At 42.3% G+C, this 144,179-nt stretch overlaps 3 protein-coding genes and 1 long non-coding RNA gene across 5 annotated transcripts; 1 reads left to right on the top strand and 3 right to left on the bottom strand.

Moving 5' to 3' along the window:
• Positions 1 to 26,780: 26,780 nt before the first annotated feature.
• LOC144583666 (uncharacterized) lies at positions 26,781 to 46,237 on the bottom strand. Its single transcript, XR_013537587.1, has 2 exons — positions 45,421 to 46,237; positions 26,781 to 29,795 (listed from the first exon to the last, which is right to left on the bottom strand). It is a non-coding gene; the product is annotated as an uncharacterized LOC144583666 (long non-coding RNA).
• On the top strand, positions 29,791 to 88,969 carry COL1A1 (collagen type I alpha 1 chain). 2 transcript variants are annotated; one of them, XM_073004378.2, is made up of 51 exons: positions 29,791 to 43,866; positions 46,237 to 46,422; positions 47,501 to 47,538; positions 47,633 to 47,668; positions 48,518 to 48,610; positions 48,719 to 48,790; positions 50,191 to 50,235; positions 51,226 to 51,279; positions 51,501 to 51,554; positions 52,250 to 52,303; positions 53,200 to 53,253; positions 53,871 to 53,924; positions 54,033 to 54,077; positions 55,477 to 55,530; positions 55,668 to 55,712; positions 56,040 to 56,093; positions 57,139 to 57,237; positions 57,339 to 57,383; positions 57,472 to 57,570; positions 58,647 to 58,700; positions 58,806 to 58,913; positions 60,572 to 60,625; positions 62,252 to 62,350; positions 63,987 to 64,040; positions 64,151 to 64,249; positions 66,480 to 66,533; positions 67,127 to 67,180; positions 67,292 to 67,345; positions 67,817 to 67,870; positions 69,346 to 69,390; positions 69,502 to 69,600; positions 70,221 to 70,328; positions 70,991 to 71,098; positions 72,550 to 72,603; positions 72,720 to 72,773; positions 74,340 to 74,447; positions 74,537 to 74,590; positions 75,361 to 75,414; positions 76,217 to 76,378; positions 77,168 to 77,275; positions 78,751 to 78,858; positions 79,547 to 79,600; positions 79,705 to 79,812; positions 80,853 to 80,906; positions 81,307 to 81,414; positions 82,502 to 82,555; positions 83,419 to 83,526; positions 83,628 to 83,907; positions 84,676 to 84,866; positions 85,963 to 86,205; positions 87,002 to 88,969. In XM_073004378.2, exons 1-51 carry the CDS (start codon positions 43,785 to 43,787, stop codon positions 87,146 to 87,148), a joined length of 4,356 nt encoding a protein of 1,451 aa, XP_072860479.2. In that variant the 5' UTR covers positions 29,791 to 43,784; the 3' UTR covers positions 87,149 to 88,969. The 2 variants fall into 2 exon arrangements, with proteins under 2 accessions (XP_072860479.2, XP_020649626.3); XM_020793967.3 differs by having other exon boundaries at positions 46,237 to 46,428.
• A 9,321-nt stretch (positions 88,970 to 98,290) lies between these two features.
• Positions 98,291 to 125,424, bottom strand: SGCA (sarcoglycan alpha). Its single transcript, XM_020794074.3, has 10 exons — positions 125,281 to 125,424; positions 122,587 to 122,721; positions 120,274 to 120,425; positions 117,104 to 117,176; positions 113,953 to 114,151; positions 111,414 to 111,576; positions 110,977 to 111,179; positions 108,047 to 108,073; positions 99,870 to 100,073; positions 98,291 to 98,546 (listed from the first exon to the last, which is right to left on the bottom strand). The coding sequence occupies exons 1-9, from the start codon at positions 125,318 to 125,320 to the stop codon at positions 99,881 to 99,883; spliced, it is 1,185 nt and encodes a 394-aa protein (XP_020649733.2). The 5' UTR covers positions 125,321 to 125,424; the 3' UTR covers positions 98,291 to 98,546; positions 99,870 to 99,880.
• LOC110079196 (uncharacterized) lies at positions 105,736 to 106,927 on the bottom strand. Its single transcript, XM_020794075.3, has one exon. The coding sequence runs from the start codon at positions 106,837 to 106,839 to the stop codon at positions 106,159 to 106,161; it is 681 nt and encodes a 226-aa protein (XP_020649734.3). The 5' UTR covers positions 106,840 to 106,927; the 3' UTR covers positions 105,736 to 106,158.
• Positions 125,425 to 144,179: the final 18,755 nt, after the last annotated feature.

Raw genomic sequence — 144,179 nt, 5'->3', positions numbered from 1 at the left:
ATGCCCATGGATATTTACCAGTGGTCCAATAAATTTTGCTGCCTGCGGCAAAGGACAGGCTAACATATGGACCCCAATTTCATCTGTAAAACTGAGGTTTCAAATCCTGACCCTGTTCATTCTCAGGCAGTAAATGGGACAATGCAAGACTTGGTTCTGATCTTCCTGGGGATGGCCCAACCTTGGGGACTGTTGAAGGCAGGCTCAGCTAACCACCAGACCAGACCATGTTTAGAGATCGCAAACAACTCACCTTCTTGGGTATTTAGTTTAAAAAAGGCTATCTTGGTAAGGCAAGATATGCTGCAAGGATTCTTCAAACTCCAAGAAGAACTTTGCCTGCAGTACAAGACAGAAATGGTATGCACTTTTCCCCCAATATGTTTTTGGGAGTTTGCACAAAAATGTCAATGTGAAATACTAGTACCTTCTGCAACAAAGCACACTTACATAGCAAGCACAATAGGACAAAGCGGTTGATCACAAAGATGCAAACAACTCATCTAATATATCTGTGAAGATCCACAGTCATTGAGGTGAGGTTATCTGGAAGCTGAGTCATGGCAACTGGACTTCTTATTAGGTTGAAATGTTTTGCTACTTATCCAAATAGTAGCTTCTTCAGTTTGAGGAGAGTTGGTAGGAGACTCCTGATATATTGGGACAACATCACACACACACACACACACACGAGAAGGTAACAGGCTACCTTAGGGGTTAAGAAGTATAGCAGGATGCATCAGCTTGCCCCCACAACAGAAAGGATCAACCAGATGATTGCTGACACTGTATCACTCTGTCCAATGGTAGAGCTGCCCCTGACGTTTATAGGTTTTTCTTCCTATATACAAAGTAAATGTACTACTGTACAAACTTCCCAACAAATAATCACTCTATCTCTTCTCAAGATCTAAAACCGGGAAGAGTTATATAAATATCCAGACATCCTTATAAGCTGAATGGCTGAAGCTTGCATAATTCACACTGTAGAGGGAGGGAGGGAGGGAGGGAGGGAGGGAGGAAGGGAGGAGGAATATGTGCCCCATATGCTCCTCTCATTCTCCCATGGCATCCTATCTCTTGCACATGTCAGAGCAGAAGGGCAGGCTAGAAGGCAAAGGGGGTTCTGAGTCCAAACCATTGCAGCAATCTTTGTAATGAACAAAAAGGAAGGATCTCTCAAAGAAAGAGTTACAACAGTTAAATGTCCTTTCCCTCCCCCCCCCCTCCTTCTCGTCCCACCATTCTAGGATGATGTATCTACCAAAGCATTTCTTGTTCCACTTGGCTCTCACCAACAGACATTATTATCTAAAGCTTTTGAAGGACTGCAGTCAGAGTTTCCACCTTCTGTTTAGCCACTGGCTTGGAGTTTTGTTTTTTTAAAACAATTCTGCTAAGCAAAGATGTTGAGAGCAAGATTGGAAGGAGCAGGCTGTGTGATCATTGTTTGTGGTGCAAGGTATATATAGGGAGGAAAGTGAATATCCAAGGGAGTGTGGAAAAGATGAAAAAGTATCAGACTGTATTTTGAGGCTATGAACAGCAATGTAAAGTTCAAAAGCCTGTGGGAGGGAAGGAATCAATTCTTGGCTTAAATTTTTAGCCAGCAAACAATGGAGAGGATAAGAGGACCAGCAGGGAGGCTCTGAGTGAATCCCTCAGTGTAGTCTTTCTACCAGCTCTCCAAAGTAACAAGGTTCATCTTGCAGGAAACATTTGATAGAATCACTGTATCAGCAGCATCTCATCTCCTGAGATTTGGAGGCTCAAATCTGAGATCAGCAGGCACCTCCTTGTGACATCAGAGAGGGCAAATCCTTATGACATCATAGGAGGTAGGTCTTTGTAATGTCACAGAGGCAGGGCAGACAATAATTAGGAGGCTGGCTGGAAATGATTCCGGGTCATTGGCTGAACAAATGGGCATGGGGGAATCCATGTAAACATGCCCCAAATTTGGGTAAAATCCAGCTAACTAGGTAATAAAGTCATTTAAAGCCAGGGGAACATTTTTGAGCAACAGGGGGAGCAGCAAAATGAGCCCAGAAGTTGGAGCGCTTTCCACCATTCTTATTCAAGCTCTCAGCCATGTGGCAAACATGCCATATTAGTCAGACGCTATGTGGTTGCTGGGATTTGGGAGAAGGCTCATCACCATTCCTCAGTGAGTCTCCAGGACTTGCACCACAACTCCCAGGACTTCTGCAATAAGAAGGCTGGTGATCAGTATTGTGAAATTTCAAGCATGAGCTGAAGTCTTGAAGAATTCCTGTATTCTGTGCCATGTCAAGTTAGGCAGGGAGTGGAGCACCTGCTTTGCCACTCTGTGCACTTCTTGTAGCACAATCCCTAGAAATGGAATAAGCCTCACCCTCCCAACTCTTGCCTACCCTGCCTCTATACATCATAATATTTCACCCAGTAGCCTCAGGTCCTGGCTGTGAAATCAAAGAGAATAGGTAACTGCTGACTTAGCATCCCTGCTCTTGTTATAATTCTGTCATGGCATTCCTCTCATGCTCCAAGTGCCATGATGGGCCCGAGCCTGTGACCTCATTAGTTTTCTCCAAAATCCCTTTGTCTAATGACTTGTTGCACCAGTGTTGCACCAGTAGAATATGCACAAACACACACACTTCTTCACACAGGCCAGTGAGTTCTCTTGCCAGCCTTAGGAATGGGTGAAAATGGATGTCCACCATCCAGGTTTTAATGAGTTCTTACATACAAATACCAGTCTCCTATTCCAGTGCCACTTGCCCTGAGTTCGACTCCCTACCTGGAGACCTGTGGAAGCATAGCAATTCTTTGAGACTCTTAAAGGTACCTTGAGACCTGGGAGCCCTTATTACTTACCAATGGATGGACCATATAAAATGTATTTGGGAAAGTCACTTCTTTGGACTACAACCCAGAATTCCTCCATTTTGGCTGGGGAATTCGTGGCATTACAATTCAAAAAGGTAATTTTTGCAAGTTCACCCATATTGTAATATGAATGGTGAGAAGTTCCAAGGGCAGAATGCAACCCTACCTGGAGGAACACCAACTGTGAGGAAGGCACTTCAGGGCAGGGCATGAAAAGGCAGCAAATTCTGTGTTCGTTTATTTATTTAGTTATTATTGATGTTGTAGCTGGCTGGCTAGCTCAGTGGTTTAGGTATCTGGCTGCAGAGCCAGAGGTTGGGAGTTTGGTTCCCTCCCCCTCAAAGGATGCCCCTTAGAATAAACCATTTCTGAGTACTTAATGCCTAGAAAACCCTGAAAGGGGTTCCTATAAATCAGAACTGACTTGATTATTATAGTTGTAGTTACTATAGGGTGGCGGGAGAAGGCAAGTACATAAATAACTTGACTGACCTTGGATGCCTACGGAGCATAACTTGCAGTGAGGCTGGCTCAGGGCTTAGCATATGCTGTTCCACTTCAGGCAGCAAATTGGTCTGGGCCAACTTTGTCCTGGAGTAGCATCACAGGCTTGTGCTTCATTCAGAAACATATAGTGTGTTTTTGCAATGTTTTCTTCACAAATGATCAAACCTTAGAACAACACATTTTAAAAGGAACTCTTTAAGTTACTCATCATTTTATGACACCCAAGTTGCTGTTATCATTATATTTTCTCTGATCTCTCAAGTAATTTTTGCGTGCCATTAACACATTGTGCAGCCGATCAGAACAGAACAAATTCTTCCCTAATCCCTCTAGTGGCCAATTCTGATATTGCACCTTGGAAATATAAAAAGACACAAGGCAAACCCAGAGAATACTTTTTTGTCACTTGGGGCTGATAAGAGAATGGCATTAATACCTGAAAAAAAATCATAAAATGCCATTTGAAAGTAAAAAGACATTATATCATACCTAAATAACTTAAATTGTACCCATTACACCTAAAGAGTAACTTTGTAACTACTAGTCATATTACTTGTTATTCAAAAGTAACTAGATACAGGTATCTGTGTCACTGGTTTATTTGTAACTAGTTGCTATCAAGTTCCTCATATTGGGCTACACCTACTAAATGAGCTAGCTACTTTTAATTTACATTACAGTTTAGATTACTCCTCCATATTTCTAGATGGTAAACGAACACATATTCAGCTGGTGTAAAGACCACATCCAACCACCACCTGGCCTGTGTGACCATAATGTGTGTGAATAAATGTGTCACAAAGAAGGGATGGAAAAGAATTTCACTGATTTCAACCACCTTAATGGAAGAAGCCTGCTACTACATATTTCCCAAGGCACATTTCAAGGAGAATCTGCACACATTGTAAGATTCATGGGACAAAGGGGGGAAATGAAGTGTGTACAAATCAATGAGCATGTTTTAAAGGGGAAATTAATAAAAAAAAAGAATGCATCTAAAATGCACACCCAACTGTGCTTTCATCAATGGTGGGAAATGGGCACACTGGTAAAATGATCAAAGAAATGCATTTATGAGCAGGGAGGGGATCCATTAAAAATGCTGGAAAGAAAAACAAAATCTCACAGCACAGGAGAAAACGGGGGGGGGATGCAGATGGAAGTTGGAGAAATGTAAGGAAATGAAGACTTATAGATTTCTACTTCTCTGTTAAGATGGCCTGATTTTCCAAGGGTTTTGCTCATGTGTAGAGCACAGAACTTTACTTTTTGGACTGTAACTCCCAATATCCCTGTACTGCGTGGCCAAAAAGGAATGTACTGTATTTATGTTTTCTGGTGTACCTCGGAGCAGGAGTTTCTCCTCTTCAGATGCCTTACATGCTATCTGGAGAAAGTGATGAAAGGGAAAAGGAGGAGTTAGCCATGCATATCTGAGTGTCTTGATAACAAGCAGGTAGGTAATGACTGACTAGGGCTAAAGAATCTAAAATGCCCATTGCAAGCAATAGATAGAGCATGGTATGCACCACACTCATTCAAAGTTCTGTATTAGACTAACCCAAATTCTGAACCCTGAATAAACTGCGTAAGTGAATATGATCCTCTCTCTTTCCAAGGTTCGATCTGCTAGTGTTGTAGCCCATAACAGCACCACTCATGAGAGAGTATCAGTCTGGGTCAAACCTTGATGTTTGCAAAATCTTTCAAGGGGAAAAGAAAGCTCTTAAAAATTGGAGAAGTCACATTAACCCAGTCACTACTGAGCATGCTCAGTGACTGCAGAATACCGACGGTCTCTAATAGATGGAGAAAAACAAGGTAAGGGGGAAAGGAGTAGGATCGCTGCCATCACTCACACACAGGGATGACTTGGTGCTGCAACATTTAGCTGCAAGTTAATTTGTAATAATGGATTCTTATTCTGCAGCCTCTGTTCTACCACTCCTAGCTATCAGAAAGTGAAAAGGATCAGGGTGAGGTAGTGAAGTCCATGTATTTACCATGGGTGTTCTGGTTTAATTCCTCCCCCCAATGTTCTTTTTTTTTTTTTCAGATTTTGCTATAAGGGGAAAAATCTGCTGGATCAGGCATCAGACTAAGTATTCATTTTGCCTGCTCCCCTGTTTGTAGTAAGGCCAGATGCTTCCCAATTGCTTCCAAACTGTGCTGCCATCAAGGCCAGATTGTGGGGCAGAAGTCCAGCACCCATACCCCTCAGCAGAATGAGCAGGACACACACACACACACACACACACACAGAGACAGAGAGAGAGAGAGAGAGAGAGAGAGAGCAGCAGCAGGGCTGGCTTCCCACATTTTTATATGTGCAAAATAATACACACTACCATCTAAAGAGGCCTCCTCCCTTAAAACCATAAAGCCCAGATTCTAAAATTACCAAGGTGCACCACTTGTTTCCAAGCTTATTTTAGCAGTGATGAATGTTAAAAACTTTCTGTCTAGAAACAGGCAGAAAACAGTAAAGTCAAGATTCTAGAAGCACTATATGGCATGTGTTGTACATATAGAAGTACCCCGCACTTTCATAACTTAAACCCAAGTTATGTTGGCTATTGGTCAGGGCAAACTCTACATTTGGCAAGGGAAAAAAAGGCAGGGAGAAAGGACAAAAGAAGAAGAAGAAGAAGAAGAAGAAGAAGAAGAAGAAGAAGAAGAAGAAGAAGAAGAAGAAGAAAGTCAAGACACCTTAGCTGCTATATTTTAATATGAACTTTTGTGGATTTCTTCAGATTTCCTCAAAAACTCTACATTTGGGGCACTCTTGGGCAAAACTGAGTGTCTCCCCAGCTTTGTACCCACTTTCCCTTACCACTGCTATCACTACTTATTAGGTCACCCTTAGCCTTTGGCCTTTCTCTACATAACCGCCCATAATGGAGAGAGAAAAGCAAGTGGAAAGGGTCACTGGGTCCCAGGTCATTTTCTGAAGACTCAGGGACCTGCTGTGCCTTCCCAGATTTCCACAAAGAGAAATGTCAGGGTGAGTTATGTAGGAAGAAGAAAATGTTGATTTTTAAAAAATGTGACTGTGAGGTGGCTTTAAAAGTCTGGGTACCCATCCTTTCTCTGGGGCGTGATAGTGTTCCTCACAGGATTATGATCCTTGGCAACTGCCCTTTGATACCAACACTTGATATTAACCTTGCCGCAAACAATTAGGTCCTGGACAGATCCCCATCCTGAGAGGCTGCACAGCCACTGTAAGCAATCAGATCTGACTCAGTCAGCAACATAAGCCAAGGATATGTAACCAGATTGCGTTGTTGCTGCTGTTGCTGCTATTCTGTTGTTGTGCTCTAAATTAACCATAGGGTCACTGCCATTTTGGAGTCTAACTCAGAGTATGGAAATGTTACTTTTTTGGACTACAACTCCCAGAACATTCGCTTCCAGCATAGCCGCCAGGGATCTTGGGAGCTGCAGTCCAAAAACAGTAATGTTTCCATACCATGGCCTTATTCTGTTCTTCCCAGTCCTCCTTTTGCCTCCTTTTCTGGCTATGAGTGAAAGTATGCTTAGCAAAGCAAGGAATCTTGGCTCACATTTGATCAACTGCAGGTTGACAACTGGGATAGAATTCCTGCAAAATCTAGTGCTGGGAGGTCTAATCAAAATGCTTTCTATAAAGGACTGGTTTCACATGACACACATGGAGCTTATAAACAAAATATTTGAAACTGCACCTAATAAAATGGGGCATGCAAACACTGCTATTGCATTTAATGAAATCTAGACCTTTTATCTACATTTTTGGAACACTTAGTATAACCATATTAAACAGTGTTAGAATGTGATATTATTGTAAGAAACAATAACTTAATTCCATTTAGGTTCTTGTACATTTACATTGCAGCTACTATTTATTTTTGTGGTACAGGTATGGGGATCTGGGGTACAAATGAGATGTACACTAGCACTTCATCAATTAGCCAAATGTCACTACAGCAAGTTGCAAAAATCTTACATGGATGCCAATAGGATTCCAGCCCATGTAGACAGGATGGCAGCTGTAGATGGATCAAACACTTTGTAAAACTATTTTTATTGCATGATATTGATTGCTGTCACCCAATTAGAGAAATCTTGGTCATATCTTGAGGTGCTGTTTGTATCCTGCACTATTTTTGAGTACTTCTATTAAAAATAATGTTTAATTGATTGTAAAAATTTGGCCATATTTTAGATACTCTCCCCTTTTTAAAAAAAAGAGTAAATTATTGTAATCAATGAAGCACATCATATGCGTGTGATGACCTTCAAGTCATACAAATAAAATTATACCTTCATCAATGCAATGCATGTAAAGTGGCCTGCCAAACATGATGGGTGACACCAATGCTAGGTAGATACATAGCTTGTAAGAAGGACAATTTTGGTCCTTTGTAGTAACCCTCTTTCCCTCCTGTTTGATGCATCACTGGGTTTTTAATTGCATTCCTTTGCACTCCTAGATACATACTAGAAAGCTATTTATACCTGCCCCAATCATCTTTTTCCCTCCACCCTGATCCTGCCAGGCAGGGCTGGGCTGCTGCTCTTAATCTCTGCCTGACCTAAATAAACATCTCCTTCCTCACATCTAAATTAAGGGAGGAAGTGAGGCAGAAGGTTCTGCCAGCAAAATATTCAGCCCCTGAGGCTAAAAATGACATGTTTTTGTCTTGTCCTTGTTTGAAGCTAGGTCTGATCCTCAGGATGTGCCTGGAATATTAGGGCTGTGCAATAATACAGAGACAAGGGTATCAATGAGCATGTAAAGAGTTTCCTCCCTCATTACTGAGTAGGCAAGAAAGCTTCTGAGGAAGAGGACTTTTATTTGTGCATCATTCTAGGTTTTCACCTAGCCTCTCAAACCTCTGCATAAGTTAATGCCACCAGAAAATTCATTCTGCACCAAGTTCCAATCAGTAGAAGGGTGACAAAACAGAAGATCAGCTATGTCAAAGCACTGAGTGATGTGAAAAAGCCTGCTGTGACATCAGGGGCAATTATCAAGCTAGGAGGAACACTTTTAGAGGAGGAAAAAGATGAAATGTAAGTAGAGAATTCAGGAATAACTCCATCCCATGAGCAGATATGTGGGCATATGTTTGGAGTCCTCTGCATCTTGCCACCTGAGGCAGCTGCCTCACCCTGGCTAATGTTAGGACCAGCCTTGGGGAGTAATGGTGCCTCAGGTCATGACATAAAGGGAAGAATCCAGGGCCCCACTTAACCTAATGAGCAGAAAATGCTCCAGGGCCTTCCCACCTTTTGAAGGAAAGGAAATGGTACTAATTCCCAGCTCAAGAGCAGAGAGAGTGTAAGACCACTAAATCAAGATCTGTGACGTGTCAAAACATTGATGCAATTTGTACCAACCTGAGTCAGCTTCACATAAAAACATGTGGCAGTATGCTTCAGTCCACAAAAGACACAGACAAATAAAAGGGAGCCCAATATTACTGAAAGAACAGATCCACCCTCCTCACTCCCTCAAGCCTTCTGGTTTTTTTTTTCCCACCCAAGTTTCAAGCTTGCAGCCCTCTTCTCCCCTCCCCTAGCCACGGCTGCCTACGTGGATAACTGTTTCCCAGGCCCAGATGCTGAAGACGTGTCTTCTGCTCCTCCCCCCAGCTGGAAACTCCAGCATCCCTCCTCCTTCATAGTCCTCCTCTTGAGCCTATAGTGGGGGAGCTCAGCTGATCTCCAAAGAAGGTTGAGGTGTGGGGTTTGAGGAGATTGGCCAAGATTAAAAGGAGGCTTGTGCTGGAGGCAAAAGAAGGGGGGGGGGCTGAAAAAAGGGAGGGACGAGACCAAAAGAATGGGAGGGGGAAGAAAATGGGAAAGGGAAAAAAAAAACTAATCTGGGCACAGGAGCCGCCTGAAATTCCTTATGGCTTGGGTTTCCTTTTTCAGCAGCAGCAAGGCATCTGCTTTCAATTATGGGATATGTGTAGGAATTGTTGTACTGTATAGCACTATTTACCGTAGGACCTCTGATAATAGATTAGAGACAATCCCTCCCCCCAAGCCCTCCACCCACAGATCCCATTCTCAACCCCATTCATCCATAGTCTATTTTGCAGGAACTGACAACTTCTCAGATATGTTTGGCTAATCCTGAATCCTGGGGATCTTTCCCCTCAAATGCCTGAAGACCGCGCCTTGCTTCCAACAGTAGTGTTAAAGGGTTTTGACGTATATTGGCACTTTGAAGGCCTGTGTGACACCAAACTGGCACCAGCCACCACTGGCAGCTCTTCTTCTACCTAAGCAGTATTAAACACAAAAAGGAGTGGTGGATCTTTCCATTAATAGGAGCTCTGGATTTTCATGTGCTATCATACTGTGCTGTAAGTACCATTGTACCTTGTGTCTAATGTCCATGGATGAGAGGCTGGAGAAGTTGAACTACAACTTCTAGAATTTCCCTAGACATCAATGACAAAATGATTCTGAGGGTTGCAGTCCCCCAAAAAAAGAATCTTCCTGTGATCTGCCATTTCTGTACTGTAGCTATCAGTGCAGCAAGAATCTTCCATATCTCTTATCATCGTAGAACTAATTTAGAACATGTTTCTTGGCACCAAATGACTTAACAGATTCTGCACTCATCATTACCAAAGCAGCAGTGCAGACTGTTTTGCAAAGGAGACCCATCAGTGCAATCAGAATTATTGATCTTACATTTCTACATCCACAAGATCCCTCTGCCTTCTTGGCAGTCAAATATGCTGAGATACTTTTATTTGGAGGCAAAATTTGGCAACAGTTTGGAGACTGTGGATGCAACTAGACAGCTATATTATCATGGCCTGGATTAGTCTAGATCAGTGGTGTCGAACTGTGGCCCTCCAGATGTTCTTGGCCTTCAACTCCCAGAAATCCTGGCCAACAGAGGTGGTGGTGAAGGCTTCTGGGAGTTGAAGTCCAAGAACATCTGGAGGGCCATAGTTTGACACCACTGGTCTAGATCATGCTAAACAGGGCTGCTCTGAGGTGCAGTTTATCATTTATCAACCACACTGCATCTCAGGCAACCCTGTTTAGCACAGTATAGACCTATCTTTAAAGGGAAGAAAAATCCCACTCCTGTCTCCTCCTCTGTACTTTGTCTAAGCCACTTAATGACCCTGAAAAATAGAAATCTTCCTTCTCACTTTCCCACAGAGGGAAAGGAAGAGAAAGCTTACCCTTTCTTTTTAGTTGTTGTTTACTGACACAGCACATCAGCCATGCTTTGAAAGGGTTTTGTTAAATAGCTATTTCAAAGAATCACTGATGCATTAACAACAGTTGAAAAGAAATGAAAAGCTTCCTCACCCTTCCTCTCTATGAGAAGTGGGAAGGAAGCTTTCCATTTCTCAAGAGCAGTAAACAGCTTGAGCTTAAGCCATCTTCTTTGGTTCAATCCCAGAAACTAGAACCAAATGGAAAGGAAGTGATCCTATTCACACAAATAAAAAACAGTAACCCCTGACAAGGACCCAAAAAGGTACGGGTAGGTGTCAATCAGGGATGGCCTGATGTGTGATCACACATACATCAGGGGTCCCCAACCGCCGGGCCATGGCCTGGTGCCTGACCATGGGCTTCCTTCAACTGGACCATGGACACAGATCTACACCCCCGTATGCACGGTGTGTGTGTGTATGTCGTGCTTGCAGAGGGGCGTGTCATGCTCACAGGTGGATGTGTTGCACTCGCGGGTGGGTGTGTTGCACTTTCATGGCTCCCCATTGCCTGGCGGGTGGGCCAGCGGTGCCTCCTACTGGCTGCTTTGTTCTCTTGGATGGAACATTTGTTCCTCCTTGTTGGCTGCAGCTCTTCAGCCCTGGTGGTGACAGCAAACAAGCAGCAGTAGGAGACGAAAAGGAAAGGAAGACAGAGGGAGGGAACGAGTGACAGAACATCAAGACCGATGGACAGACGGATGCAAGCTCTCAGTGGCAGGTTGCGAATAGAAACCGGGGGGAGAGGAGCACACATGAGAAGGCTGTTCTCTCGGCATCACCCCCTCCCATGGCATGCCTGGGCAGGGAGCGGAGGAGCACCAGGCAGTAAGAAGGAGAACCGTGCGGCCAGGCTGCGAGTGGGGCCCCTCGTTCACCTCAGGCACAGAGAGGATGAGGCAACAGCAGCAGTGGTGGCGGCAGCACAGGCGCCTGAAGAGGTGGCCTGACGAGGCACTCAAGTTAAGGGCTCTGTGTCGCCCCCTCCTTCCCTCCCTCCCTGGCACATCACCAGAGTGCTTCAGAGCGCCTTGCCAGGTGACCTGCAAAGAGTGGCGTGGTGGGGGTGGGAGAGAGAGAGAGAGAGAGAGAGAGAGAGACCTAAAACCAGAAGCCCCAGTGGTGCCAAACCTCTGACCCTGTGAGCTCTACCACTTAGGAGGGAGAAGACTGCCAGGTAGGGAGAGGGGTCTGCTTCTGGATGTGCGCGCGCTTCGGGGGGCAGGTGGGACCCAGCCCCTACAAGGCAGGGAGGGTCAGCGGCAGAGTTGTTCCTGTACCTTCCTGGACCAGGGAGACAACTCTGAAGCGAGGCGCTTCTGGGAGCCCCTGATGAGGAAGCCCCATGCTTGCCAAGTAGGTGCTGCTGCTGCTGCTCCCGCTCCCGGTTGGGCTGAAATTAGAAGCCAGGCAGATTTTGAGAGTGGTTAGGCATGTCGCACTTGCAGGTGAGCGTATCATGCTTGTGTGCATCTGCACATGCATGACACACCCCTCCGTAAGCATGACACGCCCACCCGTGAGCATGACACACCCCTATGCAAGCATGACACGCCCACCCATGAGCATGGGGGTGCCCCTGCCCACCAACTGGTCTGCGCACAGAGCCCGCATCCCCCAAACGGTCCATGGTCTCAAAACAATTGGGGACCACTGACATACATCATGTGGTCCCATAGGGCGGCCATTTTCCGGTGCTTGTAAAGCGAGCAATCAGTTCTAAACACAGTGGGGAGCTGTGATGTATGTCAGTGGTCCCCAACCTTTTTGGGACCACTGACATACATCATGTGGTCACTGGGAAAAAGACTGAATCAGCCCATCTTCAACCCGAACCAAACTGCAGGACAAACACCCTTCTAGTCATATCCTCAGTATAAAGAAGTGGGCTGCAGTAAATCAAGGATGGGGACTCTTCAGCCTGGAGTCTGAATTTGGTCTCCCTCCAGCATGCCAAGTCCCTAATGGAGACCCCTTTTTTAGGCCCCACTCCTTAGGAAAGGGTGAAGAGAGATACAAGCCTGCTCTGCTAGGAGATACTGCCTCAAAGAACTTGAAACAGCAAATCCTTAAATGTTCAAGCCCATAAACTGTCTTTTGTGACAAGAGGTAGGCAAAGTGAGTTGCATTGGGAGCTTGCCACCTTAGTTTATTTGGAGCACTCCTGACATGGTGATTCTTGAAAGGCCAGCTCCCTCTTTGCCACTGCAGTAGCAACAAAGACTAGAGGAACACTATAGTGTAGTGGTTTGTGTGTAGGACATGGGACTCAGGAGATGCAGGTTCAAGTTCACCCTGAGGCATGAATTCACTGGGTAGTAAGGTAGCTGCTTTACAAACCTCCAAAACATGGACAGAAGATTTGCACACTGCCTCACATTCAGTAAAGGAAAGGCAGGATAGACAAATAAATAAATAAACATAAAGAGGGAGCTGCTTCAATAATGTGAATGGGATGTGGATCTAAAAACTACAGCGGGAGGGGGGATGAGGGTGGTGCTGATGCCTCCCACTGCTGGCATGCAGCCCTTAACAAGCTTTCCAGGTGGTGATGCGGGGGGGGGGGGGAAGGAAAGCATGAATATTTAGCCTTTCTCCCGAATCCCCAGCTGAAATGGGAGGGGTTTTAAAAGAACCGCTGGAATGAAATAATGACATAATTGAAGGTGATCCTTTGCTAGGAAGGTTTTTTTCTTTTTCTTTAACATCTTAACATATCTTCGCCAGCTCATTCAGTCACTGCTGGAGAAGAAAATATTGCAGATAAACTGTCCCCTTTTATTTCCACCTGCAATTCAGGGATCAAACACTAGAAAGCCCATCGTTTGAAGGTGTTGGCACTGATTTCTTTGTTGCCAGCAACAGAGCTGGAAACTTCCTAGAAGCTGCCAGAACAAAACTGAGAAGCATTCTGGAATCAGGCTTTCTGTTCTAGATTGTGGAACTGGAATGTTTGAACCACAGCTTAGAACATTGTTGTTTTTTAAAGGAACCCTTTGCATTAGTAATTATTTTTTGACAGATGGAATGTCATTACTATTGTTGATGCTCCAGCTGTGCAAGTACTGTAGTTTGTTACATTGCACATTAATGCATGGGGTTGACCTTACCAGCAGGTCAGAAAATGTGGTGAAATTTCCTCTAATGGCCAATTATGATATTGCACCTTGCAAATATTTACAAAAATACAAAAGAGAAAATTCTAGAATACTCCCCTTGCTACTTAGGATTGATAAGGAAATGACATAAAATCCGGAAAACTCCTGTCAAAATCCCTTTTAAAATTTCCTAAAGAGACATTTTAAAATAATATCTGAAGGTTATTAGAAAGGATCTAAAAGTTACTTTGTAACTATTCATTACATAACTTTTGATGTAATTTTGTAGTTACTTATATATTACCCATGACCCAATAGGTAACTAGATATTATACTACTTGTCCTTTAATTTATTTAAAGAGCACCTTAATATCTTTTATGATCCATTAGTATAGCCAATTATATGCTTCTCTCACTAAAAAAAACATCAAAAAGAGGGACAAAAGGGGACAATGATTTCCATAAGATTTGTATGTGCAAATGCACAAACAGATGCATATTAGCAAATGATCACTATGGTTTACATAGGCTAAAGTTCTGTTGCATGCAGAAGGCAAACGGTGTAACATTCATTCATTTCTAGCTGGCAATTAATGTATCGCTGCTGGAATTCTCTAAGAACTTGTTAACTACCAGCTGTAAGCAACTGAACTGTGCACCGTTTGCTTTTTGTACATATAACAAACCAACAAAATTTAATGTTTCTCATCGGAGGGTGGAAAAGTGACAAGATAACCCTTGTATGTGATAAATTGAAGTGCTGATTGACAACCAAAACTCCCAGCATTGAAGACATGTGGCGTTCTGGTACCGTTCATTTTAAATTTGGCTCAGACTTGACAACCGTTCAAACAGAGGATGTCTTCAGAGGAATTCTCTTGCTGTCTCTCTTTGCTATGTCTTTCCCAAGATCACACATTTCTCTCAGGTATATTGTAAGATTTTATGTGATTAAAGGAGGTGGTTTATGCATAACAAAGGAAACTCGCTAGCCTGAAATGGCTTTTTTGGAGAAGAGTACATTTTCTTCTAGTCACCGGTTCTACAGCAGGATTCAGAAAAGACCATGCTGCAATGAATCCTGGAGTGAATTACAGCCATAGCTCAGGTCCAAAACTTGCAGCCACTTTTATGGACTACAACTCCCAGAATCCCCTAGTTGCATGGCATATGCTGTCAAACATATAGTTGTCCAAATATATTTTTCAAGCTTCTGCTCAAGACTAGATGCCCTGCTGCCCTCAAACAAGTCTGGGCTCTGGGGCATCTCTCTTCCTTTATGGCCTATGTCTCATGATGGCAGTAGATAACCTGTGTGTGGCCTGTAATTATCATCATCATTAACATCTTAGAACTGCAGAGCTGGAAAGGATCCTATAGATCAGGGGTCCCCAATCCCCAGTCCGCAGCCCAGTCCTGGGCGGTGGCCTTGGCAGGACTGAGCTGCGGAGACACATCTCCTGTGCCCCACATGCACACACCCACACACGCCTACCCGCATGCACGGCCCACCCACCTGCATGCATGGACACCCCACCCATCCCCATGCATTCCCCACCCACCCGTGAGCATGCCCTTCCCATCTATGCATGCATGTGAGTTTGCCCCACCCACCCGTGAGTGCCCCTCACCCATCCGTGCATGCACGCAAGCATGTCCCACCAACCTGCGAGTGCTCCACACCCACCGGCGTGTCTGCGTGTGCATGTGCCTCACCCTCCACATGCAAGGGGGCTCGCCCTCTCCAGGCACGGATCCTGCCCACCCCAACCAGTCCGCGGTTTAGAAGAGGTTGGGGACCACTACTATAGATCAGTGGTTCTTAACCTTTTTGAAAGAAACGCCCCCTTGAGCCACTGAGGAAGTTATCATCGCCCCCCTCCCCACGGTGATGATATCTTTTTTTTTTATTATTTATTTATTTATTTATTTATTTATTTATTTATTTATTTATTTATTTATTTATTTATTTATTACACTTAAATCCAATGACCACTGAAAACAAAATTCAATTCCGAGAAAATGAAAAGCCCCCCAAAAGTAACATTTAATGATTTAGTTGCAAGCGAATTTTAAGACGCAAAAAGAAATATAAAAAGGGGCATAAAAACAAACTGCAATGCAGGAACTAAAACTTTCAAGACAAAAACTCTGAAACTAAATTAAGATTGGAGGAAAATATATATTCATGCACATTGCAAAAAGGCTGCAGCCATCTTCACAGGTTTGGCTTGCTCCAGCGCCCCCCTACTGCCCCCTTCTGCTCCAGCGCCCCCACACCGCCCCTTTTCGTTCTACTGCCCCCCTGAAAAATGAAATCGCCCCCTCGGGGGCATTATCACCCACGTTAAGAACCACTGCTATAGATCATCAAGTCCAGCCATTGTCAAGGAGACAGAGTGCAGAATCGAACTCCCAACCTTTGGCTCCACAGTCAGATACATAAACCACTGAGGTACAGGACTCTTGTATGATTTAATGCTCCCTCTTGCATCACTATTTTCCCCAGATAGACAACTAGCAAAATAGCATTTTCCCTGAGATGCTAGTCTTCTATCACCATAACATTTTTGTTGTTGTTGTTTACAGGGAGATGCAATCACACATGTCTTTCCTGTCCTGTAATCTGAATGAAGTAGGCCAGTCCAGATAAATCTTTACCATCTTAGGGTAGAATTAATCTTTTTATCTACTTCTTGGGGGTGGGCATCAACCATTCCTGTTGCCAGTTGAAGCCAGTGTTGTCAGAGACAGAGGCTGGGAAGGCACAGTAAAGAGAAAAAGCCACAGGGTAGAGGTTTTTCATATTATTTTTTTGGTCAGCAGCAGAGATGATGCTCAGCCAGACCACAACTCCTAGCATTTAAGACACGTGGCATCTGTTCTCCATTCCTGTTTTTCTTGCCTGGAATGAAGTCAAAGCGAGAAAGGATGAAGTCTAAGGTATTAATTATCCACAACTCACCCATCTTTTTAATGTTTTTTTAAGAATTCAGGAAAAGAAACAGTGCTGCCTTCTTTTCCTTTTAACCCCCCCCAAAGCCAATTGTAAGTTCTGCTGTATGACCCCCCAATTCCACATCTTCTGACATTTTCCCCCTACCAGCTGAGCAAATGCTTCTCTCTCTATTCCTAGTCCAGCTGCTATGAATCAAGGAACCCTGTTTTCCGCCAAGACTCTTTTAATGATGTGGCTGTTTCCCATCCATTCTTACCCCTAGTCTGTAACTGCTCTGAACCCCTCCCTTTGCCCAAACCATCTTGCATTCCCGCTGTATACTGTATAGCCGCAGTGTGGATTTAATTATATTCAGGGGAGGACCAAACAGTTGCTGCCAGGCTTTCTTTTGATGCATGAGTGTCTACTTGATTCTGCAATTCAGATACTATAGTGGAAATCCTGCATTCTGTGTTTTGAATAAACTGAAAAAATAGCCTCTGTAACTGACTTCTTAGATCTAGAGGTCGAAATGTAGTCTTTTTATTACTCAGAAGGTCAACAAATCTATTTCATTTTCCAGAATATGAAAAATGCCAGTTGAAGTCCAACGTTTCCAGGAGAATGGAGGAGGAATGGAATAAAACAGTAGAAATCAAGAGCTTTATACTGGTAATGCTCTCTGTGTGTGCATGCGTGCGCACATGCATATGACCACATGCAAGTATAATATCCAAAGAGCAACCATATTATTTTAACACGTGGTACAGATAATCCTAAAACCACCTCTTTTGATTCCTGGCAGTAAAAATGTCATTAAAATTAACTATGGTTAGAATGCTCTTACTCCATTCCAAGCACATAGTACTGTTGCACAAGCAATTAGGCTTTTTCTGAACTTGTATCAGGAGGTGCCCAGTGCCTCCTTGTTCAAGCATAAGGTCTGTCGACAACAGTCTTCAACTTATGCAACAGAGATTGTGAAAATCATAGACACAGTGTTAATGTTCCACCTGCTCTTGATAGGAAAAGGGACCTACTTAACTAACAATCTGTCCTTGATAAAACTTGAAAATCTGCTGCCGCTTCACATTGTTGAGTGGTAGGGCTGGCCTCAGTGGGGAAGCAGGAAACCCTGGAGAGTCCTGTATATGGTGTAGAGAGGTGCTTCCCAACCTTGGGTCCCCAGATGTTCTTGGACTACAATCCCCAGAAATCCTGGCCAACACAGCTAGTGGTGAAGGCTTCTGTGAGTTTTAGTCCAAGGACATTTGGGGATTTGAGGTTGGGGGCCACTGGTGCAGCGAAGAAGCCCTGAGAAGACCCTTGTGAGACTTGAGTTAGTTTTCATGCTGTTTCCTCCATGATCAATGAAGGGAGAAAAGGGAGAGGGTGAGGTAGGGGAACATACCTGTACCAGCAGTCCTTAAGGGTGGTTATGTGTCCTACATTACAGAAGACAGTCCTCTGTCTAAACAGCTATCAGTCTTGTGTTGGAATGGGTCCTCTATTGCAAAGGCTGTGCAATCTAGATTAGACCCAGAACCATCCAAAGGGATTGTCATAAGAAGGGCATGGACATTCTCCAACCACACTGAACACTTATGCAACAGAATACTTCCAGATGTGCATCTTATGTATTAGGATGTACACAATTGTCTGTAAACATATTTTCTTTTATCCTCTTTTTCATAATTGAAGTGGCAACAGGTAAGTTACCACTGATGGCTCTGCACCCATGTTGTAGAGCAAGGCTGGTGAACCAGTGACCCTACAGATGTAGCTGGAATCTAAATTCCATTTGCCCCAGGTAAATGGTAAGGGGATACTGGGAGTTGTAGTCTAGTAACTTATGCAGACCCATTCCTATTCTAAAGATGGAAATAATGGTTTGAACCTGTCCAAAATGGACAATATATCCCTTGATTGTGAACTTTTCTTTACCTTGTCCTTCCTTATGGCAATTTCCCCCCTCTTTCACTTCCACAGAAAACTTTACTGTCTATTAACTTATTGGCAGTAGCCTTTGTACTTCTGAAAATATTCAGGGGAGTGGGAAAGAGAGAGAGAGAGAGAGAGAGAGAGAGAGAGAATATGCTCAAAGTGGAAAATGTTCTCTGCAGATGTTTCTTTCAACTGCCCATCAGTTTTTCCATATTGAATCTCCAGACCTGAAGGTTAAGAGAATGCCTAGGAGAAAGCTGATAGTCAAACAGCATCCAGGACTGGCTCAATATTTTTTTTCCTGCCTGAAGCGGAGGATAAAATGACACTTCCTCCCATTCCACATGCAGAAACTGACTGGAGTGATTTTCAGTAGTCATACTCAGTGAGACCATATTCTCCATCATTGTTATCTGAGGGAGTGCTGGATGATAGGCTGCACTGTAAACCTGCTTCAGCATTTCACTGCTGCCTGTCCCTTCCCATTGTCTGCTGTGTGAAGCAGCCAACTCAACCCTCGCCTAAAACATTTTACATAGTGGATCCTCTAATTGTGGTTCACAGCCCACCCCACAGGTATAGAAATTTACTTTTTTGAACTACAACTTGTGTTGCAAAAAACTACTGTTTGTACTACAATACCCAGAATTCTGCAACCACCATGAAGCTGACTTTTGTGGGCAGAGGGAGAGATGACTGGAGAAAGAGGGAAGTTATTTGGCAGTCCCCAGTATAATGATGATAAGCTCTGACACCACCCATAGTGATCTATAGGCAATAGTGCCTTATACTGTATAAATGTTTGAGTGGGGGAGATATGAGGGGAGTGGCTCTGGATCCATATAATCCAAAGCCCTCTCATTCCCCTGACAGTTACAGAAAGGTAAAAAATGGACACCAATGCCAGAACTTACATGTCAGTCGGAATTAAATATTTTTTTTTCAGTTTCATGATAGGTGCAATCATGAGTCTGTTTCATTCAGTTGTTACATCAATCTATGATGTAAAGGGAAGTGAGCTGTTTAATTAAAATTTGCATTTATTGGCCAAAATTTTATTGGTGTTCACATAAAATCTGCATACTTGTCACAGCTAATTGCAGTTTGGTGAGGTGCCAGAACACATTTCTATCATGTGCCTGATCTTGGATGTGATCGTGCAGTTGAGATGCACACCAGCACCTTGTTAATTAACCACAATTAGCCGTGGCAGCTATACAAACCTGATACAAAATCCAATAGGATTCTGGCCATTTTTGTGGACCTGGAAGGAAAAATAGGAGACAACAGCTTCTGCGCACAATTTCCCGTAATATGCATATTTTTGCATCCAACTTTCTGTAGTATTCTACACTTCTTTTGAGCCAAGAACTCAAAAATACCTCGCAGAAATGCTGCAGCAGAGCTCTTTTACATTGGTAAGTCTTAATGACCCTTGAGATGCCTTCTCCCTCTAAAAACCTTTGTTTGTGGTATAATTGCAGAATGTCTGAACATTCACAGAGTGTCTTTTCCTCACACTCTGGAAAACCCTCCTACAAGCTCCAATGTATCTGGGATTTCCACTGTAGATGCTATAAGCATCTAGCTTCTACAGACAAGCTCAGGAACTCTCTTATGAAAAGGAAAGCACTAAGCTTAACTCACAGATTTCAGACATTGCCTTCATCTTCATTCCCCCCCCCCCCATAAACTGAAAGTTGCTAGCCTCAGCGTGCTTTCGGCTTTGGTGTAGATCTATGCCTTAACTTGTCCCCTTGCTCACCTGCTTTTCCATCTGAATGGCTTCACCTATACAGTGCACCCATCTCGAGACCCGTGAAGCAGCTGTGGTTGCCATGGCAATGGGGCCTCCACTTCACAGGAAAGGGCTCTGAAATGCAGCCTGTAGGGACACAGTGCATTTTCATTTGTCTCATCTGTTTATTCAGACCTATTGCCGTTTTAATTATAGCTGTGTGTGACTGGTTGATTAACTAATGAAATGAATCTATCAAAGAAATTAAGTAGCTGAGATTGCATTTCTGAGCACACTTTACAGGAAACACACCCTGCTCATGTCGGGGGAGGCAAAAGAAAGTGACTGCTGATAGACCCCTCTCAGCCATCAATGAGGACTGAGAGTCAGCACTGCCTAGTGGTTAGAGTGGTTGACTAAGGCTTGAGGTAGGTCCAGTTTATAATCCACAATAAGCCATGAAATTCGCTGGGTGCCTTTGGGTAGCCGCTTTCACTCAGCCTGACCTCTGTCACAGCGATGTTGTGAGAAAAAGATGGGGAGGAGCAAGGCTGAGTATCATAGAGGAAAAGCATACAATAAATAAATAAATAAACAAACAAACAAATGACAGACAGGTAGGTAGGTAGGTTGGTCGGTCCGTCGGTCCTGGAGGGTTTATTTAGTGGAAATGGCAACCACAGTTCACCAGATAAATGGGTTTTAATTCACCTCAAATGTAGGATTCCCCCAGGGCATTGTGGGAAATGTAAATGTCCCCTCAACTTGGCCATAGAGTGCTGTCCAAAGTCCTGGGATAGAAAAAGCATTAAAGAAAGATGCAAGCGAGGTGTCACAAATACTGACAGGCCCCCAACTCCTAGAGTTACATCCCACTGAAGTCAGGGGAATTTTTCCCCTGTGAAAACATACTTAGGACCATGCTATAAAGACTGGCTCACAGACTACTCTTTATTCCTCTTTTACTTGACAAAGGAGAGAGCACAATCAATTTAGTGGCAAATCTGAGCCATGGAGACATTTTCCTTCCAGATGGCATGCAAACAGTAGCCACATTTTGTCTTTCAGTCGGGGACCACTGCAACTTCACTTCATGGCTTAATTTGAGCCATGTCTTAATAAGAACTACTGTATACCCGTTAAATAAAGATAAAAGTGAAATTGCCTTTATCAAAATACTAAACAACTAGTTCCACTTTCCAAATTAAGCACTGGCTCACTTAAAAGAAATATTTTGGGTCCGACCTATGTTATTCTTACTTGGTCTCCACTGAAATGAATAAGGCTCAGTTTAATCATGGCCAATGTTTCACATCCATTTCAGCAATACATATGGCTAACTCAGGATGTGACTACACTGGAAAGCCAAATTGCAGTTATTTGGCTTTGCTGTGATTTGATTCACAGTCTTTATTGCATTTGAAATCACAGTCAGGGCTCAAACAGGGGCTGCAGATTGATTCAGGAGTTCACCATTCATACTTCATGTGAGCAGATTCACATTCCTGTCCTTCACTTACTTGCTTGCTTGCTTACTTCCTTACTTCTTCTCTAGTCCTACCTCTACTGATCCTTTTATGGGGTATAAATACAGGAAATAATAACGATGATCGAGTGATAAGGTGATTGGGTGATCTAGCTCTAATGTTATGTATATGAGAAATTTACATATATATATATAAACATGCCCCCTCATTTTTGCAAAAACATATCACAGTAAACCACATGGAAAAAGTCTGTTCAGATCATTCTAGCTTGAAAAAATAGAAGCTCCTCAGTGGCAGAGAATAAAAAGCCATTTTGGGAGCAAAAGGGGCTGCGTCAATTTGAAGCAGCAGTACTGCAGCTTAAGCACAGCATCACAAGGCTTCTTTCATCTCCAAAAAAAAATTAATACTTCAGATTCACCTGTTTTATAAGTGGAGCAAATCCCATGGTATTTGACCATATAGTTGTAGTCTTAGTTTGGACCTTACTCTCAGTGTAGCAGTTTGAGGGGGCTGGGAGCCTCTGATTTAGGAAGAAGGATATATAGCGAAGACCACTTTGACCAACCTATTTGCATCAACTTAAAAACAAATCTACTATCTTCTAAATTTGACTCTTCCACAGTCTTTGTGGTCATTTCCCAAGTGATGCCTCTAGAACTTTCCCACAACTTGAGGCAGTAAGCAATGTGCCCAGCTGCATGCCCAGCAGGATGGGACGCCATTTCCTTGCACCTCGCCATAGGAAGAAATGGAGGCAACAGCAGAAACTAAGTAAGCCACCTGCTCCTGATGCATGATTGGGAAGGGGGAAAGAGAACATCACGCCTCTCAGGACAAAGACTGGAAGGGAGAGCAGGAGGCAGCAGCTTACTTTGAGAACAAGATGAACAGTGCTGTAAGGAGTAATGGTGAATGGTAGCCAAGGTCACAAACACCCATAATTCAGAAGGACAGGGAAAATATGTGGTCCCCTCCCAAAAGCTAGCTCTGTTTCTTATGCACAGGGCTCTTTCTGCTATCTGAGTCAGCCTCTTAACTCAGCCTAACAGCAGGACTTTGCTACTCAAATTTGGGATATCTAAATTATCTAGTCTTCTTTCTCAAGTGGAACAGCTGTAGTCAGGATTGTTTTTGTCCATCTTTAGCTGGTGCCTTTGCCATGGGATATGGTGGCGTGTGGGCAGAAGCCTGTGCTGCAGAGTCAGAAGACCAGCAGTCATAAGGTCGAATCCACATGACGGAGTGAGCTCCCGTCTCTTTGTTCCAGCTCCTCGCCAGCCTAGCAGTTTGAAAGCATGCAAATGCGAGTAGATAAATAGGTACCACCTCGGTGGGAAGGTAAAACAGCGTTCCCTAGTCGCGCTGGCCTTCGAACAAGCGCTGGCTCTATGGCTTGAAAACGGGATGAGCACCGCTCGCTAGAGTCAGACACAACTGGACTAAAAATGTCAATGGGAACCTGTGCCTTTTACCTTTACTGTGTACATTCCAGCAGAGTTTGAAAATAATCTGTTAAAAATTCCTTTGTTACCCCAATCTGGTAAAACTTTCAGCAATAATTTTAAAAGTCATTATTTATGTAACTGCATGAGAACTATACAGTATTAGTGGATTGAATGAAGATGTGCAATTCACTTTATTTAATTCATTACTTTTGGATAAAATTAGCGAGGTCAGCCATTTTTATAATCGTAATTAGTTAAAAAATACTCTGCTATTACTTAGAAGTTTTATTAATGATTAACGCAACAAATTCATGTTTACGTTTTCAATTAAATAATTAAAATGAATTGTTTATTTTAAAATCATATTTTTAATCAAGTGTTATTGACTATTGTGTTGGTATAAATATTTAGAAAGTAGTACATTAAGAGCTGGCCATAGTCCTGGACATGTGTGACCAGACTAATTTAATGTCTTTTTTAGCAAAGTAAGTCTCAAATACACATTTCTAAATATGAACAGATTGAAAGGGATGAAAGCAGTTCTTTAAGTAATGTGGGTTCATATCATTTAAGTCCAGGAAGGGCAAAATATGACCTTGGCATGCAGCTCCAAGAGTGTCTTTGTGATGTCTCATGTCACCTGTTAAGATAAATTCGGAGGGGGGGGATCCAATTTTTGAAGCCTTCAGAAATAGTGGTTTTGCAAAAACCACAAGCCTAGAAAAATGAAACCAGGCATGAACTTGTGACAATGTTCTGTTTTGCCTCTCTCTCTGTACCTATTGCAGATGAGGGGAGGGGGGCTTGTTCCTCCCCCAGCTGGTCCAGGCAGTGGAAAATTGGTCCCCTCCACTCCAAAGCTGCCCACCTTAGTTAAGGATTTATAGGTTGATAATAAGAGATGCTAGAATTGTCGGACAAAATCCAATGTAAAAAGAAGACAAAATATCATTCATTATATTTTTAACAAGTTTTTATCTATTGAATGGTCCCAACCTGGTTTTGACTATGGTTTGTTTGTGTAATTTTCTGAATTCTTTTAACTACCTAAATATTAATAATTGCATGAATTATAGGTATTACACTGTGTGGTGGGGAACACAGTTGTAATGTATTTTGATTATGTTTCTGTATTTTATGTTTCTGTTTCTGTTTAGGTTAATAAAAGATAATTTTTAAAAAAAATCTTCATAATTTCTTTGTTCTATCCCAGAAATATATGAAGACTACAATGGCTTGAAAAGATGCAAAATTTCAATTTCCCCTTTTTTTCTTTTTAATAAAGGCATGTTTCTGAAAGTCTTAGCTAAATGATTTTTATATGAAATGTAATCACTTAAAGAAACTGAAAGCTAGCAAATTTAATTCACTTAGCCCTTTGGAATGCATGGCTTGCAAGTCTTACTTTTCAATCTCTCTGACAATTCTTACAATGACCATGAAATCTTATTTATTTGGTAAGAATGGACAAATGGTTTTGGCTTCTTTTAGTTCCTCATTATTCCACTTGAATTTCTTAATAATCTGAAACAGTCTGAGAATTTTTCCTGTCTTAAATTTGCCTCATCCCGAATTTTTGAGCTTTTTTAAAATTCACAAGCCTGTATTAATTTTTGTGCAATTTTCTCTTAATACAGAGGTCTCCAGGCTACAGCCCACAGGCCACATCTGGCATACCTTTCCCTTTTTTCTGGCCCACAGGCTCAGGTCTGCTCCCTTCAGCCCACACGGAAGGGCAGTTGGCTAAAGAGATTTGAAGAAGAAGAAGAAGAAGAAGAAGAAGAAGAAGAAGAAGAAGAAGAAGAAGAAGAAGAAGAAGAAGAAGAAGAAGAAGAAGAAGAAGAAGAAGAAGAAGAAGACGATGACGAAAGGCCCGGAAGGGGAAACTGCACAATGAATCCCTGGGGGGGGCAGGGTTTCACTCTATGCCTGCGTGTGCGCACATGTGTGTTCCTTTGGCCCTCAAAAATGTGTCAAATATATGATGTGGTCCTCATGCTGAAAAGTTTGTAGACCCCTTTTTTTAACAGATTTTTTTTGCAGGCATCTTTTGTCTAGTGTTTTTAAAAAGCTGAGTTATTTCCCAATACAGTATCATTCAGATTATTCTGAGTTGACTCATGTTAAACTGAACTCTGCCCATCTGATGTCAAGTGGGGCCATAGCATCACTCACTTCCTTTTCTACCGCATGAACATCCTAACCCCCTCCCACTCATCCCAATATGATTCTGCTTTCCAGTGAAATCAGTCCAGTGTTCGGTACAGTCTCCTTTGATGCTACGCATCCTGCTAGGCGCTTTCAGCTGATGATGAGATTTCCCTGTAAACGGTAGAATCCAGTGGAGTTATATTAAATTCTGCTTCAAGGCTCACTTGATTCTGTTGGGAGGCTCCCTAATTCAATGGTAAAGAGACAATGCTTTTCCCTTTGCTGAGAGGAGCTACCTGAAAACAAAATTTCAGGCCTTCTTTGCCAGTGTCAAATGAAACCAAGATACAGGGATGCTAGAGGAGATCTTAACCAACTTTGATACCAATTGACCTGATTTGCATCTCTGGAACTTATGCACAGGTCATGAATTAAGTTTATCCAGCAGATAGTCCGGACTTTCATACTTCCCAGTGTTTTGACACTGTCCTTAAATTAGAAAAAAAAAAGGCATTAAAATATATTTTAAAATGCAATAAAAGATAATATGCTTTAAAACAGTGGTTCTTAACCTTTTTGAAAGAAACGCCCCCTTGAGCCATTGAGGAAGTTATCATTGCCCTCCCTCCCCACAGCGATATCTTATTTATTTATTTATTTATTTATTTATTTATTTATTTATTTATTTATTTATTTATTTATTTATTTATTTATTTATTTATTTATTCAAGACACTTAAATCCAATGACCCCTGAAAATAAAATTCAATTGCAAGAAAATGAAATACCCGAAAAAACAGTAACATTTAATGATTTAGTTACAAGTGAATTTTAAGATGCAAAAAGAAATATTAAAAGGGCTTAAAAACAAACCACAATGCAGGTTTGGCTTGCTCCAGCGCCCCCCCTACCGCCCCCTTCTGTTCCACCGCCCCCACACCGCCCCTTTTCGTTCTACCGCCCCCCTGAAAAATGAAATCGCCCCCTGGGGGGCATTATTGCCCACGTTAAGAACCACTGCTTTAAAATACCTATTGAGATAAGTACTGTATTTATTAAATCATACATTATTGGCTGTATCACCAACACCGTTATGCCTCTTGTGCATGGTCTTGCCCCAAATTTGTTTCATTTTGGCTCAAGCAATCTGACATTGAGTCAACAACCACCTCTCTTATTTACTCTTAATCAATAACATAGAATTTGGTGGTGGGTGGTGATTTCTTCCTAGAGCTCAAAAAGTGATATTTTTTAAAGTGCTTACAGTTACAGATATCTGCCCAAAAGCTCCGTGTTTCCCTGAAAATAAGACAGGGTCTTATATTATTTTTTTGCTGCAAAAAAAACAAACACATTAGGACTTATTTTCAGAGGATGTTTATTTATTTATTTTTCATGTACAACAACCTACATTTATTCAAATACAGTCATGTCATCTTCTTCTGGTTGCTGCATGATGCTGCACAATGGTGGAGGGTGGGATTAACTTAACTAGGGTTTATTTTGGGGGTAGGGCTTACGTTACGAGCATCCTGAAACATCATACTAGGGCTTATTTTCAGGGTAGGTCTTATTTTCAGGCAAACAGGGTAGTAAGTTATAACTATATCTACAATTTTTCAAAACTGAAAACTTTCTTTATTTTCACATTTCCAAAAAATGACTAAATAGTTACTTCTAGTTATTTTAGAAACACGCTGTGTATTACAAGCCTCTGATCTTTTTCCATACCTTATCTGGAGAGACCTTTTTTTTTCCAATCTCAGATTTTCAAAATATCTGTGTAGAAATGTGTGCGTATGTACATGGATGGAATTATTTCTTCTCTTCTCCACATATATACATATACACCCCAAACATACATGCAGGGTCTCACCCCCACACGCACACACACACACACTGCACTCTTGTAATGCAACTAACATCCTGTGTTTGAAGTCCTTTTGGGCCGGGATCCTGCGAGGCCCTCTTTTAGGTTTTTGCTAATGGGCCTTGTGGCATTTTGGCTAGCAAGAGTTTAATTAGGAGCTGGAAATAGCTTCTGAACCCGCCATGACTGATTGCTGGGTATCACCAGGCCAGCCACAATTGAGGGGAAAGAGAGCGGACGATTGTATGGTGGCCTGGTAGCAAGGACCATAATAGACTAGGCGTAGTCTTCCATGTAGCCTGTGGTTGAACCTCCTACTGAATAGGAGGAGTCTCTTCTGAGACAGAAGAGTCAGCAGATAGAGGTGGCAAGGGGAGAGGCCTTCAGCTGACCTGCTTTCCAGCAGAGGAATAGAGGATGTGCAAAGGATGTTAAGCAGAAGGAGGATTTAGTAAAATACTTGTATTAGCCTTGGAATATTTTATCTTAGGTGTTTTATGATGGTGTTTTGGTGTGTTTTGAGGGGGTGATGGTGTTTTGGTGTGTTTTGAGGGGGGTCTGCCACAGGCAGAATACCTCTGATGGACCTCTCTGTTGGTGGTCTCCTGTGGCCTGACTTAGTGGCAGTGGCTGGCAACAGTGTGGACCCCCAACTGTGCTCCGAACAGCACCAGACAGCCAGGTCTAGCCAATGTGTTCGTTTGCCACAATACTCTTCAGCAATACTATGTTGGGAAGTATAGGCAATTAAAAGAGTAGCTGGACCCAACTATCTGGTCCTGTTTGGAGTGCCACAGTGAGGGGAGGAGGAAAAAGAAAGGAGTGGGGAGATAAATAGTAAATTTTGGTACCTGGGACTTCATTGCTCTATTGCTTAACTTTGGCTCACACAAGACTAGCAGATGAGGGGGGAATATGGAGGAAGGAGAAGGAACACCTAGATCTAGCACATAATCACCATATTGGTTCTCTGCTGGTCCCCCCCTTTTTAAAAAAAAAATCCTTTTGTTTGGGGAGGATTGGCTGGAAGCAGTCTATGCACTCAGGATTTGAGTCTTCCAGCAGGAAATACCAACTGATGGATTTTCACCCTCTAAATGTTGGTGTCCTAGGTTAAAGCGCTGATTGTTACACCCTGGTTACTGCCCTCTCTCCCTCATAGGATGCTGATGCTTTGGCACCTGTCCAAGAACACTGGGTGCTGATGCCAGCCCTAATGGTCCATGCCTTGTCTTTCTTTTTTTAAAATCTTAAAATGCTTCTATATGGCAGTTGTTCCAGGGTAAAGTTGAGACACCATGAAGAAGGCTGTGTCTCTTGCCTCCCTCTGATCAGTCAGTTGGTACTTCTTTCCTCTCAGCTAAGAAAATACACTGAGCAATAGAAGGTAAAGCAAAGGCATTATGCTTGGTATATGGAAAATGGGTCTGGCATTTCCCCCATTTCTTCTAATCCTAGAACATACAGGCATTCAATAAAGCTAAACAGTAGGAGCCTGGGAAGCATTTTTTCCCTACAGCACAGTTACACTAAAGAGTTTAGCCCACATGATGTGGTCACCAACTTGCTCTGCTTTCAAAGGAGGGTGGGTTGGTAAATTCTTGGAGGATCAGGCTCTCAAGAGCTAAGTCACCAGTTATGATGGCTGTACATTACCTCCAGTAGTGGAGGTAATGCATCTCTGAACACCAGTTGCTAAAAAACTAGAAGTGGGAGGACACTATTACTGCCACACCATGCCTAAAGATTCCCCAGAGGCAGGCACATGGTGTGATCTGGCAAAACTCTTGTGTTCTTTTATTATAGATGTCCCAGGCTCACTGGGAGCGCAGATGTGTTTATTTAATTCTCATATGAATTATCAATATTTTAAAAATCCATGGCAAACACTGTCTTAAAAATTATACTTGCCTTTCTTGACGTACAGAAGAGAACACTACTTCAGATGTGTTCAATTCATTTGTTGAGGCATTTTTAATAACCAAGGAAAATGATGTCATATTACATTTTCTTATTTATACATTTATTTCCACTTACCTGATTGCCGGAAGACATTCATGCAGGGAATTGTTCTTCTTCCAGCAGGTGTATATCCCACCTTTTCCCCAGTACTAATACCCAAAGTAGTTCACAACAGTTAATAAGAGTTATTGATCTTAACAATAGTAATATCATCAAGAGCCATTTCCAGTTTTTCTGTGGACTGTTCTGAACAGCAGCATAGTGTTGATGCCACAGCCACCCTACTCATATCCCTTAGAAAATCTGAACATACCTACCCCATTCCACACCCACATCCATCCATATATACAGAGGACTCCCTGCAGGTGTTATAATGAATATGTAAGCTGGAGATAGTGCTCTGTGCTTTGTAAATCCAGGTGTATAGAGCCTGTGTCCTGAGCACACTCCTGTACTGCCGTGAGTCCTGGACCCTTCATGCGTGGCAGGAGAGGAAGCTGAACACCTTCCATATGCGTTGCCTCCGACAGATTTTTGGTATCACCTGGCATGACAAAGTTCCAAACAGAGTAGTCTTAGAACGAGCTGGAATTTTTAGCATGTATACATTACTGAAACAGTGACGTCTTCATTGGCTTGGGCATGTCGTGAGAATGGCTGATGGTCGGATTCCAAAGAATCTCCTGTATTATTATTATTATTTTATTATTTATTTGATTTATATCCCACCTATCTGGACCACTGGACCACTCTAGGCGGATGTATGGAGAATTAGTGCAGGGAAATCACCCCAGAGGGAGACCACAGCTGCAATACAAGGACATCTGCAAGCGGGATTTGAAGGCCTTAGGAATGGACCTCAACAGATGGGAAACCCTGACATCTGAGCGTTCAGCCTGGAGGCAGGCGTTGCATCATGGCCTCTCCCAATTTGAAGAGACCCTTGTCCAGCAGGCCGAGGCAAAGAGGAAGTCACAAAAGCAGCAAAATCAGGGAGCTGGACAGGGGAAAGACTGGATTTGTCTTCAGTGTGGAAGAGATTGTCACTCTCAAATTGGCCTCCTCAGCCACACTAGACGCTGATCCAAGTCCTCGATACAGAGCATGTTACCATAATCTTTCGAGACTGAAGGATGCCTAAATGCTGGACAAATAGAAAGAGCTAGCCTTTCAGGCTAAACAAAAGGAAGCAGTGATGGACACATCAAGGTCAGGGCAATGCTTACCAAGAATCCCTTAAAATCCAGACTTCCCTTTGTGGTTTGCCGGGGTTTTTTATTTATATAGTAAGCCCAATCTGGGGAGGTTGAGAGAGAGACAGGGATGAAGAGAATGGAGAATTTGGGCTGCTTTCACTCTGCTCAGAATGAAGGCATCATTTGCTGGGTGAAGGTTTTCCAAGTGGCAACAGAATAGAGTGCTAGGGATACTTTTTCCAAGAGCACAAGAAGAAGGGGGTAGGGGGGCAGGGAGGAATGAGCCTTGTTTTAATGCAACCCATGTGTTTGTCGTGTTGAACCAAGTTAACAAATCCCAGATGCCCTCCATCTGCTCCAGTTTTCTCTGCAGGAAGATAACATACCCTAGGATTGCCTTCAACAGAGTTAAATTTATAAAGAATGTATGCTTCTCCCTGCCCTCCCTTGTTCTTGTCTCCAATCTACCTCATCTATGGAGTTTCCTACTTGTGGGAAGAACTTGCAGGAAGGCCGATCCAAGTTTTGCTGCCTGAGGCAAAGAATAGGATGCCACCACAGTTCATCTGTGGAAGTGAACCAGACTGGCAGCTGAACCTCATTTCAACACAGGCGATGGATTTTGGTTCTCTAGTTCAGATACTGCAGGACAGGCTGTATCTGCTATGCACAGCCTTCCCTCTTGCTTTTGCCAGAAACAGGTCTCAGTTCTAAAACATCCATTCCAGGCCAATTACCCTTCTTTCAGTTAATCAGCTACTCTTACTAGCTGGGTTTCCCTACAGTAACTAATCTCTGCTGTATAGCCTGTCATCAATACAAAATAATTGATACAATTGAACACCTATCCTTGACCTGGTTTTATTAAGGTAAGGTAAGATTGGAGTTGCCCTTTAATTATAAAATGGCAGACTCCTTCCCTTACTTAGATAAAGTAAGCATGCAATTATTGCTGATATTGATGCCAGAACGTAGTGGCATTGGGTTGATTGTGAACAGAAAAAGGTTGAATCTGATCAAAGACAAACAGTTCATCAATTAGTTGTATGCTGTAGGATTACCAGATCCCTGTTCAGTTATTACTTACCTTATCGTAATGATTAGAGCTGAATGACTAGCCCTCCATCATTCCTTTCTCCATATTGATGCTAATGTACCTATACAGGAGAAACTCCTGCTTAGGTCTAGGTTCTAGCTGTGAGCAATGGCTTACATTTCCAGAGTTCTTGCTAATATTAAATCTTGGGTACCTATACCCACCCCTTCCTACTGTGTCAGGGCTCACTGACTCAGTGCAAGTGTGTGTGTGTGTGTGTGTGTGTGTGCGTGCGTGCGTGCGTGCGTGCGTGCGTGCGTGTGTGTGTGTGTGTGTGTGTGTGTGTGTGTGTGTGTTTTCAGCTTTTGCAATGTCAATACACCAAAATATCAAGTGTTTGTGGAGGGAACTCTAGGAAGAAAGGAGTGGAGCACCAGCAATATAACTCATGAGCCTTCTTTTTGCATAAGCCCCAACAGCAGTGGCAATTCCGTGAATATTAGGAAATTTGATAATGCTAACCTGCCAAACCCAGTATGTACTTATAAACAAGCCTGCATTAACAGATTCTGGAGTGGTCCTACCATAAGGTGGGCTGAGGCAATAGTGCATTCCCTACACTTTTCTCCTGAGTACCCCTCTCTAGGAGGCTGTTGTCCTGTCATAGCCAATGCTGAATGCATTGTCTCGAGGACTGAAACATGTTGTGCATGCCTCTTCTATAAGCAGTAACAATCTAGGTAGAAGCAAGGAAAGACAGAGTTCATTGTAAGCTGGCTGAGAAGATGAATTGCCTTGGATTGTAGTTACCACTTTGGGAACGTAAGATTAGCAACTAAATTGTTTGCTTTAGGAGTCTGTTCCCAAACTGGACTCTGTATATTTGTAAAACACTCAGTCAAACAAACAAACAAGCAAATATTACCAAAATACTAGACATTTCCAGGTCTGCTGTCTATTACCCTGCACTTTTAAACAAACCATCTTGATTTATATTCCATGCTTTAACGTGTCGAGCAGAATGTGGTGTTCCTTTAGCTTCCATGCTTCACACTTTCTTTCTTTCTTTCTTTCTTTCTTTCTTTCTTTCTTTCTTTCTTTCTTTCTTTCTTTATTTATTTATTTATTTATTTATTTATTTATTTATTTATTTATTTATTTATTTGCAATGTAGTACTTAACTTAAAAATTGAATTCAGAACAGAAATGATCCAGAGCTACTTCTTTAATGTAAAGAATATAATATGTAAGAGAAAGTTAGAATTATCTTTTGTTGTTGTTTTGTTAACTCACTATATACGTTCACCTTTTAATTTATTGGGCTGGTGTTTTTTTTAATTGATTACTGTGAATCTGCTTTTCTTACACTACTTATTTCAGTGAGTTCATTGAGTAATCTTTCCAGTTAGGCCACCTAAATTTTCATCCAGTAATATTATATCATCTATTTATTGGATGGTATGGATACCCTCTCCACTGACAATTAGACAAGAACTTTAAGAATAATTTCAGAGCACCAGCCCTAAGAGCATGACTCCTTGTTATACTTCTCTTTAACTTTCAATGCAGCTTTTTCTTGACGTTTATACAGATGCCTTTGTAATCAAAATCTTTATTTTTCAAATTCCATCATCTTGTCATAGAGTTTGTTGAGGCTGAAACCCCATTAGTATTCCAGATATGTAATTCCAGCACATCTTTCGATAACCAATCATATTTGAAAAAAAGCCCATGTTTACCTCCTGACAGCCAATCAGAAAACGAAATCTAATCTGAAATTTGTGGGAGATGTCAAACATCCTACTGTGACCATTAAATGCTTTTGAACTCTTATATAATGAATGACATGGAGAAAGTGAAGGCCGCTGAACAGATCTTTCTCTGGAAATAATTGGATAAGCAGGAGGTTCATGACCACCAGAAGGAAGCTTATTGTCTTGTAATGGCTGATTGATCAATGGAATTTATCACCACCAAATGTTGAACATCACCATCACTAGCTTAGACGGCTTTTAAAAAAATTAGCCCAACTTTCACCAACTTAATTCTTTCTCAGAGGGATGTAAATCTTTGTTTATTTCAATCACAAACAAAGCCATACATTTCAAAAGTTTTCTCCTCTCTGGGTGGGAGTATGAGAATTTTTGTTTATTCTGGCACTTTTTAATGAAAAAAATTTGTAATAGTGTGGAGTTTCATATCAAACTGGCGTGTGGAGTTTTGTTTGTTTGGTTATAAACTCTTATATTTTGCACACACAAAACTTGTATTTGTGCAGAAAACCTTTTATTTGTGTGCAATCCAAGGTTTTTAATGTCAAATATAATTTTTTCACATAAAAAAACATGTTTTTTAATGGATGCTTTTGCTGATAGTGAAAAGTAATGGCATTTTGTCCTCAGTAGGAGACCAAGATGGTTGCTCTAATTATATCTTTTTCAACTAAAGTCAAAGAATCACCTAGGCAGCCCAGACAGACTATAGACGTTGAAGTCCAAGAAAGTAAAATTACCAGTCTCTGTATAGGCTTAAAAATGATACAAGTTAGCCATGAAGACCAAATTTAAATCCCATTGATTTTGATAGGAATGAAATGCAATGAATGTAGAACTCACTCCTATACATATTTCCATACCTAATCCTGTTTACATGGAAATGAAGAGTGGGCTTTCAATTGTATAGGCATACATAGCTTTGCACTTTTAGGTTAGATCCAGCTTATCATTTGAACACAGGCTTAGTGTCACTAATGGAAATATTTTCCAAAGCTGGGATGGACTTGCTTGCAAATGCAAATAAATCAATGCATAAGTGCATCTTACCAGTTTTTCTTCTTGGGACTTTATAGCAGACTCAGTCACCAGTTGCTCAGAGGCCATTGATTTATGTAGGGTGGCTCATTGTCTTGGGGTACATCACCTCAAAAGTCAAGGTGACATGCTCCCTATACTCAGACATGGACTACCTCATGATGTGTCCATTTATGAATGGCATTTGTATTCTGCTGTTCTTCCTATGAAATCATGGTGGCATACACAGCAGGCAACAACTCGGCAATGCAGGTCAGTCAGAAATCCAGTGACTGGCTGACTTCCATGCTCTGACTTCCATGTTCAGGGGCAACTAGAACCTACATCTCCCAAGTCTCAGTCCAACAATCTAACCACAACATGACGTTGGCTTCCTTATTCCTTGAGAAGATACAGTGGGGCCTCGCTTAGCGATTGCTCCATTTAACGACGAAATCGCTTAGCAACGACTTCTCCGGAGCGTTTTTGTGCTTCGTTTAACGATGGTCCCTATGGGTGATTTTCGCTTAGCAATGGTTGGGACCATGCTTTGCATAACGATTAAATTTTGGGTCCCTTGTTTCACTTAACGATGGTTTAAACAGCCTCATGTTTGCAGTTTTTAAAATGTTTTCCTGTTATTTATAAAGTTAAAGTTTACTGTTTAAAATGTTTGAAATCATAAAGTGCACTTAATAAACTCTTTGTTAACCAAATTTGACTTTGTTCTGACTCTTTTTTAAATTTATTGTTGTATTTTTCCCCCATTGAGATGCATTGAATAGGTTTCAATGCATTTCAATTGGGGAACCGTGTTTCGCTTAGTGATGTTTCCTATAGCGATTTTCGCTTAAGGATGGCAATTCGTTCCTATTGGAACAGATTATCCAGTTTTCAATGCATTTCAATGGGAAACTGCGTTTCACTTAGCGATGAAATCGCTTAGCAGCGATTTTTTGGAACAAATTAACATCGCTAAGCGAGGCACCACTTATTCAAATATACTCTTCATAACACAAATGTCAGGGCCTCCAGTTAGCAGAATGCCTGGAGGGCCCCAAATACAGCAGAGCTGCTTCTATGTGAGTAATACACACAGATATTTAAAGAGATCCCTCATAAAATCTATGGCCTATCCACCACTGCATTTAAGACCATGGTTACACTATGAAAATGAATCGACAACTGGATCGGATTTTCAAAATCGGGTTAAAGTCATGTAGCAGTCGCATGTTAAGTGAGTCAGTGTGTGCGTCCTGTCGGGAAAATGGTTAATCCAATTTTTAAGCTGTACTGTCTATTGGTTGAGGGGATTAACGTTGTTGCAACTGAGGCTTTATTCTGCACCTACCCACCCACGTATCACTATGGCTCCTCGCAGGAGACACCTACTCTCTTTTGCCGTCTCCCTCCCTCCCTTTCTCTCTCTTGTTCCTTCTTTTCCAACTCTTCCCCCCCTTTCTTTCCACAATATATTTTCTCCTCCCTTTTTTTCCGGCAAACCCATTACATTCCTGAGCCCAAAACTACTAGCTGCAAAGTGATGAGGTGGCGTCCCTCCTCCCTCCCCACTCTGCCCGGCCTCGTTTTGTCCCACTTTCTTTCTCTCTCCCTCCCTCCCTCTTTTTACATACAGAGGCATATATACATTCTTTTCTTTTTGGTCATGCTGCAAAAATTAAAGACACATCCTCATTTTGGAAAACATCCAGATTTTTTTTTTAAGTTTCCAAAAAACCAGTCATGATAGGAAGAGGGAGAAGGTGTGGGAGGTGCCTCCTGCTTGCAACGTGTCTGGGTTACAGTGATACTGCCTTGAGAGCCTGCCAGATATTTTGAGTTTGCCTTCCTGAAGGGAAGGGAAGAAAAAAAAATAGTTTAGTTGCTTTGGTGATCTCTTGCATTTTACTGCAACCTATTCAAATCGCTCTCACACACACACAAAGAGAGAGAGAGAATGCCTGCATACAACTCCCCTTTTGACGTGTCACTTTGACTTTAGAAGAAGATCTGCACCATTTTTTAAAGAGCAGCATTCCAGAATTGTGAAATCTGTTTCACAGTGAGGAGGGATCTGAAAAAAAAAAAAAGGGAGTGTTGGTGGATCCTGTGAAAAAGGAAATAAATGTGTCCGTTTGCAGACTTCTTTTTAATTTCTGTTCCCGGGGCTAGCTCCAGAAGATTGACAAGGATGGCCATTTACCAGGGCCTCAAGAGTTCAGAGCAGAGGAGTGTGATTTCTACTATCTTAAACCATTAGTCTCTCCATTGCAGTATTATTGGTTGTGGCTGGAGAAATTCCCTGAAGCTTCAGGCAGGATGTTTCCCCCTGTAACTCTAGAAAGAGATTGTTTTCCCTTGGGGCCCACAAAATTTGGTAAGGACCCAAGAGTGATTTGGTGACCAAAGAGACCCTTATGGTTAGGATGTCATGCAGTTTTTCTGCAGTTCCTGATTTCCCCCCATCCCAAATTCCAACCCTCACTCCAGCTAGTATGTCATGTCTGAATCTCTGTTTCATATTTTGCTTAAAAAGGGTACAATTTTAATTTTGTCCAAATATTACATTGTTACAATGTAAGCCTGACATCTCTTTTTCAAAAATCTCAGCTGTTTTTTGTTTGTTTGTTTGTTTAAAAGAAGAACCCATGACATCTGAGGGAATCTTGTGCACATTTTTACAGCTATTGGGGTAACAATGCTGCAGAATGCTTTCAGTGTACCTCTAATTCTTTAGAGTTATGCCCTGCAACAAAACATGATTCCCTAGGACTAAAATGTCCTGTCCTTTTGTACTTGATGGCAATACCATCCTTGCTGTTTCTGGCTTTTAACCATAATAGTTTTATGGGATTTACCATTGTTATAGATTGTATTTCTGTTTATGGCTGTTTTTGGCTTTTACCTGTAAAGATTTTATGCTATTTGCTGCCCTGAGACACAGAGTGAAATCCTGTTGTACAGCTCCATGTGCACAGTGGAGATGATGTCAGCAGTAGCAGCAGCAGCAGCAGCCAATCACTGCCCATTAAAGGCTATTTGGAGGTGCATTCGGCTGGTACGTCATGTCACAAAGTCACTTGCACTCCAAAATTCCGCAAGGAAGCCTTTAATCAACAACAATTTGCCACTGCTGCTGACATTATTGTTGCTCGCATGCAGAGCTGGACAACATTTCAGCCACTGTATTAAGCTTCCATTTGAAATTATATTTTAATAATGTGATACTGAAGTTCATGGTTTCATAATGTTTGGAAAGATCATGATCTTGAAATGTGCCTGAGAAATAGCTATTACTAAATTAATAACACAGTAATAGAATCTCTGTGTGCATCCTATCAGGCTCTTTGGTGGACAAAATGGTTATTTTATTGGCTGGTCTTGTCTCATATTTTTCAGTGGTCAGTGAGAGCTTCTTAGAGATTGAGGATTAACATAAAAATGTTGCACATGCATGTTGAGAATGGTTGGGTCAGCATAGTGCACATTATTGCATTTTTAGATTCCGAACGAGATAGAATTTCCTGGAGGAAAAAAATGTTCACTACATCAGAACATAGCTGAGCATCACAGATTCGACATAAGTTGTGTTCCAAACAAAGTAACAACGAATCTCTCTTGTGCCAACCAATTGTTCTTTATGATCCCGATTTAACCGAAGGCCACCATAATTCCAACTATTGGTATTGTTTTCCCATGTAATGTCATTTTAATTTGGTTAGATCTATCACTTCTGGAGCCTTTTATTTGACGAGCTGCCTTTTCTGCTTAGAGATCAATTCTGCCAGTTGTTTCATGCACAACCAGATAAGTCACAACTCTTTTTGTCTGAGAAGTATTGTTTTGGAAACAGAATATAACCCAGATTCTACAGGATCCACCATGGATGGCTAGTGTTTGCCACTCTTAAGTCTCAGGAGGCAACACAGTAAGGTCTACACATGTTCAATCATCACTGTGTATATATACATCATGAGCAAACAGAGAATACTAGGAAACAGATTAATACTCCCCCCCCAATCATTGTCTTGCAATTTGCCTGAGATATATTTATTATTCGAAGAAGAAGAAATGTTAATATTGAATCAAGCCAAGGAAAGCTTGTTTATCAATATCAATTAATGGTGAAAACAAGTCATTTAGCCCAAATCAGTTTGCCTGTCTGAGGGAAGAAAGAAGGAGAAATTCAAAAAAAGCCAACTGTGTGGCACACCTTCCATATTTTAGGAAGTCTAAGACTATATCCCTGGGCAAATTCAGCACTGATGCTGGTCACAGGTGGTGCAACAGGTGAGGAGGTGAAACCGAGGATGGACCTGAGTGTTGCCCTTGACTAGCCCTCTAGTTGTGTTTCAGTTATTTGTCCATGATGTGTTTCTCTTGATTTAATCTGACAGAATGCCTGAACTAAGTCCATGCGCGTGTGATATCTTCTCACAGGGGCAGCTAACAGATACACTGATATGAAAACCTTTACATCAGTGGTTCCCAGCCTTGGCTCCCCATGTGTTCTTGGACTACAACTCTTAGAACCCTTCCCCACTAGCTGTGCTGGCCAGGATTTCTGGGAGTTGTAGTCCAAGAGCATCCCACCAATTTCCCAAGCACATTTTGTGAAGACAGAAGAGAGGAGCTTACCTGTGGCTACTCTCAGGCTTTGGAATGCGCTGCTCTGGGAAGATCCTAAGCAGGCAAACATCTTCCTTTTCAGGAAGCTTTTAAAGTAATGAGTAGAGGACTCAGGAATGTAGAGATTTTTAAATATTTTAAATATATATATTTTAAAAATATTTGTAATTATTTAAAAATATATTTTAAAAATTAAAATTTTATTTAATTGTGGTTTTAATATTGATAAACTTTTAATTTATTTTTAGTATAGTTTGTTATGACATTTTAAAATTTGTGATTATTGTATAAGTTTAATTGTAATGAGCCTCCTTGGTTCCCCTATAGGGGAAAATGTGACAAATAAATACGTTAGCGTTGTCAGAATCTCTCAGTTACTATTTGGTTGCATTTCTCAAAATGCATTTTTCAAAATGTAATTTATTCTTGTACTCAGTTTGCATCCATTGTGAGACTTTTTATGCTCCTTTTGGGGGGATGGGAGGAACATGGACATTTGTGTAGATTTTAGCACATTTTCCTAATGTGCACATTTATTTTGTTTTACTCAAAAAATGTTCCCCATTGTTAAAATTGTGTTTGTGGATATTTTTTCCCTACTTGTACATAGATGATAATTATTATTACCTTCTTTTTAAAATTAGGCACATTGTTTTGAGCATACTTTCTCTCCCAAAAATATCAGGTAAACTTTGCAAACATGCAAATTTTTGAAATGAAGTATGATTGTTCTTGCAAGAGGTACAAAACTCTTCTTACTTTGACACATTAAATCCAACAAAATTCTATTTCATCCAACATTCCCTCCAGTTTTCAACCCCACTGGGTGGGGCTTCACCCCTTCCATCTCATGGCTCTGCCTCCATATGCAACCCCCCCCCACCCCGTGGGGTTCCGTCATGGCCAGAACCAAAGGAGATGGAAACACTCACTGTGGGTGCACTGAGGAGGAAAGCTGCACGGAAGGGACGGAGCCATGCACACTCAGGCAGCCATGCACCTTAGAGGGAACTTTGGTTTCATCCCTAATGTGTATATTCGTCCATATATTCTGTAAAGTACAGAAGCTGAGAAGGCCCTGCTTAATGTGAGGCCATTCTTATATTACAAAATATATGATCTTTACAAATGAAAACTTAACCCTCTCAGTGTATTGCAAGGAATGTGCAGATTCTTACTGTGGAAAACATAATCCTACACTCCGTGGATTTTTATTGGATCTGTAGTTTCTAGTGAAAGCCCAAACACTCGTGAAATTTGGAGGCATATTTTTTGGAGGTGAAGGAGTGCTTTGGTGGAAAGGGCAGCAACAATTAGCCGCAGGAATTTGGTGATTCGGTGGGCACTTGCAGGGGCTACATCAAAGGCCTCTGAGAGCCATGTGTGCTTTCAGCAACCCTGACAACTGGTTGCTTGTGTCTTTGTTAGAAGGAGACTTGTGGCTGAACATGGGTTTAAACATGGGCTTCCATACCCTAAATCCCAGTCTCTAACCAGCATACCATACCATTCTTCAGAAAGTGGCATTAGGCTGGCATGCTCCAAGTAACCACTTGCCAAAGTTGCTACATGTTGGATGAGCTGATATGTTGATCTAATGTATTATCTGAAAATTTTTTAAAAAGTATTATGTACATCTTTGGACTTCATTTTTTTGAGAACCTTTAATTTCCACATTCATCATGAAGGACATTTTCAGTCACCTTTCCCCATTTTTTTCCTTTCTTTTTCCAGTAGTCTAGTGTTTCTTCCACATGCATCGTAGGCAGAAATATTACATCAGTGGATGATGTACAGTAGCAGCCATTTTCTCTCTTCTCCTCACATCTTTTGTATTCCTTTCCCCGCTCTTTACCACATTTCTTCTCTGAAAGTTGCTGCTTAATGCTGGGTCTGTGGAGAGGTGGTTGTCTTTAGAAAGAACAGAACAAGGCACTCTCTAGGAAAACTGGCCCCACAAATCCACCTCAGGTCAAAACATAACAGTCTAGGTCAACGATGTTGATGACCTACAAAGAAATTTCTATTATATATTCTGACTGTGGACCTTCACCATTCACTCAAGTGATCTCATTTGCAAAAGATCACGGTCTTCATTTCAAGGTGGCTGCCAGTCTGAGCTTCATTCTCATCAACTTTGTATTGCCCTCAGTTCTGGAAGGTGCCATGTTTCTGCTAGAGTGGCCTGATAAGATCCACAGTGGTGCTTACAAAGTAGTGAAGCTCCTTCAAACTTCGTGGATTTTCAAATAATTGTGAAGTGACCAGGATTGCTAGGAATTCAGAATTTTACTTTTTCACTGATGAAACATACTTAGATTCTTAAAACCGTGAAGGAACCTACTTCCCAAATCCTATTGATCCTCAGTTCTTCCCAGATATAAAGATAATATTTCTAGTTACATTAGTTCTTGGTTTGTTGGTTTGTCTGTTTGTTTAATGGAGAGTTTACCTGCCCTCATGCCATTCCTTATTCTGAAGTGCTTTGTCTCAGAATGTCCTTTGTTTAAAAGCTTTTGGCCTTTTTTTTAGACTCCAGAGATTGAAACGTATAGTTTACAAAGACACACACACATTTATATGCACCAGTAATTGCAGCTTCTAAAAATTATACAGTATCTTGTGTGGTGTCACGATGCTGCTTCTTTTTCCAACCAACGTGGCTGCTGTGCTCTGGAACAGTCAAGGAACTTTGCCAATTTCATTTTATTTAATTTTTTTACGAATATGCCCTTAAGGTCCATAATAGAGGAGGAGTGTGGCTAATAAGAAAACAGCTTTTGGATTTCTTCCTGAGGCTTTTGGAATGCTTTTGTTTGAGTCAGAATGCATCTTTGCCATTTGGATCTGAGTTTGGCCCATTCATATATTTACAATATACAGTAAATGATGCAAGGTTTAATGCAGTCATTTTCCTTCATTAGCACTAAAGATCTGCATTTGGGGAGATTCTTAATGAAGTTTCTGATAGCACATGTTGGGTAGAGAGAAAACATTGTGAATTTTTCAATATTTTTCAGTATTTCATATACGTGGCAGTACAATAGAAGTGAGGGAATGGTTTGTGGATAACATTCATATGGGGGGAAGTAATATGTTACATTACATATGTTTTAAGAAACTTTAAAACCTTTAATTGTTTTTTCTTCTGATATAGTTAAATGTGAAATTTGCAATCTATCTTTGTACTTGCACATTCTTACAGTCTTAAGAACAGACAAATCATATGACACAAAGAAATGAAAATACACCGATAACTTTCTTATACGTAGAAACCTATAGCTATGCTATCTAGAGACACAAATCCACAGAAGTGTCTTGACTGGTGATATTTTAAAAATCATTTAAAATTAATATACTATAAGCTGAAATGTTGAGATTGTAGTCCATCATTCAGTTATTGGATGCATTACACAACCGGTCAATCCCATAAATTTCCATGGAATTTCCAACAAAATGTGTTTGAGATGATGGTTTAAACAATACCTGTATTAGCATTACAGATTTCCTTCTCGTGCAGTAGTAAGTACCTGTACAGATATTCTGTCCTAGAGCCCCATGTATGGAGCTCCTATGCGTACAGATGGAAAAGAGAATAAGGAAGGTCAGAAAACTCTGTGCATGCATCAGAGACTCTCTGTACAAAGGATTGCTGAATAGCGGAGATATCCCCTTTCCCTATAATTTCAACACACACACACACAGAGGCAAAGGGCATGATTTCTTCATTCCGGTACCGGTAATTCCAAGATCTTCCTCTCCTCCTTTTTACAGTGTGCGGGGAGAAACATAGCCTCCGATCCACGCATAAGCAGACTTTAATAGTCCCTACACTTACACATAGCTAGCTGTGTGGGTAGCTCAGTGAGATAGGTATCTGGCTGGGGGTTCAAATCCCCACTGCTCATTCCAGAACAGCCAGCTTGTGTGGCCATGGGTAAGTTTCACAGTCTAAGGATGCTCCGAGAAGAACGGAATGGTAAACCACTTCTGAGTGCTCCTGCCTAAAAAACCCTGAAAAGGGTCATCATAAGTCAGAATAATTGACTTGACGGCACACCAGTTAATTAATTAAAACAGTTCTACATATTCCTTTTAAAAAAATTAAATAACAGTTATTCCAACAGGAGAGAGAAGATGGATAAGATTGAAGCAAACTGCAACTTAACAAAGATTATCTGATATTTGCTCAAAGCTTGCATAGTCCCAGAAGTTTTGCTTTAGTTGTGTTTTAAGAACGAAAGAAACACACTTTGCTCTATACCACCCTCTGGTGCTCCATCAGGTGTTTCTGGAGAAGCTGGGAATTCCACCTTACAATTTTCTCCTCTTGCATACCTTCCGATAGTCCACTTTTGCAAAATCTTTCTTCTCCTACCCCTCACCATTTCTATTCCTCCTTTCTTCTTAAACTGCCCCATTCAAAGCATACCCCATTACATTCTTCCCTCTCCCTGCAGGATGCACTGCCAACTTAAAAGATCCACTCATTTTTGGAAGGGAGTCTACCAGGGTCTTTTCTTTTGTGATTGGTTAGAAAGAGGCTTGGCTTGGCTTCTCAACTTTTTGGGAGTGGGTGCATATGTGTGTGCGTTTGCCTGTGTGTGTGTGTGTGTGTGTGTGTGTCTGGGGGCAGGCTGGGCTTCCCTGATTGGTTAAGGGGCCGGCCCAAGATCCCCCCACAGCACTCAGAAGCCAGCGAAGACAGGATCCACCTCTGGGACACTGGACCATATAAAAAGGGAGCCTAAGAACTTGACAGAGTCAGTAGGAAGTTTCTGCTGGGGTCTGGAGTGGAACTACATAAATCAGACCGTCCCTGCATGACTGGACACTAAAGCAGAACCCCGGATACAAAGAGTCTTCATGTCTAATATTTAGACATGTTCAGCTTTGTGGATTCCCGGTTACTGCTTTTGATAGCAGCAACTGTTCTACTCACCAAAGGCCAAGGCGAAGAAGACAGTAAGTACAGCGCGTTGTCTGCTCTCAGCACTGTGTACATGAGAAAGAACCATATTTAAAGTATAATTTTGTATTTAGAAAGTGGGTAAGAAAATCTGTCTCCCTGGTTTTCTTTTCCTGCCTCTTTCTGTTCAATGCAAAGCCATGCCGTCTTCGAAATCTCTGAAATCCAGCTGTACAGGATAAGGGTCAAACTGTTTGCCATAAGGCTGGGGAGGGGAAGATGTTATGATTTTGTAAAGGAATACTTCAGTGTCATTGCCATTCCTGTTGTATGTGATCACGGCTCAGAAGGGACAGAAATAAAATAAGGCGAAGAAAGTGCATGCAATGTTTGGTGTTGAGCACCCCCCCTTATTTTCAAGTTTCAAAGGTCGGCACGTTTGTGACCTTCTAGATATGTCTGGATTTGGCATGATGGCCAGGAGAAAAAAGAGGTTTAAGTGGCAGAAAAAATCAAGTGTTTATTCCACCAGATATTTCCTGGCTTCATGAGAGCATTCTAGGGAGAAAAGAAATCAATTGTAAAAGCAAACTTAACCAGCTGTGTGCAGCCCTGGGTGTATTTCCTTTGATTTCTCTCTTTCCCTCCCTCCCTCTCCCCCCACCTTTCTAAATATGTTCCTTGGGGCAAAGCAACAAGTTGGATCAGTTAGAATCTCTGTGTTGCCTTGCCAGATTCAGTAAAAGAAAGGGTGGGTGGGTGGATAGAACTGGGAGTGGGTTGTCATTGGGGCGGGAGTAATAAATGATGGAAAACTCATTCTGTATTCTTGGAAAGCCAAAGAATAGTTCTGGGTGGAGGGAGAAAAGGAGAGAAAGAAGGGTAGGAGGAGAAAGTTATTTTCCTGTCTTGTTGAAGAAGCCTGCAAAAGCCATCAGGAAAGTATTAGGCTGGTGGGGTGGGGGGAGGGAGCCTTAAGATGATTCATAAGGAAAATGTTTCAGCAACCTATAAAGCACAAAAAGTCTAGACATCACTTCATAGACAAAGCCATTTGGATGGTAGAGTTAGAATGACTTGTTCTAGTCAAGCAAGTGCAATGGCGACATCTAGTGGCTGTCAAGAGACTCACCGTTGCCTTCAACTGGAAGGCACTTCAATGTAGCCTTGCCAGGGGTGGGGCTGCAGGGGAATGGCTTTGCAATGGATCGGCCTTGATCAAAGATGAGCCTATTTCCGGGGTCAGTGATAAAACATGTTTAATGGACAACCTCTCCACGCCCCCAAAGCAGCGGAGAAATCAATACAGAGCTGGGCGAAATCATTCCTTGCCTCCTGTAATGGTACTTTTGCTGCCATCTAGTGGCTGATGAGCATTTCTTACAACATTCCTGGACGATGTGAGAGCTTCATGCTGCAAGAGTAGCTGTTCTCTTTTTAAATTTTTGAATTCCTCCAGCAGTAGCAGATTTTGTTTTTCATCCTTTCCCCCCCAATACAATTCAGCCAAACCATTATCCATCCAGTGACTCTGAGGGAAAACTAATTTTCAGAGCTCACTTTTAAAAGAATCTAGCCCTGCCCGCATGAGAAATAATGACAGAACTCACCTTTTTCACTCTTTTCTTTTAAATGGAATGTGTTGGAGGGGAAATTCCTCTCTTCTTCTTTAACATCATTCTCTGGCATTTCCCTGTTTTCATCCTTCGTTTAAGTATGTACATTCCAATAAAGATTCATGAGATCACCGAGTGCTGGTTTCTAAATAAACGGGCACAGGATTTTAGCCTAAAAGGGAGGCCATCACACTTGCCTCGTCAACCTGTCATAGTTCACACCTGTGTCATCGCCTTCTTATCACAATTGTTTGCAGTGGTTCAGATTTCCTAAGGCCACGTACCATCAGCAGGATACAGTTGCTTTCCCTCTGTGGGTCCTCCTCCAGTCTGAATGCCTAACCTCCTCTCTCCTCCTTGCTCACTTTTCAGAAGGCTGTTAATTTCCTTCTCTTTCTTTTCTTTGTGTTTGGTTTGGCTTTGGCTCCAGAACGTTGAGGTTACCAGTTGGATGTTAACAAGTGGCCAGAAGTTTTGTTTAAATTCCAGAGCAACAGCAAGGAGTTATGGAGGGGGCTGGCTCGTTTCCTGTATCCTAGAGTTTGCTTGATGAAAAGCAGATGAGGTTTTAAAAACACACACATGCACACAAAAAAAGTGTAAGAGGAGAGTAGAAAGAAGGGAGGCCAACAATCAGATACAACTTGATGAAAAAATAAGTGTGTTCTCTGGACTGAACCACCCTCTGAAGAGTATCTCATTTACTCCTTTGTGGTTTCATTTATTGTGCTGATGCTTCTGGCTCTCAAAGAGATGGTTGCCTCTTCCTTCCTCCATGCACCTGGCTACTTGTCTTGTCTCTTCCTTTAGTTCCACCTGGAAGCTGCACACAGGGCGGTTTAAATTACAATGACAGAGATGTTTGGAAACCAGAACCCTGCCAGATCTGCGTGTGCGACAGCGGTACCATCCTTTGTGACGAGATGATCTGCGAAGACGTATCAGACTGCCCCAACCCTGAGCAACGCTTTGGAGAATGCTGTCCAATCTGTCCTGGTGCCGGTATGAATTTAGCCTACACCCCTTCTGTGTGCTCACCTAATCCTCCCATCACCATTAACCACAAATCCCTCCTCCTCCTCAGCCATACTCTTGTGAGCTGGCTGGAGAAACTGTCTATCCACAAATATATCTATGTACCCTATCTGTTCTGAGTCTTGTGTAGTCTTTTCTGTTTCACTAATGCACCCAAGTGTCCATTAAGTTACTTTTCCCCTGTTCCTGTCTTAGATTATATACCAAGCCATAATCATCTCATCTTAGATCCAGCTATCCACCCACATATAAATCCATGACCTGTTTATTCTTTTTCCAACTCCTCACACCTATTGTCAAGCTACTTACCCAATCTCCTAGCCACCAACCTGTCACTTATCCAGTGGTGAGAGAATTTGCTTTCATTGTAATTAACAATGGCAAACAGTTGCCACAGTTTAAGGGCCACAACCCCTGCCTCTTTCCTTGCCTGTCATTTGTCCATGCACACATGCAATAGGTTGGCCAAGTTGGGAGAGTATGTGAAGTAGAAAAAGTTTTTAGGAGAGAGTTAGGAGCCGAAGAGAATCTTGAGGCTGTGACATCAAGGACATCTCAACTTTTACTGACACTAAAATTGTGCCTCGCCCACAAGAATCTTGATCATTTCCTTTCTTTGAAATATAGGCATTTCAGCTATTATAACTGTTTCTCAGGTGAGCACATGGCACCTCCTAATTAGGGCAATAATAAGAGCTGCCCTTTTTTCTCATCAACAAGAAAAGTGTGGTCTGTGAAAATTCATTGGGTTGGACCCACGTTTAGCCATTGTTCCAACAGTTTCATGAAACTCAGTGGGGGTTACTTTGGCCACGATAAACTCATCCTGTTGATTTCAATGGCTCTCTAAGAATGGTTAAGTCTGGATCCAACCAACAAAGTTAATTGACCTGAGAGGATAGCTCAGGTAGCACTCAGAGGCAATTTGCTGGACTTAATAATGGTACTGATAAATTCAATTACTAGTATTAAGGATAACAAAAAAATCTAGATGATATTCATTTTCATTCCTAACAACCCCCCTTTTTTATTATTCAAGATTCTCCTGCTTCCTACCCAGAAGCCACTGGAGTAGAGGTAAGTTGTCTTTTGCAATCCTAATCTCCACTCAGTTGAATGCATTGCTTTTGATCTCTGGGTCACTAATCTCGATTTTTTCCTTACCTGGCAGGGTCCTAAAGGAGAACCAGGCCCAAGAGGAGAGAGGGTAGGTGTCTGTAACTAAGCCTCGACTGATCATAGTTTAGCTTGTTGTAGTTCAATTTAAGAAATGTAACAACCAAAATAATCAACAGACGTGGCAGTTAAAACATGATAGCATAATATTGTATGACACAGTAGGAAAAAATATCAAATAATTGGCTATGTTTAAAATGCCCATTTCTAGATGAGAAGAAAACCTTGCTTACATAGTTTATCCTTTTGTATTCTTCCCAATCCCTCCTATAAAAAGTGCACTACAATTTCCATTGACTTGGCTGTTCCTAGAAAAAATCCAGATGTTAAATAATACTTTTAAAAAGCAAGTGTCCACTTCAGTATAATTCATGTCAATTTCACAAGGAACTGAACTTCAAATTTCAGAGATGGGAAATGTTTGGTTTTAGATCATTGTTTCTTTATTTATTTATTTAATTTATTTATTCAATTTATACCCCGCCTATCTGTTCATCGCGAACACTCTAGGCGGCTTACAACATACTAACATATAACATAACATATAAAACAAGCATATATATAACATAATTAACATAGAAAAAAAAGAATTTTTTTCTCCAAGATGGCAAGGGAACAAGATAAAATGTAACAAATAAGAGGGACGAAAAATTAAGTATTAACTGGGAGGGGGGAAGGCCTGCCTAAACATCCATGTTTTCAGTTGTTTCTTAAAACTATCCAGCGAGGGAGCCTCTGTCAATTTTTCTCCCTACATTTCAGTCCTTACATTTCAACTTTTGAGGGAGGAGGGGAATGCACTACATTGCTGGTTTCTTCTGAAATTCAGATATACTGTCACAGTGCTTTATTGCGGCCTCCTATTGTCTTTTTCCTTCAGGGACCTCCAGGCCCACCTGGAAGAGATGGTATCCCTGGACAACCTGGTCTCCCTGGACCTCCAGGCCCCCCCGGCCCCCCAGGCCTCGGCGGAGTAAGTTGGGTTTATGCACTAATCTTGACTGTTCCACCCGTTTATGGAGAAAGTGCTGTTCAGAGCCCAGGTAACACGTTCTGTCTTTCTTCTTCTCTCCCTCGATAGAACTTCGCTCCTCAGCTGTCTTACGGTTATGATGAAAAATCTGTTGGCGGCCTTTCTGTTCCTGGTCCAATGGTAAGTGTTGATGGATTTGCAGAAAGCATCAGCTGAAGGATGAGATTTTGCTTCTTTGCATGGAAGAAGCAAAGCGGGGGATCTGGGAAGGGAACAGGTAGACTTTGGGAGGTCTGAACCAGAATCTCTTGGGGTTTGTGGCCTGCCTGATCCTCAGGATGGAGTGATGAAGCCGTGCAAAGATAGCAGAAAGATACGGATAGGTTTTTGACTGCTGAGGCCAGTTTCTGTGCATCTATGCCGCCACAGCAGAAAAAAAAATAGGTTCCCTCAAGGCACAAATACCTCATCTTTTAAAAAAAAGAAGAAGAAGAAGCTACTACGGGGGGGACGACGACGACAGAAAAATGGAAAATTGAATGCCCTTCTTTACATGAGGAAAAGGGATCAAGGATGAGGGTTCAGTGCATTAAGGACTGTGGCAATGATAATATCTGTGGTTATCATATCAGGAACAAGGAACCCACAGCTCTATAGCTGTTAAATTCTGGTTCCTTTCTGTGCTAGTGAGTGTAGCCAGTAGTTAGGATTGATCAGAATCACAGCCCATCAAAACCACAAGGCTTGCAGGTTTCCGACCTATGTTTTATATGAGGATCTGGATTAATATTTAGTCATAATTAACCATTACAATCAATTGGATCCATGACTAACGGAAGACCCATTGATTTCAGTGGGTCTGCTTTGACTAAATCAAGATGAAATTCATAATATGTTTTACTTCAAGTATAAAAATATTAGCTCGGTATTCACAAAACCCTTATAAAATATGTGAGAAATAGTATTCTGTGTTTGAATATGGAACTGAGATTGAGGGACTGAACTCAGTTTTATGGCTGATCTGAGATTGTTCCCATTGTTTTAAATTAATGCCGCTATTCACATGGCTTTAAATGAAGCAGGAACATAGGAATGTGCAAACCTCTAGAGATAAACCTCTGATCTTCGTAAAATTGTTTTAGCTTCTGTCAAAAATTTCTCAGATGTTTTACTCAGACAGGAACTTTGTATTTTTGCTTCATGCTGCACTTTAGGCAAAATTTGAGGGCAGCTCAGTTGGGAGGTTGCCAACTCAGCTCTAACATGGTGACTACAAAATAAGGTATTTCCTCCAGTGTGGAAGCTGGGCCTAGAGGAATGAAAGGATTATTTAGATGAAATGGAGGAAAGAGAATTTAAAAAGCAACGTAGAGGTATTCTCAGACCTAGATAATAGGAAAGAAAGATTGCATAGCTACTGGGGAAAAGATGGAGTCAAATGAAGCTAATATAGTACAGTTGTCATCTTAGCCCAAGGGTACATGAATATTCACTGAAGCCAAGCCAAGATGGTGGCAGTCCCATTTAATCTGTAAATCTAAAAATGTATTTTCTTTTTTTCTCTCTCTCCCTATGAATAGGGTCCATCTGGTCCCCGCGGCCCCCCTGGTCCTCCTGGTGCACCTGTGAGTATTTTGTTTTCTTCTTCCCTGTTAATAAAGAATACTTAGTGCCTTTTAGACAAGGGTAAATATTGTTTGACATTTCAGATGAGGGGTGCATTGCAATAGTATGAACTTCAGTTCTTGACCCAATATTCACCACTCCAATAATCTCATCCTCCTCTCGTTTTCTTTCTGTCATGAGTCCCTCTCACCAGAGATGATGCTAAATAGGATTTCTAGTGTCCCAGAAAGCATGTAAAATAATCTGTCTGCCTCTTTTCCTGAATATAAGAAATAGAATAAATTATGGAGACTATTTGAAGAACTGCTCAATTTGTAAAGATCGTAGAGTTGCCGAATCTCAGCTCTGCTTGGTGCAAAATTTTAGATTGGTTTGAAAACATATTTCTTTGCTGTTTTCACACGGAATATAGAGCCTGTCATTTTCTGTGAGGCCTACTCCACAAATGTGGATACTGACAGGCCTCCGAAGGGAATATGGATAGTTGAGAGCAGGGAAGTGGAAGGCTTACCCATGTCTACCTTCCTGTTTGATATGGGAGATAATTTCACGATAACGTTGTAGGATTTTTGGACTCTAGCAGTAGGCCTGCCTCCTCAGTCCAAAGCATAGCCCTGATCATTTTCAGAGATATTCGTTGCATTTCTTTCTTTGCATGCCCCAGAGAACACTGACGCAAGTCAGTGCTTATGAGGGGACTTAATGGTCTCTGCTTGGGTAACAACAGACAGGGCTCTAGTAAATCAGTACTGGGGAACAGCAAGAGGAAAAAAGAAACAATTGGCCCTGGAGAACCAACAGAGATGATTAGGCAGTTCAAGGCCAAGACGGTAGCACAGCAGAAGTCATGGGGGCAAGAATAGGTAAGAAGGGATGGTCCATAGCTTTAGGACATGGATAGATTCCTCACCGGTCCATCCAAAACAGCTAAGTATGCAGGCCAGGACCCTTTCCCTTCTCACACAGATGTGTTTCTTTTCATCTTTCAGGGTCCCCAAGGTTTCCAAGGTCCCCCTGGTGAACCCGGAGAGCCTGGTGCTTCTGTAAGTATTACTGGATCTTCTTTTTCCATTTTGCACTCTCCCGTTATTATTATGGCTCAGCGGAAGAGTCTTCAGTCTGTTGGAGTTCTCCCATTGTACCACTTGGGGGAGCTTTTGAACAGACAATGCTGCCGACTTGTTTCTGCTTTGACCCACTTTTTCAAAGATCAGCTGTGTTATGTATGGGATGTCTTCTGATTTTACCGCATTTGTTTCTCTAGGGTCCAATGGGTCCCCGTGGTCCAGCCGGCCCACCCGGAAAGAACGGAGATGACGTGAGTGACTTTTGTCTTTCCTTGGGAAGGCTGATGGAAAGAAATCTTTGCGGTTATTTTTTAAATGGCAAGCCCGAGATGTTAGTATGTTTGAATTGACAGATAAATTGCTGGCATTAGTGTTGAGGTTGCTCTCAGCTTACAAGCTTGAGTGAGCAAATTCATTATGTCACTAAGAAAGAAAGAAACAGGAAGGTCTAACTATGAGAATGGAGGCTCCCACCTCCTTCAGTTCTTCAGTGTCTTTCTCTTGGTGTCTCCCATCAATGGGCAGTTAACTGCTAGCTGTCCCACCTTGCAGTCTGTCTTCCGAAGAGAATTAGTGATACCAAAGAATCCCATCCCTAGTTCAATTCTCTCTTTAACTCCTCTGCTCTCACGTGATCAGCATGAAATGGAACTTCCACTGCTTGTTAATGCCGGACCTTGGCTATTCTCTCTTTCCCTTTGCTCCCTCCTTCACCTTCCACTTTCCCGCTGATAGGAACAGAGATGCCAGCTCTGAGGCCACACCGTTTGACTTCACAGGACTTTTTCTGAATGGCCTTTACGGATCTTAAAATTATCCCCATAAGTGTTTAGATTCTCTTTACAAAGACAAATCTGGAATTGATACTTTCTCCCAAGTAAATTAGCTGTAAAGCTTAATTATTCCAGCATTTGGTTCAATTCTGTTTTCTTCTTCTTTCTTCAAGGGTGAAGCTGGTAAACCTGGCCGTCCTGGTGAGCGTGGTCCTCCAGGCCCACAGGTGAGATAACTCTCCTACCTGGTGAGGAGGATGCCATGAGACCGCTATTAAGCACCTTTCCTCCTTGATAGCAGAAGGAGAAATAGAGGAGTATATCCTGTGGTGAGGTGTGGAACCTCCATCATTTGACTAGTAACCTTGGAAGATTGGGCCAGGTTAGAGACAGGGAATCTGTGTTCCTGCTGTTGGCGGACAACTCTCAGCTTTAGTGACTACTGGCCATTCTAACTAGGGCTGGTAAGAATTGGAGTTCAGTGACACCTGGACAGTAACAGCTTCTACATCGCAGGATAATCATTGACATGAAGGAGCTTAAGGAATCGTTATCCTTGCTCTTTGACACAGAGGGTGGGTGGGTTGGTTTACAAACACATTCCATCCCATTCTACACTCACATCCACAAAGACGTTTTACAATAGATCCTTGTTCCAACTCGCCCTCATGTAACATTTTGCAGGGCAGTAAGTTAATGTTGAGAAATGATGACACACCTAAGCTCAAAAAGTGACCGCCTGGACATTTCCACAGATGAACTCATACATTCTACCCATTGCAGCTCATGTGCTCTCTGAAGTCCTGGGCGCTTGATTGGTGGTTGCATATAAACAGGGAACTATGATCTTAACTGGGAGACAAGATTAGAGAGTAGAAGTGATCCATTAAGATTGTCCAAACAGAATACCATATTCTACCACACTGAATTTTTTTTTAAATGTGATGACAGCATATTGTGGCTATTGCTGAAAAGTAGTTTGAAGATAAATCTGTAATATGTTAGGATGTGGTTTAAGAACTCCCATCCGCATGTTTACAGCAAATGTTTTTTTAAAAAATGAAACTTGATCATTTGCTTTTCTTCACTCCCTTCTGAATAATTTCTTATTCTTTTACTTCAGGGCGCCCGTGGTCTTCCTGGAACTGCTGGCCTGCCAGGCATGAAGGGACACAGAGTAAGTGTGCTCAACACTCAATGCAGCTTAGGGATCTTGCATTTCAAAGTGTCCCAAGGCTAGATTATTAGTTAGGAGTAAATAGTAATCCATGACATCTGGAGCTTTCAGGAACTGTCACCGTTAGGATACAAACTACACTCGTGGCCCTTACCATAGCATCTTCACTGCATAATTCCTGGCATTCATTGCCTCCCTAAAAGTGACCATCACACAACCCCGACTCATGGTCAGGTGAACTCTGCAACCTTTTTATGTGCTTTGATCTTAAGGGACAGCCAATGTTGAAGCAAACAAGACCAATGAAACAGACCCTTTGAAATCTCTACCTAAGGGCTGTTTTGTTTTAATTTTTGCTTGTCAGAGGGAATGGTATTATGTGGATTATACACAGTTACACCCTGTCTTTCTTAGTTTTAAAAGGGCCTACCATTCCTGCAACCACACCTGGACCTGTTAAGCTTCCACATGACTGCTAATGTGAAAATAATTTGGCCATATGGAACCCATGCCTTCTTTGAGAATTATAATAGAGGAACCATCGCTTTTCCTTGACTTTTTGTATTCTGACGAGTCTCCTTTTTCTCCCAACTTTCCATTGATTCCATCTCCTTTAGGGTTTCAGCGGTCTTGATGGTGCTAAGGGTGATCCTGGTCCAGCTGGTCCCAAGGTGAGTGTACAATTGAAGTTCCTACTTCCTTCAGTTCATGCAGAATTCTGTTATCTCCCGATTCAGAAATGAGGTGTGTTGATATATCCGCTCGGTCTTCTCTTTTAGGGTGAGCCTGGCAGCCCTGGTGAGAATGGTGCTCCTGGACAAGTGGTGAGCACATGCTTTCATTCTTTTCCTATCTGGGGTTTTGTTCTTTCTGTATTTTATGATCCTGTGGTGGGTGTCGGCAAGAAGGGCTTTTAATCGCAGAAGGAAAACTCCCAGATGAGAAGAGCAGGTGGAACTCTGCTGAAGCTCTGTGGCAGACCATAAATTTTGCAGATAAGAGGTTCCAGGAACAACCCTGGCACTTCCCCTTAATAGGGTTGGAATATCTGATGAACAAGACTCCCAAGAGCTATGATAGCAGACTTTATTCAGTGTGACGGACCAATGGTCTGACTCAACAAGCCAGCTTCATCTGTTCCCAAGTATTGTGGTCCCATCTTTGAATCTTTCTGTTCTGGAGATGAATCCAGATAGTTTATCTGGACTCTTTTTTGGTTTGCTGGAGATCAAGTGAAACTCATTTGTTTGAAGGTTATCTAGTGTAGGAGATGTCCTTTCATTCCTCATCCATCATGAAAACCCTTTAAAAGAATTTGCTTCATGCAACAGCTAGCAAACGGCAACCCCTACCACCATCACCCCCCCCAAAAAAGTAGTGTAAACATTTACTCTAAATCCATCCTTAAATGGATTAAGATGACAACTTTTTAACATTAAGAATACAAGAAAGATTGAGAAATACTTTAGAAGAACTACAAATCTCCGTGCAAAATCTCAGGTAGAGGAATTGGAATGCTAATGATCATGGTAGAACTGAGGGGTTATAATCCCTGAATGGGGAAAGCAATGGGGCAAATACTCTTTTATTTTCTTTAATGGATTCCACAATGATATTTTGTCAGCTTTTAGACAGAGTTGCAGGCAGATCCAGAAGCACAGGACTCCAAAAGAACAGGAATACTTAATGAAAATGAGACACCATATAAGGAAGGGGTGGGGTTTTAAAAATTAACTTTGTTGCAGGCACATAATAGGTATGAAGCAGCAACAAAATGAAAAAAGACAAACTGGTGAAGTGGTTTGCATTCCACAAAAGCTGATGGCAAATGAAACTTGTCAAATTAAAGTGCTACAATGCTGGCAATTAATGCTCCCTGGGCTATACCAGTAGTTCCCTTCTGAATAAACAAACTCCTTTATTAGCAGCAGATATAGTCCTGTTGGGATTTTACATGCATGCAACAAGAATCAAGTAGGTTGATGAGGTTCCCACCACTGCGACCAGCAGGTGCACAGCACCTCATCCATCAGTTGTGGCAACTGCCTGGTTCCTTCTGTGCACACGTGAGAATCCAAGAGGATTTTGGTGACTGAAGGAAGTAGTAGACACTAAAGATGATCAAACGAAGGGAACAGCTAAGAAAGGATGTGCGCCTAATAAGGGGGCAGAGATCAAAACTGTTTTCTCCTACTTGACCTTGTTCTTTCTGCTTCTGCCTAGGGTCCCCGTGGTCTTCCTGGTGAGAGAGGCCGCCCTGGTGCTCCTGGCCCTGCTGTAAGTAAATTTTTCTGGATTGTGGAACATTTGTGGTAAAAGATGGACTGGCTCCACATACTGACTCCCAGCTCTTCCATGGCTTGGTGAGAAGATGATTGTAACTCAAACACTCTTTCCCTTCTTGTTTACTACAGGGTGCTCGTGGTAATGATGGTTCTCCAGGTGCTGCTGGTCCCCCAGTAAGTATTATTGCACTGCTTTGCATCTTCTAATTGGGCTATAATGTATTGCTTGATAGAAGATTGTTTCCTTGGGAAGACAGAAGGCTCGGCTATACAAAATGTGAGCTGTGGCCACCCAATCCATCCCAGAGAGGGGTCTGCTGGACATCCTCTCTATAATTAGGAAGCTGTGGAATGGAAGAGCCAGTTTCATTCCAGTTTCCTCCTCCTTATCCACAGGCTAAGCCGCTAGCCACTTTTGTGGGTCAGCTAGCCCGTGTTCAGGGGCTATCCATCTGGAAAACCCCATAATCACCACTTAATGGTTTGCCCTTCTGCTTTCAGGGTCCCACTGGTCCTGCTGGCCCCCCTGGCTTCCCTGGTGCTGTTGGTCCCAAGGTAAGGGCACCTGAGTACTTTGATGTATAAAAGTAACTGCTTGGCAAGGATTACCTCACTAGTATCAAAATGGTATGGTTTAGCCTGTCTTGATTCAACTTTCTGGTGTTGCTAATGAAAAGAAAGCAGGTGGGGTGGGGTGGCAGGGGGAGTGCTCCATCTTCTCCTTTCCCATTTTGAGAGGAAGGACTCTGTAGCACTACCCTACCCTAGTTCAAATATTTTCTAGAAAATAAGCCACAAGGATATTCTTCTTCGGTGGAAGGAGGTGCCCAAAGAGCCTCCTCAGCCTATGACTGGTCATGGAAAACTTTCTCAAACCTACCTAGTCTTGTCAACAGCCCTAACCGTTCTGTTCTCATGAATCAAGGCTGACACTCTCACCGTTAAGGGAGTTCCAGTTCTTGCATTATAAAAGCTGAGTGGTTCTCCGCTGTAACTTCCCATCTTGTCCCGGTTAAAATGTGAATCCTAGACATCAGGTAAGAGAAGTCAGCAATGCTGCTTCTCATTCTGGTGTCATTATTAGCCTCCCCAACCCTACGATGCTGATGTGGGAAGGAAGTGACCTTGTTTTTAAAAACATAGCCTTGATATTCAGGGTTCAGTTGTCACTACAGCAACATGAGACCAATAAAAAAAAGCAGCAGCCCAACCACAGACTTCTGGACATGTAAAAAAAAACCCTGGTACACAGGCCTTAAGAGTAAGCCTCTGATAAATATATCAGAAAGGCTTGGAAGGACTGAGTGATTTGTCTGCGGTAACAGGCCTCAGATCTCTGATGCACAGGTGGTTAGGTCATGAGGACTTGATCAACGCTTGGAGAAGTTAGCTAGCTTTTAAGATTATAATTTTCAGAGTCTCCTAGCTTGCATAGCTACTGCTATTTATGTGTAAGGGTTGGAAGAAAGAAGGTACTGTGAGACCTCAAGAGGACTACTTGTGGTATAGTGTAGTCTGACGAGGAAGGACAATGAACCCCGCCTTGAGGCGAAGTATTTTTTTTTAACTAATTATAGTTTTCCTTTCTCTTGTTGCTTAGGGTGAAACTGGCGCCCAAGGTTCTCGTGGCAGTGAAGGCCCACAAGGTGCTCGTGGTGAACCCGGCCCACCTGGTCCTGCTGGTGCAGCTGGTCCTTCTGTAAGCTACTCTCCTGTTCATTGGTGCTTTTCCTTTTTTCAGAATTTTCTAGAAGTAATGACAATGACGATGAACCTTCTTTCTTCCTTCTCTTGCTTTAGGGCAACCCCGGTACTGATGGCCAACCTGGTGCCAAAGGATCACCTGTAAGTATCTTCTTTTCACAAGCTCTTTCTTGTCCGTATCCATGCCTTTGCTGATGAGCTGTTTCAAAAATCCTGCTTTCTCTTCTAGGGTGCTCCTGGCATCGCTGGTGCTCCCGGTTTCCCTGGCGCTCGTGGCCCCGCCGGACCTCAAGGCCCTGCTGGTGCTCCTGGTCCCAAGGGTAACAGCGTAAGTGGCATCTAATTCTTTCTCACCCTTTGACTCATTATTTAATTTATTCCTATTTTCAGTTTAGGCTCTTAGACTACCTCACCAGTCTACCCTAACTAATGGGATAAACTAGAAAATTCCATCATAGCATCCCTCATTCAAAAGATAACTTCGTCATCACTTTTCTAGGACAGTCTCCTCGCTATAGATGTGCTTGTTTAATACTTGGGAGTAGCTAGATACTAGCGCTAATATAGCTCAGTGGGTTGAAGCACCTGATTGCAGAGCCAGGGACCAGAAGCAAATAATCCCAGTGTGAGGCAGCGTGAGGAACTAGCTGAGGTCATGCAGAATGTATGTAGCTGATGGAGTTACCTGCCCTGCCACCTGTGTGGCCTTTGGGCAAGCTGTGTGGTTGCCAACTGCCAGCAGAAGGAGGAAGTGGCAAACCAGTTCAAATATACCTAGAAAACACTGGGAGGGTCGCAGTAAATTGGAAATGACTTGACAGCATAATTATTACTGTTGTTTGATTCTCAGTGTGTTGTCAGCTTGTTCAAAAGCTTTATCTGATGGGGACGACCTCCTCCAAATAGTTTGTTGTCTTTGGCACCATATCACACAGTACTGTCAGCACATTCTGATATTTTGAAAATTACAGTACCTCAAAACAGTTAGATCTGTTCATTAAGCGGAATAATTATATTAAAATGATACACAAAACTTACCCTTCAGGAGCTGCAATTCCAAAATTATTGGGCAGGATGTTCCTTTCCCAACCACCACAGAAAGATTGTGAGCTCTCACAGAATGCCTGTTCTCCCCGGGTGCCTCTTTATAGGAGTGTTTTAAACTCCTTATCCCCCCAGGCTCTGCTTCTTGCCATCAATCATTCTAGCCAATGATCCATTGATTCATAACATCTTACCAAACGTGATCCTTTCTAGACTGTGTTCACAATTGATGTTCACTGAGAATCAACTCAGAGAAGCCGCACATCCTTGATCTCTTATAGGATACAAAACAAAGCCACTGTTGTGTTTCTTTGATGGAAAAAAAGATATATGACTGAATGTTCTCTGTCTCTTATTTAGGGTGAACCTGGTGCTCCAGGAAACAAAGGAGATACTGGTGCCAAAGGAGAAACTGTAAGTGTCCATCTTACCTGGAATGTGTCTGTAACTTTGCTTCTGTTCTGGTTCCATTGTCCATTCACAAATGCTTACCTTTCTCTCCTGCATTTTATTTTCTAGGGTCCCGCTGGTGTCCAAGGCCCCCCTGGTCCACCTGGTGAGGAAGGCAAAAGAGGATCTCGTGGTGAGCCTGGACCTGCTGGCTTGCCTGGACCCGCTGGTGAACGTGTACGTAACACCTTCATCCTTTGATCTCCTCTTAACTTTCGGCACCAAAATGAAACCAGTCTTAGTACCCATTTAGAAGAAGTCCAGTTTGTGCATGGACCACATATCTGTCAGAAAGGCCCACAGTTTCTCTTTAGGTTAGTCAAATTATAAATAAAAACTAAAGGATGCCAGACGTTAAGACTTAACAAGCCTCACTGAATAGGGTTTAGTCTCCTTTGGGAGAAGGAAGCTATTCTGAAACCAGAGTATGCCGCAACACTTCAAAGCACACTGAATTTTAAGATGTAGGCATACTTTGCATCATGCCCCATCCCCAAGATCCTGATGTGGGAAGGAAGTGAACTAACTGTTAAAATTTGCCTTGTTATTCCAGGTTCAGTTGATATTAGATCAATGTGAGCTAGAACCATTAAAAAAAGCAGCAACCCAACCACAGAGTTCTCGTGGCATAAAAACTGGTCCACAGGCTGTAAGAGTATTTTTCCCACCAATCGTGCATTGGGTGTTAAGAGGTCCAAGATATGTAACCTTATCTATGGTTACACCAATATAGGGTGCTCCTTCCTCATGCAGTGGCTACTCATCATGATGAGTACGATCTATTACCTCCAGTCCCAGAAGGAGTATGCCACTGAAGGCCAGCTGCTAGGAAACCCATGGGAACATGCTGTTGTGTTCGTGTCCTGCTTGTGAGTTGTCAAAAGGAACTTGATTGACCCCAGGAAGGCCAGAAAGTTGGACTAGATAGGCTTTCAGTCTGATCCCCAAGCGGCTTATTATTATTCTGAGCCCACAACAGCTCACTGTCTGGGCACCACAGTGAGGGTGGGACTTTGTTATTCTTTATTATTAACAGATGAAGACAGTTCCTTCCTGAGAATTAATTCACATCAAGATCTAGAAATAAGCACCACATGTCTCCTCTGTTCCTATGCTGAAATCCAAGACAGATTTCCTTGGAGCAGGAATGGGCAGCGTGCAGCTCTCCATATGTGGTTGGACTGCAATATCTCTCAGCCTTGGCTACGTTGCTGAGGACTGATGTGAGCCAAACAACATCAGGAGGTCCATACAGTCCTTATCTAGTTAGGCAACCAGTCCTTTTGGTGATGCGCAAGTGTTTGCTGTGGGATCAAAGCTCCTCATGGTTCACATGTCCTGCTCCCTTTTGCCCAAAGAGTTTCTCTGCATCTTTTGCTTCCTGCTGTGGTGTTTAATGCTTGTGCTAGAATTGCCTGAATCCCCTTGCTTCGCATTCACCTTCCTGCTGTACCCCAAAGGAGGCATTTTTGGATCACCTGTCTTCTGTTTGTGGGTTATACATGCTGATTGCAGACTAGGGGTGTGTTAGCAGGTGGGCAGTTCTGCCTGTAGCCATGATAGCTGTGCCATCAGTTTCTTACACTTACAAGAAGGGCATGAAGCCAAAGTTACCATCATTGGTCTGTAGATAATGCTGCCTTGCAGAGCTTTTCTTGAAAGGCCTTTTTCATTCATTGCGATTCAGTCATTTTGAAGGCTGCAGTGATTTTCCCTCCCTCTCCTGTTCACAACAGAAGTAGCTACCCTATGCCAGCATTTTGACTGGCGACCCTGCTTTGTGGCACGTTGTTGGATATGCAAATTTCACCTCTTCTGTTTGATCTCATTCACAGGGTGCTCCTGGAAGCCGTGGTTTCCCTGGTGCTGATGGCATTGCTGGTCCCAAGGTAGGTTCTAATCTCTTGCTCTCCATATTCTTCTAGACGGAAACGTACAAAAATAACACCACCACCCCTGAACAAGCTATAGGGCAGAGCAATCGGATTGCAAGGAGGGAAACAGTTTGGGAGAAGGAACCTCGGCGCAGCTCCCTAGAACATGGGGCTAAGCAGAGACAGCTAAGTCAGAGGAAGGGAGAGTAGGAGAAATATATGCTCTCAGCGGATGGAAACCCAGAGCGATTTCTTTAGAATGTTATGCCATTTTGAAAAATCTTCCCCTGGCATCATACTCATGCCCCAGATGGGTTGGTAAGATTTATTCATTGTTGAGCAAATGGCACTATGCACACGGGTATTTGTGTGCTGCCCAGGTCATAAGCCTGATCTATTGCAATCTAAATAGGCCTAACTCAGAGGGAGGCCCAAAGAGAAAGAACAAGAAAGTGGGCCTTCTCGGCAGTGGCCCTTCGGCTCTGGAACAATCTCCCCCCAGAAATTTGTCTGGCTCCCTCACTGAGCCTTTTTAAGAGCCATCTTAAGACTTGGCTCTTCAGACAGGCCTTTCCTCCTGTCGATACCTAACGTATCTCACCATCCTTGTGTATTAATATGGTTGTTTTGTTTTATTTTAATACTGTTGTTAGCCACCCAGAGTAGACTTTGGTCTAAATGGGTAGGATATAAATTAAATAAATAAAAAATAATACTATATACAGTACTTATTTTGCTTCTCTGCTTCTTGATAGTTGATTTAAAATTTTTTACAATAAAACAATTAAAAGAGCAAGCTTTTGAAAAGCAGTAGAATGACAAAGTATCCTTTAACTAACTCCAATTAACCCCTGGCTATTATTGCATCCATTTTAGAGATAGATATAATAGTGCCTTGCAGCGTTTTTCTTCAGTGGCTTTCCTCCATTTTAGAAATGCAGGATGAGAAGCAAGTGGCTTTTGATGGCAGATTTGAAAGCAGAGCTGTACAGTTCAAACTTAATTATTCAACAAATAAAAAAATGAAGGGAATTTCCTTTGCGTATCCCTTCAGAGAAATTGTCACAGCTTGGAAAAGTTACTTTTTTTGACTACAACTCTCAGAAGCCCTTACCCACTGTTGGCAGTGAAATTGTGGGAGTTAAGTCACAAAAAGGAGGGAAAAAACTATTTTTCAAAGCTCTGGGAATTTAAAGGGGCCAAGAAAGATCTGGTTCATCAGTTGATACCAGGACTGTTTGACCTTTTGTAAGATACGGAAGCCTGCATATATCTGATTCTGTCTTATATTTGGCCCCTTCCTCTCATTTGAATGCTCTCCACTTCAAGTGGGTGTGCACAGAACTCACATAGGCTGCTTTCATTAAAGCACAGCCAGAGTCACACGAGTTTGTTCACACATTGTGGAGTGTTTGGCTTTTTGTGAGCTCTTGGGACTTATTTTCAGATCTTATTTTCCTACATATCCCTAAGATGGAATGTTTAAGTCCTCCACATAAAAATCAAACTGACCATTATTGGTTTCCATTCCATGTCAGTGAGTTTAGCCCCATTATTGCATAGAACTGTAGGAGAAAAAAGCAACAACAATATTTACCTGCAGTGTTTAATGGGCATTCTTAATCGCTTTTCCTCTTCCAGGGCCCTCCTGGTGAGCGTGGCTCTCCCGGCCCCGCTGGCCCCAAAGGATCAACTGGTGAAGCTGGACGCCCTGGTGAGCCTGGTCTCCCTGGAGCCAAGGTGAGTAAGTGCCATGCACTCGGACAGGATGGGTATCTGTCTGAAAATGCAATAAGTTGACTTTCTCTTGGCCCCCTCAGGCAAATTGTGTACCAAGATTCCCTGTCAAAGCTGGATTTGCACCCTAGAGAGGAATTAAAAAATAAACCATGTCAGGAAATCATAAGCTCCCCTCGTCATTATTTTAACTACACTTAGGATGTTTAAATACTTCACATAACCCTCTCACCAACTGGTAAAGGTTTTGTCAGTTATTCCATTTTATCGATTGAATGAGGCTGAGAAATAAATGGGACTTTAACTGAAAGGAGGGAGCTTCCTTATGACAGCTTTGGCTGCCTATATTTACCCATTTTTCACAGGGTGGGGTGGGGATAGTAGAAAAGGACACACGTAATCACCCATTCAGAATAAGGGCAGTGCTAGTGACCCAGAAAGCAGTGTCCTTGCTCTGAGTCGATTTAATGACATTGTCACATAGCCAGATCTGAATAATAGTATAGTATCCTCGGGCTCTTGATGAGTCTCTGGATTGGCTGGGAAAGAAGAAACCCTTGAAAAAATAAGACCAAACTAGTTATGTGAGGAAATAGCAGCTGCAAACAGCATGGGAAACATGGTAGACTTTTAAGGGGAAATCTCAGCCTCTCTGAAACCCCCTCCCCACATTTTTGTCCAGGGTATGTTCACAGGTGAGTGTTCTGCCTGGCCCAGGAATATGAGACCTGCTGTCACTGAGTCAAGGATTATGCTATACTGTAATTTGAACTGAGCTCTGGGCTTAGGAGCCAAGTCACAGACTAGCATTTCTGAGTCACACAAGCTCTCAAAATCCTCCCTTGCTCAGTCATTTGTAATCCTGTCTCCCAGCTCCCACTACAAGACATAAACTAGCTCACTAATCTACTGCCTAGTCCATTTAATTGTTCCTTTCTGCTGTTGTATACTTACAACAATATTCAGCAAGATTGGAATCAGAATTAAAAGCATGTACAAATCAATTTAAGTAGCATAAAACCATTTAAAAACATCTATGCTGCTGTAAAGACTTCTAAAAACAAAAAAAAGGCTTTACACTTTGGTGAAAAGAAAACCTAACTGAGCAGGGCATATCATGGATATACTGGCTGCGTAAACGTTTTGAACATTATTTATACCAAAGGAAGACAACCCTGCAGATAATTTTGGCTTACCCTACCCATTCAGCCCCAGCCAGCATAGAGGAAGACAGAACCATCTAAAAAAACCTCAACATCCAAAACATTGTAAAGCATCATTTAAGAAACCAGGCATATTTTTCAAGAGATGCCCCATAAGGGGTTATCCTGACAAATGCCATTATATATTCCAGAGGTTTCAAGGTTAACACATCTTTAATGTGTTCGCATTCCTGTTTTTTTTGGTATTGTACTGAATGCTGAATAGAACTGACTCCTCTTGGATGGATGATCCCAGAGCAGTGATCCACCATCTAAAGCAGCATTGCATAGGATGCTAGCATGCTACTCAGATGGTGCCGTGGCATGCCTTAGGGCACTGTATTTATCCTGTTCCTCTTAGGTCACAAGCTTTTTTGTTGTTGTTGTTAATCTACGAAAGGCTGTTTCTTAACTCTCGTTCCGTTCTTCTCCTTCAGGGTCTGACTGGTAGCCCTGGTAGCCCTGGTCCCGATGGCAAGACTGGACCCCCTGTAAGTAACCAGAAATCCTTTCCCCGTCTTTCCCCCTTTTCCAAACAGGAAACTTCTCTTTTAAAAAGAAAACAGCAAAAGCATTGCATTGGTTTCTTCTCTCATGATAGGGCCCTGCTGGTCAAGATGGTCGCCCTGGGCCTGCAGGTCCACCTGGTGCAAGAGGCCAAGCTGGTGTGATGGGATTCCCTGGACCTAAAGGCGCAGCTGTAAGTAATCTTTTCCTAAATGTCACATTCCCTTGGATGAGAATGCAAGGGTGGCAAAAACTAGTTTTCCCTTTCAATGTATTGCCCTTTGAAATGCCCAAGCATTAATATCAAAATGGCAGCCTTCCCAGCTTAGTGTGAAAGGCTCCTGTAATGGCTGCCTCCAGAGTACTCATCCACAGCTTCTTGAAATAGTAGGCAGTACTGATTGGATTGCAGCTCCTGATTGTTGCTCTCTTTGTATTTTAAGCAAGTAGTAGAGCAGCAGTTTTTTGCAAGGGGGTGGTGTTCACTGGGTATCTTGAAAGCCCCCAAACCTTCCCACATCAAATAAAAATAAAAACTAGAAGTATATGCCTAGTGGCTTTATGTTTTTATCCTCTTCTCCAATTTTGGCTATTTTAGCCATTTCCAGACCTGATATAGCCTATGGAGATGCTGGAAATAAAAATATAGCCACCATAGTTGGGGGACCACAGTATGCCTGGTTCCACTTTCATTTTCAGCTAGGGTCAATATGATTCATAATCAATGTTATGAAGCACAAGCATGGCTTCACACATCCCAAACAGTGCCATTTCACACAGTGACCTCTTCTAGATGACTTCTTCCCCTTTATAAATTATTTTTATAATTGAGGAATCAAGTTGTTGGCTGTGGCAGGGATTCTGGTTTGCTGAACAAGTCTCAAAGAGTGCTCTCAGGCATCCACAGCTCTCTACATCCTAGTTTATCACTTCAGAAATTGTTTCTGAGGTATCGTCAAAATCCCTGAAATAGCCAACCTGTGTTGACCTCACTGCTTCAGAAATCTTCCCTTGGCCTACTTAATCATAACAGCACATACTGTAAAAGTCTGCTAGTGTTATCTTGGGAGGGCATCCTTTAACACGCTAACTACTTTCAGAGCTGCTATCTAAAGGTTTCTGGCAGTGGCCTTTAAGGCATCCTTTTCCAGTTTTAAATTGAGTGAGCAACTATATGAGATGCCCACAGGTTCATCTTTAAGGGGTGGAAGTCATTAGCTTTCAAATATGCTAGATTACAAAATCACTTTAGGTATTGTTCATCGGTTGAGATGTCAAATTTTGTTTTGTTGAAATCCATGCTTCTGGAATGTGAACAGGAGAAGCAGTGTGTTAACAAAATTTCCAAAATGACGAGAAAGACTAGTCCTCTTGGGGTTTAGGAGTAATGAAGAAGATGGAAGAAAGATGGGAAATTTTGAGGTATAATAAGGTGGTGGCATTTCAGATGTACAGGCGCTAGTTGCAAAAGAGCATATGCTCTCTTATTTCTGGCTGGGTGCTGGCTGGATCACTCAGTGGATTAGGCATCTGGCTGTGGAACCAGAGATTGGGATTTCAGTTTCCCATTGTGCTTCCCATGTGTAGAGTCAGCCTCTGTGGCCTTTGGCAAGCTGCACAGGAAGTCCCCAGGATGGAAGGTAGAATACTCAGAAAAAACTATTTCTGAGTACGCTACCTGGGAAGCCCTGAAAAGGATTGTCATATGTCAGAATTTATTTGATAGCACATGATGATGATGGTGATGATGGTGATGATGGTGGTGGTGGTGGTGGTGGTGATGATGATGATGATGATGATGATGATGATGATGATGATGATGATGATGATGATGATGATTTGAGGCTGATATTTTATGATACAAAACAATTCCTGAGCCAAGACCAATTCCAGTGATATACTGTGTTTCCCCCAAAATAAGACAGAGTCTTATATTAATTTTTGCTCCAAAAACGCTTTAGGGCTTATTTTCAGGGAATATTTTGTTTTTTTCATGTACAATAATCTACATTTATTCAAATACAGTCATGCAATCTTCTTCTGGTTGCTGCACAATGGTGGAGGGCAGGGTTTCACTTAACTGGGGCTTATTTTGGGGGTAGGGCTTATATTACGAGCATCCTGATAAATCATACTAGGGCTTATTTTCAGGTTAGGTCCTATTTTCAGGGAAACAGGGTAGAATGCAGGCACTATGGTTTTATCCCGCAAATAGTCTTATCCATCTGTGGCCCAAATGTCAAGCACTGTTGTACACAGATCTCTTCCCAGCATAAATTCAATAGTTACATCCCGAATTTGCACAATCATAGGTAAACTCCAAGGAGTGCAAAGAAGATCCACTGCTAAGAATATCTTCTTTACTCTTTGCTTGTAAAATGATTGCTTCTGTCTCAGAAATAACTCCCCTGCTTCTTTTCTAGGGTGAACCTGGCAAACCTGGCGAGAGAGGTGCTCCTGGAGCTGTTGGTGCTGTTGTAAGTATCTCACTCTGTGTGCGCTACTGCACTTGTCTTTTACACCCAAGACCAGTTCTAGACAAGCATACAGAAATGGTTTCTAGACAAAGGCAAGAAATCTCTGCACTTCTCATCTGACAAAGCAATGGCTATGGAACAGAGAAAGGGGCAGCTAATTCCTACTCTTCCTCCTACAACACAGAGCAGTGAGCTACTGTGTGTCTGGCATAATGCAGAACATAGAAGTAATCCAGCGGACCTTTCCTCCAAAAGCCTGCAGTACTTATCATGGAGGAAACTGGGAGCAGAAAGGAACTAATAAATCTTTAGTAGGGGGTGCCCTCCAAGGCAGTCAGATGGCAAAGAAGGCGTAGGAAAGAGGGTGATCACAGAGAGACAATGACAGTGGGGAAAACAAGATCTGATTGTGCAGAGGCATCTCCCACAAAGAGAGGTAGAAAGCAGCATGCCTAATATGGTTATACAGAGTTATTAGAAGCAATGCAGTGAATTAAGACAATACAAATGCAAACCCTCAGCAATCATTCCTTCCAGATCCTCTCATCTCCACCTTTTCTAATGCCTGCCCCATCTTTTTTTCTCTCTCCCAGGGTGCTCCCGGCAAAGACGGTGAAGTTGGTGCTCAAGGACCTCCCGGCCCAACTGTAAGTAGGAATTCTGCCTTGATCTGACCTTCTCTATGATTGATGTTCATTGCGGGACACCTCCTTTTCAATTTTACCAAGTCTTGAACCTTCCTCTATTTTCCATCATAGGGTCCTGCTGGAGAAAGAGGTGAACAAGGTCCATCTGGTGCTCCTGGATTCCAGGTGAGGAATTTTACATAAACGAGGCTCTGTCGGAGGTGTGAATATTCTTGTCTTGGTGGAGCTCCAGATTTCGACATCAGTAAATCCAAATCCAATGAATAGCAAACAATGCATATTAAGTATATTTGCGTGTCCATACTTCACCTTGCATTTGTCCCTTTGCTCTGGATTTTCAAATAACGTAAGATTTTCTCTGGAGTAATCGGGGGTGGAAGGGTGAGCAGATTGAAGGGACTTCCAAATGACATGAGCTAGAAAGTTTTCTGTAAAAAAGATAAAAATAAAGGACAGTTGGCAAAACAGAGGACACATAATCCATATAAATGCCTAGCAGTGCCTGTGCCAGTGAAAGCAATTGAACAATAATTAAGCTGTAGATAATAACTACTACCTCTTTGGCAAGGAATATTTTAGTCTCATCATTTCTATTTCTGCACAATTTCACTCTTCATCTTTGGTTTCCTCTTTCAGGGTCTTCCTGGCCCCGCTGGTGCCCCTGGTGAAGCTGGAAAGCCTGGTGAACAGGTAAATAATGTGGCTCTTTGTGCCAAAGTCAAAATAGAGATGGTTGCATCTGCCGATGGCTGACCGTCTTACAAGCGTGCTCTTACTCCCCAGAGAAACTTTGCTTCCCATTTATATTGTCTTTATAGTTGCCTTCCTGCGTAGTTTGGTCATCACTTGTACCTTTCCTTTTCAAACAAAACATGTTAGTAATCCACTGCCGGAACTCTTCCTATACATCCTATGATGTATGTATGTAAACGAACGATCCATCGTCTTCTCTTTTTACTTCTTCTGTTTTGCTGTTCACAACTCCACAGTACAGCTTAAAGAAATTTCAGGAAGGGCAGCTTTGTTCTCTCCTTCAGGACAATGCCATCTCATGAAAAGTGAAGGAGTTTGTTCATTAGATGGTCTTCCTTTTGGAAACTGTCCAATAGTGACAGATGCTAGACCAAATTTTCTTTTTTTGCTGGGAGATTTTGACCAACCATAATCACAATTTCCTTTAAAAAAAGCTCCTGTCCTGTGTCATTTGCCCTGGTGATTTTAGTGAACTCCCAGTTGATTTGACAATAATAATAAGCCAAATCATCCTTTAAAATGGTCTTCTAGTTTATCTTACCAGTGATCATGGAAACCCCCTTATTGAAGGCAAAATGCTTGAGCCACGTATCCACATATTCTTTTTCTCTGAGAAGGCAAGAACGGAGTAGCGTACTGTCTCAGAAGGTGTTTGGTTCTCCTTTGTTTCAAAGCAGAGAGTAAATGGCTGCCCAGGATGGTGCAGGTATGCACTTCCTATACCTGCAGGAAGCTCACCTATGTGACCTTTAAGGTTGCTCCCAGCTTTATGGTTCTATCATTTTAGTAGGGATGGAGCAGATTATTTTGATTGCCACATCATTATATCAGACTTTCAAAACACTGCAGATGATTGATCCTTCCCCATACACCTTGCCCTACCTGGGAGAGATTTCAGGGAGGTTGAGACAAGGGCTAGATAAAGGTTTTCCCTTTTGAAAATCCTCGTTCAGACATAATGAATCTCCCAATATGGTAATGGAGACACCTTAATAATTCTCTGGGCTTTTCTATTATTCTGAAGTCAAAATGGGCATTTTATAGACCACTTTGGAGTCCTCTGCAGTGATTCATTTTTATTTCTAATACGAGGTGTTAGAAAAACCGTCAAAGTGCACTGCTCAAGTCTGCTTAAGAAAAAAAATGACTCCTATTTCTATGCACTCCAGCATACTCTATAGTTCCTTCATACTTGTGTTCCCTAGGCTGTGACCAAATTAAGCAAGTCTTGCCTCCTTAAATGAGAAGCCTTTCCTTCTAATTTCTCCCAGAATTCCATATATGGAAAGGCCACAACTGCTTCCACAGCTATTCAGCAGGATCATCTGTCAGCCCCATCTCAGATTAAATATGTCTCCTGACCTGTGGATACCAAGATCAATGCTAACTTGTGTTTCTTGTGTTTCTGACAGGGCGTTCCTGGTGATGTTGGTGCTCCTGGTCCTGCTGGTGCAAGAGTAAGTGAAGACCTTCTTTCCACATTGGTCTTCCATACCTCTTTTCTTTTGTTCACCGCTAGGTTCTATGATGGTCAAGTTTATAACCAGTTTGCCTTTTATTCCTCGTAGGGTGAGAGAGGTTTCCCCGGTGAACGTGGTGTCCAAGGTGCCGCAGGTCCTCCTGGCCCCCGTGGGGCTAACGGTTCTCCTGGTAACGATGGTGCTAAGGTAAGAGATGCATGAAGATGATGATGAGATGGGTGAAGCAAGAAGTATGATGGAGTGTGCCTTGTAAGAAATGGCCTTGCAAGATACTATATAATTCTAGAAGCCTGATATAATCCTAGGATGGATCCCATCCCTACTTTTAATTCTTAACTGCACTTGCTTTTTTTCCTTGTTAATATGCCATACTGGAGGTTTATGTGAAATAGTTATTCTACAGAGGAAAGTTTCAGAATCTCAGGGTTGTTTTACTTGAAACATCCATAATTCCCTAGATTTAAAAGAGGGAGAAAACATTTGGTTCACTTGAAACTGTTCCTAGTGGGAATAGCTGTAGTATTTGGGATCCTCTTATTATTTTGTATGACTAAGTAACAGTATATCTCTATTTACACACATATATTTACACCTTCCAGTTTAAAGGCCTTGAGGGAAATCTGGACTAGATGGTTGCAATTGAGTTTGACTTGGTTGGCTGAGTTTTGGTGTACATGTGTGTGTGTGTGTGTGTGTGTGTGTTTAGGTATTCAGAAGTGATCAGTGGACTCTTACATTGGATCTGGCTGCCTGACCTTTTTTCCTAATCAATGTCCACTTCTGTTCTATTGGTTCTGCCTCTCTAGGGTGATGCTGGTGCTCCTGGTGCTCCCGGAAATCAAGGTCCTCCTGGCCTCCAGGGTATGCCTGGTGAACGTGGCGCTGCTGGTCTGCCTGGTGCCAAGGGAGACAGAGTAAGTCCTGGGTTCCTCGAAAATGATGGGCATCAAAATGGTGAGCCCTGTTGTGTTCTTTCTTCTGAACATCATCTGGAGAAGCAACTTGTGGGTAGAAAACTAACATATAAATTCTTGAACTTGCTTAACTCAAGAGTTGAGCCATTGGTCCAATGAGCTCAGAACTATCCACAACAGGAATGGGCGACGTGTGTCTTCTCCATGTGTCGTTGGACTATAAGTCTTATCACCCTTGACCACTGCTCATGCTAGCTGGGGCTAATGGGAGTTTGCCATCCAACAACAACTGGGGGGGGCCACAGGGCCCTCCATCCCTTGGTTACATCTTTTAGCAACAATATCTCAGACGGATGCCTTTCCTCAACCTGCCAGCTTACTCTACCCTCCTATGACCCCATCCCTACCACTATCATATAGGTTGCTAACATAAAGGCAAGGGAGATTTTCAGCAGTTGGGAATCTTTTGCAAAGATGATTCCTTGTGTCAAAATTCATTTGATATCTTGATACCCATCATGCAAGAAGACCATTGTTATGTCTCTCAAGTCTTCAACTTTGGGATATGTTGCATGACGAGAGAGTTTTTTCCTCCCAAAGCTTGCCTCAGTCTCTCTTCTGTTCTAGGCTTCATGGTTGGCTTTGTCTTCTCTCCTCCCTAGGGTGACACAGGTCCCAAAGGTCTTGATGGTGCTCCTGGCAAGGATGGACTTAGAGGACTGACTGGACCCATTGGCCCACCTGGCCCAGCAGGTGCTCCTGGTGACAAGGCAAGTGCCCCACTGACTTTATGCCTCTTCTGCCCAGCAAAGTCCCCAAGAGGTCCAGTTGTCAGTTACGTATCTAGGAGAATTTTCCCTCCCCTGGAATTAGTGGGAAATGAATCTGTGTGCAGGTTCTTTCTGATCATGTCCATATTCCACAAAGACCAGATCTAATTTAACACAAGTCTGTTTCTGAAGTCAAACTATAGTTGGCAGCTTGATCTGACCATCAGTCAATCCAGATTGGCACAAAGAAGGATGAGAGTCCTAGACTTTTCCATCTGACCTTATACACTTGATATGAACAGGATTTTCCTAGTTGGTTATACCGGAAAAGCTTGAGACTAGTGTGCTAATCCCACATGGGGTATGGACACTATGTAAAATAAGTGACAAATGATGCATTTGAAGCTTTTCATCTCCTGAAAGGCATAGATGAAGTTGATGGGCTGACTGACAGCCACTTACAGGCGACATTGAATCTCAGGCCGTTGGTTGCCAATGACTCTTCTGAAGAAATCTGCAGCTTAATTTACTGTGTAATATCTGGTTCGAAGGATTAATCTCGGCTCCACTTTCAAATGTCATCAATTGGTCAGGTTCAAATAAATGGTTGTAAAGATTTGTAGTATGTATAAATGACACTGAATCTGCAGGGATACGCAAGGATTCAGTCAGTCAGCATCATAAATAATAATAATAATAATTTATTGTCATTGTAAGTATACACAGTATACCCATACAACGAAATTCATAAAGCAAACTGATCTGATCCACACAAACTGGACTAACACATGGAGCAGAATGTGATTATCCTTTGGATTTCACGCTTACAATTTTCTAATGTAAAACCTTCAGTTCTGGAAGAATATCAAAATTCAAATAAAAATGTGATGAAATACATTGAGAAATATTTTCAAAAATACATTATTTAAATACATATTTTAGTCTATTTTGTGCACACTTAGATGATATGATTCAGAAATATGAGGCAATAGAAATACAGGCAAAACTGACATGGAGCGAGGATAGAATGACATATCCATCTCTATGAAAGTTATGTCGCCAGGATTTCCATATTCCACTTTCCACAGTTACACAGCCTCCCATTTAGCCTGGCTTGCTTGTACACAGATCATCCAACCAATTATATTCCTCCAACTGAAGTGCCGCCAATAAATAGAGATCTTATGGTCTCTGGCAAACTGCCCATGCATTGATTTTGCATGTTGGATTGAGTCATCCATGGGATTCCCTGAATAAATTACAAGGCAGGGGGGGAAATCGTGTTTACATTAACCAAATTTACCCAAACAATGGAAGGTTGTGGACAGATTTTTAAAATCCTTCTTCACAAAGAACCTGTGGAAAGTGGCTGCTTAGACTCATCCCTTCTTTTGGTGATTGTTGTCCAGATTTCTGAAGCATAACTTTGTCTCTGTTCATTCCTTATCTAGGGTGAAGCTGGTCCCCAAGGCCCTGCTGGTCCCACTGGTGCTCGTGGTGCTCCCGTAAGTATTTCTCTCTCTCTCTCTCTGGTCACTTCTAATTCCGAAGCCTTTCTTCCTCTGTTTCTTCCAACCTTCTTTCCTGTTACTGACCTCATGTGTTCCTCTTTTCCACCCAGGGGGATCGTGGTGAGCCTGGCCCTGCTGGACCCGCTGGATTTGCTGGCCCCCCTGTGAGTATGATGGCCAAGTCTTGTATCTCATTGAAAAATTAGGATTAATAAATGCTTAATCCCTCAGGCAGGGTGTGAAATGAGCAGCCTCTCCATTTTGCTCTTATTGGAGGAAATGACACAATGAAAAGGCCAGGTAATCTCCAGCAAAATTGCTAACCGTTGACTTCTGCCAGGAGAAACGTAAACGATTTAATTTGTTGAACCTGCTTGGCAGAGCTTTAACTAGGACAGAATGATGAAGGCTTTGGACAGAATTTAGAGAACACACACAAAATTGCTACCAAAAAGGTGCAAGATTACCTGATGGCATCTCCTAGTATTTCTTGCTGGAAGGACACGAACTCTCCTGCCTTTAGTATTAATACTACCTCCAGACAGTTCTCTCTAGGCAGGAGATTCCAGACAGGCATGCTGTGTATAGAACCAATATGGCTGATGCACATTCCAACTCCACAGTTTTCCTCTCCATTTCCCCATCTTCTAGCTGCCTAGGCCAATCTGATGGAGCTCAAACTTAATCACAAGGGCAGCAAAGCCTGGATACCCAAATTACTAGTTGCTCGCTGCAACTCTGCTGCTTCGTCAAATAAAATAAACAAAAAAACCCCAGTTGAGGGCATATTCTGGTTCTTTCCTTACAGCAATCAGGTAGACATGAATTGGTATGCTGCTAGTATGTCAAAGGCAACCTGACGTGCCTTTATCTACACTTTTTGCCACTCCAAAGCACTCTATTCTATGTTCAAGCCACAAGTGGACCAGGCATAAAGTCACCATGTTGTGGCTGATTCCATTTCTGGGACATTTTACAGGAGCCATTACAGTGCAAATTGTAGTTCCGTTTGTAGCTGTAACAGAACTGGTTCAGCCAAGAAACCAAAATGCATGATGATTTTGGTTATAGACTGTTAGTCATTCTTTCTCCGGTATTTCTGCTAAGGCATGACAAGCCTCACCTTGTATCTCTTCCCAACAATCCTATCAGGTGGGTTAGGCATAATGATTAGCCCTGAGACCATGTCATGAGCCAACAGTTGAGGAAGAATGGATGACCCTCAAGTCTTCCATGTCTAGATCACTGTCCACTGTGCCACAGGGTGTTGACTCTACTATGTAAACCAGCCTTTCTTGCCATGGGGCCCTTCATATGTATTGAACTATGAGTCCTGCTATCCCCAGAGGGCATGAAATGTTCCTGCTAACTAGGAATTATTGGAGATAAACAAATCTGGAGGGTCAGGCTGTTGACAAGATAAATTAGAAATTAAATTTCTCAAACTTGGTAATTCCCTTCCCTGCTTCCCAGGTTGAGTGAACTCACTTCTGATTCTATGCCTCCCTGTCTAGATTACATCCAGCAGGTCCACAGAATGAAAAAGCTGGAAATTAGGGCAGATTATCAGAAGTTCTTACAATCCATCCTCCTCTGGTTCAAGGAGAGGGTTTAGTCAGATGTACTCGAATGATGGAGAAGAAGATACTATATCAGATCAAGACTCATTGGGTTTTGTTCCATTGCCTCCCCCCTGTTCCTCATCATCTGCTCTCACCTTACCTCCACAGGGTACTGATGGACAACCCGGTGCTAAAGGTGAACCCGGTGATGCTGGTGCTAAAGGTGATGCTGGTCCTCCTGGCCCTGCTGGAGCCACTGGCCCTGCCGGCCCTGCTGTAAGTGTCCCTGCCCTGCTTCCTAATATTTTCTGCAAAATCTTCACTCTGCCTTTGGTTTAACATGAATTTCTTATCACCCATTGCAGGGTCCTATTGGTGCTCCTGGACCCAAAGGTGCTCGTGGAAGTCCTGGACCCCCTGTAAGTATCTTCTGGCTTGTTAATTGGGGCGATTTTTAAAAGGGGCCTGATACTCATTTGAATCATCACTCACATTAATCAAAAACATGAAGCTGGAAACTCTCAGTACCACAAATTCGACATACAAACAAACTACAGAAGGGATGAGTCTTTTGCCCGGAGAGATGCCAGTCTGTGTTAGGTGGAGAAGACTGGGTTCCCAGATGGTTAATCTACATCCAAAAGGGATTGGTTGCTGGTGAGGACAAAACCTCTGCACATGCTTATTAGCTGGCCTCTTCCTGGCTAATTTACGATAAGGAAAGAATCCCACTCTGTAGTTTGCCTCTAGCAACTACTAGCTGAACAATATGCACTAACAAATTGCAAATAAGGTTGTTTATCCATGACAAGCTGTGTGCTATATGTAGGAGACTTTCCAGTTGATATGATGGAAAGAGTTTATTCCATATTTCTGTATCTCAATTTAGAATAGTCAGTGGCATTTCTTAGCAAGATGCTAGGCTGGCTATCCATGGCCTTTCCATAGCTGGAGCTTTGGCATTGCAAAGAGGTTCCTGAACCAAGCAGACCAGCATCAATTCGAATTTTTGCTGGATTGATCCCATCAGGTGGATGGAACAGGGTTAGTGGCATTAGTCACATTAGCATTAGTCATGCACACACATATGTGCACAGAGAGAGAGATGGAGAGAAAGAAAGAGAGAGAGAGGTCCCTTTTACAGAGATGTGTTACTGAAATGGAACTTTCTTCATCATTCCCTTTACAGGGTGCTACTGGATTCCCTGGTGCTGCCGGAAGAGTTGGACCCCCTGGCCCCTCTGTAAGTATCTTCCTGCACAAGCATGCACTTACATACACATTTTAGTATTGCTGGAAATAAACTGGAAAGACATTGACTAATTCTAAGATGGTGACTGCTTTGGCTGGTGGATTAAAGATGGTCAGTTGAATGTCCTCAAGAGATCCCATGGGAACATATATTTCCTTCTCCAGCACAGAGAGCAGCAAATAATTGCCACAAAAGAGAATAATTCTGGCACCATTTAACCCTAAATATATAGAAGGGATTAGTTTCAGATCAATTTGACTGCACTTCAGCCACATTCAAATAATTGGAGAAGTTGATTGGAGTAGTCACAACTGACTACACCCCATTGATTTCAAGGGGAAATAAAAACAACTTAGTCTGGATCTGAAACAAAAAAAAATATTTTGTTTGAAAGTTTCAAAAGTATTCTAATTTCAAAGCATTCTTAACTGCAAACTGCTTATCTGAGTTTCAAGTAAAGTCATCAAAGTCTCAGTTTGCCCATGTAATCTAAATATTCATACTGAATTGTCGATATTGTACAATTTTAAAGGTGGCTTTTGTACATGTAGGACATAATGGATGTATTAGTTTTCTGGGCTTTTCACTGGCAACTAAAAATGAACCAGCAGTAGAAACCAATTTGCTAGTGGGGAGATATTTCCCATTCCCAGAATAATTCGTCAAACCCGAAGCATATTCACAATCCATGAAGTGCCCATTCCACAAAGAAGCTTCCTGTTCTCTTCCTTCACGGCCTGCAACTCAGCCTATGCGAGTCACTCACTTGCCTGTTTTCTTCCTTTCCCTAAAGGGAAACATCGGTCTTCCTGGCCCACCAGGCCCCGTTGGAAAGGAAGGTGCCAAAGGACCCCGTGGTGAGACTGGACCCGCTGGCCGTCCTGGCGAAGCTGGCCCCGCCGGCCCACCTGGACCTCCTGGTGAGAAGGGATCTCCCGGTAGCGATGGACCTGCTGTAAGTGAACGCATGTGCTTTCAATTCACTTCTCTTTATTACGTATCTTGACCTACACTGGGTGCCTCCACATACAGTTTCCCTATCACAAGTAGTAGAAACTCCCTATAGGCAACTCCAATTCAGTGCTATTAACTTGCTTAAACTGCTTTTAAAATGTCCTCCTTCACTTGTGATGATAGAATTGTGAGTCTTGTCAGAAAGCTGTAGCATCCCTTAGTACTCACAACCGCAGTCTGTCCAAATCATTAAGACCACCTCAGTTCCTAGGAGACAATGCATCCACTGGCTTATTCAGATTAAATAGGCATACCTTCATAGTTGTTTTTGTTAACATTAAAATATATGGTTTCTTTTCTGAGGAACCTCATGATCCATATTCACTTGTTTATTGCGGTTGGCGGAAAATGCTCCACTGGTGAAAATGGGTCCCCAAGTCCTTTGCATGCATGGTAGTGATATGATGCATCATCTCTTGTCCGATGAAAAGTCCGGCTTTCAGCCATTCAGGAGACAAGAGAACATGGGTTTCTTTTAGGCAAGACATGAGTTGAAACACCCAGAAAGGGTAGAGACTGCTCACCAAGGAGTAAGGAAATCCATCAATTTTCCTTCACATAAGCTTTTCGGGTCCACAGGGGTGTCCTTCACTGTATGTTGCTGAGGCCTAGCTCTTGACCACCACTCCTTTCATGGGATAGTATATTTGCTGATGTAAATGAAATCCATTCCTATGACAGAGTTCTTTTATGGCCTTTCACATGAGGTTTCTTGTGCTTCCTTCGGCAGGGTGCACCTGGTACTCCTGGCCCACAAGGTATTGCCGGACAACGTGGTGTAGTTGGTCTTCCCGGACAAAGAGGCGAGAGAGGTTTCCCTGGTCTTCCAGGACCATCTGTGAGTATTTGCCTTTGTGTGTTTTTTTTTTTTTGTCACTTCTGAAAAGATCATCTCAATTCAGTTATATCCAGAACTTTACAGGCTAGCTTTTGCTTGAGGAACAGCAAGGAAATATATTTGTTAAGTTGGGAGAACATTTCTTAAGAAGGCTGAGCCACACACATGACTGTAAATACAAAGCCATGAACAAAACATGATTTCAGGGTCTGGCTAGGATAAAAGTCTTCCGAGTCCAGTGACCCAACATGAATCCCTAGAATAAGAGGCTCAAAGAACAAGAGGAAATATGAGAAGACATTTATATGAACACCTTTGTTGTCTTAAGTGGTACATTTCCAAGAACAAATGGATAGGTTTGTAGTTCAAATGTTAACCTGAGACATCTTCCCATCCTGTGCTGCTGTCTAGTGTTTCCATTCATGCTTACAATGTCCAGTAACGATGGACCTTGTTGGGCTGAGAATCCCCTAGTATAAATTTGCATTGATCCAGAAATCACTTTTGTTTCCTATTTGTATGTTGTTTCTTGCCACTCTGGATCTGAAAAGAAGATTAGGAAGTTACATTATCCTGAGTAAATTAAGGAGCAAATGTCTTCCACATGGCACCTACAGTGAAGTGCCATTGCTTTTTTTATTTTTAGTCTGCTGAGACACATCTCTCCACACTTTGGAGCCAATCCAAAGGTTGCCATTTCTGGGCCAAAGTGCTGGAAAATGAAGATGAAATTCATTCCCCAGTCTTTCCTTTCTCTTCAACATATTCTGAACCCAAAAGGCACAGGCCTTTAAGATCCACATGAAAGTTTTGTAAATTATCGGAACTCAGAACATTCCTCTTTCATCTCTAGAGATGCCTGTGGGTCATATTAAACATCAGCCCACCCAGAGACAGGATATAGTGAAAGGTGTGGTGGCGTTTATCCATTCAGTTAAGAAAGTTCATAATAAAATAAAATCTGTGGTAGAATTACAAATTCAAGGGATATAGAATCCCATGAAATATATGCCTCTAACTCCTCAGATTCATCTCCAGTGAGACTCTCATTGTGTGATACAGCCTCCTTAGGCACCTGATTTTAGATGTCATGAACAGGCAGAAAATTGTTATTATTTCATTGTTACTGCACTTTTACAATCAAAGAATTGTAGGCTGCGGGATTTTTTATTTATTTATTTGCTTCAAGTGCTCCAAATAACCTTTCAGGTCTTGGGCACTTTGCACCTTGGCTTCATCTGGCAAGGAGGAGCAATGCCTTAGGTGGCAATATTCTCATCATCTACTTCAGACTTTGAATTCACCTTGCTCTTCTCCTAGTTCAGTTCAAGCTCTGCTTGGCTTAGGTTGCTTCTTTCTCTTGTTGGAGCAATGATGATTGAAGCTCATGAATGGTGTGGATGGAAGCAATGTCCTTCCTCTCTGTTTCTTCCTTCTCAGTCTCAATTACTGGATTCTTTTCTTGATATCCACAGGGCGAGCCTGGCAAACAAGGCCCATCTGGCGCATCTGGCGAACGTGGACCTCCTGGCCCAATGGGACCCCCTGGCTTGGCTGGACCCCCTGGTGAAGCTGGACGTGAGGTAAGTCTTTGTATTTGCAAAGCGGCTTCATATCCCTCAAGATGGCCACCTTTCTCTTTCCTCTGTGGAACTCCAGTCCCGTAAGATTCGGCTACCATTATTATTACTCACAAAATGTAATTCAATTGAACACTGCAATTAGGGAAGGGGCATAGCTTAGTAATAGAACACAGGTTCTGCAGAGATGGTCTGTTGAATTTATTCCTTGATGTCTCCAGTTAAAAAAGCCTTAGGCAGCAGAGTCCAGGATAATTTGTAACTCAGGGAGCATCAGCCAGTCAAGAGTACCAGTCAGTAACAGGCTGAATAAGATCAACCCAGCTTGTTTGAAGGAATCTCTGAGTGACAGGGTGCACAGTTCAGGTCCACTCCTTGGCCTGTTCTGCTCAAAAGATATGAAAAAGACTTCTACCTGAGGCATTGGAGACAGGTTGCCTGCTAAACAATATTGAGTGGGGCAGACCAACGGTTTAACAGAATAAGGCAACTTCTTATATTCATAAATCCTAGTGAAATATAAAGATGCAATTTTAATAATGTGTTCCACTTGGAAGGTTTGGAATTTTTACCTGCCTGTTTCCTTCTGAGTCCTCCACACCCAATATCTAGGAAGTCGTTTATAGCTGCAACCTGCTGCAGTTTTCCCTCTTCCTCTCAATCACTCTCTTCCTTTCTTTTTGGCCCACAGGGTTCTCCTGGTGCAGAAGGTGCTCCTGGACGTGATGGTCCCGCTGGTCCTAAGGTAAGCTATGTGTGAAGTGATAGCAGGAAGTCTCTGGTTTCATTTCAGCAGATTCCCTATATTGATTCAGAGATTTGATCTTCTCCCTTTTCGTTCCCAAATAGGGTGATCGTGGCGAGACTGGCCCTGCTGGTCCTCCTGGCGCTCCTGGTGCCCCTGGTGCCCCCGGCCCTATGGGACCCGCTGGCAAGAATGGAGATCGTGGCGAGACAGTAAGTCCTGTAACATTAAATCTATAGCAAGAAGCTCTTTCCAGGATCTTGAAGTCCCTTATTCTTGTTTTTTTCCCCCCAATTTTTCCTACGCCACATATCCAAAATTGTGTTACTCTTGATCAGTTAACAATAGGTGCTATAGCTTTCCATGTTCATTAAAGATTCAGAAAGAATTCTTAGAGGAGGTGGGAATACTGCTGTCTGCATCCACCACTCACACTTACCTTGGTATTTCAAAATTGCCAACAGCATATATTTAAGTCCATACTTTGTTACTTAAATAATTCAGAAAATATACCCCATCTTTTCTGGGATCGTGTTCATCAAAGTACTGCCCTTTCATTTTGCTTTGATTAATTTTGAGTGACATATAGCTGTGATTCCACACCCACTCTCTTCAATTATATGAAAATATTGTAAAGGCCATCAGGGAGAAATATATTCTGCTTTTGCCACTTTTATTGCAGTTCAGCCAGAGTCTTAAAGAGATCAGCTATCTCAGTATGTTTAAATTTTCATTTCCCAAGCAAGGGTGATAGACAACAAGGATTACATTCTCTGCTTGAATCCCACTACAGAATCTGAAAATCTCACTAGACATTTTAATAATAAGTAATTCCATGGATATTTGTTATTTCCACCTTTCTTCCATGGAACTCAAGACTATGTACATATGGGCATCAAAAGGAGTCTCTCAGCAGTTTCACTATCAAGATACTGACTGGATGCCTATGTTCAAAATAGTATAGAAAAAGATTTGCTACATACACTCTTCTCACTGATATAACTTTATCCCTACTGATCAGCTGTCTCATAGTTATGGGAGCAGAAGAGAAACCAAGGGCATTGCCTTATCATGAAAACACTTTGGTTCTCCTAATTTAAATAAAACACCTGCTCCAAGATCTTTGTGCTGCAACCATCAGGAAACACTCCCTTATGAGGGTGGAGTTCCTAAAGAAATGAACTGCATGCCCAATTCCATTAAAGATGCTAATCTAATGATATGCATATTTTCTCCTTCTCTTCCCTTTTAGGGTCCCGCTGGCCCTGCTGGTCCCGCTGGCCCTGCTGGTGCTCGTGGTGCTGCTGTAAGTTGGATATTTATGCTTTTTCTTCCCTTTTTTTTAAAAAAGGAAAATATTATATATTGTAAATTTTGCTATGATTGTTGCAATTGGATTCCACCACCACCCCAAAATTGGCTGCTTTTGCACAACAGCTGGCCAGATATAGTCAGACATTTACTGTCTGCATATCTGTGTTATCTTTACCTCCTGTTTTAAAGGCAACTGAAAATAAATATTACTTTATATTACTTTAGCTGCCTAGAGTGGTCATTTGACTAGATAGGCCAGGTATAAATACAATCAATCAATCAATCATAGTCCGAATTTATATTTGCAGCTTCTGAAAATGTTGCCTCTTTTGTTTTTCATCTGTGGAAGCTCATCATGAGACTGATCTCTTTATCTTTTCTTTTATTTCCAGGGTCCACAAGGTCCACGTGGTGACAAGGGTGAGACCGGTGAACAAGGTGACAGAGGCATGAAGGGTCACAGAGGTTTCTCTGGCCTCCAGGGTCCTCCTGGTCCCCCTGTAAGTACTGAGATGCTGCTGTCCTCTTGACACGGAGCAGGCCCACCTGTCACAGAATCCCCAGGGCTGCACTTAGCCTAGGTAGCTAACCTCTGTGTGTGACACTGTTAGGCTGTTTTAAGGACTGTGGAATGGAAGTGTGTCTCCTTCCCTTGGCAATGGATATACAGGCCAGCGATAAGCTAGCTCATGCCACTCCTACAGTTTAAAGCTTTCATCCTGGTTCAGTGAGCAACATTCTTAAAGTGTGTTGCCTTTTCCATGGCTTCAGGTGTAATCCTGTAAGTACTTACCTGGAAATAAGTATACTGGGCTTCGCTGAAGATTGTTCCTGAATAGACATTCAGAGAGTTTGCACTGTCGGATGGCATCTCGAAAGGATGAGACACACTTGAGTCAATCCACAACAAAGACAGCTGATGGAATGGAAAGTTCCATGAGGAGGGGAAAAGGTGCCTCTCAGTAGAATCCAAGAGCAGATAGCTCTCCTCTTCTACCCTGCCCCACTTGTGATCTCCCCAGAGGCATCTTGTCACTGATAAAAACAGATGGATTTTAATCTGGTCCTCAAGCCATTTCTTATGTAAGGAACATTTTTAATAAACAAAAGCCTACCATGGCTTAGCCAAGGAAATGCCGCCTTTGATATCCTTTGAATGAAATCTGGTCAGGACAGAGGGGATGGGGAAGTAATAGCAAAAAGTAGGTGGAATGTCTACGTGACCTGCATGGTTACAGGTTCCTGAAAAGTCTTCAAGCCATCTTTATTTCTTGTTGCCCTCACCACTTAGCCAGGTTTTATTCTGAATTGTATCCCAGATGAGTAACCATACCAATTAAATAATGATCATGGTGAATATTTACACTTCATTGTTTCCCCAATTCCTTTAGTTTTCGGTATATTTTCCTCAAACTTTGTTCATTACTGTGAGCCACAAAGCTCAACATATTATCATCACCCTTCAAAGAGCACTATTGGTACTTCACTGTTAACAACTGCAGTTTTCTCCCATGTAAGCAAGCCTAGTTTGTTCAAGATCATTAGGACTGGATTGGATTGATGTTTCCTTTTTGTCTGTTTGTGTAGGGTTCTCCTGGTGAACAAGGTCCTTCTGGTGCTTCTGGCCCTGCTGGTCCAAGAGTAAGTAAAGTTGTTTTATGACATTAATGAGAACATTGGAACAGATTGGGGTAAATATGTGAATCCTGAGGAAAGTGAGAAGTCATGTGTGAAATTATCAAACGAAGAGTGAGGTTGAGCAAGTTCTTGATTATATTGTGAATATGCTGAACACTTAATTCATAGCACAGTCATTTGAATAACTGAGATTGCTGTGATCCAGTGCAAACATGTGTAAGAAAGATCCCCGCTGAACACAACAGGAGTTAGTTTTGAGTAAACTTGCTGTAAAAAAAAAAACATAGCCTTTTCAAGCAACATTAGACATTTAGACAGAAAACAAATCCATTCATTGTGGATGTAGATTTGGAAGGCGCTCCAGTATGTAACAAAATTCCAAAATCTTCCTGAACATTTGATTCAAGAGTGATGCTGTTATACCATTACACTATTCCAGTAGAACTTATTGACAGCCAAGTATATGGGGATGGGTTTGATCCTCTCCCTCTTAGAAAGCAGTGACTAAAATATAAGATAGCTGGCAGCAGAGGGATAAGGCATAACACTTCCACATGTCACTTGTGCTGAAGCAAGACTCCACCTGTTACCATGATGGATCAGTTTAATTGTTGGGTTCCCCAAAAATGTCCCTGCAGACGTGACCCAACAGGAAGTTGTTGTAAGAGGCTGCAAGTGTCATAGTAGTTCATCATCAACACTCAGATTAGGGAGGAGGAAGAGAGAATTCTTGAGATCCTATGTATAAAGACATGGGACAGGGAGAGGTCCATCCGAGCTTGAATGCTTCTCTGGATGATTCCTCTCCCCGTTCTCTCATGCCAAAGGTTTGCTGACAATGCATTTGTCTCCTTTGTTCCTGACAGGGTCCTCCTGGTTCTGCTGGTGCCCCTGGCAAAGACGGTCTGAATGGTCTTCCTGGTCCCATCGGCCCACCTGGTCCCCGTGGTCGTACTGGTGATGTTGGCCCTGCTGTACGTATCTCTTCGAAGTGCAGAAATCTCACAATCAGAATGCACTGGGTAAAAGAAAGCTTTGCCTCCAACTCTGCTTCTTCTTCTTCTTCTTCCTCCAGGGTCCTCCTGGACCTCCTGGCCCACCTGGTCCCCCAGGCCCACCTAGCGGTGGCTTTGACTTCAGCTTCCTGCCCCAGCCTCCTCAGGAGAAAGCTCATGATGGCCGCTTCTACAGAGCTGATGATGCCAATGTGATGCGCGACCGTGACCTGGAAGTTGATACTACCCTCAAGAGCCTGTCCATGCAGATTGAGAACATCCGTAGCCCAGAGGGAACCCGTAAGAACCCAGCCCGCACTTGCCGTGACCTGAAGATGTGCCATGGAGACTGGAAGAGTGGTGAGTTGCTAAATCTGACTTTCCAAAATGCCTCTCTCGAAACTATGATTTCTCTCTGCTTCTGAACCAATTTTGCTTTACAAAACCACAATTCTTTTTTTTCCTCTCATCTCACTTCTCTTCTATGGTAGACCTTTCTCTCATGCCTTATTTGCACAACCAGTCATAGCTTTTAGCTGAAGTTATTTATAAGCTAGGAATGAATTTCTCATCAGATTGGCCAATGATTCAGCAGACTGTCCCTTACCAAGAACTGCCTGTGTCATACTGAATATTAATTCTAGAAGATGGGTCTCTTTCTGCAGAGTATGGCTTCCATTTGCCCAAAGTTTTCTCAAAGAGGGAGACAGCACTTCCAAAATAACTGGAGAGGACTACCTCTTCTGGACATTGTCTCTTCTCATTGTCCAGCAAAACAATGTCTTTGTTTTAACATGTAAGGTAATGGAGCAGCCACGTATTCTCTCCCCCTTGGTCTATAAAATCTGTCATGGACACAGACAATACACATGTTCTTCTCCTTGCTACTTTTTGGTTTAATTCACTTGACCTTAAGCTGCCAGCCTGGTTTTCTTTACATTTATTGAGGTTTGAGGAGACTGTTTTCCTAGCCTGGGAAGATACACACTGACAATATCTAAAGAGTCACAGAGGAATATATGAGAGACTAAAGAGCAGGGAAGTCTTGTCTGTCCCTCTTTTTTTGAATAGCACAGGTTGAAATAATCTTGTGTGATTCATTCTCACTCACTGAACTTCCCTTATCAGGTGAGTACTGGATTGACCCCAACCAAGGCTGCAACCTGGATGCCATCAAGGTCTACTGTAATATGGAGACTGGAGAGTCCTGTGTCTACCCAACTCATCCCACAATCCCCAAGAAGAACTGGTACATCAGCAAGAACCCCAAGGAGAAGAAGCATGTCTGGTTTGGCGAGGCAATGAGCGACGGCTTCCAGGTGAGACTACGAATCAGTGAGGCAGGAGTGGTTAAACAACAGAGACAAGAACGGTTTTTCTGGGTCTATCAAACATGTTCTTTTAGCAGAGAATCTGAGAGAGTTATTAGATGAACAGGCTTGTTGCAACTCAGGTCAGTCATGGGCTGGGACTGACATGAATTCCTTCAGGATCATTTGCTGAAATAATCCAGATGCAAAAAAAAAAAAAAAAATCCCTAGTAAATGCTCGTTTGTTTACATAAAGGATCTGGGGTTTGTTGTGATGAAGAAGAGGCTGAGTACATAATGGCAGAATTAACAACATAAGAGTCAAACTATCTTCAGGGAGAAAGAGGAATACCCATATCTTCTATGGGCAGTGCAGGAAAGAATTTGTTTGAACTGTAATGAGAAATAGTTAGGAAAAAGAGTAGTGGGAGAGGAATCCTGGAACTGGTTGCCCACTAAGGCTATAAATTTTTTTACTGTCAGCAATCTTGAAGAGATGTTTTGGCAGATCTGTTGATACAGAAGCAGTACTTAGATGAACATTAGGATCATTTTCCAGTCCTATACCCAAAGATGTCTGTAACAGTAGGTGGGAAAGGAAGGGAAAAGGGATTTCTGTTGGCCAAGAAGTCTTGAACTGAATTCATGCCGCTTGCAGGAAGTTGGATGTTGTACTTACAACTCTGAGACCCTATACAGTGAAGAAAATAGGATAACTTTTAGATAATAAAATTCTAGAGTTTCAGTCTGGCTCATAGGTCAATACCAAAGCAATCTCTATTGCCAAAAGGCAGCTTGGCATTCCATAGCACCTTACTTCAAAACAGCTGCAGGTGATGTAATTGAGAAGGGCCATGAGCCCTTCAAGGGATGTTGAAGGTCCATAAGTTGCATCTCTTGGGTTTCTAGACTGGCTTTGGTTCCTTAAGGAGGATTTGTTTGCCTTTGCTCATGAACCAGCTCTTTCTCATGTTATTGCCTGGACTCTGAGAATGAAAGACAGAAAAGTAGCTAGATTTCTGGATTTGAAAGGGGCATATCTTCTAAAACTGGCATAAATGGTAACCTTTTCTTCTTCTTCTCCTTTCTTCTGTTTCCTTGGCAGTTCGAATATGGTGGTGAGGGATCCAACGCAGCTGATGTTGCCATCCAGCTGACCTTCTTGCGCTTGATGTCCACTGAAGCCTCCCAGAACATCACCTACCACTGCAAGAACAGTGTGGCTTACATGGATCAACAGACTGGCAACCTGAAGAAGTCTCTGATCCTCCAGGGCTCCAATGAGATTGAAATCAGATCAGAGGGCAACAGTCGCTTCACTTATGGAGCCACTGAAGACGGTTGCACGGTGGGTCTTTGGGCCTTTGAGCTGAAGAGGCAGCTTTTAACAGGAGTCCTTCTGTAGATTATATTCCAATAATTGGGGCAAAGGTCCTCCTTTTCCCCTGTGTACCTGCTGCTTGGTTTATGCTCTGGAAGTGGGATTAATTCCAAGAATGGACAAGGCAATAGGTGCATGAGAATCAACCAGAAGCTAGGAAAAAAGAGTTAAGCAAATCAGGGTTGCACCAGGCAGATCACCCAGATAACACAATCTATGCAAGAAAACAAGCAGGTAGGAAGGATGCTTGTACGCAGTGAAGCTTGGGGTGTCATGGGGAAGCATCCTTAACCAGCCCCAGATATGCTTGACTTATTCAATAATAGTTCTTCATATCCCTCCTAAGCACTGTGTCCCTTGACGTAGTAGCATCTGTTCAATCTTCTAATTACTTCTGCCATCTGGATCAAGATGAAGGATAGAAATCTTGCAGTTCTGAAGATTTCCCCTAGAAATATGCAGTTTCCATATCTAGAAGCAGCCTACCCTTGAGAAGAAAATACTGGGGTTTGCCTCAGTCCAGATTTGGCATATTAACTTCTTTTTATGTGTGGGTGGGTGGGTGGAGGGTGTAACTGGTTTGTTGGAAGAGTGTAGGGTTTTGTTAGTATGTCCGATGGCTCAGGGCCCGATACTGAAATATTTTTGTTGCCTGATACCAAGAAAAGGAAATATGCTTTTGCCTTCATGTGTGCTCTGACCTCAAAACTCAATCAAACGTACACCAGATTCTAATTCCTTTCTGTTTTCCCTCCACCCGCAGAGTCACACTGGTAGTTGGGGAAAGACAGTCATCGAATACAAGACGACAAAGACCTCCCGGTTGCCTTTCATTGATGTGGCTCCCATGGACGTTGGTGCCCCAGACCAGGAATTCGGCCTTGAGATTGGACCTGTCTGCTACTTGTAAACCCCAAAGGAAACCTGACAGTTTAAAAAATAAAATAAAAAACAGCCAAAAAAGAAGGAAATTTCACATGGACTTGAATTTGTGTCTTTTTCTATCCATCATCTCTAAAACTATTTTCGTTTCCGTTTAAAAAAAAACAAAAAAAGCATTAAACCAAAAAAATAAAAATAAATGACTTTTCAAAAATAATTAAGGAAGTGCATCCACTTGCTTGACTTTTTTTATTATTAACACCCCCTGAAGACAGAATGGTTTGATTTTACCTTGTTTTTTTTAAAAGATCAAGTAATAGCTCGGGACCACTATTTGCACATTCCAAAAATACATATATTAAAGCCATAAAAATGATGAAATGAGTCCAAAGCATGCAACACTTGAAATACTTTAACAACAAGGTTTGGAAAATCTGTTAGTCCCACAAAAGTAATGCTAAACTAGTGGTAGAACCTGCCCTTTACAAAATAATAATTTCCCCACACTTAACCTGGAGTTAGTTTGTTTAAAAATCCCAAAATTTACCTACAGGCCATATTTCTCTGCTGACAACTTTATACAGAAAGATTTTTCTTTTCTTTTCTTTCTTTCTTTTTTTTTTACACAGAGCAATACCACTGAAATGATTATTCTTTCAGTCATTTGAAATGTACCTTTTTTTTCTTCTTTTGTTCAGTCGGCGATATAAATTCGACAAAGCCTCAGTAAATAAAAGTGTACCACCGAGTGATTTTCCAAACAGGAACCTCATTGGATAAAAAGAACATTTGTATAATGCCTCTCTTTCTCTCTCTTAGAAAAGAGCAGAAGTTTATTTTAAGCTAATTGGAGAGGCTTAAGAGCTATCGGTATTTTGTCGGCGAACATCTGAAGGAAAAAAATGGCCAATAATAATACAAGAAAGCAGAGAAAATGTAATGTTAAATGTATATTATTGTTGTATGGACGGCTACCTCACCATTGTCATTTTCAAGTTCTTTGGGGTAGTTTTGGGGGTTTTAAAAGGCTAGCCACCAGGTTTCAGTTGATGGGGGACAGCAGAACAGAGTTTCAAGTTTAGATAAAGGTGCTAACTGTGTATTTTGGGTTTTTTTTAATTTTTAGTCTGCTATGTTAATTTCAGGTCCCATGGCATTCTTTATTAAGGTGGTGAAATCCTTTTTTTTTTTTAAACCTCACCCCCACCTAATGTGTTGCTAACAGGGACCATCTGGTGCTATAGGAATGAGGTTATTTGAGAGAGAAGCCAATTTGGTGCCTTGCTGCCCATTAGATGCTTGTGAATTTTCAAAAGGTGCTATTTTTTTTTAAACAAGCAAAAAAAAAATTTCCAGGATGAGGGAAAAAAATCAAACATTGCTACAAGGGATCAAGGTCTGAGCAGTTTCTGTCTTTCTCTTGTAAAGCAGGTGGAATCCCCCATTGGCTTGTGTTTCACCCATTCATCCGGCTCTTCTCCACTGCCATCCCTCTGTGCTTTTCCATCTCTCTTTCCACCCTGCAAAAGCAAATTCCTGTGCCAAGCCTCTCTTGTTCTCTCATAATCCTCATTTGCTGCTGACACATCCATCCTTCCCTCTCGTTTCCCTCTTCTCTTCCACTCTCCCATCCTCCCCACCGACTTTAATTCTGTTCTCTTTCCCCCTTTCCACATGTCTTTCGGTGGGTTTCCCATTCAAGCAAACCCAATTCCTTAACAAGAGGCAGATGTTCTAGGGAGTGTGAGCGACCGAAGATTCTGTACCTATTTTGTATATGTATAATAATTTGAGATGTTTTTAATTATTTTGACTGCTGAAATAAAGCATGTGAAATGATCCAAATACACCAGTTGTTCTTCAGACTTTTTCTGTCATGCAAGGCCAGGTGCTGGTTGGGGTTTCGGTTGTGTGTGGGAGGCTAATCAGGGTGAGATGCTTCCTAGACTCTCTTGACGCTTCAACATTCTCAGTGGGAAGAAACCATTTTGAAGAATATGAATGATTCTTTTTTAAAATTGGCATGAAGTTCCCCCCAGGAACTCAAGAGCTGAAGTTTTGTGAGGGTGTGAGAAATCTTGTGAGAGATCTTTTGTGCTTCCTCCCTAGGTTTCTCAGTGGAAGCAGGGACCGACCTTGGTTTACATGTGCATTGTAGACCAGCACTCAACCAGGGGTGGGACACATGTGGGCTCCGGATGTTGTTGGACTGTGACTCCCAGCAGCTCTAATCAGTGTAGCTGATAGTGTGGGGAGGGTGGGAGTTGTAGTCCAACACCTAGAGGACCACATGTTCTCCATTGTTGCCCTAGACAAAAGTAGAGGGTCCAAGAATGACCCTCTAGAGGTTTTGTGTCTCTGTGTGTGTTTTGTTATTGTTCCTTTGCTTAATTCTTCTAATACTTTGCATGGCCCTCTCTGTCTTACTCTTATTCTCTCTTTACATGCTTGACATTTCCTTTTACTCCTTGCTCCAGATTTTCTAGAACTGGTCAACCTTCCTCCCTGTAACCCCACAGGGCTACCCCATGGCATTAGCAACATAGTACTGGCCTTGCTCATTTTAATGCAAAGCAAACAAGCTATTCAATAGGTACAGCTTCTGTCATCACTTTTTTTTACTGCCCTGCCAAGAGAAGCGCCACTTGCTTGGTTTCGGTGTCTCAAGCTGCCCTCAAACTCCTGCTACAGCAGGGCCCCTTGCTCCATTCAACGAGTTTAAATGTGAAGAGAGGAGAAGGTCGTTTCAAATATTTCATTGCATCTTTGCCATTTTCTCTCACACAGATTCCCTGGTAATTTTTTGTGTGCCATGATATCTCTCTTTTCACCCCATCCATTCAAAAAGCTGGAAGGTTGAGAGGAAAAAAATAACAAACAAGATAAGTCACCCATATCCAACTTGATTACTTAGTAGACTGTAATGAAATCAAGAGAGCCAGTGTGGTGTAGTGGACAGAGGGGTGAATTAAGAAGGCTCAGAAGACCTCAGAATTAAATCCCTGCTTGGCCATGGAACCACACATGGAGCAGTTGGACTTGCGCAGCTATTCCTTACCTATCTCACATTATCTTGAAAATCCTACTAAAGGTCACCATGGGTCGGATTCAACTTAATGGCACACAATACACCACAATGAGGATAAAGGAACATCTTAATACAGGACTATAACAAATATAAAATCTGTGGACATACCAAAATCTGAAGAAAAAAGGTGCTCCTCAGGTACTGAGAGTACCGATTATATATATATTCCCTCTTGAAAAGTGACTAAGAATTCTTTTTTTTAGAAAGTACACCCTCCTTGTTCTTTCCCCCCACCCTTGGTTCAAGGTTATATGCAAGAGAGGAGTATTTAACACAGGAATGAAATGTTCCAGGTTTTCTTTCAACCCCCAAAAAGGCAGGAGGAAGAGAGAGTTTGAGGTGAGGAAGAAGCAGGGCAGAAGGAGAAGCAGAAACACCTCAAAAGCACATTGTCCCATCAGTTGAAATAAGAGCTCAGTTTCCTTTCTTTTAAGGAGATGATAGATAGATAGATAGATAGATAGATAGATAGATAGATAGATAGATAGATAGATAGATAGATAGATAGATAGATAGATAGATAGATAGATAGATAGATAGATAGATAGATAGATAGATAGATAGATAGATAGATAGATAGATAGATAGATAGATAGATAGATAGATAGATAGATAGATAGATAGATAGATAGATAGATAGATAGATAGATAACTGAGACTAACAGGCAGTATCACTAGTCCTGGAAGCCTAGAGAATCTATCCAGAAAAAGAGCCTATGACTGCTAAATGATGAGGGGACAGCACTCTGTACATGTTTAGAAGCACTTCTCTAAATTCGCATGATACTGAAGCCAGATTTGCCAAGCTGAGTCCTGGTTCATATTAAGCCCTGGGATCATGCTCACAACAGCTCAAGGTATAAGGAACTAGTTAGCCTTTTAAAGTCCAATGGGCTCTGTTCCTGCTCCGGCCTCCTTACATATAGATATAGATATAGATATAGATATAGATATAGATATAGATATAGATACTTGCATACATAGTGGCTTCACCTGCAAAATCCAGTGACCTGCCTTTCTTGAATTTCATCCTTTTCTTTAGATCTTTGCTCTTTTTCTGTTTTCCCGCTGTGTCTCCTGCTCACCACTTCATCCTCCTCCTGTCTCTTTCAGCTCGTGCCTCTTTCCAAATCTTTGCAAAATGGACTTGAGCTTTCTGTCCCTTTCTTTCACCTGGTGTTCTGAGCAGGAAGCAAGGAGGGAGGGGGGAAAAGTAAATATGAGAGAGAGAGTCGTCAACTTGGAATACTCTTGCCGTGTGCCAAGAAAGCTGGACAGCAACGTTCAATGGCCCTCATTCAGGAGCGAGCAAAAAGAGGGGCTCTTTTTTCATTTACAAAGAGCGCTTTGTAAATGGGAAACTTACACCAGAGGCATCACAGAGAGAGAGAGAGAGAGAGAGAGAGCAAGCAAGAGAGAGTGTAAATATTTTGCCCCCTTAAAATAAGTCTGGTGGTGAGGGTAGCACAGCACAGGCGCTGTTGCTGCTGCTTATGAAAAATGTGAGCTTTTAAAAAGACAATAGATGGAAGCTCTTTCGGATCTTTTGAAACAAAGAATCCCTGTCTGGAAAACTCCAAGGCCCTAACGTTAGCACTAGGATCTTTGTCCTTCTGTTCTTACTTGAGCCCCTTTCCCTATTCTTCTTTTTCAGTCCTCAGCCTCATTTCACCTTGTGTTCCCAAAAGAGATGGGCACGAAATGCTGATTTGGTCCACTTTATTTCCCGGACAAACAGCTGATCTGCAGTTGAGTGTCCCACCTTTTCCAGCGGCAGCCACTCAGCAACAGAGCCCGGAGGAGCCACGGAACACTGAGGCCGAGTAGGCACCCACCGGAGGGGGCAGGGCACCAAACCACAGATCAGCTATTCAGCTGGGAAACGAACCATACCGAACCACTGAACCAGTCATTCGTGCCCATCTCTAGTCCTCATCTTCTGTTCCGCTTTATTGTAGGCATAGACAGACCCTCAGACAAATCAGTTGAGGCCTGTTCCACTTTATTGTGAGCAATTTATTTGGGAAGATGGATTAAAAATCCAGTGGTGCCTCGCTAGACAGTTACCCCGCATGACTGTTTTTTCACTAGACATTGACTTTTTGCGATCGCTATAACAATTCGCAAAACAGTTATTCCTATGGGGGAATTTCGCTGGACAATGTTTGGTCCCTGCTTCGTAAACCGATTTTCGCTAGACGATGATTTTGACAGCTTCCGCCGTGCTTGCGAAACAGGTGTTTTCGGGACCTAAGCTTTGCAAGACAGCGATTTAAACAGCTGATCGGCGGATCGCAAAGCGGCTTTCCTATGGCCGATCTTCACTAGACAACAATGATTCTTCCCCATTGGAACGCATTAAACAGGTTTAAATGCATTCCAATAGGGAAATGCTTTTCGCTAGACAATGATTTTGCTAAACAGCGATTTCAGTGGAATGGATTATCATCGTCTAGCGAGGCACCACTGTATTGAAATTTAAAGAATGCCAGGTAAAATAATTTTGTTTTATTTGTACAGTGTACAACAATAGAATTTTATTTAGTATTAACTTCAGGCACTTTCAGTTTAAAGTGGAGGGACATGCAGGCCTGAGTGAAGGAAGGCTCAGTTAAAGGTGGTGCACCAGCTGCACCTGTTCCTTGAGATACCTGGTCTGATAACGGCGACACATGCTTTAGGTACATCTCATCTGGATTACTACAACTCCCTCGATAGAGGGCTGTCTTTTAAGAGTGCTCAGAAACTTCAGCTGGTTCAGAAATGAGGCAGCCAGACTGCTGACTGGCACTGCTAAAGGGGAACATGTAACTTCCTTATTACAACAGCTTCCCTGGCTGACAGTCTGTTTCCGAGGTCAATTCAAAGTGCTAGTTTTTACCCATAAAGCCCTATATGGCTTGGGTTCAGGCTTTGAAGGATTGTATCACCCCACATGAGCCTTCTCAGCTTTTAAGACATTTCGGGGAAGTCCCTTCTTCTCTGTTCCACCACCTTCCCAAGCTTGATTAGCAAGGACACGAAAGAAGGGCTTCTCAGTGATTGCTTCCAGGTTTTGGGAAATGCTTCGCTGAGAAGTCACATTGGCTCCCTCCCTGTTGTCCTTCTGTCATCGGGAAAATGCCTTCCTTTTTAGGCAAGCTTCTATGCAATATGTGGAGGTCTGGAGAATGCTCCATCTATGACATTGTGAGGGTTTTTTTAAAATTAATATTCTTGAAAGTGTTTTTAATCTCAATCAAAGTTTAATTGTCTTTTAATATATAGGGACGTGGTGGCGCTGCGGGCTAAACTGCAGAAGCCTGTGCTGCAGGGTCAGAAGACCAGCAGTCGTAAGATCAAATCCACACAACGGAGTGAGCTCCCGTCGCTTGTCCCAGCTCCCGCCAACCTAGCGGTTCGAAAACATGCAAATGCGAGTAGATAAATAGGGACCACCCTCGGTGGGAGGGTAACAGCGTTCCGTGTCTAAGTCGCACTGGCCATGTGACCACGGAAGATTGTCTTCGGACAAAACGCTGGCTCTATGGCTTGGAAACGGGGATGAGCACCGCCCCCCCAAAGTCGAACACGACTGGACAAAAATTGTCAAGGGGAACCTTTACCTTTACCTACACAAAGTGCTTATGCTTCTTGTTAATACCTATACACTTCTTGGATCTTTGCAAGCCAGATGTTGCAAAAATGCCCTTAAGTCACCCGTGGTTTCCCTTTTGCAAGGCAGGGGGCCCAAGCAGTGCTACTGCTGGAGTTTCTTGCTTTTTAAGAGAACTGAGGAAACGTTATAAACAGCAATCATAATTGTTATTACACATGAATCATTCTGTCAGGCCCATCAGTGACATCATTCCAGTTCACCTCCAGCTCCCCACAGAGGAGCGTTTTTCAAAGATACACTCTTGGACAAGAAGAACAGCAAAAGAGCCCACATTATGCTTCACCTCGCCCCCTACAATGAAGCTTTTGTGCCTAGCAGGCAACAGGCCCTCTGATCCAGCTTCTCTCTCCGTAACACCAGCACGTTTCTTATCCTGTTGCGCCTAAAACTCGGTGTCTGCCTGAATAACCAATTTGGGTTTCTGCAGCCGTACTCTCCCCTTTCTTTCTGACATGGTAGTCTCACCCACCAACATTTCTGCAGTAACTGGATACAGTAAATGGAGACGGGCTAGATTCCAGGGTGGGTCTTTCTAAACATGAGCAATATATGGTCTGTAGTCTGAGGAGAATGAGCTAATTTCTTTCAAACACAAAATGCTTTATGAAATAGGAAAGTGGTTTTGAAATCGTTTTGCTTTGCCGTGGAGAAAAGGAATGAGACTAGCCATACGCTCCTTGCCTTTTCTATAGGGCCACATAATGTGCTTTCATTCATTTTAGTGCTCAGAGAGCTTTACACCGCATGTACAAAGTACATATGAAGTCTTTGCCTTTTCAGAAATACATTAAAAACAGTTGCTCAACTGTTTGGGAGATTTGGGGGCAGGAAATGTGGTTCTGGTGATGTCACGGGCGCTAGTCATTAAGCACTCACACAGCCAGGGCACGCACACCTCAGTGGTTCAGTGTTTGCTTCCATTCGGAGAAGGAGGATCCAACGTCTCTAGGTACATCTTGAAGCATACTGAACATCTGCAAAACCTTTTTGTTTTTGTTTTGGCAAAGCAGCTGGATTGAAATGAATTGTTTGTCGTACATTGGGAAACGATGGCTTTACAGTACTGACCCAATGTCATTGAAAGTGATGACTTTTGTGCGCAGTTCGCACCTTCTTTTTGTAAGTGGACGTGGAAACAAGGACCGCAGCGTGGTGGTTTGGCTAGGATTTTGTGCTTTGCATTGACGGATAGTCTGTGCCACAGTTAGCTGGCAAACAGTTATGGATAGATAAGGCAGTGTACTTGGACTGCTTCGGTCAAGACTGAGACGGAAGAAAGCAAATCACTTCTGAAAAGAGAACAAGGAAGTGGAAGAGGATAAACTTATTCCAAATGGAATACATCCCACTCCAACCAGTGATGCGACATTCATTATATGGATCATATCTTAAATGGTTTTGAATTCCTTCCCACACAGCAAACAGGAGATCGAAGATAATCAGTTGGTTGTTGATCTTGCTGTTGTTGTCACTGTTGTAACAACCATTGAGCTCATTATGTCGTTCTGGTGTGGTGGATCTACAGTTTGCTCAAGATAATATGGTGTACAGGGTGAGGATGGAAGTATTTTATGAAGGCGTATGACAGTGTGAGGTAAAGGCTGGGGAGAGATGGGACAGTGTGTGCAAATTTGTCTGTTTCATACGCGACTAGAAAACTTTAAAGTACAAAATATTGTAACATGGTATTGTTTTTTAGACAAACTTTGGCAGATCGAGAGTTCTGAAAAATGTGAGAGCAATACACTGACCTGCTTCCTTCCATTAAAAGGGTGTAATGATCCTGGTAGCATTATCAGAAATACTTGAGGAATTCATTCTTTGCAAATTCTTTTATAAAGACTGGTTTAGATCTATACCTCTTGAATTAATGTCCAGCAGGGCAGCATACAGCTGTCCTTTACCTTTTGTGCTTCTTTGAACATGGCAATTAAGTTCTCACCTCAAAAGTGGACCAAAACACGCATCAGACAGAACCCTTTCATAAAATACAGACTTTGAGATAAATATGCTTCAAAATGATTATTTTGTGAGAAAAACTATGGGTAAAAGTGTGAATTCACATATGCATTGAAATATAAATCATCGTTCTTTTGAAAATTTGAACAGTAGTATGACACAGTGCATGGATTTATAAATGAACACATACAAAAATGGCATGTGATAGAAATAGGCTGAGTCTTTCTGAACAGAAATGAGGGTATGTGGAGATGTGCTGATACAAGAAAGGATTTCTCTTCTACAGTAGCTGGCATTCAGCTGGGAGAGGATAAGCAAGGCAAATACACAGTTAAGGAAGCACATAATTTTCATATATCTGTGCATCAGAGGTTCAGTATCATTTCTATTGATCCGAGATGTTGAGGCTTTTTTTGGGGGGGGGGGGTAAGGAGATGGAAGCAATATGTTTGGTATTCGGCCATTCAAGATTTCCAGCAGTGAAAGGAAGGAAAGGTGGTGATACTTATATACTTTGCTGTTTACATCTATGAAGCCAGCTATATGTAGACTCAGCCCCAGATTTACCATTAAGCAAAATAAGCATATGCTTGGGGCATCAACATGGAAGGGGGCACCACAGAGATTTTTTCAGTGCCAAATTTACCATGGACCACAGCGCTAATTGTGTACCCTCCTTAATGAACCACATCCATTCATCCAAATCCCACGGCTTCTTTCCTCCCTCCCTTAAGAGACCCAAGGAAACCACCCCCCTACCTAAAACCTCCTTCCCTCCCTCCTTTCCTGTCATTTTTTGACCTAAATTCATCTTATGTCAAAAGAAGAAAAATCCTCCCCCTAGTGGTAGAGGACAGATTAACCGGCTTTGCATTCGTTCCTATGGGAACTAATGCTTCAACGTACGAACGGCGCCTCTACATAAGAACCAAAAAAGAGCCAGAATGGATTAATCGGTTTTCAATGCATTCCTATGGGAGATATTGCTTCTACTTACGAACGTTTCAACTAATGTGCATCTTCTGGGACGGATTAAGTTTGTAAGTAGAGGTGCCACTGTAACTATAAAAGTGAAAGAAGATAGCAGAGGAACCATGTGTATTAATGTTGGAAATATTGAGTTTTTACCTTTGAGCCTTGTGATGAGAGATGGGCCCAATAGTTGTGAAGAAAATAACAGTGGCAGTAGATAAGAGCATAACATTTGGTAATGACTTAAGAAATTTAGGCTTATATTCAATACATTTTTATAGGTGTTCATCATGCATATAAATGTTATCTCAGCTGTTTCCTTCTATATTCTTGATTTGTAATTATTGTGTTCTAATAGCAACTTTCAACTCTTCTACAGAGTGTCCTGGTGAACTGAATTGGTTAGAGACAGGCTTCTGTGTATTTGCTCTCTTTGTCTTATGCACAGTGCAGAGGAGCATTGTTGGCCAAAGATGGCATGGATCACATTAGCTGAGGAACAAAGCAAAGCAAAGCAAAAAGCAAAGTGTGCTGCTTATATACCGCCCCATACTGCTTCAAGCACTCTCTGGGCGGTTTACAATTTAATTATGCAGGCTACACATTGCCCCCCCAGCAAGCTGGGTACTCATTTTACCGACCTCGGAAGGATAGAAGGCTGAGTCAACCTTGAGCCGGCTACCTGGGATTTGAACCCCAGGTCGTGAGCACAGTTTTAGCTTCAGTACAGCGATTTAACCACTGCGCCACGAGGCGCAGTGGTTGTGCCTTTGATATTGTGGGTGGCATTGTCAAGAGGGGGGCAGTTTAAAAGGGAAGCTTCTGCCTTTTCTCCTGCGGCTGCCCTGTAGCACCGGGAACCAAAGATGAGTCCTGGAATGGTGGCCAGAAGGCTTTGAGTGAGTGCTAATCCATCATAACAATCCAGTGAGACAGCTGAAAAGGAAAATACCTTCCAAAAGGATAAGCTCTGCTGCAGCAAAATCAGACAATGAACTCTTGTGGTGCTTTGTAGGCTCAACTCCAGCTGAATCGTGACTCAATGACTGCCTTTGTTTGTTGCGGTTCCTGCAACTGTGAAACACAGCACACATGCAAACACATACACACAGCAGGGACCAAAGGACTGGCTGTTTGATCAAAAAGACACAAGCAACCCATTCAATGGTTCTAGTTTTTAAAAGTCCATGCAACAAGGTAGCAGGTATAGTAGTTCAATTGCACAATTTGCAAAAGAAAAATAATAAGTTTTCCTACAAATGGAAAAAATCTCAAAACAAAGTCTTATAGTCTTTGTAGAGTTTGCCAGTTTCATCCTCACACAGAAGAATGAGGCCGGGGACTATTTACATCCTTACAGAAAATGTTTTCAGGGTACTAGGCTGTCTATTTCGAGAAATGGTAAACCCATACTAATTGGGTGCTGCAGTTCTTCAGCAAGGAATCAAGGCTTCTAAAAGCTATTTTTTGGTGGAAGAAAACAATTCAGAAGAGTAAATTCAAACTTTTATTACCCCATTTTGCCATATGATAATCAAAGGACATTTTTCATTCATATACTCAAGGAGATTTGATAGCAATGAAACACATTCCCATCACCACCCCAGATTAAATCCTAATCACCAAAGTGATCAAAGTGAGGAAGAAGCAACACAGCAAAATCCGTCATTCCAAGCTCTTTAAAAAGTTGTGTCTGTACCAAGAGATGTATTTGATAGGATTCTTTCCAAAAATAGAATCCAATATGACCTGTTGGAGAGAGAAAAACATTGGAGAAAAAGTCTGATAGCAACTTTTTTTTTCTGACCGCTCATTTCAAGGGGGAACACCAGCTTTATTATGGCCAAACTATAATAGGATTCCAATTGAACAGAAGAGACTCTCTTTTTTTGGCAAGGTGAATTTGGCACTCAGTCCAAGAAGGATGTTGACAACCTGGAATGTGTCCAGAGGAGGGTGACCAAAATGGTCAAAGGTTTGGAAGCCATGCCCTATGAGGGCTAAACATTCTCAACTTAGGGAGCTGGGAATGTTTAACCTTAGAAAAAGAAGGTTAAGTGGGACATGATAGCCATGTTTAAATATTTGAAGGGATGTCATGCCGAGGACGTGGTGGCACTGTGGGCTAAACCGCAGAAACCTGTGCTGCAGGGTCAGAAGACCAAGCAGTCGTAAGATCGAATCCATGCGGCGGAGTGAGCGCCCGTCACTTGTCCCAGCTCCCGCTAACCTAGCGGTTCGAAAGCATGCAAATGCGAGTAGATTAATAGGGACCACCTCGGTGGGAAGGTAACAGCGTTCCGTGTCTAAGTCGCACTGGCCATGTGACCACGGAAGATTGTCTTCGGACAAAAACGCTGGCTCTATGGCTTGGAAACGGGGATGAGCACCGCCCCCTAGAGTCGAACACGACTGGACAAAAATTGTCAAGGGGAACCTTTACCTTTACCATGTCAAGGAAGGGACAGGTTTGTTTTCCATGGCTCCAGACACTAGGACAAGGAGCAATGGTTTCAAAATAAAGGAAAAGAGATTCCACCTGAATCTCAGGAAGAATTTCCTGACAGTCAGAGCTGGTCGGCAGTAGAATATGCTGCCTCGGAGTGTGGTGGAGTCTCCTTCAGAGGTTTTTAAGCAAAGGCTGGATGGCCATCTGTCGGGAGTGCTTTGATGGGGTTCCTGCATGGCAAGGGGTTGGACTTGATGGTCCCTGTGGTCTTTTCCAACTCTGTGATTCTATGACTCTCTGAAAAGGCTTCATTTTAATTAAGCATAAGGAGAACCTTGTAACAGTAAGAGCAGTTGGATGGTGAAGCCAGCTAGATAGAAGGAATAGGTTTTCCTTTGTTGGAGTCTCTCCATCTAAATAGCTACTTCTTTGGGAATTTACTTGCTCTGGTGAGGAGGGATTGGAATGAAACACTTCCCTCCAACTGTTATACTTTGGAGCAGACCTTGGAAAAGTTACATTTTTGTTTCATAACTCCCCAAACCAATGGGAGTTAATACTCCAAATATGTAACTTTCTAAAGCTCTGGGTCTATATTTATGCAGCTTAGCGATTGCACAAACCTGGGAAAGGTTCACTGCTGAGCCAGGATGAGAGGCACCTGAGCACTGTCAAAGCGGCCACTTGGCATGGGATTTGTCCTCTCGCCAGTGCGAACGTTGAACATAGGCAATGTGGAGAGGGGCCGTGGAACATCTCGACCACTGGCCATTTGCCGCAGTTCATCTGTGTTGTCATGGATTGTATGATGATGCACCATCTGGATACTGAAAAGCAAAAGAACACATACACAAAAAAAAGGGGTGAGTTTCCTTAACCTTGTATTCGCGAAGGCTTTCATGGCCAGGATCTAATGGTTGTTGTGGGTTTTTTGGGCTCTTTGGCCGTGTTCTGAAGGTTGTTCTTCCTAACGTTTTGCTAGTCTCTGTGGCTGGCATCTTCAGAGGACAGCACTTGAGAGCCTGAAAAACCCACAACAACCTTCCTTAACCTTCCTCAAACGATTCCTTAAATATTTCTTAAACACTTGTTTATTTATGTACTTCTGTTTTTATATTGTTACATTCTGTTAAGTTTTGCATGGGTAACAACAATCGTATAAAACTGAAGCAAAAATAAGTTAGCCGGTTGTCAAAATAGGCTACCCAGTGAGTATCACAATTGAATGGGGACTAGTATCTGGATTTTCAGAATTCCAGCCCAACATTAACCACGGAGTCACACCACTTTTGAACTATCTCCTTCCACCACAACTTGCCTTATCATGGATAACTGCTCCAGAAACTTTTCTGCACTTTTGGCTAAGTGAGACAGCAGTGGAAATAAAGGCTGGATCAATGGATGAGAGGGAGATAATGCATAGGATCTTCCTTTTCATGCAGGCTTTTAAGCAATACCTCAGGAATACCGTACTTTGCTTGGTTGTTCTGGTTGTGCTCTCAGGTTGTGCTCTCAGAGCACAGGTTGCTGTCCTTTGAAGGTGCTGGCCACAGAGACTGGCAAAACATTAGGAAGAACAACCTTCAGAACACGGCCAAAGAGCCCGAAAAATGCAGAACCATTAGATCCCGGCCATGAAAGCCTTCGTGAATATAATACTTTGTTTATTGAACTTAGAGATTTTTAAATCTTTTTAAAATGTTTTAAAATCATTTTTATTTTTTTAAAAAATCTTCATATACGAGCTATTTTTTAATATGATATTTATATAGTATTTTAAAACTCTTGATTGTTGTATAGTTTCAGCTGTTGTGAGACTCCTTGGGTCCCCTATGGGGAAAAAGGCAGCACAAACAAATAAACAAATAAATAAATAGGTGATATCATCATCATCACTACTACGACTATTGTAATATCATTAGTTACACTAATTTTCTTCCTTTCTTCCAATGAGTTCAAAGTAGCAAACGTGGCTTTCCTCCACCCTTTATCCTTACAACAACCTTGTGAGGTTGGTCTGGCAGAAAGAAATTGACTGGCCCAAGATGTGTCTGAAAATGGAAGAGAGCATCTGTAGCAATGGACTGGAGTGGAGTTAAGCAAGACATGGGTACTGGGAGGGTTCATTTGTCCCTGCCAGCTCTTTTCATTGTTGAATGAAGCCTACCAAATCCATGCCTCACACATGTGTAGATGAAGACTTGAAAAGAAAGGCAAGCCTGCCAGAAATGCTTATGGTTCCTGGAAGCATCCACCCCTGCCGTGAATGCTTCTTCCAGTTGATTAAAAGAGGTTCCGCATTGTTTCCTTGTTTCTAGATGGTGGCTATTCAAATCATGAAGTGGGTGCCCCTTTGTTTAGTTCTGTGCTTCACTGACTGGCTGGTTTTAGGTAGACAGTTCTACTATTAATCCTCCAGCTTTCATTTATAATGGGAGATAAACTGGCCTAATTTCAGAAATGTTCTAACTTCTACCGCTGAGGTAAATCCCATTCTACCAATCAAGTCTATGATGACATACATAGCCTTTGGGTACAAAATCATTTTTTCTCTATATATATTTAATGCTTATTTAAGGTGACTACACACCCATCTTTATAGAAGCCAATCCTCTCTTTGAACCGTCCACTCTCTGGTGGTGTTAGCAGATCTAGTATTAGATTTGAGTTTCTAGTTCCGCCCCCCCGAAAAGTTCTTCATCTTTAACACTTATACAGAGGAAAGGGTAATATTGCCCATTGGATGTACGTAGTTACATCTGTTGAATTTTGCCAGTGGTGATGGGTAAAAATATTGTTCCAATTCCTTTTTTGAGAGAATTTGCCGAAGTTAATGATTTTTTTTTTTTTCATATTCAGAGCACAAAGAACTTGAGTTTTGAAAACTCTGCATGTGGGAAAAAATGAAACTGACAAATTTTATATTTAAATTGTTTTAACTTTTGATGTTATTTTTAATTGTTTTATTTTTAAGTGTTGTTAGCCGCCCAGAGTGGTCAATTGACCAGATGGGTGGGATATAAATAAATAAATAAATAAATAAATAAATAAATAAATAAATAAATAAATAAATAAATTTATTTTCCAATCAAACTAGCACATGTAAAAATAAGTGCCCCCAAAGTCGTATTTGAAATAACTGGTGTGGCGGGGAGAGCAGACCAAAAGATATCTAGGTGGGTTTGGCTGTGCTGTCCATCTTGACCTTTGCTACTGGTCACCTCCTCCTTAGGTCACCCCAGCCTTCCTCAAGGCAACCGTTCACTTTTTGGTTCCCCTTTGTCTGCAATGGGCAGCCACATGAATGTGCCTCCATGTTAGCCTTCTGTACATAGGCACATACAGGGGTGGATCTGCTATGAAACTAATGAAGCTTAAGTGACCCAAGTCACTCCTGGGGCCCTCTGGAATTAGGGGCCAATGACACTTAAGCTTCATGGCCCCTAATTCCAGAGGGCCCCAGGAGTGACTTTGGTCCATATTTTTTTTTATTAAAAATCTGTTGAAGAGCAACCCCACTGAAAAAGATAATAGTGGATAGCCACTGAAAATAGGGGTTGTGAAGAAGCCCCTATAAGTTTTCAAGATTCAGGGCCCCCAAAGTATAGGTCCACCACTGGACACATACAGAAGCAGGTTCTAGACGCTTCTATATTCAACATAAATATTTTATTCTGTTTTATCTTGACTTTCTTGGAATGATAAACATACCTTTTTCCATTTACCTTTCTATGAGCATTCTAACTCTCTAATTAACAGATGTACATTCACTTTATTTGCCTGCTTTATTCTACTAATGTAACTACCACAAATTCCTAAGGCACTATTTACTTAATTTGGGGGGCCTGAATCTGTTGGACAGACATAATTGACCAACATCTCATTCCCTTTCCCCCTATTTTCATATCAACCTAACTGCCACCCCTTCATATATAATATAAATACTAAACAATGTTGTAGTTATATTTGGGAGACGCTCATATTTTATTTGGCTAATGAATGGTTCTAAAGTTTGGAAAATTGATTGGGGGGCACCATACTATTGAGTAGTAAGAGTACAGATGTGATGTAAACTCTCAGATGGTGTTTTCATGACATCACAGACCACCAAGATGATGTCACAAAGCTGACCATGACAACCAGCTAGGCCTGAATACTCAAACTGTCTTGGTGAGATGGATAAGATTTATTTGCCTTGCAGCAGAGCACCATCAACTTGAGATCCTCTACATGCCAAGCTACCCAACCTGTTATTGTTGGGGGAAGTTAAAAAGTGATACTAGGTGTGGATGTCAAAACTCGAGGAGGGATTCTCACAAGAAAGCAGTTGTTTATTCAAGGATCCCATTGATCAAGACAAGAAGTGGGTGAGTGAATGAATAAGTGACTTTGTGAATGTGGTCCTATCTTGAGTGCCACAATTCCTCCAAATCCATCTATATTAAGTGAGAGACGTGGCAGACATTTATGGACAATACAATTCAAAAAGTGGTTAAAAGGGACATTTGTTTTCCCTGTTGATCCCCCCCCCCCTTTTTTTTCAGATCTGGAAAGGAAAGGAAAAAAAGAAAGACGATTCCCTTTCAACCAGATACAAGAATAGATTCAAACTGCCAAAAATATCTACGTGTTAAAGCAGGGGGCCAAACAAAAAGCCCATTCTGAACAATATCATGGAGTCAACTGCATGCCCAGCAGTTTCTTCAGTCAATGCCTCTGACTCAGCTAACATAGTTTCACCTCCAATGTCAGAAAACACTGAAGAATCTGAAGTTTCCCAGAACACTCAGTCAACAGAGTCTCCTGCCCTCCTGGATCCTTCACTGCAAAGGGGCAGAACCCCCACTAGGGCACGGATGGCCATGGATTCAAATCATACCCAAAGAGTTGTTCGGCAGTTCAGCCAATCCAGACCTGTTGTGCCCAAGCCACCTTCCACCAATCTTTCCTTGCTGATCCTCACAGCTGTGGCCACATGCCAGAAAAAGTCAGGCCTGTCCATGCAAGCCCTGAAGAAAATTGTGACAAGCATGGGCTACGACATGGCCAAGAAGAAGCGCTATTTCCTGAGGTCTATCAAAAGCATGGTGGCTAAAGGGCAGCTCTGGCAAGTCAAAGGAACCGGAGCCACAGGCTCCTTCAAGGTCAATCCTGACTTGCGGAAGAAACGACAGCAACCAAAGGTGAAAGGAAGAGGTCAGAAGGCAAAGGGGTCCAGCAAGAAGAAAAATGGCCCAACTAGATCCAGAAGTGGCAGGAACGCCACCAAGAAGCAAGGGAAGGTCGATTCCTCTAAGAGAGCTTCCAACAGAAGCAGAATGCCTTCTATTCAAGCTGTTCAAAGCCAAGTCAAAGTTTGAAGGATGCCTAACTTGTCCTCTGGAATGGACTTCTGCATCCTTATGACAATAAAGCAATACCTGTATTTAAAAATCAACAGTGCCTTTACTTCTGAAAATTAAACAATTTAAAAAAATTAAAAGTGTATTTGCATAAAGTGGTGATGGAACTCAAAATATGAAATACAGAGATGGGTAGACCTTAGCTTTTCCATTCTTCTAAGATATAACATTTTATTACAATATAGGAAAGAAGGAAATATTAGAAAGTTATAGGAAAGATACAAATAAGTATTCATGCAATAAATAAATTGCATTCATTTAAAAATATGTATTAGAATACTAATGCTCACTGTAGAATCCCAGCATTTGTCAAAATATCATGCAAAACTCAGAGAGGGAGGAAACAATATGTTACAACAAAATCAGAAACAAAAAAGGAAGGGAAACTATTTTATCTCTTAATCCTATTAAGAAAAAGAAAAGCTCTTGTTTGTTGATGTCCAGGTTGGGTTTAACTCTCATGAAGTCAATGCCAAGCATTAGTAACTGAGGCAGTTCATTTCTCTGCCATTTCAGAAAACATCCTTCCTCAAACTGGTGTCCCCTCCTCCCCAGATATTTGGGTATACAACACCTACAAGCCCAAGGTAGCATGGCTAATGAAGAAAGGGATCATAGAAACTGAAGGCCAAAAACTCTGTAGACCTGGTTGCCTGGGTAATCTTAATTGGATAAAGGGGCTATTCTTAAATTGACAAATTGTTATTATATCTTTATCCTTCGAGACTTTTAAATGTAACAATTCTTTCAAAATAGTGATAAGACCAATCCTCCAGTTTCTGACAACAAAAATAATATAGTGGTCAATAATCTCCATATTATTTCTATCTGTAGACTGACCAGAATCCTCATATTCACATTTGTGCAACTTGCTATAGCTAACTGATAAAGTGCATCTTGGTCACATGCCAGTTCATGCACCCAAATGGGCAACTGAGATGTGCCCCAGCATCTTGTCAATTAGCTTCAATTAGGTGTGGCAAGTTCTGGAAATCTCACAGAATCCCAGCCCCTATCTGTTTACCTCAATGACTCCCAACTTTGGGTCCCCAGATGTTTTTGGACCAACAACTCCCTAACCATAGCTAGTGGTGAAAGTTTTGGGGATTTTTAATCCAAGAACATCTGGGGACCCAAATTTGGGAACCCCTGATCTACATAACCAAGCTAAATGGCCTGAGGGTCATATGACACAGAAATGTGGAATTAATATTTCATGTATAGTGTTGAATCAAGTTTTAGGCATATACAAATGGTCTGCCTAAAACAGAACTTTACACAGCAGGCCTTCCTGCCTGCTGAAGATGCTATGCTGGGGAGTCAAAAGATACCACTGAATGGACTGAGCTGTACTGTGTATACAGTATATAGGGTGGTAAGGCATGAAAAATGGTTAGGTTGAGGCAAGCACAAATTCACAATTCTTAAGAGTTTTCTCATGGTCCAAATAACAAGCAAAAAAGAGAATTGAAATATGGCACTTTATTATTATTTTTCCTTACAATCAGCTTCAGTTGTGGAAACTGGATGTCATTGGCATTTGACTACACAATCCAGATGAGTCTGAGTTCTTTGACTTGTTCTTCTTTCTCCTTGACCTCTTTCTCCTCCTCCTCTTCCTTCTTTTGGCAGCTTTCTTTGTCTTGAGATTTACGATTACCTGTTTTTGCCTTTTCCTTTTCCTTCTCCTCCTTCTCCTTCTTCTCTTCCTCCGTTTGAGCACCTTCATCATCATCTTGCTGATGGCATAGGACCCGGTTAGACCATGGCCAGTCAGCTTCCTCAACAAACCCTTGGCAACCAAAGCCCTCAGGACTCTCTTAAAGTAATTCTTCCTCTTCTCAAGATCATAGCCCGTGGCAACGACGCTCTTTTTCAGAGCTTGCAGGGATACACCGGTACGTTTCTCTGCGGAAGCCACCACCTGGAAAATGAGTTTGGAAATGCCACGTTTGGGCAGAAGGGTTTTCCAAGGGAAAGGAGGTTTCTGGGTCTCTTGACTTTTTGTCCTGGAGCTGGATTTGGTCTGTAAATGCAGGCCAGAGCAAGATGGTTGTGCTTCATCGAAGGTCTCGTTTTCCTGCATCTTTGAGTCGGAGAAGTAGGGAGATACTTGTTCGGAATTTCCTTCATCTGGATATTCTATTCTTGGCAATGAGAAAATCACTGGAGTTTCATTTAAGCTACCCATTTCTTCTCAGGTTTGGCTTGAGTTGCTACTTCCCCACCATGGTCCAAATCCCAAAAGCTTGCCAGGCACGTCTCCTGTAGTTCACGTATTTTCCCAAGTTCAAGGGTGTTTTGGTCAGATGGTTCTTTTTGGGAGTCTTCAGGGGGTCTGCCTTACACAATTCGGAAGATGTTGTTGGGTGGGATTCCTGTTCAAGGAAGTTATGGCTGGGCCACCCACCACTGCCAGAGGTTATGAGGTTAAAGGGGTGGGGCTTGAACTAAATGGTTGCCATGAGAACAGCTTGGTGAATTATGGGATCACAAGCACTCTGTGATGTCCTTGTTTGGATATCTGCATGTGCTGTGCATGCATCCTTGTTAATGGTTTGGTCCAACATAGCAATGTTATTTCTTTGGACTAGAATATGCTGTCTAGAGTGGTGGTTCCCAACCTTGGGTCCCCAGTTATTGGAATACAAGTCCCAGAAATCCTGACCAGCACAGCTAGTGATGAAGGCTTCTGGGAGTTATAGTTCAAGAACATCTGGGGATCCAAGGTTGAGAACCACTTGCTCTAGGATCCTGGGAGCTACAGTCTAGAAAAAGAACATGGACATTTCAGGCTGATGGTAAGAGCCTGATTAACAAGCAGAATTGGTACATCCTAAAACTGTGACTTGCAGCATTCAATGGCAGCTTCTTCACCCAGTTTAGTGTCCTGAAAATGCATGGGATTACAGCTCTCAATAACCTCAGCAGACAAAGCTATGCTGGCTGCGGATGATAGGAATTGTAGTTCAAAGCACAACATTGGGAGAGGCTGTTCTGTGGCTTTATCATATATATATAATATATAAAAGGAAAAAGCCATGTAGCCCTTGCACACATTCCAAAGACATGTCCGGGTGATACTTTTGATGAAGGGCCCTGTGAGACTTAAAAGCTAGCTTCACTTTGTGGGATTTTAGTGGTCTAATAAAGATATCACCCTCATCTTTAAATTTAAAATCATTGTGTTTGCTTTAGGACACCTCACTTTTGAAACGAGGACTGTGGGACTGCCATGGGAAAAGAGATTTCATTAACAGAAACACAGTTGTGGGTGGATGGGAATAGAATGCATGATGATGACATCACATAGCCAAGAGTTTCGAGAAATTAAAAGCATTTACTAAAACCCAATGTGACTGAGAATGCAGCATATTCAAAAGGAGATATCAACTTACTCTGAGGTCTTGATGTCCCTTTTGGCCCTACAATGAAAACAAAGTGAGAAACAGTGATTATGACAAGATCATCTTCTCTCTCAAAAGCAGACTCAGCTATATCAAAATAATAACCGTGTTGGTGTTGGTTCTAACTTATAAAACCTAAAAGGCTTGGGCCCAAGGCATCTCAAGAACCACCTCTCCCTTTATGAGTCTGCTCGAGTGTCAAGATCATCAAGAGAGGCCTTTCTCAATCCCACCACCTTGATAGGGACTCAAGAGAGCTCACTTCTCTATTGCTTCTCCCAGATTCTGGAACTCTCTCCAGAGGAGGCCAAACTGACCCCATCTTTGCCATCCTTCCACAATCAGGCAAATACCTTTCTCTTCAGGGAAGCTTTTCCTGAGTGACTCACTGCCTGAGTGTGGTTTTTAAATGGATTGTTGTACCTGACTGCTTTGAATGTGTTTAGGTGTTGCTGATGTTTTTTTAGTATGGTATTTGTTCAATCATTTTTAGTATTTGTATACTCACTATTGTGTCTTTTAATAATGTAAGTTGCCTTAGGTCCTTTTAAGGAGAAAAGTGAGGTAAAAAATTAATTAAAATAAACTGTCCAGCGTAGTCTTGCTGACCCTGTTTCAGAGCATAGAAAAGTGCAGCTCTTAAGAATCCCCTTGATCTGCATCACCATGGGATGTATCTGTTATTTGTCCTGGATGAAAACTTCATTTAGTTCAAATTGGAACTTTCCTTCCAAACAAAACAGGACAAAAGGGTAATATCTTCACCCTACTCTAGGATCTCGAACTAGATTAAGCTCCCACCCGCCCAAGAAGAAGAATATTATTCCAATTGCTAATTGTGTAAACTGTTTCATCCTAAGCTACAGCTCTTGCTGAGAAAACATTTCCAGCTGAGGTGCAATGTAGGCCTAGCTTTTTTAAGTTGTTTACGTGTTTATTTTATTTAAAGTCAGGTTTGCTTGTATCACGGAACCAATTATTTGTTGATTTAATTGTATGTTTATTTTGTTTGGGTTTCATTTGATTGAATTTACTGTTTTAAACTGCTCAGAGATTGCTATATACGGAAGTTAAATAAATAAAGAGTTGGTTCATATCGTAAGGGAAAAAAGAAAATGAAAAAAAAAAGTTGATTCTTACATATCTTATGCATTCTGTATTACCGATAAATAAGTCAGTACACAACAGTAAACACTGATAAAGGTAAAGGTAAAGGTTCCCCTTGACAATTTTTGTCCAGTCGTGTTCGACTCTAGGGGGCGGTGCTCATCCCCATTTCCAAGCCATAGAGCCAGCATTTTGTCCGAAGACAATCTTCCGTGGTCACATGGCCAGTGCGACTTAGACACGGAACGCTGTTACCTTCCCACCGAGGTGGTCCCTTTTTGTCTACTTGCATTTGCATGCTTTCGAACCGCTAGGTTGGCGGGAGCTGGGACAAAGCAATGGGCGCTCACTCCGTCGCATGGATTCGATCTTACGACTGCTGGTCTTCTGACCTTGCAGCACAGGCTTCTGTGGTTTAGCCCGCAGCGCCACCACGTCCCTGCTACAGTATACACTGAACTTTACCACATTTCATAGTCAAGGGAGGAGAACGGCAGACCATGCTTCAAGAGGAGGTTTGAAGCAGAGAAGGGGTGGCATCACTTAAGAAAACATAAGACTTTTCTGCAGGTGGGGGTAGAGGAGTTGCAAGAGTGAGGGTACCTTATAGGGAAGGGGTACCTTCAGAATGGGGTGGGCAACATGCAGCTTGGGCACTGCATGTACCCCCACAACCATTTTTGCAAGCCCCCAGCACCCCTATACTTCCACGTCTTTCAACCATCTATCCCCTACAGACAAAAGATTAACTTATTTTATAAAAAAGCAAGCAAGAACTCTAGAAAAGCTTGATGACTTTGCTGAACATGAGAGGGTGAGACATGGGATTTTGGTAGCTGAGGCCAGCAGAGGCTAACTTTTCTGTTACAGAATGCAGGCCTCAACTCTCTAGCTATGTACCTTAGCATGCATCCTATTAATTCTGTCTAATATTAAAAGAGAACACCAGAAATGTTTTAAAAAATCAAGTGTGCTTCATTACAATATGCAAATGAGCATATTGCTTGTCTGGCCCGTCTTTTAAAAGCACATAACCAGTTACCTGTTTTGTGAATTAATGTGCATTCTTTAGGTAGGAACATGAGCTTCATTTATTGGCTGTGCATATTTCCAAGTCTTCTTTCATACTATGGCACTTTGTATTAGTCATTTGGATTATGGTTGCCCGATGGCAGGGACCTCATATCAAACAGGGAAAGGCTGGGACCACTTCTGTTTTGTGACTTACAGTTTTACTCCAAGCTGAACAAAAATATCTTTGCGAGGGGAAAGCAGAGGGAATATATTCCATTGCTAATGACTTTGTGGAGACTGAAGGCTTATACCTTTCCTGAGTAATATATGCATAAAACTTGGGAAAGTTACTTTTGCATGCTGGTAATGCTGATTAGAGGATTCCGGAAACCTGAAGATCTCCCAAGTAACTTTCCAGGCTTTGGTTCTGCAGAAGGTCCTAATGTTCCTTTTTAGAGGGATGGAGCCCATCATATATAATAGCTCTGAACATCTTGCCTAGTTATGGTGTTACTCTGGGAGGCAAATTGCTTTAAATTAAGAAATTTAGACATTATCTAATCCTGTGTTGTGTGATTCAGCATCTATGGTGACCTCTTAACTTGGGGCAATTTGCTCCAAAGTTACGCAATTTGAGTAGTTACACAAGGGGATTTTGGCCAATGGGTTGATGGGTTTTTTTAATACACAATTTGGCTTTTTGCAGATTACCGATCTGCTTCTGCACATTCCATACAGACAACACATGGCCTCCCCTTAAATCTTCCACAAGCTCCCTCCTGCCTACTTGCCCAACTTACACTCCTTCTCGCCTGCAGCACATGATGTAGGCCAGGATGAGACAGAGGAGAAGCGCCAAGAGGAAAGTAAGGAGAAAAGTGAGGAGAAAGTCATCAAAGAACTCCCTGTCAGGAACACTATCTGGAGGATTGAACTCGCTGCCTTCTTCAAGCACCCCATCTCCGTAAATCAGCACCGTGACATTCTTCCTAGTGGGACTGGCCTGAGAAAGAGGAAAAGAGAATGGAAGGAGAGACTGCCTTGGCAAAGCTGTCCAACGGCTCCTTGGCAGACTCTGGAAAAGTTACTCTTTTTTGGGGCTACAACTATCACAATCTCCCAGCCACCCTGGTCAAGCTGCCTAGGAGGTACTGGGAGGCAGAGTCCAAAAAGATCCACAGTTTTTCTAAGCACCGCTCCTTCTCACCCTCCCACTCTTCCTCCAATATCCTCTCACCAAAGTAAGGTTGCACCAGTCAATCTGGAATTGAGGGCTGAAGCTGTCATGGCACGAAATGACCGGCTGCTGCTCCAGCGTACAGCGGAAACGGTTGTTTGGGGATGTGGCCTCCGTTAAGCATTCTGTGAATGGGTCTGTAGAACCCACTTTGACGTAAACCCTGAAGGAAGGAAGGAAGGAAGGAAGGAAGGAAGGAAGGAAGGAAGGAAGGAAGGAAGGAAGGAAGGAAGGAAGGAAGGAAGGAAGGAAGGAAGGAAGGAAGGAAGGAAATAATCAGTACTCATAATTTGGATTGTGACTTCGATAATCACCCATCCAGAGGCCATGTTGACTGGGGGATCCTAACACTTGTAACTTCCCCAAGCTCTGGAAGAAACAGAGCATGCCAAGTAAAGGGGAAAGAAAATTACTGTATAATGACAGAGATGGAAAGAAACAAAGTCAATCCCCCAAACATACACATATGCTACATTTGGTAGTTGAGAAGGAGTAAAAGGGAAAACCACTGTAGTTTAGTGGACAGAGCGATGGATTAGGACTCTGGAGACCAGTGTTCAAGTCCCCTCTTAGCCATGGAAACTCATTAGAGGAACAGAACTGGTGAAACCGCTCTTTAAATACCTCACCGACCTCGGCCCTATTAGAATCAGTATAAGTCAGTTCTGACTTGACAGCACATAACTAACGATCCGTGTGAAGGAGGGTTGATTTGGGACATGAGATTGTGAAGCATAAAGTGCCTGGGTTTTGTCTTTAGGCCAAATAGATGAACATCCATAGATGAACAGGCTTACTGCTTTCTGATCTGAACAGCCATTTTAGTTGTGGCTTAGTTACCAAAGTATATACCATTCATGCTAGTTTGTAGCCTCCTTGCTTTCCATGCCCAGTGTGATGTAGTAGTGAATAGAGTGATGGACTAGAACTCAGGAGTAGAGAATCACTGGGGGTGTGGAACTGGTAAAACCCACTCCCTAAATATCTTATTTATCTTGAAAGCCCTATTAGGGTACCTATAAGTCGCTTCAGACTTGACAGCACATAACAACAACAGCTTCTATGTAGAAAAGGTTCCGTTCCTATTTAGGACTGGCCCGAGATATTTTGCTGCCTGAGGCAAGAGACAATCCCCTTCCCCACCCAAAGTCAACTGGCCTCGCAGCTGGGCCGAATTTCAACCCTGACATTGAGGTTGAGTGCCCTGCCACAGGGGAGGGAATTAGGCCAGTTAGCAGATGTAGAATGGTTGTAAATTACACACAGCTTTGTCCTCGAAAGAGGGGAGGGGGTTCAGAAGGAAAAAAATAGCAGGAAGACCCTAACATCTTCCATCTACGACAGGTGCCTCACTCTGCCTCAGCTCTCGCCTCAGTCATCCAAAGAACACTGGCCTAATATTGACTATTAGCACTGTAACATTAAGGAGTATTGCATGACAGGTTTAATTTGAGATGCAAAATGTAGACTAGGGGGAGGGAACACCCTGCTCAGCCATGATTCTCAACCAAGTAGTCTTCCCGTGTCACAAATCTCACATAGAATCATAGAATAGTGAAGTTGGAAGGGGCCTATAAGGCCACTGAGTTAAAGTCCTCCACTCAATGCAGAAATACAAATCAAAGGATATCTGCCCGGCGGTTGTCTACATTTCTCTTGAATGCCTCCAGTGTTGGAGCACTCACCACTTCCTGGGGTAACTGATTCCATTGCCGTACTGCTGTGAGGAAAGCTACATGAAGCTCTATTCATACAATTAGCAACCGTGCAAACTGCTTTTAAGAAAGAAATTGCCAGGGACTGTTTGATGCAAATATGAACCAAGGTAAAGGGGTCTAGGAAATTTAATCCCTATCCATTGAGCTATAATCTCAATCCAGATCTGGAGGGTGAGACTGCTCTTTGCATTTTTTTTTTTAAACAGCTTCCATTGTTTTCCATATACTCCAAAACCAAATGGTTATGAAGGATGAGGGAATCTAGACTACAAAGGAAGGTACAAATAATTAAAGTTTCTAAATCTCATATCAAGGTCCCAACTGATATCAGGAGACATGTGCAATGTTCTTTTAGAGTGCTATTCATGCAGTTGTTTGAATTAGACATTGCCTAATTTGTCCCTAAAATGTTCTGGGATAGAATGACATATATGGATTCACACGAATGCTAAACAACAGAGTCAGAAAAAGACTAACATCCATCATCCTATTCCATTTACTGTATTGTCCAACTGTTGAAAATACTCTCCAAGGCAGCATATAGCTGATAGAGATAAATAAGCATGCCTTGAGGAGGACTAGAGAAGCTGATAAGGATAGTGAAGGGAAAGGTTGCCTTGTGATTTCCCACACATACACACTTCCCAAATAATTGTGTGAATTCTTCCAACTCTAGCCATGAGGTAACAGCCTAGACAATGTGAATTGCCCTATAGAGATCTTCCTGAGCCATCTCTGAACAGACCAAATGCTTGACAGTGTTTGTATCCGGCTGCCGTCCCACCCACTCCCCAGCAGATTTAATGGCTTCAAAACCTTACCCTTCCTTCCTGTTTTCAATCGGCAAAGGTACACGCCCTCCTCGGTCTAAGGCTGAGGTGATATTAATGATAGTCAGGCCTTCTTGTTCCCACATGTTGTCCACAGCTTGCTGAAAAAGTTCCTGGGCATCGATGGGTAGCATTTCCTCCACATCCCAGTTCTTCACCAAGAACTCAGCTTGATACGGCATCTCTCCATCTAAAGAGAAAAGGGACAGAAGGATGCTAAAGTAGAAGCAGGAGGTGATAGGAGGGACCAAGCTGGTTGGGCTGACTTCAGTGGCCGCCTACTTTAGTAAAACCATGAAATCCAGGCTGAATCACTTGCATGCACGTCTCCCCCGAAAGGGCAAACTGATGCCTGTATGCCAATGTAGCAAAGACATCAAACCTCACAGTCTCGACACAAGCTGGTTCCCTCACACTAAAACTATGGTCTGTTGGACTGAAACCAGAAAAACAAGTTGAGGTGTTGGGAGTAAGTTGAGGTTGGACTAAGTTGGTCTTACGCCGAAACAAATCCTACTACAGTCATGCCCCGCTTAATGATTGCCTCGCTTAACGAGGAAATCGCTTTATGATGAGGTTTTTGCGATCGCAATTGTGATCACAAAATGACAGTCTAAATGGAGGAATTTTACTTAGCGATGATCGGTTCCCTGCTTTGGGAACCAATTTTCGCTTTACAACGATCAAAAACAGCTGATCGTCGGGTTTCAAAATGGCCACCGGCTGAAGAAAATGGCCCCCCGCTGTGCTTAGGGATGGATTCCTCACTGCACAGGCATGGAAAATGGCCGCCCCTATGGAGGATCTTCGCTGGACGGTGAGTTTTCAGCCCACTGGAATGCATTAACCAGGTTTTAATGTGTTTCACTGGGCTTTTTTATTTCGTTTGACGATGTTTTCGCTCTACAGCGATTTCGCTGGAATGAATTAACATCGTCAACCGAGGCACCACTGTAATCTTTATAGCATAAAAGTTAAACAGATGGCCATGTGAGGTGTGTAGGAATAGCTCTTCTCACAACAGCCATCTTAAGACCCTTCATAGCTGGATCAGAGCACAGACCATTGGGCTACTCCAAGGGTTAGCCCTCTCCAAGTGCTCTTGGCTGCAACAACTTCAATTGCCCAAAGCTAGTTCACAATGGCTGTGGATAATGGATGTACAGCCCAGAAACCTCTGGAGTATGCCATATTGGGAAGGCTAGTCTACAACACAATAAATATACATTTTGTCAATTTGTCTAAGCCTTTCTAAAAGCACTATAAACTGCCAATCAGGTTTATTGATTCTACTGTGTTATTACGAGAAAGAGAGGAAATATCTCTGATCAATAACCATTAAAAAAAGTTTCACTGTGCTCTTTAGTCCTTCTTTCATCTAAACTAAAAAAAAAACCCGACAATTCAGCCTGTCCTGCTATGCAAAGTACTTCCAAAGCTTTGATAATCGTCCCAGTGCTATTATATAATTTTGATATGAAATAATAATATTCTAAATATAGCCACACCATAGCCTGGCATAAAGGAAAGAAGATTCCATGCTGTGTTTGCCAACACCAGTTGTTTTCATAAGAATTCCAAGCATTGATCACAAATCATTGAAGTGTCTTGGGAAAAGGCTGTTCCTTAGCGCATCATTTTTTGCACACCTGCATTAAGCTTGCAACCATAAGCAAATTAGAGAGCAAACCCCACTGGATGCAGTGAGACTTCAGTAGAGTGTAGTGCTACCCCTCTCATTTCCATTTTGTTGTTTCCTGAGTCCTTTTTGTTTTTGAAGAAATCCTTCTGAGCTCTTTGTATTTTACTTGAGTTTTCACTGATTCTGATCTTCATGTGTCTTCCACAAAACTGGCTGGGTTTTATTCCCCCCCCCATAGATCTATAACCTCTGCATACAAGCAGCATTCAGTTTGGGCACATAATATTGAGACCAGTTCTGGCCTAGTTCCTTCCTGCTCCTTTTGCTAGGTTATAACAAGCCATAGTTCTGAATTTGGACGTAACTGTAAGCTTTTGACTTAAACAAAGCAAATTTCATAAGCCAGCAACAAACTATGGTTCATCATTCTGGTCTGCAGCTAGCTAACAAACCAGTTAGCTCAGGTAATGGTGGAAGCTAAAATTCAAGAAACCACAGCCTAGCCTATCATCATTTGCCAGCTCACCAGATGGATACATTTGAGTGTGGCAAAAGAAAAGGAAAACAAAGAAAATATGTATGGTCCCATTCCTGTCAGGAGGTTTTATTCTCCTCAACAAAAGTAAGAATTTCCTACAGGCCTCACAAAATCAAGGACTTAAATGGGAAAACATATTGAAACAAGGGCTATAAAGAAAGCAATTCATTGTTTAGAATACTGTACTTATGCGTCATGCTCAAAAACAAGAGGCAAATCTGAATCTTCCTTTTGACACTTGAAACAGCAGGTCAAAACTGACGTAGCTGTTTTTTATTTTTTAACTTTTAATTTTTATTGCAATAAAAAAGAAATTATAAAAATACTTTTGAATTGTGGTGCTGGAGAAGGCTCTTGAGAGTCCCCTGGACTGCGAGGAGAACAAACAGATCCATTCTGAAGGAAATCAAGCCTGAGTGCTCACTGGAAGGACACATCCTGAAGCTGAGGTTCCAATACTTTGGCCATCTTATGGGAAGAGAAGACTCCCTGGAAAAGACCCTGATGTTGGGAAAGTGTGAAGGCAAAAGGAGAAGGGGACAACAGAGGACAAGATGGTTGGACAGTGTCATCGAAGCTACCAACATGAATTTGCCCCAACTCTGGGAGGCAGTGGAAGACAGGAGGGCCTAGCATGCTCTGGTCCATGGGGTCACGAAGAATCGGACACGACTAAATGACTAAACAACAATTCCAGCACCTTCACAGGTGCATTTCGTGGGGACATGGGAGAGGGCCTTCTCTGTTGCTGCTCCCAGACTTTGGAATTCCCTCCCACAAGATGCCAGACAGAGTTCTCCCTACAACCCAAACAAAGCTTATTTTTTTAAAAACTAGGAAGTGAGTATCTGCACCATGTTTTAAATGAAACAACAGTATTTCTAATGAAGTTGAGGAAGGAAAAGAAAGGAAGGGAAAATATAACTGCAGCATATCTTTCATGCAAATGATGAATCATTTACCTGAAGAGGTGAAAATATGTATGATCATTGTTTGCCTCACAGTCTCATAGGTATACCTGTTATATGCCATCACCTGCCACAAGGAAAAGAAAGTAATGTGGTGCCTCAGTTACTTATTCATAAAATAACAAGAATGACAAAGCACCCTTCAAGACAAAAAACGAATTTCAACAGAGGATAAAAAATGTTTTGGAGACTTAAACCCAGATTTATAGACTAAGCAAAAAAAAACCCTCTTATTTATTTGTCTTATTTATTTAGAAGTACCCATTCAGATCTGGCATTGGGATATTTATGTATTTAGTTATTTCATTGATTTATATCCTGTCTTCCTCCCAAGAAAAGGGCTTAAGGCAGCTTACAGTTAAATAGAACAAACACAAAAAAGCTTATCATGAAACAATGTAAAAAAAACTAGAACACCAGATGTAAATCACCTGCTAAAGAAAATACTTCACCCACTCAGTTAAATATTCTTTCTGCAGCAAAGTCAGTTGTGTTATTCCTACTTAAATAAAAAGATGAATGATAGAAAGATAGCTAACAGGGAGGCAGGTGACCCACTCTTAAAAAGTAGTTCTAGAGCAATAATTCTCAACATTGTGTCCCCAGGGGTTCGTGGACTGAAACTCCCAGAAGCCTTTACCACTAGCTGAGCTGGCTAGGACTTCTGGGAGATGTAGTCCAAGAACACCTGGGGACCCAAGATTGGGAAGCATCGCTCTACAGCCTCTGAGAGGCCACTAAAAAGCCTGGTGACTGCTGATCTCAATGGACGTAAGACCCAAGTGCTAGTAAGGGATCCAATGGGATTTTCAAAACATGCCTCTCTGTACCACCACCACCATCCATGCCATGTACAATCCTTTTTGTTCACTTTTCAGCAGTTCTATTTCCTGGATTTAAAGGAAAAGTGAAGCTTCATGCTTTGCCCTTGTCTGGCTTTGCCATTTTCATGTACCCATCAACAGAAACAAGAGAACAAAGAGAGACTGATTTATATTTCAACCACATGGGAATTTGTATTTAGGAGTGTAAATGTGGGGGCGGGGTGAGATCCTATAATTGAAGTAGAAACCGCGATACTTTTCGGCCCAGTAGTGTAGCCACGTGTCTTCTTTTACAACCTTCTGTTTAAAAAAGCTGCCTGAGGACAATCCTCTAAATGTGTGCCATCAAGTCAATTCTGACTTACAGCAATACTTTCCAGGGTTTTCACAGTGGAGAATACACAGAATAGTTTACCATTCCCTTCTTCTAGGGACACCCGGGGACTGTGCAGCTTGCCCAAGGCCACACAGGCTAGTTGCAGGAAGCACAATGCGGAACCGAACTCACAGCTTCTGACTCTGCAGCCAGATGCGTAAACCACTGAGCGACCCAGACAGCTCTTTCTTGACGTATCCCCTTATTCAATGGGCTGCCCAGTCCATGTCTGGTTTAAACATAGAGAGAGAAAAATCAAGAATCCTCAGATATTCCCTAATTTTGCATTCACATTCTACTGCAGTGGAATTGAGGATACTAAGAAATAGCTGCCTCTCCCCACCAAGAAGGAGGCACGTGGACTCTCAACATCAGCAGAGCAGGACTGCAACCACTAGGTAACATCATTTTGGCGTTAATCTGACTCTTAGATGTTGAGTTTAGCAGTTCTTGGCAGGATGGATTTCATCAGCTTGTCTCTTAGATGGAAGTCAAGACTCTGGTTGCTGTTTGATGGTTACAGCTATCTCAGACTCCTGACTTCCATCTAAGAGCAACTTTCCTGGCAAAACCCATCCTGCCGTGTATGTTTAGACTTTAGGTTTTGGATGTTATGTTCTTTACACTGGTACAAAGCTGACGAAGTGGAGTTTTATCGACAAAATACCACTAACTGTATGATGATTTTTAGTGGTCTATAAAGATATCGCCTATTTTCGCACCCCGATTGTTTATCTACAAAGCTGGCATCCTGAGGCATGCAGGTCACCTGGTCAAAGTCTACACACACACACACACACACACACACACACACACACACACACACACACACACACACACACACACACACACACACACACACACACACACACACACACACACACACACACACGAGAGATGTATTTCTAATTTGGTATCTGTGCCCATAAATCAACATATTTAATTTTATGTGTACCAATGTCTTATTTTGTTTTCTTCTTTGTTGATGAGTAAGTAGTGGCAACCCTACATCACAGTGGGGAACCTGGGATCAGGTGCCCTATGTGCCTAATGGGTCAACTGACAAGGTGCCCCTGATGTCAAATTTCAAGGTCCCTGCTCTCCCGACCATGTTTCTTTATCTTAAATCCAGGCTGGATGGTCTTTCAAATTCAGAACTATCCTTTTACTGTTCAAAAAGAGAGCAATGCTCTTTCAAAATAGGAGGGGCCACCCCCCAACTGTGATGGCATAAGCAAAGTTTAACTTTAGCAATAGAAATAAAAATCTGGGTGCTACCTGAGAGACTAACTGGACTTAAACATAAAGCTTGTCTGGAAGAGGGGGAAAGTTCTACATCCTCTACTAGGTTTGGTTTCCTCTGGTTGGTTGTGGAGCTTACAGGAATTCATACCCACAATGAACTTTAAAGAACCACATTTCTGAAAGAGGTGTATTTTTTCCAGGAGATCTTTGAAATCCTGTCTAGGAATCCTGTCCCTGCCTGAAGCTTTGTTATTTCTTTTGATAAAATGCTAAAATGGCGTGCTAATTAAAAACCTCCTATTCAGAGGCTCTAATGTGGAGGTGAGTTCTCCATAGGAAAAGCTGTCTATATCTACAGAACAAATCACTAAAGGATTTAAAGCACCCTCATCAGGAAGAACAAAAAAGCATGGAAAGGCAGCAGGAAAGGAATAGATCACATCGGGCCAAGCCTTGTGTCAGATGGATGGTGGGAAAAATACTCAAACCACCAGCAATGAATGCGGTACCTTTACAGGAAGAAATGTTTCATCTGGGCAAACCATTAGTTCAAGAAATCCTTCAGACAATGGAGTTTCTTGAACTCAAGAGGGGATGGAGGAACTCTACCCCTGAAACTGGGAGTAAGGCACCACACATTCTGGTCACAAACCATCTATGCACTCAGTTAAAACACACAATCCTTCTGCTTGGTGGGGAGTTAAAATACACTTACACACCTCAATTGTCTGTTCACCAACATCTTCACTTGTTGCAGATCCATATAGATATCCTGTTTCAAAGGGATTGCGTTGAACATAGCGCAGCCACCGGGGCAGGTCAGGATGATTTAGAAGGTTGGCATGGAAGGTGATGGGAACTTCAGCCAGTTCTGTAAGATATGAGGCCAAGGTTAAACATTTATTGTATGTCTGCCACCAGAGAGTGGGCAATGTTAGCAAGAAGATTGGTCCTTGAAAGGACAAAGCAGACAAGGCCAGAATTTATATTAGTTTATGAACAGATTCAGTGGATTGATCAAGATAAACAGTACATGACAGACAACATATCATCAGAAGATGAAGTCATGTTAGCATTCCAGTGAGGATTTCTGGTAGACTTTGATTTCTGGATAATCATACTTACTCATGAAGTCTACAATTATCTCCTACTGTCCCATCAGAAAAAAAGAAGTAAGTTAATTGGCAAACTCCAGGAGGTTTGAAAAGCTTGTGCTTTGATAGTCAGATGTCCTACAGTACTTGAAAATTCCCTCGCCTAATGACAAATAGTGTATAATGTGTAATTTGAAACTAATAGCAGACAAGGAAATTTATGGGTTTTGTTCAACCAACTTTTTCCTACCATCTTACTGATTCTTTTACTATAAGTAGAGTGGACAGGTCAGATATGAGCAGGTGACATTCCTGACATTTCAGGAATGTGCTGGAAATGGATAAGGAAGGAAGGAGGAAGGGAGGGAGGGTAGAAAAGCATGGAAGAACAAAAATAAAGAGTGGAAGTGAGTGTGAGTGTGGGTGTGGGTGGGGATAGGCAGGCAGGCAGGCAGGCAGGCAGGCAGGCAGGCAGGCAGGCAGGCAGGCAGGCAGGCAGGTAGGTAGGTAGGTAGGTAGGTAGATAGATAGATAGATAGATAGATAGATAGATAGATAGATAGATAGATAGATAGATAGATAGATAGATAGATAGATAGATAGATAGATAGATAGATAGATAGATAGATAGATAGATAGATAGATAGATAGATAGATAGATAGATAGATAAGGTAAAGGTAAAGGTTCCCCTTGACAATTTTTGTCCAGTCGTGTCCGACTCTAGGGGGCGGCGCTCATCCCGCTCTTCAAGCCATAGAGCCAGCGTTTGTCCGAAGACAATCTTTCCGTGGTCACATGCCCAGTGTGATTTAGACACGGAACGCTGTTTACCTTCCCACCGAGATGGTACCTATTTATCTACTCGCATTTGCATGCTTTCAAACCGCTAGGTTGGCGGGAGCTGGGACAGGCGACAGGCGCTCACTCCGTCGCGTGGATTCGAACTTACGACTGCTTTGTCTTCTGACCCTGCAGCACAGGCTTCTGCGGTTTAGCCCGCAGCGCCACCACGTCCCCCAGATAGATAGATAGATAGATAGATAGATAGATAGATAGATAGATAGATAGATAGATAGATAGATAGATAGATAGATAGATAGATAGATAGATGGACGGACGGACGGACGGACGGACGGACGGACGGACGGACGGACGGACGGACGGACGGACGGACGGACGGACGGATGGATGGATGGATGGATGGATGGATGGATGGATGGATGGATCTTTGAAAGCCCCTAAAAGTCCACCTAGAATAGTTACTTTTGAATTAACTTTTTAGAACAACCAGATTTTTTTATTCGGCAGCACCTAACTAGTGAAGTAAGTAAAAAGCTGCAATTATACCAAAGAAAGAATGAAATTGTTCCTCCTTTAATTACAGCTGTAATGCACTGCAGTTAGCTCTTCATTAATGGAAAACAGAATTAATTCTTTGGATGAGCAGAAATGATCACTTCTAGGCTCTGATCTAGATCGAGAAGAGAAAGAACAAGAAAAAAAAGGCCAACAGTGACTGAAATCCTACTGCTTGGCATAGTAAGCCACCCTAAAGTAGACCTACTCAGTCAGTGGGGATTTGGTCAGTGAACTCCACTGTTAAGTTCCATTAGTTCAAATGGACCTGCTCTAGTTGCCCTTTACTATGCTAAAGTAAGTCACAATTAGACCCACTTGAATCAATGGAACTTAGGGAAGGGTTGACTCACCCAGTTCTCACTGATTCAAAGGGAATGGCCTACTGGGACTCCCCAACAGGATTTCAGCCAATATTGGCAACAGAACTTAGAAATGTCACTTGGCTACAACCTTCATTAGCCAGTGTGACCAGTGCAAGTCAGTCAGTCAGTCAATCAATCAATCAATTCTTCATAGGGATGGATGAGTGGACGAGAAAGAGATGAACAGCAGCAAAAGAAAAGTTTGGATCTCCTTACCCTTGTCGTCCATGGGAGAGGGAAAGGCATCTTTGAAGCCCTCTCTTTCCAACTCATGGACAAAAATTTTTCCAACCATCGCAGGGAGAGTGAGGACAGGTAGGGTGTCGGCCAAACTCCTGCTAAAAAGGAGTCCTAGTAGAGAGCAGAGAGGATGTGGGATTAGGTCCAAAACAGTAATTTGACTGCACAAAACGTCTTGTTCGTGTTGTTATGCGCTGCCAGGTTGTCTCCAACTTATGGCAACTCTACGAATGAGCCCCAAATGTCATTACCACAGAGAAGACAACTTCTCTATCTTGTCCCCTGCCCTTTACTCTGAAAAGCTGAGGGTTAGCCAAATTTCAATACAGCCCAAAGAAAAATTTGATACTATTGGAAAACTGGAAATTCTGCGTTGCTGAAATTCAAAATGAGTTACCTTGCTCAGAAGCCAGCTTTGTCTGTCTTGCAATGAACCAAACTGCTCCCCAGTCAACAGCTTTTCTTTTCTCTTGCTTCGGATTGGTATTACCGTATTTTTCACACCATAAGACGCACTTTTCCCCCACAAAACAGGGGGGTGGAAAGTCTGTGCGTCTTATGGAGCGAAGAAAACAGATTATATTTTCCTGTTTTCTTCCAAAAAATTGGTGCGTCTTATGGAGCGAAAAATACAGTAATTTCTGCTGATTATTATTTTACATTGTTGTATTTCATCACACAATACTTACAAAAACAACAGCAATGACTGGGATGGGGTATAAGCAGACCAGGAGAAGCCTTGGTTCCACTGGATCCAAAGCCCTTCCAGTCCCAGGCCCAGATCCATGGACCATCACAAGAATATTGAGACCAACCCTGGATCTCATCCTTAAATGATTTCCTCCCAGTAATAAAGGAGGAGGCAGAGCATTACAGTGACAAATGCTTCCCTCTGTCCTGCTGGTCAGAGTCTGATAATGTTAGGCATTCCTTGGCACTGCCTTCTCAGTGTATCTGTTTTAATTTGTTTTATCATTCCAACAATAATACTTTTAAAAGAAAGGCGGGGCATAAATCAATCAATAAATTAAGAAATAAAGTAAACCATCCTGGGACTCTGTTGAAATGGATGTGAAAACCATGAAGGCTTAAATGAATAAATAGGAAATTATTATTACGGTATTTCTTTTCAATGTTAATATTGATTTATTTTTATAGAAATAAAAAATGCAGAAATTCTTTTTGCTTCTTATCTATCTATCTATCTATCTATCTATCTATCTATCTATCTATCTATCTATCTATCTATCTATCTATCTATCTATCTATCTATCTATCTATCTATCTATTTATTTATTTATGCGCTCTTGATATTCCTGCCATTAGGGTAAGACCCCCATCTAATCAGTGATACCTTTTAATTCATAGCAAGTACTTCTGGCAGCCAACTGTGTAAATAAATATTTGAAATATTTTAATGAATTGGTTTCTGGATAGCTCAGTGAGCAGGAGTGCCTGGCTGCAGAGCAAGAAATTTGGAGTTTAGTGGTCCACTGTGACTCCCGGGTGAGAATACACCCAGCCTCGGGCAAACTGCACAGTCCTAGGGAGACCCTCCGAAGAGGAGACTGGTGAATCTCTTCTAAGTGCTCTGTACCTGTGGTCCTCAAACTGGGTTCCCAAGATTTTCTTGGACTCCAGTTCCAAGATGCCGTCAACACGGCTTGAACAGGACTCCTGGGAGTTGTAGTCCAAGAACATCTGGAGACTCAAGTTTGAGAAGCACTATACCTAACCCTAGAAACTAGAAAGTTTCAGCAGTGTAGCTACCAAAACTGGTTTAAATCACCAGAAATAAATCAGTTTCCATTCAGTGCATGTGAGCGTGGTCACCGGTTTAAATACTATGTGACTTGAGGCTGATTTTTTAAAAAGTGTGAACAGAAATCAATTCAAATGGTCACTGTGACCACAGGTGTCATCATACCAGAAAGGGCACTTTGAACGAAGCAATCTCCGTTAACGCAACTCTTTTGTCTTCTGGGGAATTGTTGGAGCCCAGCTCTAAACTAACCAGTTTATGTCCATCCATGAAAGCTTTCTAACACAGCTTATTACATTACACTGCCTTTGAGATTTGGCTTTTGCCTTGCCGAATTTAGGTGCTAGCTCAGCCAGACCAGAATTCTGTGTAACTCAAAAGCCTGTGCACTTCTACACTCCTTGAAATTTGTTCCTGGGAAAGTTTGTCTCCTCCGTGCTGTCACTCGCTGTTCTCTTGAACCAACATGGCAACCACCACCTCCGGTCCAAGCAACGAACAAAAGCGGCTGCCGCCTGACACTAAAATTAGAAGGTGCCTAAGAGAGGCAGCGAGAAAGACAAGCTTTCTGATTACTAAGAATTTTAAGCACGCACGTTCTTCTTTTAAAAGGTGTCAAATGAGAGACAGAAGAGTGAGAGAAAATGTATGGTTAGTTCTCCTCTCCAGAGTGAAGTACACGATTGTATCATTATTTTTTTTTTTTTAAAAAAATAAAGGTTTAAAATAGCTCCCAAACACCGTTTCATTTCTGAACCCTTCCTGAGGTCTTAAAATGAGCTTCTGTGTAGTTCCTACTAAATACCTCTAGTTCCAACCTGTGGCTCACACAGAGAAAATACCTATAAGCATACATCCTGAGCGGTACAATCCTCTTTTTCCCATATAAAAACTACGAACAAACTTGCCTGCAAAGAAAAAGCTGCCAAGCAGGCTCTGTCTTGCCATCTTGCGGGGGAGAAAGATTTGATTGACGGAAGCAGACTGGCATTAGCGACACGGGAGGGAGGGAGTTGTAGAGGTTCTGACAGTGTCTGCAAGCACAGTCCAAAGACACAGGGCCCAGGATTGCCACCAGGGGACAGTGTAGGCCTACAAAATGATGGGCCTCCATTTTTTGTTTTGTTTTGTTTTGTTTTTGAACAAAACACCTTATGACTTGGGTAGTTGCAAGAACAGACTTTGAACCTGGAATGGGTTGGATGTAAATGCTGTTTAAATGCTATGGTTGATGCGATACAACGGGGCAAAACAAATACACAATATAAATATCGCTTCGTGGTACGTGTTGCATGGTCATAAACAAGGGAAAACTGGAAGCATCGGCCCATGGCAGCAAAAACAATTCAGTCTTGTAGCAACGTAAAGGCTAAACTTAAGAGTTTTCTCCTACTGTGCAGGGGTTCGACTTTCTTTGAACCCATGTGCATGCCAGGGTCCACACAATGCAGGCTGAAACTGGTGTCAACAAAGTTACAGCAGGACAAAAATCTGTGCTTTTTAGGGGTTGTTCTGTTTTACGCCACCACAGAGCGATGGTGTGTTATTGTTCTGCTTTGCTCCAGGGCAAGATTCGGTCATGGGGACCCTAGTATTCCATTGTTCCATGTTGAGCCATGCACTTTGTGAGTGTGTGTTGTTTGATGGCACTTCCTTATGTGGGTTTTTCTTTTAGTCCGTGCCCACCTCTCCATGCCATGTGGATGGGTAAAATAAGGAAGGGAGGGAGGGAAGGAGGGAGGGAGGTGAGAGTGAAGTAGGTGGGAAGAGGGACGGAGGAGATAGGCTAAAGGGGAGGGCAATCTGTGTTGGAAGTGAGACCTCAGGGAGCAATTCCAGATGTGTGTTGGAGCAATTCCAGATGTGCATAGACAGGTCATTTAGGAATGAACCTGTGAATCCTAGTACATCTAACAATCAGTGCCTTCCCTGTGTGGGGGCACAAATACTGGTACAATTTATTCAAATCTTCCACAAAAGATACCACAATAACTGTGATTGCTGTGTGCAAAGCTAACAGAGTTTTCAAGGTACACAGGATACACACACACACACACACACACACACACACACACACACACACACACACACACACACACACACACACACACACACACACACACACACACACACACACACCAGTGAGTTTCTGTGGCTAAGCAGGCATTTGAACCTAGCTTTCCTGAGCCCTACTCCAGTGCTTTATCGCAGACACAATGTTATTAGGAGATGCCTTCTCTTCCCCTCTTTTTGTGATACATCCATGGGTGTCCTAGGATCATGTGGATGCAGAACCTCCACACGCCAGATTCCACCCTGCTGTTGGCCAGAGTAGAACCATGGGGTCAGTCATGATCTTCCAACTCACTTCCATTGATGGATTGCTCCACGTGGCTTCTGGATCCCACTAGCATAAATATCGGAATACATACTGTGGGAACACTGGTTTTTGTGTTTTTTTCGGGCTCTTTGGCCTTGTTCTGAAGGTTGTTCTTCCTATCGTTTTGCCAGTCTCTGTGGCCGGCATCTTCAGAGGACAGCACTCTGTGCTCTGGTCTAGTTTACTTGGGAGTGATGCGTGTTTTGTTTTGTTTTTGACTCCCAAGCAAAGTACACCAGAGCACAGAGTGCTGTCCTCTGAAGATGCCGGCCACAGAGACTGGCAAAACGTTAGGAAGAACAACCTTCAGAACACGGCCAAAGAGCCCGAAAAATCCACAACAACCATTAGATCCCGGCCATAAAAGCCTGTGGGAACACTCTCGCGGAAAAGCATGCAAGGTATGAGGAAGAAGCATAGTTCCCTAAAATTGCATTTTCTAAGGTATTTTCCTAGAAAATAACAACAACTGTGGAACAATGGCTTTCAACAAGTCCGGTGGGAGGCAAACATATGTTGAAACAAAACTAACGATACAGCAATGGTAATGAGCAACAGAAGGAGGCGTGCGAAAGATCTGGTTCAAATCTAGGACATCCTTGAGCATCAAGGACATTCTCTCTCACATCCCTTCCTTCTGATTCTGCAAGGCTTCCATGCCTGCACAGTGGAGCAACCCATTGAGGGTTTTTTCTGTTGCTCCTTGCAAAAAGTGAGAGCCTGCCCAAGCATCTTCTTGGGTTTTTAAAAAAGATACTGTGCATTTGAGGCCAGAGAGCTTTCAAGAGGCCACCCTGGTGCTCAGGAAGCAACGATGTGCAGGGGATAGAGGTGCTCTCCTGTGAGCAGATGGGTGGATGGGGGCTCATTTCCTGTTTTTTTCCCCCCTGTATGTTCCTGAAATAGGTAGCTATGTGTCCTATTTTACAGATTCTCTATTTGAGGGACAGTCAGAGATCAGATCTCTCTTTGAAGGTGTCCTCTGAGGGGCTGCCTGGTCTAAATCCAACTTAAAGATAAAGAGCTGTAGGAAGGGAGAGCTGGGACCTTAAAATGCCCCCTCAATAGGGAGCAGGAATGTGACCGTTCACCTAGTCACTGTCTTTCCGACCATGATATGATGTGCTGTGTTTCCTCCCTCCATAATTTCCATAATACTGATTAATCTGCATGTGCAATCATTATGCAAATCTGTAGCCCCTTTTGCCCATTTTTGGAGGGACGCATTGTGTTTTTTTTATTTTACTTTACTTTTATTTGATTTTTACCCCGCCCCCCCCCCAGACAAAGTCTACTCGGGGCAGCTTACATACATAAAAACATAGCAAATAACATCTTAAAAAGATTTAAAACATCAAAAAAAATTAACAATTAATACCCCTTTTGTGCTGGTTTCAGGGCTAGCCTCTTGTAAGTGGGATCACTACAGCAGAAAAAGTTGTTTGCATGGGGTCTCCTGAGCACTGTCTCAAATTAACCCACGTTATATGGGTCGGGGACTACCTCTCTCTCCTTCCCCCCCCCCCCAATATTCCCCCATGTGCTGCTTCAGCTGTCACGCACCTACATGTTAAAAATACTATTAATTAGATTTTTTAATTGCAAATGCAAAACCTAGAGAGAAAAGAAGAAGACAGAAATAGTGGAAGGTAGGCAAGACAAAACTATATGTTAATATAAGATGAACATGTGTCCAGAAGAATATCTGCTGGAGGATGAGTCACCCGTTCATGAATGGCTGAAAAGGTAAGGTTCTGCAGCTGCTGAACCACAAACCACTGCTTTTGAACCCCCCACCCGCATTAAAGTATTTGACTACATTTAAACATGTGCAAAGTGCATTTTGGTCATCCAAAGTAACAGTATTCCCCTCCCAACATGTGGAAAGGGGGAAGCTATTCTAGGGCAGCTGGATTGGCTCCCAAGCATTCATAGTTTCAATACTCCCCACTTTAAAAAAGAAAAGAAATTAAACCATAACTATAGGCATAAAAGGCTGACTTGATAGCTCAGTGGTTTACGTTTCTGGCTGTGGAACCAAAGGTTGGGACTCCAGTTCCCCACCGTGCCTGTTGAGAGAAGATCCAGCCAGTGTGGCTTTGGGCCAACTGCACGGTCCCAGGGAATGATAACCAACTTTTGAGTATTCTGTACCAAGAAATAAGGGGAACGTGGTGGCGCTGCGGGTGAAACCTCAGAACCATTTGTGCTGCAAGATCAGAAGACCAGCAGTTGTAAGATTGAATCCACGCAATGGAGTGAGCTCCCATCACTTGTCCCAGCTCCCGCCAACCTAGCCGTTCGAAAGCATGTAAATGCGAGTAGATGAATAGGTACCACCTCGGTGGGAAAGTAACAGCATTCTGTGTCTAGTTGCGCTGGCCACGTGACCATGGAAACTGTCTTCAGACAAATGCTGGCTCTACGGCTTGGAAACGGAGATGAGCACCACGCCCTAGAGTCTGACACGACTGGACTAGGGGAACTTTTACCTTTACCTACCAAGAAAACTTTGAAAAAAGGTCGCCCTAAGTCAGAATTGATTTTGTAGCACATGATTGTTATAGGCATAAAAAAGAATAATGGGGTGAGTCAAACGGAAACTCTGCTATGGCTTTTTAACACAATTCCAAACACGACTGGACTACATGTCAAGGGCAACCTTAACTTATACCTTTACCTACCAAGAAAACTCTGAAAAAAGGTCGCCCTAAGTCAAAATTGATTTTGTAGCACATGATTGTTATAGGCATAAAAAAGAAGAATGGCGCGAGTCAAACGAGAACTCTGCTATGGCTTTTTAACACAATTCCAAAACACAGGAAAAGACAACGAATTCCCCCTTGTAGGGGAAGGGATTCCACTGGCAGACAGAGAGGGGAAGGGATTACACTGAATCCAAATAGACTTTAAAGTGCATAGAATTGATCTTTTCACCCTCACTGACACCTCCCTCTCTCTCCCCACCCCCAACTTTTGCACCTTCCTTCACCATGAGCCATTTTATTTAGGTCAGCAAATTTCTTCCCATCCTTAAGGAGGCATCATACTCTGCCCCAGTTCAGCCAGGAGGCGTCCAGCGCTCTTGATCTACCTTTACAGGAAGAAAGCAAAGAGGAGGAAGGTTTCCTGCTGCTGTCCCTGAGTAAATGAGCAGATCTGCCAGCAAAAAAAGAGGAGGGGGGTGCGGGTGGCGGCACAGAGATGAAAGAAACCAAGCAGCCCAAAAAGGGCAAATGCCAGTGATTGCCTTCTGGGCACCAGAGGGCACCGTTCATTCGTGGATCACACACTGGGCCTCTGTCGCTCCAAAAAGCATCTGTTCAGCTATGTTTCCGACAGTAAGGAAAACCAAACAAAAACAATAACATAAGCTTTAACAGCTTTCCGCTACTGAGCTGTAGTGAGATGAACAAAAAAACAGAGCAAGCGTTTACCGGTGCTTTTAAAGCCAGCCAACATGGTCCAGCACAAAAGAGACATGAAGCTAATTGGCTGCATCGAAGGGGCACCATCTCTCTATGATAATAATAATTGTGTGCTGTCAAGTCGATACTGACTCATGGTGACCCTTATTAGGGTTTTCTAGGTAGAGAGTTTTCAGAAGTGGCTGACCATTCCCTGGGACTGCGCAGCTTGCCCAAGGCTACACAGGCTGGCTCTTTTGAGATGTGCAGCGAGGGACTGAACTCTCAACCTCTGCCAACAGAGCCAGATACCTAAGCCACTGAGCTATCCAGACAGCTGTAATCTATACCAGTGGTTCGCAGCCTTGGGTAACCCAGGTGTTCTTGGACTGCAGTTCCCAGAAGCCTTCACCACCAGCTGTGTTGGCTAACATTTCTGAGAGCTGCAATCCAAGAACGCCCAAGGTCGGGAACCACTGATCTATACCCACCTCTATAGAGATGGGTGATGTTTTTATTTGTCTCATTTCTCAGAATCCATACCTTCTTCATCAATTCAGCAGCATGAACTTGATACTGTACTGAAAAACTCCATATGGAAGAACAGGTAAAGCTGGCAGATTTGTCCATAGAAGGTCAAGCTACACATTACAGCGAGAGAGAGACATATCTTTAGTCACAGAAATCAGATTAGGGCTCCAGAGAGGTTTGTTTGCCTGATAAATAAAAGCGAAACCTACGTTTATCCCTAAAGACCAATAAAAAGCAAAGGAAATTTGGGACGTGTGAAAAGCGCCTGCTGCGATGATGATGACTCGTTCAGCAATTAAGAAATTCTCTCTTCTAATTATGTGTTCTCTGTAATGCATAACTTAACCCCATGGTGCCATACTTTGAGTGCTTCATTCTGGGAAGTTGGGATTTGAATTGTTCTTTATCCAGTCATGTTCCTACCGCTAAACTGAAGGTGTCATCTTTTCTTTCTTTCTTTGTCTAACTGTCTCCTCAACTTCAACAAGTACATGGAAGTGAGAAGCGGGGTTGTCTTCTGCATGCTGGGCAATTGAACGTACAGGTAACTTCCCTGCTCTTTCGCCACCACCCTCTTCCTTTTTTGCCACTTCTGCTGGCTGATCTCTGAGACTCCAGTTGCAGTGACAGATCTGAGATGAACCAGCGCAAGGGCAGCTGTGCCAGGCCAAGAGGGTTCTGCTCATCCCCAAGCCTACTGTAGCTGGCCTTGCAGTGGTAGCCAAAAAACGAAGGAATGTTTCTAATTTTCTGTGCCTACAGCTGTTGTCTCTCTTACTTATTACCTTTTCAGGGCGGGTCTATCTCCGTCTTTTCTCTATATTTCTCACAGTAATCTTGTTCCTCTGCTATCAAACAACAAGAGGACATGGATCTTTAGAAGCAAAATAAAGTCATTTTTGTGTCTGTGCATGTGCAACAATTGCACAACACTGCCTAAGACAAAGGCAGCTCAGATTTGTCTATGTGGGCACACCAACTGGTTAGCATTTATTTGTTTTACTCTTTTTTTTACTTGCCTCTTGAAAAACAAGATACTTTAGGACTCTCTTGTCCTCTCTTCCTGTACGCCTTTCCCCCCCTATCTCTCTCAGCCAAAACAAAACAAAAAAGCCAGAGATCAGGAAATTAGGAATTCCAAAAGCAATTGGTTCTACAGGAGGATTTGGCTGAAGCAGCCCTCAGCCGCTTTGGCTACTTAGGGTTATTTTTGTTCCACACGACCAAAGAGAGGGGAATGCAATACTAAAAGAAAAAGAAAATCTGGACACAGGACAAAAGACTACACCAACCTATATAAGTGGCGTATAGGATCATTTATGTGTAGGTGTAGCTACACTTGAGCTTGGAAGCAACCAATTACAAGTATTTGTAAGTAATTGCCTTTTGGGTGACAAGCAATCTGACAAGTAGTTGCAAAGTTAGTTTAAAATTAGTTTAACAAGTAATGATGTATTACTTCAGGTATGAGTAGCTTCCTTTTTGCCTTCACAAGTTTCCTTTAAAGGGCATTTTTAGACATTGTTAGAAGCATTTTGAAGGAAATTGTCCCGGCTTTATGTTATTCTCTTATTAGTGCCAAGTGGCAAGGAAAATTATTCTTTAATTTTGTCTTTTGTGTATATATGTGTGTGAGTGTGTATTATTATTATTATTATTATTATTATTATTATTATTATTATTATTATTATTATTATTATTATTATTATTATTATTAGTAGTAGTAGTAGTAGTAGTAGTAGTAGTAGTAGTTGTTGTTGTTGTTGTTGTTGTTGTCGTTGTTGTTTTATTTATATGCCGCATTTCTCCCTACAAGGGACCCAAAGCAGCACACAATATTAAAATTCACACAATTTAAAAACACAATAAGTTAAATATTAAAAGATAAGTTAAACAATATATGATTTAAAACACAATTAAAAGATTAAAATGTGAAAACATTAAAAAGGATTAAAATTATCTGCTAATTAAAAGCCTGCCTGAAGAGATGGGTCTTTAGCTGTTTTTGGAAGGATAATAGGGAAGGGGCCATCCTGATCTCCCAAGGGAGAGCGTCCCATAGCCTGGGAGCTGCCACTGAGAAGGCCCTGGCAATGGGACCAAGAGGAGGGCCTCCTCTGCTGATCTTAATTGCCGAGAAGGCCTATATAAGGAGATACGGTCCTTCAGGTAGCCTGGACCCAAGCTGTATAGGGCTTTATAGGTAATGACCAGCACTTTGAATTGGGCCTGGAAGCAGACTGGTAGCCAGTGCAGTTACTGTAACAGGTGTGTTATATGCTCCCTATAGCTGGCCCCGGTCAGTAGCCTGGCTGCAGAGTTTTGCACCAGCTGAAGTTTCTGAACCGTCTTCAAAGGCAGCCCCACAGAGAGTGCAATACGGTACTCCAAACGGGATGTAACTAAGGCATGTGTCATTGTAGCCAGATCCGACATCTCAAGGAACGGGTGCAGCTGGTGCACCAGCGTTAGCCGAAACCTGGGCATCAAAGCTTAGGGATGAATCCAAGCTGCGGACCTGAGTTTTCAGGGGGAGTGTGACCCCATCCAGCACAAGTAGTATCCCTATTCCCTCATCTGCCTTCTGACTAACCAGGAGCACCCCTGTCTTGTCTGGATTAAATTTCAGTTTGTTTAACCTCATCCAGCCCATTATTGATGCCAAGCACTGGTTTAGAGTCAAGACAGCTTCCCTGGAATTAGATGGCAAGGAGAGATAGAGTTGGGTGTCATCCACATACTGACACCGAACCCCAAAACTCCGGACAATTTGTTGTCAAGTTGACTTAGAGTGACCCTTTTCAGGGTTTTTGAGGTAGAAAATAAACAGAGGTGGTTTCCCATTCCCTTCATCTGGCGCTGCTTTAGGACTGTGCAGCTTGACCAAGGCCACACAAGCTGGGACACAATAATTTGGAAGCAACATGATGGCATGCAACAAATGTTTTTGATATATCTGCAAGGTATCAGATTTGACCATTTGAGGGAGCCAGAAAGCACCTTCCTGCATTTTCCTAGCCTTCTGGAAACCCCATGCAGTGTGTTAAGAGTTCAGCACCATGGTGTGCTTTGGTGATCGAAAAAGAGATGATGACACCCCAGATGCAAGAAGTAAGAATAACACAACAACTTCCTTTTTAAAAGTAATTTTACATGACCTGATCTAAACTGTACAATTACAGCTGTCTGATTCTACTTTAGCTATCACTGCTGTATCCTAAACAACTTGCAGACAGTGGCCAGAATCATGTAGCAGATTTTCAGCTTCAGAAGTGTAATTGTGTAAGTTGCAGTGGTGAATTGCTCCTGATTAACCAGTTGCCACTCACCTTCCCCGTTGCATGCCAGTCATGCGACTTTGCTCACAATTAGAAATGCAACTGGCAACTTGCCTCTTAGCGGCTGTTCACCATCGTGATGTACACAATTCCACTTAAACTCAATGTAAACCTACAATATATTTGTGGCTATTTATTGTTATTTAAATCGAAAAACAACATTCCTCATCATGGGAAGGGTGGGTGGAATTACGACAAAGGGATTTGCTCTCCAGGTGCTGTTTAAGACCTCTGGCTTTTTTTCTCCCTCTCTCTCTTTCCTTTCCTTTTGCTCATTCGTTATCTTTAAATTGGATTTGGACTGGACAGCTCTGGAAATAAAGAACACCTTGAATTAGAAGTCTGCCCTCTTCAAGACCTTCAAACAGAGAAACGTCCTTTGTGGAAAACGACAGATGGCCATCCAAGGAGCATCCACCCAGCAATTTGAAGTGGCACAGCCCAAATATATTGGGCTCCATATAGTCAAAGCAACACACCTCAGACACATATAAGAGGGCAGGTTCTTTTATGGATTGAGAATTGGTTGAGAACCAGGATACAGAGAGTAGGTGTCAATGGGCAATTTTTGCAATGGAGAGAGGTGGAGAGCGGTGTGCCCCAGGGATCTGTCCTGAGACCGGTGCTTTTCCACCTGTTCGTCAATGACCTGGAGACAGGGATAAGCAGTGAGGTGGCCAGGTTTGCAGATGACACAAAAGTTTTGTGGGTGGTGAAGACCAGAAGGGATTGTGAAGAGCTCCAGAAGGATCTCTCCATACTGGAAGAGCGGGTGGCAAAATGGTAAATGTGTTTCAATATAAGAAAATGTAAGGTAATGCACATTGGAGCAAAAAAAAAAAATCAAAACTTTATTTATCAGCTGATGGGTTCTAAGCTGTCTGTGACGGATCAGGAAAGAGATCTTGGTGTACTGGTGGACAGGTCAATGAAAGTGTCAACCCAGTGTGCAGCCGCAGTGAAGAAGGCAAATTCCATGCTAGGTATCAATAAAAAGGGGATCGAAAATAAAATAGCCAACATTATAATGCCATTGTACAAAATGCTGGTAAGGCTGCACCTGGAGTCTTGCGTACAGTTCTGTTTGCCGCACCTCAAAAAAGGCATAGTGGAACTGGAAAAGGTGCAGAAGAGAGCAACTAAAATGATGACTGGGTTGAGGCATCTCCCTTATGAGGAAAGGCTACAACAGCATTTGGGGCTCTTGAGTCTAGAGAAAAGGCACCTGATGGGGAGAATTTTATATTGAGACATATAAAATTCTGCAGGGGACGCATAAAGTGGATAGAAGGAAGTTGTTTTCCCCCTCAGGCAATACTAGAACCAGGGGACATCTACTCCAATTGAGTGTTGGGAGACTGAGAACAGACCAAAGAAAATATTTCTTTACCCAACGTAGTGTTAGTCTGTGGAACTCCTTGCCACGGGATGTGATGATTGCATCTGGCTTAGATGCCTTTAAAAGGGATTGGACGGATTCCTGGAGGAAAAGTCTATCGCAGGTTAGAAGCCATGGTGATGGAGATGTATAATCTCCAGGCTTAAAAGTAAGGTACCTCCAAATGCCAGATGCAGGGGAAGGGGTATCAAGAGACAGGTATCTCATTGTCTCCTGTGCTCCCTGAGGCATCTGATGGGGCCACAGTGAGATACAGGGAGCTGGACTAGATGGGCTCTTGGCGTGATCCAGCAGGGCTCTTCTTATGTTCCTGTTCATTCACCCAGGTCATTTTGTCAACAAAACTCCAAGAAAAATGATAATATTTTTTTTAAAAACACAGACAGACAGGCAGTCATTTCTGGAAACGTGGACTGATATGCATGCAATGAAAACCCTGTCTATGTTAATATTATACATGAGTTCCGAGCCTATGGTAACCCAACAGAGTTTTGAAATTATGTGGTGTTTAAGGAGCTTGTTTTTAACAGGGCCTTGGATATGGGACTTGAGGATTCAGGACTTGATGCCAAAGACTTGGACTTGGTCTTGGGACCGGACCCAAAGACTTGCCAACATCCCTGTTCTAGAAGTGACACAGCAACATCATCTCTCTCTTTCTAGGTCTCTCCCTGTCCGCTCAGCGCAATGGCTGTGTTGCCTAAAGGAGAAACCACTTAGGTAGTGTGCTTCAAGACTGGGTATTAGAATTACATGAAGAGGGGGGTGAGTCTGCATGTGCACTGAGGCAGAGATTTCATTGATGAGTGGGCAGGAAACGCTGACAGCCGCAAGCAAGAAGGGCAGAGCAAAAAGAAAGGAGGGAGACGGGCATTTTCCTGCACTCTGTAATTGTGAGACACAGTTCTGAGTCTAAAAGGAGGCGGAAATGAGGCAGAAACTGAGGCGATGTAAACCCTGCCTTTTCAACCCTTCTTTCATTCATGACAGCCATGAATATCCATCTGCTTTCCTCCCCCTTTTACAGATCGAGAGGAAATCTAATTCTTATACACAGAATGAAATTGATGTTTTAGGTCAGAGAACTGCTGTTGAGACCCAAGAGTTCTTAATAGTGTCTTGCATATTTTCATTTGCTCTGTGAATGGTTACAAACAGTCCTCTTTACGTACTGCATTCTATATTTAAAAAAATCATTTTGTGCCAGATACCACATCTTGCTGCTGGATACATTAGTTAAAAGCTGGGAAAGTTAGCTTGAACTACAACTCCCAGGCTTTCTCATCCAGCATGGCTACTAGTCATGCTAGCCAAGTAATTCTGGCAGTTGTAGTCCAAAAAGCACTAAGTTTTTCCTGCTTTGCTCTCTGTATTTCTATTTTGTTTGCTTATACTTTGTAATTTATGTTGCTAGTCATGTCACAGAAATAAGAGTTTCTGTAAGTTTACTACAAGGACATCCTTCTCAGTCTTGAACTGGCAGTATAAACATGTTGTTCTTAAAATCCCTCCATGTCCTGCTCTGATGTACTGTGATTGCCTTTGCACCAAATGAACACAGAGCCATTGAACAACTCTACACTTTCTCTTAAACCGGATCCACTTGCCATAATGAACAATTTACAGCACTACAACTGATCTCCCATTTGACTCTCGTCTATCCACCCTCATTTTTATTTACTGAAAGCCAGAGTGTAAGACGGTCACTAAAACTACCTCTAATTTGGACTCACAGCTAAGGCCTGCATTCTGATGACACAACAATGTCATTTCACAATTGTTTTCTTGAGAATAGAGGTGTATAGTAGAGATGAGCATGGTGAAAAAATTTTTATACTTCTTATGTTTCAGGTTATTTTGGTGATACCTCTTTTGTTTTATGCTTTTTTGTGTGCCAGTCCTGTCATTTTACATGAAATGGTGTACCTCTTTGGGTTTTCCATCTGCGTTTCTGGCATTCCAAAAGCCCTAAAGAACTCTTTAAAACTACTTCAGAAAAGTAGAGGCAAAGCAACCAAGAATCAATCTACTTCAAAAGCAGTTGTCAGTATATGAGATTAAAAAACCATAATCAGACTTCTGCAAGCATCCATAGAGCCCAGTGACATGTTGGCATAGTCACAAAATCCATCCCTGGCCAACACACCTACACATAACCAAAGAAAGCAATCCTCAACCCCTCCTCCCAAAACACCCCTGCACACTTGACTAAATAAATACACAATAAACAAGCCAGAGAACTTTTTTTAAAAAAAAATCAGTAAAACAGGGAAAGCACCCACCCAACACACATACAGGAGAAAACAGCAAAATGAAGGCACACAGTGCAAATAAAGCAAATACCCTGTGGGAAAATTGTATGCCTTTAAAATGTATATATCTATGGCAGTAGCAAATGTATATTATAAATGTATATAAATGTATATATCTGTATGCTAGTAGCAGACATCATGCTAAAACTGCAAGTTTTATCCTTACTTCCAGTAAGGATAATCATTAACCTGCTGTCTATTGTCTCTGGGTAATGTAGTTAAAATGTCTACCTCAGGAATGTTTACATTGTCTGTGTATTTGGAGTTATCTGTATCTGTTTACTATTAGCTGTCTGTTTACCAGCCTGTCTGTTTACCAACCACTCTGTTTACTGATGCCTTTGTATTCAAGGAAATTACCTGTCTCTGTTTACCAGCACTCTGGTTATTCTGTTGTGTATTCAAGAAATTAGTTACCTCTGTATTGATTAACTAGTGCTGTGGTAGGAGAAAACAATAAAAGAAGAGGAGGCGGGGGAACAAGAGATTCCCTCGGAACAGCTGTCACAGCATGCTGTGGTTCCCGTCCTGAAAAACCACACTCGAGTGTCCTGTGTCTTTTCCTTTCTCCTTGCTGGTCGAGGAGAAAGATCCCTGCCCTGAGGCTTCATCTGCAAGATCCCTACTTCCTCTCATCTTGCAGATCCCAACAATACCCAACTAAAACTATTAGAAAATGAAGAGATTTCTCTTCCCCCATCTCTTCATGTATTCTTGTCTTTTCTTTGAGTCCACCAGGCAGCAGCAGAAATGAACCAAGAAAAAGAAGAAGCAGGAAAAGGAGAAGACAAAATATAAGACGGTTTGACTCCCTAAAAGGAAGTCAAAGGCTTGAGGGGTGAGCAGGGCTGTTTAGGACAGAACATTCTGGTGATTGCTCATTCAAAGGGTCTCCAGAAGTTGGAAGCAACTTGATGGCTCACAACAATAACAACAAGAAGAACAACAGATCAGATCAAGGTGGAACTCTCCTTAGAAGCAAAAATGACCACAGTACTTGGAAAAGACATTAATGCTGGGAAAAGTTGAAGTTAATAGGAAAGAAAGAGACCAAAATATCTTAAACCAAACCTTTTTAATGTTATATGAATGAATGAATTCAAACTACTGAAAAAGAATTCAACCTGGGTCCATTAACAGCCACTGCATGAGATTTGTGACACATAGAGTCAAGCAAGGGGTTATCTGATCCTGGCTCCACTGCAGGATATACTGTCTTCATGCAGTCAAGCTCTGCACATTTGGAACATTCGATCCAGCTGCTGAAACCTGCTTTTTGGAGCATGTCTTCTTTTTTCCAGATTGGGGCACCTGTTTTCAATCCGCAAAGGATGCCTGTGGGAATGATTGTGCAATCTTTGAAAGCCAACAATTTTGTGTTTTCCTTGTGTTTTTTTTCCAAAGTCACACTTCATCTGTGTCATGATGCAATATGCAACAAAGCTGTTCAATCCGTAGCTGCAGAGGACACGCTTCAGCAAAACACAGGGGTGAGTGGGTACAGATTTATTCATACTTTGAGTAAGTGCACTGAAATCACTCAGACTTAATTACAGTTGCATTAAATTTCGGTGGATCTAATAAATATGGATAAGTCTGGATCCAACCCAGGGACTTTGGTGGTGGGTGGCTTTGGTTTGTGAGATGGCAAAGTTTGACTTGTCACAGGAATTGCTTGGGAGGGAAAGACTGTGTGAACAAGCCCCTTGTCATCACTTCCTACTTAACAGTGTCATTTTCATCATTTTGATGCCTAGATAGAGCTGGCAGGGCAAATACTCACCCAGACAAGTCATCATCCTCTTCTCCTCCATTGCATGGCCTCTGTGATTTATGGTTATTGTTATTGTTCTGGGCCTACAAGATTTATGGCAACCCCGACAGGATTTTTGAGATATGTAAGATGTTTGAGGAGTAGTTTTGCTAGTGACACATGCCATCTTTCCATGGTGATGAGGGATTTGAACTCAAATCCTCTGAGTCCTACCGCACCACTTCAGCCACACCGGCTCTCTCTTTGAGATTACTTGCAGGAAATGAAAATAAGGCTGCCGGGTTCAGCCTGCCTTTGGAAAGTAAACCTCATCAAAATCAATAAGACTGAATTCAGAGACAGTAGGTTAGGATGGAAGGAGGAAGGTGAAATAGACTAATATTACTTTTTTTAAAAAAAATCTTCTGTCAGGGACAAAGAAACCTCTGCTCGTGAGGAAAATGTACTGCCTGCAGTTATACTCTCTGCATTATGTGCCCACCTATCCCATCCTTGTCTTTGTTGCAGTGATGAGAACCAAAATGGATAGGCAACTTAGTGCAACATGGATATTTTGAGCGAGGCAGCCATGTTGGCTTGCAGTTTGTGATGGCAAACCTAACGTGGAGGAGTGCTGTGCCACCTTAAAGACTACAGTACCACATTTTTATTTGGCATGAGCTTTTGTAGACTGCAGCCTACTTCATTAGATGCTGCAGAATATAAAAACATTATGCCACATAACATTTGTTAAAGTGCCACAAGACTGTTTGGGGGGTTTACTACTATTGGCTTTCACCGACTACAACTCCCATCAGGCCTCACCAACAAGACTCATTCTCAGGGATAATGGGAAATGTAATCTACAAGATTGCCTAGCCCTACAGCAGGCAATGCAATTTGTGGGCAAAATCTACTAGAAGGAAGCTCATTTTCCTTCTCCTCAACTTATATGTGGTTGAGGAACACATGGGGTGTAAGCTACTTTCTGGACAACAGCTCCCCAAACCCACCAGCCAGGAGAGCAACTGGGTATTATGACTTTAAAGTTAAATTCTGCTTTACAATCTCAGATTTCTAGGAATGCACTGATAGACTCCAATTCTGCTGTGAAGTTGGATGGAAAAGCACCTGACAATGTCATTTGCACGTTGCTTAGAATATCCAAAAGGATCAAACGCAGGCTAAAGTAGCGATCAGGCTGTAGCGATCACCTCTTCCAGGTTAGCCTGTTCCCCAACAACAACAACAATACCAAGTACCCAAAAAAGCCTGGACCCCCCTATTACTGGTTTCCCTTCAAAATATACAGAGCCTAGTTATCTCACTGAAACCAGCAAAGCTGCTTTACTGTTTGCCTTCTTAAAATAATGATATTCTACTTTGCCTGGCACAGCTTGTGCAGAAAATTCCATACAGATTTCCCTGCCCCTTTTTCTTTTTTCATCTCTGTCTTCAGAGCAGATGGTTTGGGCGGCGGAATGTGAACAGTGCGTACTCTTGTGCAGAGAAGCTGAATGGTGGGTGATCCCGGGAGGGCCCTTTTCTCTCTTTTTCTTTCTTGGAAATATGAACAGTCTTCTCTGGAAAATGTGGAAGCCCTATTCTAGTAGGGAATCCTGGATTACCTCTGGCTGTAATACATCTTCCCTTGGAATGAAAGGGATCCCCCTTCCCAAAAGCTGCTTTACAGATTTTCTGGATGGAGCATTTATTCTCCTTAATGGACCAGATTTTACACTGATTTCATAAGCATTTCCCCACCACCCACCCAATGTTCTTCCTCTCTTGCTTAGTGCAGATTTTCCATGCTTTTCTGTCACTCCTGAAAGAATGGTTTGGTTTTGGTCTTGTTTTGTTTGGGGGACCAAAATTGAGCACTAGGGTCTTCCATTGCCAGTCAGGCCCACAATCAGCTTGTCCTAGTTTGAAGGTTTCAGTTACCACTCAGGCAAAGAAAGAATCTCCAGGAGAGAAACTCCATCAGAGAGGTTGAATTCTTAAATATTTGTAAAGGTTTTGGGTTTTTTAAAAGCAGATTTCCTATACAGAAGTGACTTCTTAAAGAAAGTATGGATGCAGCTCCTGGTGAATGCAATACTTCTTCACAACTCTTCTATCTGGAAGATACAAAATGTAATGTGAACTTTTTTGGTCCTTGGGAAATATTACCTTTTAAAATTATCGTTTCCAGAATCTCCTAGCCAGCATGATCAAAAGTAAATGTTCTAAATTCTGCATTGGGGAAACCCAGTATTTGAAGATATATCCACCTCCATCACCAATTTTACCATCCACAAATAATGTGGAGACAATTCTGAGAGGCTCTTTTCACTCATCCATAATGCATTGCGTTGAAGCTCTGCGTGTTTTGAATTTTTCATTTATAATATTCTAATATTGTGGTTGCTGCTGGTTTTAACTTTTATTTGGCAGAGTCACTGACTGAAAAAACAGCCCCATAAATACAAATATATAATATGAAGCAAAGCGACATTTTAGCACTGGATTTTGACCTCTTTTTTATTTTCTGAAGTTCAATTTTTCTCTCTCTTTTAAATGCATGTTGGGTGTGTGTTGTTTTTTTTTTAAATTCAGCTATATTTTTAAAACTCTTTTAAAAGTTCCCTCAGATTTTCTTTCATCTCTGCATAAAAATGTAAATAGTAGTGTTAAAAAACTGGTGGAGAAATGTCCACAGGACAATCCGGGACAAATGTGCCTACTCTTATCAAATTGTAGGGGAAACTAGTTATTATGAAAACCAAAATAGTCAGTAAGTTGTCTTTAAACCTCATTCCCCCCTTTTTTTCTCACAGCAACATATCATGGTGAGTGGGTGAAGGGAAGGGGGAGCAGGGTGTGACTCAGAGCTGACTCAGTGCTTTGGTTCTCTCAAACTGGCCTGCCCCCAAATTTAAGGAATGTCTTCACCGCCACCCTAGAGTGGATTTTCTCTGGGAGACACTGGCGGAGAAAACGTTACCTGGGAGCAGGGCAGGTGTTATCCAGGTAGCACCAGCCAGGTGAGTGGATCACTGTTGTGTGCCTCCTCTACAGAACACCTGTTCTATTCCAGGCTTGGATTAGCACACACCTAAATCCTAACTCACAAAGCTATTCTAGGAACCTCATGGCCTGGCATTTCACTCCTGACCTACAAGCCAATCCTGAGCTGCAGATAAAGGAACCTGCCAGGACACAATTGTCTAGATAACAACAGCAGAAAGCTATGTAGAGACTCTTGCACTGCTAGAGGCCTGAGAGGGATGGAGGTGGCATGCCAGCTGCAACAGTGGAATACATATAGCAGGGATTATGATCTTTCTGATATCACAGGTAACTTTAGGAATAACCCATAGGAGAACCACATGGGTTGGTTGGGGCTGCAGGGGATTGTGGCAAAAGTCAGCAGCAAAATGTGGGCATGGCCTCCCCCCCCCTCTCTGTGCCACCACTCCTTCCAGCTTTCTCTTCTTGCGTATCTCTTTCTCACTAATGGGCACTTAAAGTCTCAGTAACTCACTCTGAGACATTTGTAGGAGAAAGAATAAAAATGTGTTTTTACTCACAGTTTCTTTAATTACCATTGCTTTCTTTACTGCACACATATTAGCAATCAACTGAGCAGATCAACAGCAACAAACAGCCACCACCAATGCACAAAAATGATACAACACTCAGCAGAGAGGTAAGGCTCTCTCTGAATTTCAAAAGCTGGAAGGAACAGTAGGTTAGTGCTTGATAGACAGATTAGCACCTCAACCCAGAAACATCCCCCTCCCCAAATAAAGCCTCAACATTTCCAACATCCTCTTTCTATTCCTTTTTTTATTCCTTACTTCCTGCAGGCTACTTTGCAAAAGACAGAGCCATTTCTTGTTGGAAGAAGGCTTCTAAGATCAGGCCATGGGCCACGTAAAATCAAAGTCAGTGCCATGCATTCCCCAAGGGCTAGTGGTTGCCCACCATTGACCTACAGGGTGAAATCTCTTAGTTATGATTTGCCTTATTCCTGCCCTTGCAGAAACAGCCTTCGAATTTCTAGTTTTTTTTTTTTAAGTCATGTCTGGATCCCTTTTTCTGCACTAAGCATTATCCTCCTAGTTGTTGAGAAACCGAATGCATGCAGAGAAATGGTAGAAGTTACTTTTTTGGATTTCAGCTCCCAGAATGCCCAGTCATGTTGGCTGTGGTATTCTGGAAACTGAGGTCCAAAAAACCAATACTTTTCATCTTTCAAGGGGAGGGTGCAGATGGTCTGCCTTCAACCCCAACCTCCCTCTATTGACATGGAAAGTCTGAGTAGAGCAATCAGATTGTGCAGAAGGAAGAGGGCTATGGATCATGAAAGCTTATGCTCAATAAAATTTTCTAGCTTTTAAGGTGCCGCAAGGTTCTTTGCTGGTTTTGTTGCAGCAGGCTACAGACTAGCACTGCCCACTGCAGCTTGTGGTAGCCAATAGAGACATGTGAACGGCTGTCGCTCCAGAACTCTGTAGTTCAGCCTCTGCAGGTAGGATTGAAAGAGATCGCTAACCTGGAGGTCCATTGGTGCCAATTTGCATCTATCATGCAGTAGTTGGGCTTAGTATGAGACCCCTCCATCTGCCCCAATGATGCTTGGTTCCTGATCCCTAGCACATTGCAACTACATTTGGTCAAACTCAGTCACCGCATCCCTTCA

This window comes from Pogona vitticeps, chromosome 6, assembly GCF_051106095.1.
Source record: "Pogona vitticeps strain Pit_001003342236 chromosome 6, PviZW2.1, whole genome shotgun sequence".
Lineage (NCBI taxonomy): Eukaryota > Metazoa > Chordata > Lepidosauria > Squamata > Agamidae > Pogona > Pogona vitticeps.
The sequence above is the reverse complement of the archived record's forward strand: the minus strand, read 5'-3'. Positions and strand labels throughout refer to the sequence as shown.

Bases quoted from the DNA above. Each gene is read 5' to 3' on its own strand.
- COL1A1 (XM_020793967.3), top strand. From the start codon at position 43,785: ATGTTCAGCTTTGTGGATTCCCGGTTACTGCTTTTGATAGCAGCAACT. The intron at 54,078-55,476 runs GTGAGCACATGC...GCTTCTGCCTAG, and splicing joins ATGGTGCTCCTGGACAAGTG to GGTCCCCGTGGTCTTCCTGG. The intron at 86,206-87,001 runs GTGGGTCTTTGG...CTCCACCCGCAG, and splicing joins CCACTGAAGACGGTTGCACG to AGTCACACTGGTAGTTGGGG.
- LOC110079196 (XM_020794075.3), bottom strand. From the start codon at position 106,839: ATGGGTAGCTTAAATGAAACTCCAGTGATTTTCTCATTGCCAAGAATA.
- SGCA (XM_020794074.3), bottom strand. From the start codon at position 125,320: ATGGCAAGACAGAGCCTGCTTGGCAGCTTTTTCTTTGCAG. The intron at 117,177-120,273 runs GTGTGTAAGTGT...TCCTTGTGGCAG, and splicing joins TTGGTGAACAGACAATTGAG to GTGATGGCATATAACAGGTA. The intron at 111,180-111,413 runs GTGAGAGGATAT...CCTCTTTCTCAG, and splicing joins ACTGGTGCAACCTTACTTTG to GCCAGTCCCACTAGGAAGAA.